Source organism: Epinephelus lanceolatus, chromosome 17, assembly GCF_041903045.1.
Source record: "Epinephelus lanceolatus isolate andai-2023 chromosome 17, ASM4190304v1, whole genome shotgun sequence".
NCBI classification, from domain to species: Eukaryota; Metazoa; Chordata; class Actinopteri; order Perciformes; family Serranidae; genus Epinephelus; species Epinephelus lanceolatus.
This window is the reverse complement of record NC_135750.1, coordinates 8,737,860-8,852,677: the sequence shown is the minus strand read 5'-3', so window position 1 is coordinate 8,852,677 and position 114,818 is coordinate 8,737,860. Positions and strand designations below refer to the sequence as shown.

General features: G+C 41.7%; 1 protein-coding gene across 14 annotated transcripts; it reads right to left on the bottom strand.

The window, feature by feature from the left end:
- Positions 1 to 5,991: 5,991 nt before the first annotated feature.
- On the bottom strand, positions 5,992 to 103,106 carry ccdc88ab (coiled-coil and HOOK domain protein 88ab). Of its 14 annotated transcripts, XR_013487941.1 has the most exons (39): positions 102,464 to 103,106; positions 102,230 to 102,330; positions 87,650 to 87,758; positions 66,118 to 66,187; positions 53,115 to 53,173; positions 51,577 to 51,660; positions 51,259 to 51,399; positions 49,467 to 49,639; positions 41,077 to 41,158; positions 40,373 to 40,531; positions 39,927 to 40,073; positions 39,656 to 39,800; positions 38,888 to 39,066; positions 36,681 to 36,818; positions 35,436 to 35,619; positions 35,188 to 35,318; positions 33,782 to 34,075; positions 33,257 to 33,439; positions 32,444 to 32,722; positions 31,392 to 31,516; positions 30,870 to 31,008; positions 30,077 to 30,253; positions 29,567 to 29,728; positions 26,876 to 27,153; positions 25,584 to 25,727; positions 25,233 to 25,419; positions 24,854 to 24,999; positions 23,899 to 23,991; positions 23,255 to 23,457; positions 22,854 to 22,901; positions 18,449 to 18,526; positions 16,672 to 16,902; positions 16,429 to 16,482; positions 14,645 to 14,725; positions 13,894 to 13,983; positions 11,088 to 11,353; positions 10,344 to 10,797; positions 7,803 to 7,908; positions 5,992 to 7,085 (listed from the first exon to the last, which is right to left on the bottom strand). XR_013487941.1 is itself a non-coding variant. In XM_078160991.1 (37 exons), exons 1-37 carry the CDS (start codon positions 102,524 to 102,526, stop codon positions 9,910 to 9,912), a joined length of 6,111 nt encoding a protein of 2,036 aa, XP_078017117.1. In that variant the 5' UTR covers positions 102,527 to 103,106; the 3' UTR covers positions 9,766 to 9,909. The 14 variants fall into 14 exon arrangements, 9 of the variants coding, with proteins under 9 accessions (XP_078017117.1, XP_033468441.2, XP_078017118.1 ...); XR_004500862.2 differs by lacking the exon at positions 14,645 to 14,725; XR_013487943.1 differs by lacking the exons at positions 13,894 to 13,983; positions 14,645 to 14,725.
- Between the last annotated feature and the right edge of the window lie 11,712 nt (positions 103,107 to 114,818).

The window sequence follows — 114,818 nt, the reverse complement described above, 5'->3', positions numbered from 1 at the left end:
ATGTTAAAAATGACTGCAAGTAAACTGAAATCCATAACAACTATTTTAAGGTTTTGTTTTAAACGTTTTAAGACAACACTGGAAAACTGTTTTTGATGATTTTGCATACACTTGTTTTATGTGATATTTTAACAGTATTTTAAGAATATACTTACTGATATGATTTAATTTTAGCTAGGGTTCCCACACATTTTTTTGGAAAATTTTTAAAAACTTTTCCATGACTTGTCAAAGACCTATAATATAATTTCCATGATCATTAACCTATATGTACACGAACAGAACTGTATAGTGTACTTTCCTCCTAAAGATAATTACTGTATGAAAATTAAATTACCTTTTTTAATCTGAAATAGTTGGTTATGTTCATTTCAAAGTACTTAAATTACAGGCACAGTCAATACATTGTCATTTATTTAAAATAAATATCTTCACAAGCACTTCTGTAGTCTGGCACTGGCACTCAAGCATGAGGGGAAACAGGACTGATCGTACTACCAGTGTTGTCTTAATGCATTCGATTATACATTTATTTCTGGATGCAAGTCGGTCAAATAATGCTGCATTGTATGTAGACAGGGTTTGAATACCACCATGGCTTTCAGTGGAGCTCTATTTTTCAGGGATGGGAGGGTACTTTACACATGCACACTCATACATTTGAGAAACAATTAAAATGCTAATGCACTGTGGACAGGCAGTGGTTTCATTAGAGATAAACCACAGGGAGAAAATGAAGCAATATTTGTGATATTAAAACGTTACTTGTTAACACATATTACAGCTACTTTACACCAACAGCTACAGAAATAAATCTGCTGTTATGTTACATTACGTTATCCATGGAAGATCACTGCTACAATTCATTCCTTTAAATACACACTAAAAATACATGATTTTTCTAAAAACTTAAGGATTTTACTAATAACCTGACTTACATGAAATTTAGAATGAAACTTGATGTTTTCCCATGACTGTGGGAACACTGTTCATCCCTTTGGCCCAGCTCTACTGAGAAAAACCATTCCTAATGTGAGAGGAAAAAATTATACCCATTTTGAAATGTTAGTTTAACCCCCTTTTTTTTCAAAAACATGGGAAAAATGGTAATAAGCAACTTGGAAAGGCATGTCCTGCAAATTGCAAGAAAACAAAAGATTCAGAAAATTAGAGTTATATAAATGATAAATAAATAAATAAGATAAAGGAAAACATGTCCAGAAAACTTATTTTCCGGGTAATTTTCTTGTACTTTTTTTAAAAAAACTTTTTATGCTACTTTTTAATTTAATTTTTTTTATTATTATTTTTTCTTCCCAATTTCAGGTATTTTACTTGTAGCTTGTTTTTGCTTATTTTGAGATATTTTTCTTGTGCCTTTTTTTCCTACTTTTTTTGCTACCTTTTACATTTTGTTTGCAAATTTAGGGGTATTTTTCTTGTACTTTTTATTTGTTAACTTTCACATATTTTTCTAGTACTTGTTTTTACCGATCTTTAGATATTTTCCCTGTATTTTTTTTTTTTTTTTTACTTTTTTTGTTTTGACAATTTTCAGATATTTTTCTTGTACTTTCTTTTTTTTTTGCTAGTTTTCAGGTATATTTTTTGTACTTTTTACTTTTTTTGCTAAATGGTATTTTTCTTGTTCCTTTGTACTTTTGCTACTTTTCAGGTATTTTTCTTGTACTTTTTTCTAATTTCTTTTCGAGTTGCTCAGCGACTTCTTCCCATGTTTTTCACCGAATTCAAGACAATTTTCTGAGGATTCAAAGGGTTAAAGGGAAGGTTGTCCGTCTTACAGTAATTCACACAGCCTAATATCTGCTGTTGTATTTTTATATTAATCATATACTGTATAAAAATGAGATTAATCTGTTCTAACTGCAGTACTGACAGTCACCTGTAGGTGGCGCCAAAGACCAGACAAAGCCACCAATATGCTGCACAGACGTCACAAGACAAGCGGCAATTTTTCTGGCATAAAACCAACAAGTGCTCATGTGTGCAGTCAAACAGTTTTGCATACTGTAAACATGTCTCCTGCTCACACTGGCAATTAAAAGATCATTTTCTAAAGCAATTCCAAAGTGATGAAGGCAAAATACACACTGTTTATTCCATCTTGTGGATGGCTCACTGCATGAGTGAAGTATACTCTCCATCAAAACATAAAATGACAGATTATATTCCCTTCCATCTCTCTTCCCCTCCTTTCTATTGGTGTTTCACTTCCTTGTTTTTTGACCAATGGGCTTGCACATTGGAGCAGTCGCCCCCTCACTCAGCTCATTACTGTAACATAACTCAGGTGTGTAAGACAGAGCAAACAGTGACTGATGAAGACCTGAGTCACAACATGTTGATCTTTTAATCTATACTGTCATGTAAAATAAAGTCATTTTAATTTTTGCACAAACTCTACAGTGTGATTGAGAGTATACTTCACTCATGCAGTGAGCCTGTCACAAGATGGAATAAACACAGTGCACCTCAAGTATCCAAAGAGTGTATGTGACTTTTACTAAGACAGAGCAGTGCTTCTACTCCTTTGTCTCCACAGTCCCTGTGTTTTGCAAAAAATAAAATAAAATATAAAGTTTACCTGGTTGTCCTCTAAAAGTAGCACAGAATACTTTGTTCTGAAAAGGTCTTTGTCTTTGGGAAGGACGAGGACTGTGGATTGTGTCTCGTGTTGGGAAGAGATATTTTAACAACCAGTGTGAAGAGGAGTGACAACAGCAAGTGAAACTGTTAGTGTCTAGGGTTATGAACACGAGTATTTTAAGACAAACCTGGAAAGACTGTGTTTCTTCAGCTTTAGCTTCTGGGGTGAGGGTGTGAAGATGTGTTTCCATACCTCTGATTCATGGTGCTATCTTTCCTCAGTCACTCAGGCAGGGCAGGGTATGTTCCCCTGTGTTGGCTCACAGCAGGCAGCCATGTTGGACATGATGTATAGAGATGAAATATTCCTTGTCAAATATAGTATGAGGGGAAAAAAGACCTCTGCAGCACAGGCCAAAGGGGGGAACAGCAACAAGAAAAATTTGGAAGCTCCTCGCAGATCCTGTTCATGTCCCCATCTGCACGTTTGTCTGTCTGAGGCCCTGCAGAGCCTCACAGGTGTTCTCACTCACTGATTAGAGCGCTGCTCAGCAACACTGGGACTCCATCAGTGTCTCAGAATGCTTGTACTTAGAATGGAAAAGATTGAAGCTGTCCAGGCAGACAGGTGTAACAAAACTGACAACATAAAAAGGGAAAATGTGAATCATGCACTTTCTGAGCTGAGAATCAGCTACAAGAAGTGAAAACACCTGTGAGGGGAGTTTGCAGGTGTGCAGGAAAGATTTAATCAATACTTCACTCCTTTCAGGCAAGGAGCTTCTCTTTGATGTGAATGAGCTCTGCAGAAATGGTCAGCTCTTCTTACAAAAAAAAAATTACAGTTGAAAAATACCTGATATTAGACCTGAAAGTAGCCAATTTTATTACACTTTTAAAGGGAAACTTCACCAATCTGACACGTCAAAGTCAGTTTACAGACCACAAGGATCTTACCAGATCTCTGCTTGAGGCTTAAGGCTACATTAGCCACTACTAGCATTACACACCCAAATCTCCTACCTGATGTTGACGGTCACATTGCATTGTGGGTAATGTAGGCAGCAGGTTTCGACAAGAAGTAATCTCGGGGTAGGCAACCTGCAGCTCTGGAGCCACATGCAGCTCTTTAGCCCCACTTCAGTGGCTCTGTGTGGCTTTGACAAAATTATATGGATATTAATTTTTCACTGCTGTCGGCCTAAAGTGATTCTCACATATTCCAGTTGTAAAAATGTGTAACCTATACACTCCCTTAAATGTTGCTGAACCTAAACAGCGGTGGCTAGTTAGTGGTGGAGTCTCTCTTGCAAGGTTAGCTATTGGTTCCAAATCCAAAAAGAAAAAGCCTCAGAGGGAAACAGAGAACTTAACAGTGAGTGGACAGATGTCTTTGCTTTCACCACCAACACTGCACTGTTCAAGTACAAACTAGTCATAAAGACTCCACTGCAGAGTAGCCACCTTGTGTTGAAACATATTAATGAAAGCTCATTAAGAGCCATTAGTAATATTGATTGGCTTATTTAGACCTAATAGGCTGTGTTACAAATATGTACTGCAGCTCTGGACAAAGTAAGAATAAAATTGATGCCAAAAATGGTTCTTTTGATAGCCCAGGTTTCTGAACCCTGCTGTAAACATTAACGTATGTATATGTATGCAGAATCTGTGAGCAGAGGGACAAGATTTTAGTATCAGAAGTGTTCTGGTTCCCATTTGTAGCCCAAGTAGTATTGGCCAGTCATGGTTGGCCAATACTGGAAAAGCACAATCTTGAAACCTATCAGCTTTCTTCTGAGGACAAGTTAGCTTTATAATCTTACTATATAATGATGACAACTTGGTCAATCCATGTGAAATTTGGCACAGTGGTAGAGGGTCATGGGAGGATGCGAATGAAGCAATATTACATCAATTGGCCAAAGGGGGGCGCTATAGCAACCGATCGAAATGTCAAACTTTGAATGGGCATATCTCATGCCCTGTATGTCGTAGAGACATGAAACTTTGCACAGAGATGCCTCTCCTCATGAGGAACAAATTTGCCTCAAGAACCCATAACTTCCGGTTATATAGATTTTCCGCCATTTTGAATTTTTTGAAAAACACTTCAAATGGATCTCTTCCTAGGAAGTTTGAGCGATCTGCATGAAACTGGGTGAACATAATCTAGGGACCAATATCTAAAGTTCCCTCTTGGCAAAAGTTGGAAAACTTACTAAAACTGAGCTTCTATAAGGCAATGAATATTGCGGAGGGCGTGGCTCATCACATAAAGGTGTATAACATCTCAAGGGTTTCACCCATCACCACGCAACTTTGTAGGCATATGACCACACATAATCTGAGGGGACCCCTCCATTATTGACCCCATCAAACAAAATGGGGGCGCTAGAGAGCTCATTTCTTATCTAGGCCTAACCGCCATATGGATTTTTACTAAACTTGGTAGATATGTAGAACAGGACGCCTCAAGGTGACTGGAGAAATTTAACTCTAATTGGCAACTGGGTGGCGCTACAACAACAGAAAAATGCTTAAAAATGGCTAAAATGCGATTGATCGCTGTGGCTCCCCCTGTGGACCAATGTTGTGGGGGTTTTTTTTCTAATTTTTGGTATGACTAAGTCATGGTATGGTATGCTGTACATAATCACGGAAACTGTCAGTGTGTCATTCTGTCAGTCAGTCATTCTGTCTGTCCCACGTTTTTCTACTCACTGATGTGGTCAATCTATGTGAAATTGCACATAGGCATTGAGGATTGGCATAGGTAGAAGGTGACAGAGCTACCAATGGGTATGGACTGGTTATTATTATTTTAAATTTATCTGCACAAGTCGAGACAATAGGGCACAGAGGAGGAGGTCTTGGCCCAGATATGCACTGGCTCATCATGAGACTACTGCTGATGTGTTCAGAGATTGTAAATACGTTTACAAAAAAGAAGTAAAAGAAAAATGCATGGAATAAATAAGACGGCACATCTGGTTCTGCTGAACTTATTCTGATCGCAATGCTAAACTGATGAAGTACTTTGAGCATTCACATTAACCGAGCTGCCTCGTTTTCATACATGAGGAAACCATAATATTAGAAACACCTCTTAATATAGTTCAACACCATGTTTGCATCCAGTTTAGCCCCTGAGCTGAAATGGATCAGACTTAAAAGAAACACTTTAATTCTTTACTTCTCCAAGGCGAACATCAAAGCAAACGAATGACATTTTAAGAGTGTGCAGGTTCCTCCCCCAAAACCCTAAGTTAACATGAACTTCTACCCCTGCTCCTGAACACAAGAAGAACAAATATATGGGTCTGTAGATTCTTTAACGGCTCAGCACATTAAAAAAAATACAAACAAAAAGAGCGCACAATAGTCTTGATGAATTTTAATTACATCAAATGAATTTATGTAAAAAGTGGAAAAGGAGGAAAACACTGGGTCTCATTATCACCATCATGTTCAACACAGCAACGATACTCTGCACGTACTGGGTAGGTCACAGGTCACCTATACTGAGGGCCTCGTCAGGAAGCAGTTTACAGGTGTTTTGTTTTCAGAGCAGGATGGGGAGCAGTACGAGATGATTTACTGTGATATGATATATGGTTTAAGCTACGATGAACAGTGTGTACGGTTTGTGTCAGTGTGTGTGTGTGTGTGTGGTGGCATGATCCATGGATACCAACAGTTACATAGGTGACCTGAAACACTCCCATGATTAGTTTCTCTCTCTCTCAGATCACACAACCTTCACTCGTGATTGGCAGGCAATAGACGCCGATCACGCAGCTGTCATGGCTTCCTGTCCAAGTCCATTTGGCATCCCCACTGAACGCTGTACTCCTCTTTGATCGGACAAAGGAAGTGGGGTGATTGGCTGATTGATTGCTCCATGCAGATTGTGATTCTTCCGTCTGAAAGCAGGTTGAGTCAGAAAGGTTTGGTGATGTCATGCTTTTAAGATGTTCTGTACGAGTCTGTCTTTGCTTGTGCATGCTGCCCGTTTAGAAAACACTTTTTCAAGATGATGGCATTGGGCAGAAGAAGGTCCAGCTGACTGAAGTTGCACAGGAGATCCAAAATGGAGTCTGCTTTAAAATGGCCCTTTTGGCTGTTGTGTGAACATTGGCACTTAATCTTAGTCCGCAGAGACTAGTGCACATCTAGCAGTCCGTCACACTAAAGGACACATGGCAGTGCGATCGGCCACATCTTTAGTCTTTATAGAAAAGAAAAAACACAGCAACATTTTCTAGAATTTTTCTGTTTCCTTGATTCAAGGAAGAAAAACAAAACAGAGAAGGAAGCCACTTTTCTCTACCTAAGTGTCCTGGGTTTAGAAAACAAAACAACGAGGGGGAACAAAAACAGGAAACCGGGATATACAATCTTTTCTCACTGTAGACGGTCTCAGCAGATTAACTCTGCTAGGCTTCAGACACACAGCTCCAAGGCCACCTTTCTCTCTGAGTCCCAGGCAAGCACAGAGGAGTGGAAAGAGTCAGAGAAAGAAAGGAGGCAGATTTAGAGAGAAGGAGAGACAAGGGTGACAAAGTAAAAAAGAGAGAAAAAAGAAGATTAAAGGCCAGAAACAGTATCAGTAGACAGTGATATACAAGAGGAGACAGGAGGAAGCAGCCAGCCTGGATCTACGTGCATTGTGGAGGGAACAAGAGCGGGGAAGGATTTCAGCGCTACACTGAAGCCATGCAGCAGCAACAAACAGCCTGACAACAGCAAAGGGCCTATTTTCTGTCACCAGCAGGAAACACTCAGCAGTCACCTTCACCAACAACACAAGAAGCATCATGGAGGAGGGATACGGCGAGGTGCTGGGGTCGTAGCACTCCTCTTGTTGAGGGGATTTGGGGACACAAACAGGCAAAGTGTTCATCCACTCAGAGCGACATGGTTAAACGGCCCATATGCCATGCAGACCAGGGTCCCGTCAGGTTCTGTGAACAGGCGTTTGGCACCACAGGGACGGTGGGGCGACGGACAGGACAGTGGGGAGGGGAGGGGGGGCAGGTTTGGGCTTAGAGAAGCAGGGGAAGCAAGTGCACGGCAGGATGGACGACATCTGTTACACCATGTTTTAGGTTCCCATGGAGACAAGACCGACCCCCCCTCCCTCCCCCTCCACCCCAATCCCTATTCCTCCCGCTGGAGCAGCACTCACTCACCACGCGCTCACAGCATGGTAGCAGACAGACGAGGGTGGTGGGGGCGGGGTTTAGCAGCTTTGCTGCGGCTCCCCGCTCCTGCTTTTAGACTTTCTGCCCTCCACATCTGTAGGACAAAGGCAATGTTTATGTTACATCTGTAGACAGCGACAGCAAAGTGTTCATTTACTTTATACCTGCATATACTGTGGATTAAATACATTAAAGCAACTTCAAAAGAGCAAGTACTGAGTACAAGAGCAGAAATAAATAAGGATCTAGAGGCAGACAGTACGACTAGTATTGGCACATAAAGCAGTGCTCGTCTTTGATTATAACTTAATGATCACAACAATCTGTACAAGATCTTGTCAGTCTGAAATACATCATCAATTATCCATTCTCAAGGTGTGGTGCATCGGGATGAGTAAATAAAAGTTTCCAGATACCAAAAGAAATGATGTTCGCTTCATTCACAGAACAATCTGACCACTGACACCTGTTCTCAACTTTCTATGTTAACTTCCTGTATCAATTAAAATATACGTAACAGTCACCTTAGTCATCCTCTACTACCTTCACCGTCAACTTTCACTTCACCAACTATACTTTCCCTCAGATTCAGGGGTGGGCAATTAATCAAACTTTATTTTTAAAAATGATTTTGGCTTTCAGCAATTATTAAAACAAGTTAACAGAGGTAAAATTATTATTGTGCTGCATTTTGTTTTGCAATGATGCCCTTGTTTTGTCTTGTTTTGTGGTTCCCAACTGTTGGGTCACGGATCAAAGGTGGGTCATGGGTCCATTCTGAAAGGACCACAAGTGACTCGTGAGCGTGTCAAGTTTGTAAAAAGAACACACTTTATTTATAAATACGGTGAATTTCTGGCACTTAGCTTTTATTTTGAAGTGCCATTTCCTGCTGTAGACTGAGTGACCGATGGACAGCGACTTAAAAGAGACAGCAGACTAGCTCTGCAACATGGCAAAACACAAGTATGACGCAGACTGTATTAAACTGTGTGGACCTTGAACTGATGACTAAGGAGGAATCTGGACCCTGTGGCTGCACCAGTTCGGAACCACTGTTCTAAATCCAGCGCACACCTTTCTTTTACAGCAGTGTGCTTTCGCCCCTGTTTAAAAACCCGAACTCACCGTCAGCCAGGCTGCAGCATATTTAGTTTCTCTTGAGCCAAGATGACAAACAAACAGCCTTCAATCAATTAATTGTGATTTCAATATTATATTTTGCCGTAATCGATTAGCCCTCCTCAGATCATTTTGCGAATGAAGCGTCATCATTTTGTCACCAGCCCCAAGAGGTCAGTTAAGACCCACTAGATCAAACCCCACAGAGCGAATGCCCCGGTTAATATCACAGAAAAGAAAATACAGAAAAGGGTGTCAAACTGTACAAAAACAAACACCATTGATACAAACAATAAGAGGATACACACGATGAGCATTTTGATCACAGTAATCAAAATGAGCGTTTCAGGTCGGACAGAACGAAGCCGTGCATTTTAGTGGATGATGCAACCGAGTTAAAAGAGCAGTGAAAAAGACGCTCAGTCACCCAAACTTCATCAGAGACATCGTCATAAACAGAAAGTGGACAGTGAATCTATTATCTGACACAGTGAAAAATCTTAATTTGGATTTGTAGTGATGAAACTGCAGCTACGAGATCTGTCCCGTAATACAGAGGTTTTGTTTTTTATGGATCATGGTGACAAATTATTTCTCATCAGTGCTCATTAAAGATTAAAGCTCTAAACAAAAATGCAAAACTAACTGCAGATAATAGTGTAGTGTTAGCCAGGGAAACAGGTTCAATGCAGAAACAATAATATGGCTGTTGGATGAAAGAACATTCATCAAAGTCCCACCTCGGAGAAAAGCACAAGGCAGAAAACAAAAAAAAAGAAAAAAAAACAAACAAACAGCGATTTCACCGATCAGCACCATGGCAAACAGAAAAGAACGAAACAAAAACACCACACAGAGATAGTGCTCCAATAAATACATGCAGAGGAGGATTTGTCGTTTAATCATTCGTTCATTTTCCCCTCTTTATATCAAGTCTGATTAAAAGATCAGCGAACCAGAACCTCCCTGTCGTTCACACACACCCGTACTCGTACCACAGAGACTGGTTGTCCTCTGGGCTCAGCGACTGGTCCGAATTATTCACACGATTAGGATCAATGCCCTCGTGATACTCTTTTTGGCCATTTGATTGGCTGTGAGCGGCCTGGTTTTGGGTGGAGATATGGTTGGGGATAGAAGGAGGGTGTGTTTTATTTGTAACAGGAGGCCCGCTGATGTTGCTGACTAGGGTGGGGTTGAGAGACAGGAAGGGGAGGTTTTTGCCCGCCGTCTCACTAAAGATGGAGTCCATGAACACCGACTCTACAGTGAAGGAAGGGCCGAGGAAAGACTCGAGGGTGGAGAGGTCGGGATCCTCCAAGCTATGGCAAGGTAAGCTGAGTGACTTGGGTAGAGGGGTGGTGGTAAGGGGTCCCTTTAGGTTGGTGCTGTTGGGGTGGTACTCACTGGGTGTAGGCTGGGAGCGTACGCCAGCCTTGGTGGGGGCAGCGGGAGGAGAGGCGTCGACGGACACGGGCTGCCGGTTGTCCTTTGAGAGCAGGTCGTGGATGCTGGTGCGCCGCGTGGTGCCCTCAGCAGTGGAGATGACGCTGCTGGCCCGGGGCAGCGTGGAGGAGGCCGTGTCCAGGCGTTCGGAGACGGATGTGGCTTTGCCCTGCGTGGACAAGCTGGAGCGGACCGGGACAGAGCCTTTCACACGGGTGCTCTCCGCCTTACGCAGAGTGGGGCGACCCGGTTGTCCAGCGGATCTTGGTGGGCGATCAGAGCTGACCGGTGCTGCTTTCCCACTAGATGAGCGCAGTATGCCCCGGCCCTTTGTGGAAGTGCGTTCTTTCTGCACATGCTCAGAGGAAGTGGAGAGGCGAGGAGAGTCTACGGTGAGGTTCTCCTGACTGCCAGACTGCAGAAGACAGAGCAAACAAACGGTGTCAGATACGGCGCCATCACGAAGTCTTTTCATATCATTTTTATCCTTGGCTGAAATTCTCCTGAAAATTCTTGAAAAATGAATCAGCCTATCATTCTAAAATAAATAAACTGTTCCACTAAGTTTTTAGAGAAACTCGCCAAACACTGTCTGGTCCTCCATATTGAGGATGAGTTTTGGACTATTGTTTCAACACAGCAAGCTATTCAACGTCTCAGAACAAAACCATAACCCCTCAGACATAAGCGACTTCGAGGCCTCACCTCTGCAGGATCAATACCCTCATCCAGGAACTGCTGCAGGGAGAGCACCTCGCTGGACCTGACCTGGGTCTGACCAGGGCTGCTTGCGGCAGCAGACGGGTCAAGCGACCTGCGCAGCTGCAGGGGGCTCTGGTGGGAGGAGCGTGAGGAGGTGGGCTGCTGGACGGGGCTGCTGCCGCTGCTGGACCACACCTCCTGGTCCAAACTGAGGCTGAACTCTCCGCTGCTCTCGCTGTGAGGCCTGCTGAGGCTGCCGTTCAAAGTGCCTGTTGGAGGAGGGAGGCTATGATTAGAACATGGGGAAAGTAATCTATGATCTTTACTGACCTTGACAGTATAATTCAACACTTGGAACAGCATTAGTATCACTCTCCTCTTACACTGCCTACATTTATAGTAATAACAGTAGTCATTTAAAAGCGAGGCATAAAGTAAGTCATACTGTAACATTCTGCTTTGTTATTTGCTTTTACTGTGTGAGATCTCTTATCAAGTCTTTGTGACTGAAATGTGATGATTAAAAAATGAAAGACGAGCACGTTTTAAAGGAGTGTAATAAAATTTCAATAAGCTGTCTGTTGTAAGAACATTAAAACCTACTCTGAATATTAAACATATTCATGATACACCTGTCACCCATTTGGATTTACTAAATTAATCCCCAATGTCAGTAAATTATAAGAGACTCAATGTCGCTAGCAGCCAGACCCTCTTAAAGGAACACTTTGCCCCCACAGTGAAAGAAGAATCCAAAAGCTGAGGAAATTCTTGATCAAAGGGGTTTTGCGTTAAAACCAGCAAAACTATGTCAAAACATACGTTTAAAAACTCTCACAGAACTCATGTAGTATAATCCAAGACTCATTTATCAAGCTGTATGTTCAGTTCTTCTTGAACACACACATTTTCCCCCAAATCTTACTATTTAAAAACACTTGCACATACGAGTAGCATGCCTGGGCGAGCACAAGTGTTTGAACTCTGCTTGTGTCTTCCATTGAGTTGTCCAGGTGTGCTACTCCTTAAACCAGGGCCGGCAACCATAGAACATATTTGAGCCTCATAATGACAAAAATCAAAATGACATCAAATCCTGGATGGACACAACTTCCTGAAACTAAACAGCAATAAAACCGAACTCATCATTACTGGACCCAAAGCTCTCCTACCCTCTCCTCAGGACTTCTCCTTCCACATCGATGGTCACAGTGTCACTTCCTCCCCCTCAGTACGAAACCTCGGAATCATAATTGACCCCACTCTCTCCTTCAAACCCCACATCAGCAACATCACCAGGACATCATTCTTCCATCACCGCAACATTACCTGTCTCCGCACCTCCCTCTTCCACTCCACTGCAGAAATACTCATCCACACCTTTATAACCTCCAGACTCGTCTGCTGTAATAGCATTCTCTATGGTCTTCCTTCTACCAGCCTTCAAAAACTGCAACACATACAGAACTCTGCTGCCCGGTTACTCAACCACAACCCCTCCAGGAACCACATCACCCCTGTCCTCAAACAGCTTCACTGGCTCCCTGTCCAATACCGCATCCAGTACAAATTCTTCCTCATCACCTACAAAGCCCTCAATAACCTTGCCCCCTCTTACCTCACTGACCTCCTCCAACGCCATTCCCCCACCCGCCGACTTCGCTCTACTGACTCCAACCTCCTGACCCCCATCACTAGAACCAAGCACCGAACCTTGGGGGACCAAGCCTTCGCCGCCTCTGTCCCAACTCTCTGGAACTCCCTCCCACTCAACACCAGAAATGCAGACTCCCTACAGACTTCCAGTCGCTGTTAAAAACCCATCTGTTCAAACTGGCATTTCCCTACTTTCCACCAGTCATTTTTCATTTTTATTTTATCATCGTTATTTTTTTCAGCACTGTAAAGCGTCTTCAAGTGACCTGAAAAGTGCTATATAAATCTGATGCATTATTATTATTATTATTACAATGGTAATACAAAGGTAATAGTTAGACATAATCTAGCCATAAAATCCTTTTTTCAGATCCTAAACAACAACTCTGATCCTACACTTACTGCTCAACACAAGACAGCAACACATCACCGGATCAATTTCACATGCACTTATTCCTGTACCACTTTACTGTGGCCATTGCTAGTGATGATTTTAGAAGAAAAGGCGCCAGGCCACAGACGTAAGATGCATGTTTTAGTTGACGAAATGTTAAAACATTTTTTTAATCAGTGTAGAGGCTACACATTTTTACAGTTGAAGAATGTAAAAATCACTTTAGGCCTACAACAATAAATGAAAATTAAAAATTTTAAAGTACTGAGCACATGACTGGATAAATAAGACTTAGATTAAACTGCATGTTCTGTGAGAGTTTGTAAAGAGACGTGTTTAAATGTGGCCCCCCTTTACTTTTATTATTACTTTTACTTATACTATTATTTATTATAAATTTTTTGGATTCTCCGTTCACCATGAAGGCATGCGAGTAAACAAAGTTTTTTTTTCTGCACATTCACTGCAACACGGGGTGAGTAACTGATATACAAATGACCCTTTCATGGGTTAAGTATTCATTTAAATGCCCCTGTATCATCTTGAAATATTGATTTTGAACAAGAAACAAAAAGGAGAGGGAATAAGTAACCTTTAACTTTTAAAATCATGACAAACTGACTTGATCCAGTTTTCACAGGTGGACACATTTAAGTAAAAACATGAAATAAAAAGATAAAGGGAGCAAAGGAGGAAGACGAGAGTTGTTAGTTGAGAGGAGGAGGAGAAACGAGGGAGTTAAGGGAAGGAGGAGCATACCTTTGCCCTCCAGAGGAGAAGTGAGGTGGGAGTTATTGTTACTATTACTACTGGTGGTCCTGTTGCTATGGAGACTGGTGGGTCTGGAGGCTGGGTAAGGGACAAGAGGGAAGACAGACAGACACACACACACACACACACACACAAACACACACAGTTAGGATTCCTTACACTTACATGTGCCCACACAAGCATGCACTAACACAAAGAGTGACACGTAGGTGTTCGCTAACAGTTTGACGGAGCATCTCCTGCTGGGGCAGCAGATGGCACATGCCAGGCAGAGGGACAGGAAGGGTGGCTCAGTGCCAGGCTGCAGCGCCAATATGTCCAGTCAGTAAACAAAGGAACCACTGACGGAGAGGACAGGGACGCCTAAACCCAACGACCAACCCAACTTAGAGAGAAAGGGGAGCTGATATAGACAATCCCGAATAACAGAAGACAATAGAGTAAGATTAGTAATAAAAAAAACGAAAAGAAGAAATGGGTGTTGTGTGCGACAGAAGAGGAGGAAGTGAGAAGGATGAAAGGAAAGGAAAGAAGTGACCTTGCTCTGCAGTGTTTACAGGGAGAGTTTCAGCTGGAAACCAGGGACCGTGAAATCATTTCAAACTGGTTTTCAGGACAAGTGACACCAGATTAGAATTTTAAATTACATCGCTGATTAGCATCAAAGCTTTTATTAGGTCTCGAAAACCAGCCCCCTGTGGCCCAGTGCTGCATTCAGTGCCGAGTAGTGGTCACTTACTACAGATGCTACAGGGCACTCTGCACATAACGCTCAGCTCAACAGGAGAAGGAGCCAGAGCACTGCTGTACACCTGCAGGCCTGATGAAACACACACACACATATCTTGACACATGACATGTACTACTCATTAACGCTGCCCACAGGGCGAAGAAAGAGCAGAGTTTAATGTCTCTTAATGGTTTAAAACACAGAAACAAAACTAAGGAAGCTGTAAAAGTTTGTTGAAAAATCAATAAGTGTCTGAAACTGCCATTAATGATTTAATAACATCTCTAGAGGACTTATGGCTGATACATTATGAGCACTGTCCGGTGTGTACATGAGAGTTTCCTCCAGCCGTTACAGAGACGTACTGGGAAATGGGTGTCACTCATGTATTGGATTTTCATGCATTCTGGGAACTCATCAGCTAAGTAGGATCCAGATTGGGCAGTAATGTCCTGGGGAACCAGCTGAATGACCACTTAGGATTATAGGTTACAGTATTTCGATGCAAAGTAGAAGTAAGTCTGATATATTACAAAGTCTAAAGCCCTTTTCGTACCAGACTAGAACTACCTGGGAAACTCTAGTGATTTGTAATAATTATGGAAGTCGTCTGTAATCTTAATCCCTTGCAAATCTGCCGTGTCCATAACTTGTCAAGTAGGGCTGGGCGATATGGACAAAAAATCATATCTCCTATAAAAGTATTTAGTAGGTCTAAATCCATTGTAGTTTGAACAATCTGTTGTCCTTTCAAATGAATCTAGTGCTGGAAAATGATTTAAATATTTTAATCTCATTTATGCACAGAGCATCAACAGAGACGCCAAGGGAGGGAAGGAGCGAGAGACACTTTGTCCGTGTTACATTCGTCTTGTTAATGAAACGTCTGTTTTGTTGCTGCATTCTGTCGCCTGCATAATCATATAATAGACTACAACTACCAACAGGAACGGCAACGCGCTGTGACCCACCTCACTAGAAGCGCAGCACTGTATTGCACGTGTGCTACTGCAGTAGTTTCATTCCTCTCACAGACTTTAGCGTAGCACGTGCAACATACAGACCGATGTCGCACTGTAGACTAGTTAACAGACAGATTAAACAGTGGAGCAGCTCTGTGTGTTGCTGGAGAACTTGCGTGGAGAACGGGTGGAGCAGAGTTGTGCAGAGAGTAACGCAACTTGACCCTATAGTCAGTAAAATTGAGCAAAATGCAAACTTCATGCATCCCATGTGAATGCACCGCATCACACACGGATGTTGGGGGCTCATTTCTAAATCACATGAGGTTTCCAGGTAACACTCGTCCTGTGTGATTAAGAGTAACTGCTTGCACAGAAAGGTATAAAATACATTTAAGAGGGATAAAGACAGAGTGTACTGTACGTGCTAGGAATGTGTGTCAGTAGTTTGGTGGCTGTTTAACAACTGGGTCATCTTCATTAGAGCAGCACAGAACTGATGAATAGTTGCTTGGCCGCAGATTAACTGCCCTGGATAACGTCCTAAAGCCTGAATTAGAGTCAATTCTACTTTCAATGGAAGCTGATCACTCTCTCTTTTTTGCTCTCCACTAAAATTGCTTTTCCAGCTGTAGATCAAGCTTAATCGAAGAGCAGGAAGGCAGCCCAAAGATTAGCAGTGGGACTGCTGAGGACATGACCTCCTTTTTTGGGGCTATTCAGTCTTTTCTCATTCCTCACTTGTAAGACCAGCTGCTGCTGAGAAGCTGCTGCCATTACCCATCTTTATTCTCTTCGTTTGACACAGGTAATACTGATGTTGAGTCTTACCTTGAGTCTTAGGGTCATCTACGGAGCCGGCCACATCTTCACAGGAGGCATTTTCTGTTGAAACACACAAGAGAGTGAAGCTACAGCTGCTTTTTGCACCACACAAATGAGTCCAGTTGACTAAATATGGAAATAAAGACATATCAAACATAGAGCAGATTCATTCTTATACCCGAAAGTTGGTCAGTAAAAAAACATGTCCGTCTCTCTCTACCCTCAGACAAATACAACCAGCATTCTGACCTTTGACCTTAAGCCTCTGCTTGGCCCTGCTATGCCCCGCAGTGGGCAGGGTGAGGGCGGCACAGTCGATGGCGTTGGTGGACAAGGCGAGCTCCTTCATGCGCTGCCCGCTGCGCTTGCTGCTACCTGTCATGCCGACATCTCCGGCCTCAGCGCCGTCTAGGTTCTCGATGCTACACGTCCACTGAGCTCCGCCCGCCACCGCCATGGTCTGCAGCAGGTCATTCATGGCTGAATGGACGAACGGAGGGATGGAAATTAGGGCAGGAACATACGCTGTCCACCTCAAGTCATGCTTGTTCAGCTTTCTGTACGCAAAAAACTGTTAGCTTAATAGCAGAGGCATTTTGTATCCCGTTAAAAGATGGGCTAGGGATTCAAAATGCCTCAAATTTTGAAAAGAATATCTCACGAGAAGTTACTAGTCGCCTCATACAGGCGGTTACAGTGAGTAACTTCAACTCCAAAAGTAAATTGGGAAAAAAAAAAAATCAGGATTATTAGAAGGTATATACTCTAAAGTCAAGCATGTGCATACCAAAAGCATACCCAAAGTGCATAAAGATGGCAGCTGCATGGTTTTGCATCCTTCACATATAGGTGATACATCACCTTAAGAGGCCACTGTCTTTATGCACTTTTTTTTACTAAGCCGTATGCAACGGTAGAGAAGCATGAAGGCATGCAGAGCTGCTCTGAGCAGCCACAGCTGTACACAAAAGATCGGAGCCGGAGTCAGAACGAGGCAAGTCCATGTCAGCAGAATAAGATCTGAAATGCAGCACACTGACAGAGGAAGTGAGAGATACAGAGAGATACAGAGAGAGACAGAGAGAGACAGAGAGAGACAGAGACAGAGAGAGTAAAGGCTCCATTTCAAGTCCTCCATGGTGAATGCGAGCGGAGACGATCAGGCGGTTGGTGATTTTTTTAAAGTCATGCTGTAATCAAAGATGGAGGCAAACACACCACAGGCGCATGAAAGGCAAACCCGCAGTCTCTCCCACTCCCTCACCCTCACACACACACAACACACACACACATACAGAGCCTTTCATTCAGTATACACAAACAAAATTAAACCACAGAGCACATGACAAAGCTGCCCAATAAGTTGCCTGTTGCACAGTGATTCCCACAGTGACCCAACTGACAGATATGGCTTTGGTACTGCACCACACAAAGAGGAAATTCTTACTGACACATCAGTTTTTGCACAATTGCTTTTTTGAGGTTAATCCTGAATTCATTTTGCACCTTAACTTTAAGACAAGTTTGTGTTATGCATTCATGTGCTAGTAGTGAGAGTAATAGTGAGAGCTACAGTGACACTACACTGGTGAAAGCTGATAAAAGCTCAGAGCAGATACTCTACAGGAGGGAGTGGAGGCGGCAGACGCAGGGCGGAGGAGGTGATGGAGGGGTGGGGGGGTTACTAGGGGAAAATTATAAAGGACAAGTCACTGATGTCACCAGACGCAGCAGCATGGGGGAACAAATTTTTGGTAAATCTTGTGTAGACGTCTCTAAAATATCACCACTGTGAAAAACGTAAACTCTTAAATGCTACATGAAATGGGAATTTGACCAGCTGCAGGCCTGAGTAGGTTTAAGAGCTGCGACTAAAACATGAAACTGCCATACTGTCACTGTCACGCCCCCACGCTGCAGCCACCATGAAATCAGTGACTGTTCCTTCTTTGTTTCTCCTAGTGTGGCGATGGGGAGGGAGGGGAGGCGGAGGGAGGGCTAGCGTGGCGGCTAACGGAGGTCTTACACATGGAGCGCCGGTAGATGGCCTTGGCCTTGTCTTTGTCCTTGGATCTGTTCCTCATGAAAGGCAACCTTTTTATAGCTGTCAAGAGCGCAGCCAGAGACAGACAGACAGACAGACAGACAGACAGACAGGGGAGAGAGAGCGACAGAACAAGCCCAAGGGAGGTGGAGGGAAGAAAACAAAAGAAAAAAGGAGGGCAGAACAGAGGGATGTGGTTAACGTTTTCACAAAGAGAGCCAGGGGAGTGATGCAGAGAGAGAGCTGAGCCCCTGGACACTCAACTGGACAACAGACACACAATGTCATAGACACAACCACTACAGTATATGACTGAGAATGGCTGGTTAATATCATTACAGATTGATTTTGATTCATCATAAAGTGTAAGGTATTTCAATCTATTGCTTTAAAGAAATATATAAGTATATCCATATTAAGTTAATGAAGATGAAAACAATATCTTTACAGACGAGACATTTTGGTTGTGAAGCTTGTGTTAGGAGGGTTATATACAGTTTATTTCTTTCATTTCCTCCACAGACACATAATGTTCAGCCCCACTGATTTTTTACTAGCATTATTAAAGGAACAGTGTGTAAGATTTAAAGGGATTTAGAGGCATCTAGTGGTGAAGACTGCAGACTACAACTGTCTGAAACCTCTCCTGGTTACAATTCCTCCAGTGTTCATGGTTCTGGAGGTTTTAACGGGGAGCCGAATTATCCGCAGAGGTTTCTTCCTCTCCAACACAAGCGGACCAGGGGTCTCATTCATAAAACAATGCATAGGATCCACACTAGAAACGTATGTACGAAGAAAAACCAAAAACGGTGTGCGCCACAAAATATTCGACAATTTCTACAATCAGGCTTACACCTCTCAAAATGTTTGTAAGCATGGGTCAGAGTTTCCCCCATCAAGTCTGTTTCTACACATCACAAATTCTGCGTGGGAAGTGGCGTACACCTCTTTCAGGACTTGTTTTCTGCTTACACAATGTTTATAAATGCGACATCTGGTGATTAAAACTGATTAAAACACTGAGTACAGCAGTTTCACATAACAAATCACTGTTTCTGTGACGCTTTGTGGCATCAGGGTGTCTACAGGTATCAGACAGTTACATTTAATGCTTTTAAAGACCCGCTGAAGACACATTTTAACCAAATTTAGGACAGATTTTCGGACAAATCATGTTCTACTTATTTTGGCATTGCAGGTAAGCATTGCAGGTAAGTAGTATATATGTGATCTTGTGCTGAGATAGGTGTTATGTAGGAATATAGTTATCAGAGTGAGTTAAGTCAATCTACATTTTGCCAACAGGTAAGTGCAAGTAAAATGTATGTAAAATGTAAAATGGCAGTATTATAATTGTTTAATGATTTCTAATATTAGAAATGTGGACTTTTACATGGAAAGGCTTCACTTGTTATCACAGAAATGGATAAATGAAATTAGATAAAACATTTGTCGTAGTAAAGACCTTACAAATTCAAATTTAAGACTATTTAATGACTTTTAAGGCCTTATTGTTGTAACGGTGGATTTAAGACATTTTAAGAGTTTTTAGGGACCTATAGACACCAAGACAGGCTCCTAACCAAGCACCTGCTGAAGTGTGCTCACCTTTCTTGTCTGATAACTTAAGATATAGATGTTCAGCTCATTTTTACCAGGAGCCGAATTATCCAGAGGTCTCCTCCTCTCCCAAAATAAACTGACTCTGAGATTTAACTCAGTAAAAACACAGAATAAAGCAGTTTCACGTCAAAAAAATCTGTGTTTTCAGACACTCTTGGCTTAGAAGGGCCTCTAACAAGGGTGACTTACGCAAAAACGTGAAAACATGAATGGCCTTAGCTAGAGCCAGTGTTTGGTTTCTCCGTCCTGGGCTACTGTAGAAACATGGCGGTACAACATGACAAACTCTGTAGGCGAGGACCTGCACAGCTCAATCTAAGCTAACAAAAACACAACATCATATTTTAAGATGATCATACAATTAAGAAAATATACTTTTCATATTATATTCCATTTCTGCTAATATATCCCCCTAAATCCGACACACTGAACTTTAAATAAACAATCATTTATTTCCACATTTCCTATTTTAAACATTTGTTCAAGAGCTGTTTAGGTGGACTGAAATGCCTCCCACAGACTTCTTTAAAACCTGCATAATACTTTTAAGGGCAGACTTCTGTACGAAGACACATTATGCAAACAAACACAAAAATGTAAACACATTACACACACATATACACACACACACACATACTCATTTTATCTGCACACAACACGAGCACTCTCTCATGTTAATGGTCATGAGTGTATTCTGCATAACATACTGCACAAAACAACACAACTGTCGACACATTACCAGCTACATGAAACACAGAGGATGAAGAATATTAAAGGGTGCAATCAGGAGGGTGAAAAGGTTAAAGGGCAGCTTTACAGCATCAGGGAGGACTGTAGTGTGACCAACGTTAATACTGTACATGTGACTGTGTCTTTGGTGCATGTCCTAATGTGTTATAACTACAGTGTACTCATATTATCGGCTATAGTTTACGTCTCACTACAGGGTTGCTAAAAGCCTCTCTTTATTTCTCTGATAGAGTTTACTGCTTACCTTGAATGTAAATTTAAAAAATATACATTATGTACTTTAATGTGTGTGTTAACGGAACATTCCTGTGGTCCTTCGTGTACAAAAAATACTGACTCACTTATTATACTAGCTTATTTATGCTGCTTATAGCATCCTCATTTTACACGCATTTAATCTTGAAGCAAACACACCTGTTGATTTCAATGCAGATATAACCTATGAGTCCATTCACAACCTGTATTCTTTATTTCATATCTCCTTCTGAATCCAAACAACCAGGACTCTGACACATCTTGCATTGACTGGAAGCCAGCCACAATGCATTGCACCTTTTAATAGCTTGGATGCTACATTAGGGGGCGTTTCTTTGTTGTTTACAGGTGAACTGCACAGATCAGCGGGTTGACACGACTGTAACTGAGAGCTAATGAGCCTTGTTGACCTGTAAGGGGAGAAGTTAAGAGTGAAGTGGACCTGGGACAAATATAGCTCAAGTGTTTTCCAATATTTGAACCACATGAGGGGCGCTTGATTCAGCTCGACGAGAGTACTCCACCAATTTAAATGTGCACTCCTGTAACACTGTCAGACTCATAATGGACAGTTTTTAAACACTGCCTCTAATGAAAATCAATTCACCTTGGAACTGCAGTGTACCAATGACAGTCTCAAGAACGTAGATTCAGACTCCCAGGGTTTGTTCCGTCACAAGCATAAGGAACCAATCCTGTCAACTTGCAGGGTGGAATGTTCCATAATGTTGGTGAAATGAGGGGTATCAGAGGAAAAGTCAGGTGTAGCTATGTTCCAGTATTAGTCATTTTCACTTCAACTTGTCAGAACCAAAGTCGAAGGTGAGCAGGTACACTCGAGATAAAGGCAAGTGGCTGAGGGGCTGGACTAATCTGCATTTTCATAGATCTATGCTAAATAAGGCAAAGGTGTAGAGCCACATCTAAGCCACTTTGATGCATAAAGGGATGTTTTTCACTTAAAAAAAATCTAAATATGTAACTTTGATGAAAAGAGACGAGTTTTTAGGGGTTTAATCACCAGAAGAGGAACTTTAAGAAAAAGTCAACATCAATGCAGCAGAATGAGAGATATTGTCTTTTTCATTCCACACATTCTTCTTCCTTATCAAAACCTGGTGCCTACATTACCCACGATGCAAACTGACCACCAACAATTCGATCAGAGATTTGATCGTGCATGTTAGTAGCAGCTAATGTTGCTTCAAGACGTTAAGCCAAAAGAAAGATGAGAACCGGGCAACATGTCTGATAAGCTTAATTTTGTCACTCAACACTCCAATTTTTATTTTATTTTATTTTTTAAACTTGTAGTCCTCAGCCCCAACCAAAATCACTTGTGAAATCACTTGTGCACTTTGTGCAGCTCCCACTGGAGCCACAAATGGCTTTATTCCCATAAACGGTATTACTTTCCCAAGACCTGACAACAGACTTTTATTTAATGAATCAGTCACGCTCCCCTTTCAAATTGAGTGTCACTTAATACACAAAAAGATATTGTTCTTTTAACTCTGGTAGCCAAGGATACAAGGTTACAGAAATCAAGCGCTCCCTCTGTTGTGTCAAACACAGGAAACACATCTGACTGTGAGAACCAGGTCCAACATTGAGAGTCAACCTCATGGTGCTGCGCAGCTCAACCGTAACCTCTTGGACAGCTGAGTGACACAGACAATGGACTCACGAAAACATGCCCTGAGAGACGTGACAGTCGGGTCACAAGCCCCGCCCACCCTCCCCATCCGCAGCATACCATTGGTGGAACCCTGCCCTTGGGCATGGGTCTGCTGCCCTCTCCTCCCTTCGCAGAGAGAGAGAGATAAAGAAGCAGAGGAGCAGTTAGGGGAGGAAAGACCCATTCAACCACTCAACCAGTACGCAATCATACAAACCAACACACACACATCAAAAAACACTGTGTGCTGTGACTTTGTGGGTATGTGAGTGTGTGATTATGTGTCTTGCATATACATGTGTGTATGAAATACTGTGAGTATTGTATCAGAGGCACTTTCACTGTACATTGTTTGTAGGGTAAATATATATTTATATAATCTGCATGCCTTCCTTCAGTTGTGGTTGAAACTGTGACTATGCTGATTTTATTTCTTGCGTCTCCATCTGTGTGTGTAAACGTGCTTCCTTTGTACTCACTGCTGCTCCTCTTCTGTGTCAGCGTGTCGTCCAGCGAGTTGGAGCCGGAGCCGATGGACGAGCTGTCCTGGCTGTCCTGTGGGAACGTCAGGAAACCATCACCATACTCTGAGCGCGAGGGAGTCAGTGTGAGAGAGCGCATCCTCTCACGGGTCTTCGGCTTGATCAACTTCTTCATCTTCAAAGTGATCCAGTTGCCACGCCTACAGCAGGAGAGACGAGGCACAGAGACCATTGAAAACACGAAGATGAAAAATAAGGGCATATAAAGTCAATATATACTGTCATAAAGAGTCTGATTTATTCCTTGTGTGTACACAGCCTCTAAATGTTCCCACAGATGATAAAAAACAGTTGCAGTATACAGCTGTTTAAAAGCTCTGCAGACCATAAATATTTGATGCATCACTTCCTGAGGCTGAAGTATAAGTGTTTTCTGCCATTCCCCCGCCTCCAGATAAGAGTCAACAAGCAAACAGAATTTTGAACATGAGAGTCAGCTATGATACACCGACTTGTTGCAGTCACTCTGATTTTTTACATTAAAATGTTACACCAGTCATTGATTCAAAATAACTTTTTGGCATTTGCCAGTTCTTTAAAAAAAAAAAAAAAAAATCTATATTTATGAATCTGCTTTTTACCTGCGTGGAGGCGAGGGGTCGTAGAACTTGTACTGGTCCATGATCTTCTCCTCCAGCTTCTCTTTCTGTCTCCTCAGCTCATTCAGCTTGTCTCTGATGGGTGAAGAAATAAGAGATGATCCAGTGAGAAAGACACAAGTTAAAGTGCATACAATCTAAATACAAATGCATGTCCTACAGCATGACTTCAGACACTTAAATCTAATGTTTTTTTAAGAGCTTTTCAGAATCATTTTTAACCAAATTAAAGACTTTTTTAACAAAACATTGTTTTTTCATTGCAGGTGAGTATATAAATAGTATATATAGCCCCATTTCCACCAAACACTTTCAGTACAGTACCTTTGGAACAACAGTAACCCTTCAGACATGGTACCTAGACCCTAGCGTTTCCACTGCAAACAGTACTCTTAAATGTGGGCGGGGTTGTTGTCACTCACTGCCACAACTCAGCCCTGAGCAGAGTGACCGTCCACTATCAACCAATCAACAGACTGCAGTGTTCACAGCTCCACCTTTTAGTACCAGATATGTGTGCTAGGTACCCCAACAGAGGGGGGACAGTACAGAATGGTTCCATAGGTGCACAACTTTTCACAGTGGAAATGGTAAAAAAGCGTACCGAACTGAACTGTTTCGTACTGTACTAGTCGGTGGAAACGGGACAAATGTAGTCCCATGCAGAGGTAGGTTTTGTGTAGGAGTATGGTTATTAGCTTAACCAATTTTGACAAAAAGAAAAGATGGATAAATGAAATTAGTTAAAATGTTTGCGGCACTTAAGACCTCACAAACTGTAGTGACTTTTATGAAATTTGATCAAAGACATTTTAAGACTTTTTTAAGGACCTGCAGACACGCTGGTGCCATTATCACACATATCAGTGGAATATGAAAATCACTGCAGACAGGGACGTGTTTGCTGTTCAAAGAAAGCATATCATCAGGGGTTTACATGTATTGTCTTTGCTCCACGTGGAACAGGTCCTTGCTCTCCATGGTCTGCTCCAGCAGTGTGCGATTCTGTAGCATCAAAGTCTGGATCTGGTCCAACAGGTGGCGGTTCTCCTCCTCCAGATTTCCTTTCAGCTGGCTCAACAACTAACACACACACAGATACATTAAAGTGATACAAAGACTCCAGGCTCAACAACAACTTCAATACATTAAAAGGTTTAAACCATCCACAACACAGCTGGCTTAAGAAGTCATCTCTACAATAACGATACGTTAAAAGAAAAGGCAAACCAGCCAAAAGACAGCTGGCTTTAAAAGTGGCACACAGACACATGATGGGAAACTCCCAAACACAGAGAAGAGAAATGTCTCCTCACCTCACACTGGTTGGTGAGCTTGGTGGAGGTGATGTCCAGCTGCTGGTACTGCTCCTTCAGTTTAGAGAACTCGGCCTCCAGCTTGGTTTGTTCCAGCTTGGCGCTGTTCAGCTGGCTCTTTGTGTTCTTATGGTCCAACTGGAGATTCTCGTTGTCCTTCACCAGCTGACGATAGGTGTTATTCAGCCTGAGGAGAGAGCAGAGGGGCTCCTCAATATATAGATGCATGTGCATGTCAAAGTGTCTCTTCTAAATTCATAGAAACACAAGGTGTAATTTGAGAAAAATATCAAGAATTTAAAAGGTTGAGCATTTTGTTGAGTCAGTAATATTGATACAGGTTGATCTGACCTGTCATTTTCCTCTTTGAGCAGTTTGTACTGGTCAGCTGTGGCTTGGTGCGTTTGGTTTTCTTGCGCCATTTTTTCCTGCTGCTCCTTCAGATTCTTCTCCAGATCCTCCAGCTCACCCTTCCTCTGCAGGAGCTGCTTGTACCTGCACACATAACAACACACATGCATTACTAACTGTCCAATGAGTCACATACAGATAGATTTAGCGGGTAGCTTCGGCATTTGTCAGCATGGACCGTATTTTCCCATGTTTTTGCATCTAAGTGATTATTTGGATCAACAATATTTGAAATTTTTTCAGTACTGAGCAAGAGCGCTGCAGCCGACAACGGAGAAACAGGTTGCATCGTAACAAACGGGGCATTTGTGCACAGTTCATATCTGCTAAAAGTGCTTGTTTTTTGGCCACTGACATGTTTAAATTATCATTCCAACATTATGGAAAGGATCTTATCAGAGATAGGCAATTTTTTTTAAGAGTAAGATCCTTTTGTGTACCCAGAAACAGCCTCGATATCACCATTGCCAAACCCACCAGACTCCATTTAAATAAACGGTAATTTAAGGGTGTATAGAGCCGGCATACTTTTGTATCTAACTGGTTAAATTAAGGGTTAATTTCAACTAAACCAGAGTTAAGGATTATTAAAACAGAGGAACAATGAACCAAGATGGCTTTTGTGGGTTTCATTTTCTTTCTGTCGACTTTGAATGAAGTGTTTTTAGGAAAATAAAATTACTGTTTATTTGAATGGAGTCTGGTGAGTTTAGCAATGGCCACTTTGGGGCTGTTTCTGGTTACACAAAAAGGATCTTGCTCTTTAACATAAAGATTTTTCTCTGTAGGGTCATTTCCATCATGCTGTCAGACACTTTTAATAATACTCTGAGCCTGTTGATGGCAAAAACTTTTTTTACATTTATTAAATGTAAATTGAGAATGTGCAATTGCCCATGAACATTACATTGCAGCCTGTTTTGCTGCTGCAATACTCTCGCTCAATACTGGGCCAATTTCAAAATCTGTTGTTCTGATTAGTTACTGAGACAAAAATGTGGGAAAATAGAGTCAAGAGTGAAAAATACTTAAGTTACCCTTTAAATAAGACAGGAAAGACGGCATAGCACCCAAACGGGCCTACAGTTCCCTCTAGTTACTCAACATGGTCACTTTTATGAGTTTAACACTGCCCTCACAAGACAACGTACAAAAGCAGGTCAAAATAATGTATAAAGTGATGAGTAAGACTTGAGCAAGTGCCCACTCCATGCTCGTAAACCCGTTCTCACTTGTCCTCCAGGTCCCTGTGCTGCTGCTCCAGGCTCTTGCGGGAGCTCTTCAGGCTGCCGTGCTTTCCGATCAGTGCTTCATACTCGGCCGCCTGCCTCTCGTGGAGCGCCGCCAGCTTCTCGTGATCGCGCAGGAGCAGCTCGTAGGTGGACCTCAGCTCCTCTTTCTCCTTCAGGGCTCCCTCGCGCTCACCCTCCACGCTGCTCTGCTGGCTCTGCAGTTGAGCGTTCTGGGCCATGAGGGCCGCACTCTTCGAGCTCAGGGTGGAGTTCTCCACCTAAAGGAGAGGACGAAGATGGAGATATATCAAGTAAGGAGATGCAGAGAGGGGGCGTGGAAGGAGAGGAGAAGATTGCAGAGAAAATAAGAAAAGTCATTCTGTCTGCAGTTATTAAAAGATCATATTTCCTGAGAGAAGTACTGAGCTCCTCAAATCAGACTTTAAAGGACACAAAGGTAAAGTAAGCAGAGGTTGTTGCTGTGTTGTTCTACAGGGGGCGCTGTGTCTCTGTTTGGTTTGTTCTCCCCCTCTGCTGTGAGCTCCATCTACAGAACACCAGCAGGAAAACTGTTTCTTTTTTGTTTCCTTTGTGGCCACAGCGGTTTCCTCGTCTCAAATCCCTCTGCAATCATGACTAGCGTGTGTGTATTCATCCTCTGACACATACACACACACACACACACACACGCACACACTTTGTCCAGGTGCTGACACACTTTCAGTCCCGTTAAACAGCTTTTCACCTCCAGCACAAACACACCTGCTCTCACATACAACCCACACCCACCAAGAGACGTACGCAAACACCCACAGAAACAGCTCGTAGCTACTGTACGGTCAGTGTAAATCCTGTCGCCTGTAAGCAGGGTTTGAATTGCTGCCAAACAGGGAGTATGAGTCTAAATCCATAGCAAGGAGCTCAGCAGCCTGGCAACACAACTGTACAAACAGGGCAATGTTGAAAAACGGCTGGATGGTTTTAGATTGTGTGTGTTTAAAATGAGGAATAATTAATGTTGTTTTGCATTAAATATGGCGTAATAGAATATTTCAGTAAGTATTTCATACTTTTATACTATACCATATTCACCACAATAAGTCTATAGTGCATGCATCTTGGAAAAATATCTGGATAAATCTTTGGGAAGTTTTTCCTCATCAGAATCAAGTGTTGTATCTATTGTTAAGCCATTTGACGCAACACACTGATTTGTTATTTAGGGCTGTATAAATAAAATTGGCAAAACTGACAATGGTATCAGCTTCATTCTTTAATTCTTAAAGGTGTGTAGGATTTAGGGGTATATATTAGCAGAAATAGAATATAATACAATAAGTATGTTCTTTAGTGTATAATTACCTGAAAATAATAATCACTGAGTTGTCGTTGCCTTAGAATGAGCCATTTATATCTACATAGGGAGCAGGTCCTTGCCAATGTAGACTGCCATGTTGCACCACCATGTTTCTACGGTAGCCCAGAACAGACAAACCAAACACTGGCTTTCGATAGGGCTATTTGTGTTTTCCTGTCCGCCACTGTTGTTAGCAGCCCCTCCACAATAAGCTAAACCGTAAAACTGCCCTTTTCCGTGTTTTTAGCAGTTTAAATCACAGGGTCCGTTTGTCTTGGAGAGGACGAGACCTCTGTGAATATTCCGGCTCCCGGTAAAAAACCTCCAACCACCAACTGAATCCTAAGCACAGCTCATTTAAATTGAATTAAAACACACAATAATATCTTATTCAGAAATGACACAATGACAATGACAATGACATTAAAATTACATTTCTGGGGCGCCCACTAGGTCACCTGGTGGAGCAGCAGCGGCGAGTTAGATTCTAGCCCACCTTCCTTTGCTGTCATCCCCCCTTTCTCTGCCCCTTTCACGCTACATCTGTCCTATCAAATAAAGGCAAAAATATCTTAAAAAAAAGAAAAATGACATTTCCATCTGCTGATGAAGATCATGTGGTACGACTGAAAGCTCCAGAACAGTTACTAAATGGACCTTGAGGTGAGACTTTCCAAGTTCAAGAATCAACGCTGATCCTTTTACGGACTTATCATCTTCATCGGCCTTCAGAGATAACTGAAGTTTGAACATCTACAACTGCATGACAACTAATGAACTCCTTTATCCTTTGTCGCTCTATCAACTGAGTGTTTCTACCACAGATTGTAGCAGTGGTGGACCATCAAGGCCTGCTAGCCTTTTATGAGGGCCTGACAATTTTCTAAATGAGGAAGTCATAAATCAGACAGACAGTAGCAGACAGTAAGCAGAGAGAAACAACCTTGCTGGCAACTGAAATGTTTCATGAACCATGCCTCAGTCACGTCTGTCTCCAAATGCTGGAAAAGTAGGCGTTTAAACACTTTAACATTAACTGTTTTTTACTCACACAAAACATAAATCATCATTTAAGGCCTGACCACAAAACCCACAGTCAACCGCTGAATTGTAGTCTGCAGTGTCTCGTGAGGCTGAGGCAGATTATTATGACAATAATACAAACTTGCTGCAGTCTGCTCACGTTCATGTCTTTCACTGAGTTACAGAGCTGCACTGATTATATTGACTGTGTTGTATTTCAGTTGTAAACGACTGCACTGGTGGCTTTGTTGTCTGTACGTGTAATGTATTCCTGCTGGACACTGTATTGTGTGGGATGTGTCGGGGATTACCTGCAGCTTGGCGTTCTGCGTCTGTAGTGTGGTATTGTTCTCCTGTAAAGAAGCCGTCTGCCTCTGCACGGCCACTATCTGAGCCTGCAGGTTGGAGCTTTGAGTTTCCAGCTGTTTGAGCTGGCTCCTCAGGGCCGCCTTCTCAGCCTGCAGCGTAGCATTCTGGGAAAAACACACACAGAATATAAGATACTGGATGCAGAACTCAGTGTGTGTTCACCAAGTCAAAACAGCCATTTTGATACTTTGCGCTCCACTGTCTCGCAGGTTCCCTCCAATTGTGGCTACGCCTGGATCGTGTGTCGTGTTTGTGCTGCTGCTGTGGTCCTGCCTGATGTCCACTACTACTGCTGTTATCATTAGTCATACTTCTAATGTTATTATACACATATGATTATATTGTCCTTATCTGCTATGAGGATCCAAGGACAGAGGGATGTCGTATGCTGTAAAGCCCTCTGAGGTGATCTGTGATATTGGGCTTTGTAAATAAAACTGAACTGAACTTACATTCCTCTCCACCTCAATGAGTCTGTCTTTGACTTTCAGCAGCTCTCTGGTGGCTTCATGACTCTCTTTCTCCCATTTACTGACAGCCTGAGGGTCCTCCCCTCCTCTAGGGGGCGAGCTCTGCACCATCCTCTCCTCCTCCTCCCTTTGACGCAGCGCCTCGTAGTTTTTCTTTACCTGCAGAGAGACACACGAGTAAACACAACAAAATGAATTCCTCCAGCATAAATATTATGTAAATCCAAGCCAGCTGAAGATGAAACACTGCTGCAGGCTTGACTGTAAATATCACTGAATGAAAAAGCACACAACATGAGCAAAACATGACATGAGTGATGGTGAAGAATAGTTTCACAGCTGAGTTCATCTACAGAAGCCTCAACTTTCCCACTCAATGTTTTAGTGTTGGATCCGATTTGTGTCAACAAGTTCAAAACACAACCTCCTCCCTAAAGGAAAGCAGACATCCTCCACTCCACTCCACCTCTTCCACAGCCTCCTGCCGCCTCATGAATTGATAAACTGGTGATAGAAGTAGGAGAGTGGATGTATAAATAATGTATTGGCCTTGAGAAGCCCTCAGTGTTTTCAGTGTTTCTAGTGTTTTAGACTTGAGGGAAAGATTTTAGGACACTCTGCACTCAAGTGGACAGGCAGGAGATTGGTTTGGACTGATGGCTGGGAGGAAAATGTTTTTAAAGTCTGGTCGAGCAAAGCATCTGCATGGGACACACCAAAATAAAGTATGTTTCTGCAGGTATTTCTAGTAAGATTATGGATTTGTGTCACTGACCGTCTTGAGCTCCTGGCGCAGCTGCTGATTGAGGTTGGAGGACTCCTGCAGTCTGGCCTCCAGGGCGGCGATCTTTTCCTCTTTAATCTCCAAAGATGATTTCAGAGTCGACTCCAGTTTGGTTTCCAGGAGTTTAAACCTGAAAACAAACACTCAAGTCAGCTCAGTGTGTGTGTGTGTATTTATGTTTCCAGTCTAGAGCATGATCACACATTTGTAGTCCCAAACACAGATAATGTATTATTGTTATTGCTGCAGTGTAGCAGGGCCAACTGACTTCTTGGCAAGAGCGTAGCAAGTGGGGAGATATTGGCTCAAAAAACTCCCTCAGGAGGATTCTGCAATAGACTTAGATTAATTAAAACTTCAACACTTGATCTAAAATGAGCCACAGGGCTGATTGACTCGGACTGTATCGATCACCTTTAATGATCCATTGAGTTCTTATTTTAGTTTTCTGTTTTAAGAGCCATCACAAAGCGGTGAACGTTGTGGCTTGTGTGTGCAACAGTGAGATGATACCTGTCGTCAGAGCTCTCGTCGTGTAGCAGCCTTTCCTTGTTCAGTCCAATCTTCTCCAACTCATGGGTCAGTTTCTCCAGATCATTATTCATCTGCTGAGTGCGCAGCTTCTCACTCACAAGCTCCTAAACACACACACACACACATACACACACAAGCACAGCCAAACTTTAAGTAACTCTGAGCTCAACTGCCCAAAATTTAAGCCGAAATTGGCAGTGACCATGTTTCGGACTCCACAAAACTGAGCAAAGCAACTTCAGCTCGTTTAATTCTGTCTAAAGAAGAGGCGAGACAATCACACACTAGTCCCACCGCTACAATGAATGTAGCATTGGGGCTGCCCCGTAATAGTTGACCAAACGTTAGTCGACCAGAAAACGTGAAGAGAATGTGAAACTCTATTAGGAGCTGTGCCTTGTCAAAATAAATCAAAACCTACATGACTGGACCATGTGTGACTTTAATTTGAAAGGACAGACACAGGAAGTGTCTACGCTCAGCAGTCAGACAGGAGTCAGGTTAATTTCCAGGGCTGGTACCTGCGGTTATTCCAGAGGCTAGTTAATAACATGTCGGGCAGGAAATCCAAAGTGTGGGATCATTTTGAGAAGGTGAAGGACGAACCCAAGGTGATATGTAAACTCATCTTCATTGGTCGACTACAAACATGACGTATCATCTGAAACATGGAAGTAGCTACATGCCCATTAGCCCACAGCGTCATTAACAGGCGGCTCGCTCAGTGTGTGACGTGCACTTGTAGATAAAATATAGGCCTATATTAATGAAGGTTCATTAGTACGGTTTTGTATGTTCCGATATTGGTATTGGATGAGTCCTATGAGTTTAATCAGGATTGCTCAAAGAAAATGTGAGTCATGGCCTATTTCCTTCTAAGCCCCGCTCTTTACGAAGACCGTTTGATAGATGGTAGCCATGATTTTTGACTGATCTTGTTCATTTATCGTAGGATTGTGCATCTCAGTCCCACAAGGTGGTAAATCAATTTTCAGCCACCATCAGGCCGATTGGGATCAAACTACTCTTACCTCTCTGAGTGCGATGAGTGTCTTCTTATCGATGCTGCTCAGTTTGACCAGCTCCTTGTTCTCCCTCTCCAGGTCTTTGACTCTCGTGCAGGAGTCCCTGAAGAAGATCATCTCCTTGCCCATGGTCCGATTCTCCTTCTCCAAGGAGGTGATTCGCTGGTTGTTGTCATCCAGCTTGGAGTCTCGGATCTCAGCCTGCTGCCTCAGCCGCTTGTTCTCCTTCTCCAGAAGCTTCTTGTCTTTCTCTAGCTGGGAGCTTTCCTGCTCCAGAGTCTTGTTCTGGAGGATGATGCAGAGCAGATGGATGAAACATTATTTGATGTGATTTACTTTTCCTCTAAACGCCTTGTAAATACACATTAGGCTACAAGTGGACACAGATTAATTTCAAGGGCCAGAAATCAATTTTGACAAATAATCTGGGATGATCCAACTCTGCTGGGAAACTGCTGTCATTTTATCAGAATGAACTAAAAGAGCTGCAGCCAAGTAACACATTTTAACATCTTTAATTTTACATACACGATTCTTTAGACTGCTGTGTCATAAACACTACTTTCAGTCTGCCTCAACTGCAATTTTGGGCCAATCTGATTGACCTCATTCTGCCACGCAGAATCAGTCCATCCCAAAAAAAATCACCGAAGCTGTGTCAGTAAAACACCTACAGCTATGCCACTTGACACAGTACCTGTTGTGCTCCAGAGAAGAGTGCAGTTCGAAATGTCTCTATCTGTTTGTATTTTCACAGGCTGCCATTTCACAAATTTCAGCACGTGATTACTGCTGCTGAATGAATGCACTTTTGCCTACCTCCTGCTCCAGCTGCTCCAGGCGTTTACTGGAGATCTTCAGCTCCTCCAGGTTACGTTGGAGGGTTTGATTCTCGGTCTCCACCTCTTGCAGCTCTGCCTCCAACTGCTGGATCTTCTTGATGCTGTTCTCTAAGGCCTTCTGCAGACGCTGGTTCTCTGTATCTAGGCCCTGGTAGCTCACCTGGGAGAGCAAAAGCCAGATTAGGATATTAAAAGCATCCATGAACTAGTTGCACTGCTCCCTGATGCCACTATATGCCAGATCCCCTGTAACTTACCTGTGAAAATATGAATCGGTGACAATAAATCACAAAAATGTGTCATGTGTCAGGTGATTTTAACTCTACAGCTGTTGTACACCATCTCTGTTAACGACCAGGTAACTCAAACATATAAGATTAAACACTATAACTAGCAGTAATCTATTTTTTATTTCTCAGAGGAAAGCTTCCTGCCACACATGTCTCATTGCTCTCCAGTCGAAGAAGTATCCATCATACGACTGGCAGTATTGAAGTCTCACCTCTAATCTCTCCGTCTTCTTGGACGAGGCTTTGAGCAGCTCTAGGCTGCGCTTCATCTGGCTCCTCTCGCTCTCCAGCTCCCTGTTCTCGGCTTCTAGCTGAGCAGCCTTAGCCCCCGCTGACCGGAGACTCTCCGCCGAGCGCCGCAGCTCCAGGTTCTCCTGCTCCAGCTGGGAGTTCTCCTTTTCCAGAGCCTCCAGCTGGAAGGCCATGTTCTTCAGCGTGTCCAGCTTTTTCTTCAGACGACGGCCCTCGGCCTCCAGCTCAGTGTTCTCCTTCTCCAAAGACGACACCTACACACACGTAAATGATGAGGAATAAAGTGTTTCTGTCTGATAACACCAAGCTTGTCCTGAAGCTAAAAACACTCTATTTAATTCTATGCTCTTGGCACAGGTTTAATTTATTATAAGGAAATACTTTAATGATTCACTTTGCATATCCAATTCCAAATTTTATCAATGCAGTACAAGAGTAACACAAATAGTGAATGAGACAGAGACAAAAGACCACATGCCAAAAACAGAAACCCAACTTGTAAAGATTTCATTGATCTTGGGGAGATGATAGCCTATCATGAATTATAAACACAAATGCGTAAGGTCTTACAGATAGATAAGATCTTTCCCCCTGAGGCTGACAGGGATATTAACATACTTAAAAAAGTGAAAATCTTCGCTACAGAGGCCGGTTATTCCTGCCAATTCTCAGGGAAGCTGTCCAACTTCAAGTTAACTGTTAACAGAGGTTAACGAAGATGCACAAAAGCCAAATACAAACATACATTTCTCATGTTACTGTTTATTTTCCATGTTACTGCTCCATTTATTTACATGATTTGGAGATGACTAACTCTCCACATCTGATCTGCTAACATGGAACAGACGGTAGTGAAGTTGAACCATGTTACAAACACTGACTGACTAATGGAGCGTATGGACACAGTGGGTCAGCACCATTACCACCCCAGCGTACGCCTCTTGACACCATTTCACAGTTATCGTAGTGGACAGATACGCCAAATCAACCTCCAAATTTTAGCAATAAGAGCGGTGTTCATGTCACCACAACCATTCAGCCCATACAAACACAAACAAGTCAGGGCAGATTAATAAAGCTGAGAACTGATGGATGTAATTTAGGTTACGTAAAATCATACTGTGATCATTACTGTACATGCAGGCAATTAATCGTCAACTAGGAATGCTATCACGGCTTTTGCCCAGTAGGCTGAGAATGTTATTTGCTATGGCAGATGGGTTAAGGTGGTTGCGGCCGCTGGCTGACAGATTACACTCCCTTTAACCAGCTTTCCCGGCACTCGTTGTTGAAGGTTAAGCTGGAATAGAGCATACCCACTGACATCTTAAAGAACAAACCAGGCAGGAAACAAAATGAACCACACCTTTTCACAGGTGATTCCAAGACTGGCAACTTTCTTCTGCAGGCTCTCATTGTCCCTCTCCAGCTTCTGTATCTGAATCTCCAGATCTTCTGCTCTCTCGCCTTTTTCCTTCAGCACTTCAAGCTCCTTACCTGCATAAAAAAGAACAGAGTGTTGATGCTGTGAATTCAAAATGCCAAAACAGGGAACTTGATGTATAAAAAAGGAAGCTGTCACTATACTGATTCCAAAGAAACAAAAAAACTCACGTAGCTGTTTCCTTTCAAACTCCATCTTGTTGAGTTTGCCCGTTGTCTCGCAGATGGACTCGTGGAGGACACGATTCTCTTTCTCCACGTCCTTGACCCGGGCCTCAGCACCAACCTGGCAGCGCTGACGCAGAGACGACACCGTCTGGCTCAGGTGCTTGTTCTCCTGCTCCAGACCCTTCAGCTGGACAACAGACATCAGCGTGTTGTTAATAACCTCCAAGGGTCATGTTGAACATAACTGATTTACTCATTAGTTTCATTAGATTTGTGGATCATTGGTGGTGATGAAAGACGTTTGTTCGTTTCATAAGGTGTTTTGTGATTATGTTTTGAAAGGTTTTCTGTAATGAGACTGGTTATATGAGCTGATGCTTGGAGAAAAAAATAAAATTTGGAGAGGGAGCCCCAAGGTTCTGCTGCAAATTATAATTTAGTTTAAATTAGATGGAAAAACTAAACACACACAACTCAAGGAGCAGAATTAAAATGTAGAAACAGCTTATGAGGATTAAACAAAACTACAGTTCATTTGAATATCTTGTGTTTTTAAGCAGCTGCATTAGTTACATCTCATTATGTTTACAACCAACTGGATAAAATTGCCCACATTAATCTGTCAGTGCAGCATGTTGTGTTTTCTCTGCCTCATCAAAGCCAGATTTTACAAATCAGATGGTTAAACTAATCAAAGGTGTCAGATTTGGGTCTAGCAGCTATAAAGTCGCTGCGAACACACAGCCAGCGACTGCAACTGGGCCACAGTGTGCCAGGAATCTGTGCAGTCAATAAAACAGAGTGGTAGTTCCACTTAATAGTTTTTTGAGCCAAATGCAAATCAATTGCACAAAGATTGCTCTCAAGAAAACTCTGTATAGACCTGAGTTAATTACACAGTTAAGTCATTTTCTTGGAGCTTCCTGGAACGAGAATCAATGACAGTTTTGTGGAGAGAGCAGCGTGTATGACGCACAGTCTCAGAGCCGTGTTTGTCTGAATGTGTTTGTGTTTCCGACCATATGCTGTGTACAGGCTGCAACGTAACTATATTTCAAAGCACATGAATGCTTGATGTGATTAAAGTCATTCACAGAAAAGTCAGTATCTTAAACAGATTAATGGCGCTCGAAATTTCTACAATTTCTACATCAAAAGAGGTGAAGGTTCTTCAAAATGATGACCATCTGGTTTTGTAATAAACTTCCCAAATCAGATCACTGTGCTTGCATGTGTGTTTGTTTGTACCTGTCTCTCGGAGTTTTCTCTGAGTGTTTCCAGAGTCTTCTCCAGCAAAGCCTTCTCCTTCATCAGGTCAGTACTGAGTGATTCAGCGCTGCGGAGAGACTCTCTGTCTGCCGTCAGCTCACTCCCCAGATGCTCCAACTGTAAACAACAATTTCAGTAACATTTTAACAAGATGCACTGTCTTGATTGGACTTTAATGCCCTGGTGCAAGAATCCAAGATACAAGCACAGAATACATCACCTCATTCTGTCAAAACTCTGCAGACAAACACAAGTTACCATCAGATGCACATTAAATGAGACAGTTTCTGTTGTTCAGGTCTACCAGGAGTTGCATTTTCATTTTAATGTGTTTTGGCTCCAGTCACTCAGACATAAATTTCTCACTCTGGGTTTTCCCTTTGTGAGAGAAAAACACAATTTCATGCTTTTTTATTCAGAAGGCACAGAGAGAGGCTTATGTTTCTGAAAATAGCTGAGAGACTTCTCTTAGTGAGGGGCGCTCGGGTGTCAAAGACTGGGAAAGAAAAGGCAATGCAGGGCTGCCTGGATTTACAGCTTTGCTTTCATGCTCCTATCCACCCCCCTCTATACTCTCTCCTTCTTCCCCTTTTTTATTTCTCACTGTCTCTGTGTGAAAAGGTCTAAAGCCAAGTGCTGGGGTGATATATTAAGGAGGAGTGCTGGTCCAATATGCTAATCCTGGTGGTGAGGCTGATGAGGGGCAGAAAATTAAAGTGCAACCGAGGGACATTAAAAAATATATCAAAAGAAACTATAAAACTAAGAGGGTTAACCCTCTTAGTTTTACACCACACCAGGTCTGAAATTTTTGCATGTTTAAAAATTGTGTTAATTACACACAACTCCAGAAATGTTGTCCCTCACCCAAGTTTTTGAAATAGGTTTGATTTTCTGCATTTTATGCATCCGTCAAAAGCCTTGAGTTATTTGACCAAGAAAAAATGTGGCATAACGTGCCGGACACACATCCACAACAAGAGAGAGGAACACAGTATCATTTCAACTCAGATAGCCTATTTTCAGCAGGTCAGACAGCAATATTCAGGTGGATGATAATGACGAGGAGAAGGATGTAATAGAGGACGAGGACCACACACAAACAGAGACAGAGCGGGGGACAGAGAGGGAGAACAGCTCAGCCCCTTTAGGCAGCTGCGGTGCCAAATGCAAGACACTGGGAGAGGGTGGCGGCAGCCTGTGTAGGTAACTCTAGTAGAGAGAAGCAAGGGAGCAAATGTGTCTTTACATTTTGGCTTATATTGTGAATTTTTGCAATTAATAATAGATAGATGGGAAAGTTAAATGAAGCCAAGGGGTGGTGAGAAAAGATATGTGGCCTCACTTAAAACACTGACTGGTCTCTATTCTTATCTCTTCAAGAATGCCTTTTTGTCAACTTATTGTGGTTGGGCTAGTTTGTAATATGAAATTTCTATTGTATGACTATTTGTCCCTGTGTTCTGTGAGGTATATTGTTAAGTTTTTGTCTGCTGTTTTTATTTGTTTGTTTGTGTCTGTTTTTTTGTGATGGGGTGATGCTGTCTAAATGCAAAAAAGTGAAAAAAAAAACAAAAAAACAAAAAAGAAAATGATGAATAATTACTGTTAATAATAAGAAAGAAAGGTCAATAATAAAGAAAAGAAAGGAGAAAAATGTCCCCATTAAGAAGGGGTGGTGATTGGGTTAATAAAAAAAAACAAAAAACATCAGACTCAGTGTGCAATGTTTCTTTGCGTAACTTGGTACATGGTGTGCAAAGGCCTTACCAATTAAATTTTATTTTTGATTATTATATGGAAATTGTTAACATGAGCATTAAATGTGACATTTGTATCATCTGCAATTAGTATGGGCAGAATGTTCTAAAAAAGCACATGGGAAATCATTGATGGAAACTTGAGCACTGGACCAAGAACAGAGCCCTGGGGTACCCCTCGAAGGATAGGATCAGAAATAATCTTTTCCACTTTGAAGTACTGACATCTATGATGTAAAAAAATAAACCATTCAAATATTTAATGGCTTAAAAGCATTTAAGACATGTTACAGAGGAAATGTTAGAGGCGTGTTTCTGTGTAATTTTGCCACTGAGTCACCAAAAATACATCATATGTTTCTCTAGAACAAAAAAAAAAAAATAGAAAATTACTTGCAACTGTCAAAAACCAAGTTCATTGCTTACCTTCTCTTTCAGTTTCTGGTTCTCCTGGTTGACTTTGGACAGTTTTGTCACTGCGTCCGGACCGCCTGCTCCTCTGAGCTCCTCCACAGTCTTCAGCAGGGTCTGGTTGTCTTTCTCCAGCTTCAACAGGCGGCTCGAGGTCAGCTCATTCACCTCCTCGCCCAGAGACTTCTGAGGGGCTGAGGCAATGACAGCAAGAAAATGTGGATTATTTATACATCACTGATTTAACAAATACCAACAAATAAATCAAAGTCCTGCTCAGATTTTTTTTGTGTTTGACGTAAAAAAACACAGAGAAATAAGTCCACTGAAAAATAAATAAACACGAGGCCCGAGGGTCTCACTAACAAAGGTCTTTAAAGTGCCTTTTTAACAAACACACAACACAAAGTCTTTATCCAGATCCCTGGCTAGTTAAACCTCTTAACAGCTTTTATAATCCAAACGCACAGATTATCCTCCAAGAGCCACTGAATATTAATTACAGGTCTTAACCAAGTGGAAAGAAAACCCAGTGGAGGCTGGCAAATGCAGAAGGACTGTGGGGGATGATGCCAGGGCCTAAAGCCAATAAGCAAAGCCTGATCTGTTGGCTGTCTGAAGCCTTCAACCTGGTCAACTCAGGTGACTGTCAACTGCATGATATCACAGCCCAGCTCTTTGTTTTCCTTAAAACTCCTTTGTTCTGTTTTTTTAATTTTCAGTAAACATAGAAATTCATGTGCTCAGGTTTTAAAAAGATCCTTGGCTCCATCTTCTTCTTACCTTCAGTCAGTTCTGGTGTCTTGGATAGTTGCTCCAGCTCCCAGCCCAGGTGAAGAGACTCGTCCATGCTTTGTTTCTGGGCCATCTCAAGCACAAGGTTCTCCTCCAACAGCTCCTCCATACGTTTACGGTCCATGTCCCGCTCCTGGAGAGATAAAACATTGTGTTGAGATGAACAACTACCCCTGTGCCTTTTACTCTGCCTACTACTGACCCTAATAGTTCTCTGGCACAAACACTCATCACACTGATCTTTAACCAATTGTCTTACCATCTCCAGGTCATGGATCTTGGATTTGAGCTGCAGACTCTCTTTCTCCAGGAGGTGCAGTTTGTCAGAGCGTGTCCGGCTAGCATCCAGCTGCTCCTCCAACATGCTCTTAGTCTCCAACAGGACCTGGTTGTCCTCCTTCAGCTCCTACAGAAACAGTCACATGGGCAGAGAATACAAGTTAAACAATAAAGCATTGAGTGCAGCTAGTAAAAAATGTTTTGGAGATGTCCTTTCTAGAAAACTGGTATGATTGATTTCAATATCAGTATCATTACTAATAGCAGTATGATAAGTGTTGGAAATAAGTTTTACTTTTGTGGAAAGACTTTGTGAAAAGAATTCCGTTAATGGGAACTATATGATGCTTAAGTATTCTAGGTGTGTCCTTAAACAAAAACTGTCTTCATGGTTTGAAGTAAGGCTCTGTATTTGCAGCTGTGTACCTCAACTCTGGCCTTGTAAAACTCAATGTCGTGAAGTCTCTCCTTGTATCGGCACAGCTCGCTCTCCAGTTTGTCGACCCGGATTGCTTTCTCTCTGAGCGCGTCCAGCTCGTCCCGATAGGCCCGAGCTGACCGTGCGTCCGACAGCAACTGGAAGCTCTGCAGGGGTAAGCAGCCAAATACAAAGCATGAGTATGTTGACATGCATATCTGTTTATGAGGAGTAACATGAACAAAGGTCACAAATTAAAAGCTACAGATGTTGTTGCATGTCAGTGCACTGTAATCTTGTTTGACTGGTAGATTATCTATAAACAACTAACAGTCGTGCCTGTTACATAAACAGATAAAGAACAGAACTCTCCAAACTGTCAATTATCACAAGCACGCATCTGCACACACACAAACACACACACACGCACCCTCGCTCCATGCCCTGAACTCATCCACCTTGTTTACAGCATCCAGTTTGTTAGCTAGGCAGTCAGCTGCCGCCCACTCCAAATCACATGCCATGTGAGGCTGCTGCTCGACCAAAGATAGCTCTAATAGCCCCTAATGAGCTAAGTCACTAGCTAGCTGATTAAAGCCTGGCAGCTCTGCAGACACAAAGTACTTAGAGAGATGAGAGAGCAGCAGGTGAAGGCGGGATGAAGTCATATGTTGTGTCACATATGTGTTGTGTAGGTGTGCGAGGATGGCACCTCCTGCTGCAGCTTCTTGAGCTCCACTTCCATGTTCTCAAGCTCCTGCCTGGTGTCCAAAAGCTGCTCACTCTTCTCCTCCCTGAAATACAGAGAGAACTGATTTTAAAATAGAAAAAGGTCAGAGGATGTAACCTTGAGAGAGAAAGAACAGAAAGACTGACACAAGGTACAGAAACAGATTTTTCTGTATCAAACAAAGCAAGAAAAATGTGTTTTGTTTTTCTGCTCTGTGACTAAAATTAAGCTGTACATTGAAAATCATGTGCCAGTTTTTTTTAAGCGTGCATGCATGTGTGTGTACCAATTCAGAGTTTTAACAAGGACATTCCTTGAGGGCTGTTTCCGTTTCAAAGCTTGCAGCTAAATCATTTAATGGCAGCGACCTATTGACATAGTTGCACAGAACAGTCACATTTTACATAATCTGCCAGAATAGCTTCATCATCTCAACTTTAAGTATTTTAGTTTCAGTGGGTTGGCATTTGATAATATTTTGTAATATCTTGCATAATAATCATTGCAATAAATCATGCAAGAGTTTACAGGTGCAGTGTGTAAGATTTAGAGGGATTTAGGGGGAATTAGTGGCTGCTAACCAAAGTGGCTGACGCAAAAACCTGAAAAAACTAACCACCTTTTCTACAGCCAGTGTTTGGTTTGTCCATTCTGGGCTGCTGTAGAAACATGGTGGTACAACATGGCATACTCCAAGGACCTGCTCTCTATGTAGATATAAACAGCTCATTCTAAGTGTGCTTTCAGACCTAGAGTTGTCTTGCTTTGGTCTGAATCAGGGACTAATTTTGTTGCAAAGTTGCATAATTGCCTAGAGTTGGTTCGTGTTCTCACGGCAGCATTTACAAGCGGACCAGATCAAACGCCTTATGTGAGAAAGCTGCTCTTGATTGGTCAGAATTTCCATGTGGGAAAAATCCAGGAAGTAAAGCAAACGTTGAAGAAGAGTACACTTGCAAGATAAATGTGACACTTTCTAATGTCACAACGGAGGGACAACTACGCAGGTTGATTTTAGCGCTGCTCATCGTGGACTATATTGCTGTCATTGTTCATTTTAGTCAAACCATACAGTTTGAAAACGAGGCGCAGCTCCAACTAGAAAACAATGTTTTGATGCATTGAATGTGTTGAATGTGCATATTAAGGCAGTACAGGAGGAGGTGCACATTAATAATCCTCCAGGACTGTAACATGCTCATGTTTAACCCAAACAATGTGTCATGTGACTGCAGTTGGTTCAGATCCAGGTCAGAACACGTTCTCACCACAAACGAACCGCACCAGAGTTCATTTGTAACCAGACTGAGACCACCTCTTTAAGAAGGTCTCAGTCCGGTTGTTTTGGTGCACACCTGAGTGTGATTGCTGTGTTCACACCTGCCCGAACGAACCGCACTTAGGGGGCAAACGAACTTGAGTTCAATTGAACCGAACCAAACAGGGCAGGTGTGAAAGCACCCTAAGGTAACAAAAAATAAACAATTCTTATTTTTAGGGGATTGTACACTAAAGAAAACCTAATTATTATAATTCAATTTCTGCCAATATGTCCTCCTAAATCCTACACACTGGACCTTTAAAGCTGTAGCATCATAATTAACTGACTTACATAGTCAGACTTGAGGTGAACTGAAGGGTTAAGTAAAAATATTAAAAGAAATCCTATGTTACTATTTGGAGGTCTGTATTTTCCAAGATATGAGAGATCACTTTCAGGCACTACTTTCATTTTAATTTTGATAAGATTTAGTGTATAGCCTTCTCAATTCAGAAACTACTGTTAGCATTAAGCATAAATGGTCTTTGTTGGCAAGTTAGAAGAATAAGCAATTCACATGTTCATTTGAAGATATCACTAAACCCACTAACCCAGTTTACTTAAGTAAAAATAGTCAATTGTGTCTGGTATGTTTGAGTTTCTACGGTCAGGACACAATGTCTTTCCTGTGTCCTGCCTTGAATTCTGCTACTAATAAACAGCCTATTTCTTCTGGACATCTCACTCAACACAACACACAATGACAAACAGAGAGGGGAAAGACAGTGGTTAAAAACAACTGAAGAAAACATAGTACCCTGTGACCACTTCAGGGGTAAACATATGCAAATCTGTCCCTGAGGCTCAAACCCCTCATCCCCCTATATTCTAGAGAAACTTCCACCACAGATAAGATTGGAAAAGGAGAGAAGAAAGTTTTAGATCTGAGTGTGCAAGTGGCGCAAAACACAGAATTAAATATGTCATCCTTTCAGCCTTAATAGTAGGGTCTGGCTATCTGCTATCTAACACTCTGCTGTATCTGTTTGTTTAAGTGACGGCGAAATAAGGCAGCCTGACATTTGCTGTCTGTGTGAGTTTGTGTGTGTGTGTGCAAATTCTCCAGGCTCCTGCCAGAGACGGAGAATGTGTCACACCGCTTTGAAGGAAACCACCGCATTCCTGAGATGCTGCTCTGTGTGTGTGTGCACGCATGACACCGCTCCACTGAACATCTGATGGCCTATTTGATTACAGCTCTCTGGAGACTCGCGGTGCATCTCAATAAGGGAAAAGGCATCCTTCTTTTCTTGTTCTTCTCTTTCATTTATCCCCTCCTTCCACCCACAGCTGACAGTATTTGGGAAGTTGGAGTGGATACGCAGGCAGGATGTTCCTTCACCCGTCTCTGTTTTGGTTTTATCAGTTCACCCCCCTCCACCTCCTGCGGCCCCTCCCCTTCCACTCCAACAACAACCCCCCCCCTTCCCCAAATCACAAACACCTGTCAACTCTAGCATGTCAGATTAGCTTTGGGCTCATATTATGGATGCAGCTGGCTCTGCTGCTTATGTTAATGGTTTCACACGCGCTGCATCTGCGCAGGCACAGACACAAACACTTGTATGCACGGTTTGAAAAGCAAAGAGACAAAGGCAACCTTTATTCCAGTCTACATGTCTCACTGGTTATTCCTCATCCTAATCTAAATATTTCTGTAACCCTACATCTTGGCCCTATCTGAAAAACAGACAACAAGAAGCATTTTTAACACAATAAATTCCGTTACATATATATACACTATCACATGGAAATGGCTAACTTTTGTCTCCACATTTCATCTGTGAGATTTTGAACTGTTTCTTGACTATAACAGCATAACAAGTAACAAAGAAAGGGAAGCTGTAAGAGTTGTAAGAACCACGTAGTCTTCCTGCCTTGTAATTTGTGGCCGGAAATGTAAGAGCCACTTAAGCACACATATATATCTATATTTATATTTGGTAAAAACATCTGTGTTGGTATGACATACCATATAGGTTCTGATATTATTTTAGTTTACTCAACAGACTTTACATTTTGAATAGTGTACAGGAGTGGACTATGAAAAGGTCATGTTTATATTTGCTGTTATTTCTGTGTTAGAATAAAGGTATAAATAATATGCAACAGGTATCGTGCCATAAGGCTGTTTAGTGAACATGGCAAAAAAGAGACGAGTACAACGTTGTGCTTGGAAGATGATGTGAAGTCTATGTAGGTGTGGTAGGTTCGCAATAAGTTTTTGACTGTGTTAACCAGTGTTATAGTGTGTAATAACATGTAATATGTGGGAGTATACACGAATAGGACATAAAATTGGAAGTGGACTGGGAGAGATGTAAGTTAGAGGTACTTCACCTGACACTTCTGTGATCTAAAATAAATCTTGTACAAGTTTTCTCTGCCCCATGAGTGCCTCAGGTCTATACAGAAAGGAACTCGAGCACGAGTCAAAATGGGGATACCTTACAGACTTAAGGCGAAAACACAGCTGCACTGAATACTGCGCATCAAAAAATACGCCCCTATTATTTTCTACGCACAACCCCATATTGGTGGCGGCTAGACTCACATTAGCTTTCCTGGACACACTGAGAAAATATCAGGAGTTAAACGACCCACAATCCCATCATTATAAAGTCAAAGGCCTAAAACATATTGCCTTGCTAGTCACAGGTCTGGAGATCAGCTCTTAAGGTGAGAAATCAAGTTTAATTACGGGCTGTCCACACATGATTTTTAGCTAATGCATAGGCAGAAGGGGTACAGATCTTTCAGTAAAAGTAGTAATAACTTTGTGTGGTTGGCTGTTGACGAGCTGCAGTGCAATGAATTCTGTGCGTGCTAGGGGCTGTGCCAACAGTGTGTTTTTAGCTTTGGTGACTAGGAACTTGGGCATGTTAAACAGCTACTATACATGTTATTAAATATTAAATAAAGAAATTATACACACAACCAAAAAATAATAATAATAACAATCAAACAGAATGAATAATAAAAAAAAATCAACTTCATTAACATTCTGATCTTCAACATTAAATTTTACAATAAACAAAAAATGTATTCAACAACATGTGCTGACTTAATGAGGATAAAAAACAGCAGGCTGGTTTAATATTCTTTCCATCAGTCTGGAACATAATGTGCACATTAAGTTTGGTCTGTAACCAATTCCAGCGTGACAGAACATTCCTGCCTTTCAGCTCACTGAGTTAGTCAGGATTTGTAGCAGTTATTGATCTACTGGCATTCAGGCTGTGTTGGCTGGTTAAAGACAAACTCAGAAATGGGTGATGATTTGCCGTTGCTACAATTCTGTTTCTCAGTTCAGTTTGTTTCTTATCAACTTACAGTTCACTCGTCCAAAAGAAAACAATGCTTGACAATACTGTCATATTTCAGATCCAAACATCTCAAATAAATAATGCATCTTCCATCTGAAACTGCAGCCTAAATTGTACATTTCCACTCTGTTACCAGTTTATTAGGTACATCTAGCAACACTACTGCAGTCTGACACAATAATCCTGCAATAAATTTGACCTTCTTGAAGGTTATAATGTAACTGGTGTTGCAAAATACATAGGTGTTTCTGTTATTTAGCCTCATCAATATAAATGGGGTGGACAAAATAATAGAAACACCTATGATCATCCATCCATCCATCCATTTTCATCCGTTTATTCAGGGCTGGCTCGAAGGGGCAGCAGGCCAAGCAAAGCACCCCAGACGTCCCTCTCCCCAGCAACACTTTCCAGCTCCTCCTGGAGGACCCCAAGGTGTTCCCAGGATAAAAGAGATATGTAATCCCTCCAGCATGTTCTGGGTCTGCCCCAGGGCCTCCTACCAGTGAGACCTGCCCGAAACACCTCTAACAGGAGGTGCCTGGGAGGCATCCTGATCAGATGCCCGAACCACCTCAACTGACCCCTTTCGACGTGAAGGAGCAGCGGCTCTACTCCGAGCTCCTCACCCTATCTCTAGGGCTGAACCCAGACACCCCACAGAGAAAACTCATTTCGTCCGCTTGTATCCACGAGCTCATTCTTTCGGTCACTACCCAGAGCTCATGACCATAGGTGAGGGTTGGGAAGTCGATGGACCAGTAAATCGAAAGCTTTGCGTTCTGGCTCAGCTCCCTCTTACTGCGACAGACCTAAAATGACCATTATGACCTCTCTAAAATAGTTTCAACAAAACTGAGCATGACAAACTTCATGATGGTTGCATTTATTGCAGGAATGCTGTTGTTCTAGACCGCATTAGTTTAGCTAGGTATACCTATTGAACCATCAACTGAGTATATATAATATTTTGAAATAAGCCTGACTGTGCTGAAAAGGAAGAACAAGTATAATGCATCTATATTTAAAGCTAAATGACTATTAGAGGCAGATGAATGGAAGCAGTACAAAAGACTCATTGAAAAAAGCAGCTCTAGATACGACTCTAAATGTGTGTCATAAACTCAGTGTGTGTCTGAGCTTGAACTGCAGGAGCAAGAGCAGCCAAGATGCAACAGAAACATTAACAAACAGACCACTATGGGAACCATAAACCCCCCGGCTCTGACCTGATCTCCTTCAGACACACACACAAACACACACAGTAAACACACACATTTGTATGCAGAAACAATATCTGTGCATGTGCATGCACCCAGACACAACAAACACACTCCTCTTCTGCCTCAGAGAAAATAACTGCGATCATGTGACCACGCCACATCAGCGCAGACTGACTTGAAGCCCTTTTTGTCCCTCCTCTGTCCTTTCACAGCAACAAGCAAACAATACCATGGAAACCAACAAACAAAATATCTCATTGGCTTGTCAGGTGATGTTTTGTGGCCCTATTTAGGTCTCCTGAAGAAATCGCCATAATGTAGGTCAAGATGTAAAAGGGACATGTCTGCAGTGATGAATGTCGACCCGTTTCAGCACGAGAACCACAACGAATGAGTTTAGGCTCAAGGAGAAATGCTTTTTACTCTTTTCATGTGACCCAGCAGAGGGTGACCTGTACTTCTTTCTGAGCTACAACCAGCTGTTAAAGAACTATAATTCTTGGTTGCATTTTGCCCTCACACACGGCCCTGTCTGTGGGATAAAACAGGCAGAATGATATAGCATCTCTAGGAGCTATAATCAGTGTAGGGATGACTCCCTAAGGTGATGCATGCTCCTCTAGTGTGGAAATCAGATCCACTCAAGTGCACAAATGATCACCTTGAAGGAGGAACTACACATTATCAGACCATCATTGAAATCTAATCCAGGATTAGCTTCAGTGGGGACTTAATCGTGAATACACTGCATCAAAGAAGGATAGACTGTGAAGTATACAACACCTCTTAACCTTCTACCAACAAAAACATTTTTGTCAAAGCATTCAGTATCAACATCAACCTCATGACGCCAGCCAGTCTGATAGATCAGATGTTTGTGCAACATTCTGAATGCTTCCCCTTGTCGGGACGTGCTCCCTTTCTTGTAACTGGTCTGTGTTGACCATTAAGCCTTTGTCTGGCCAGGGATTATAGCACTTTAAAGGAAGCTCTATTATTCATAGGCAGAATTTAAAAGGCCTCACCAAGGTTTGTGAGACAGGGTTTACTTGTGTGTGTGGTGCAGTATGACATCACAACAGCCTCATCCTAAGTGAGTAATAGAGATGTAATAAGGAAATGGTCTCCATGACTCTTCCTCTCTGCATTGTCATTGTTGTTCTTTATCAGGTTTGAGGCCTGAATGCATTCATTAAACTACAAATAACAACTACAGTGAGAGCATAAACCCACAGACCCCAGTTTAAAATGTGTAAACCATCAAGACAAATTCTGATCCGATCAATCAAAACACTTGCAGAGGTGGTCTGGGATGGATATGACCCCATATCTTTTGTAGTGTAAATGCTAATGTGTCCTGATATGTCCCTGACAGGAAAATTCGTCATCAATGTGCGTAGTGGTTGTTTTTGTGACAGCGTGCTAGTGCTCTACAACTGCACATTTTAGGACAAAGGGTTGCATAGCCGTCTATCATTGTGCCCCATGGAAGGAGACGTGTTGGATTCTGCTGACACCCTACCTCCAGCTGCTCTGACACAACCGCTAACATGTCAGGCAAGAGTGTGGACCTTTGACCTTCTATTGTAAGTGATGTAGGCAGCAACAAAGTCTGAACACAAGTGATCAGCTGGAAACCTTGGAGGCGCATGATAGAGACAGGTGTGAACGGCGGTGTGTCTCAGCTGTCCACTTGTGTTTGGATCAGCAAAACGCATTTTAAAACCAAGCATAAACAGGGTCATAGTGATTACCCATCAGGAAGAAGCCTTTCCATAACCTAAAACTTCAATACCTTGTCATTATTTTTTGTTCAAAGGATGTAACTAGTCAGGTCTCCAAACAGTCAAAGCCACCATCCAGTGCAACAGGTCCAACTATGCCAAAAACAGGGCGCCCCATTGTTTGAAGGTTAAGACTGCAACCATGAACATCCCCTGGTTCAGTCCGGGCCAGGGACGTTTGTTGTACCTCTCTCGCTCCATCGTTTCCAGTCACCTTTCCACTATCGCTACCTATTTAAAGGCATAAAATAATAAATAACTATGCCAAAAGAAGGACAATGATACAGCCATTGACAGATCATGAAACACATCTCTTCAAATTCATGCTGAGGAAGTTCCATAACCATTGAGTATAGACACAGTGAACTGTGTATTCAAACACTCATGACGAATGCCTCGATTCCTTTTGACATCAAAAGGAGTATAAGCCCAAACCAAGAGGACCTGACATCATCATCATGACTTGGCCAATTACGATATGGGACTCTGAGTTCCCAGTTCAACACATGACAGTAAAAGAAGTAAAAATGGGAACTACAGTAGCAAAAAAATTAGGGTGAATTGTTACCGTCCAATTCCAGCAAATGACCTTGTTGTATGTGGTTCTTGAGCTCGTCTGTGACTAACTACGGACGTATAGTTCCTGTTTTTCTGCATTCTGTCCCCTTTGCCCAAGTTCAGTATGTTTTTATCGGGCTGATAAACCTTTTGCACTTACAGTTCCTGTCGAAGCCGTCTGATCTTGGCCTTGGCGTCGGCCAGCTCCACAGAGAGGTGCTGTCGGCTTTCGGTCCTCCTCATACTGGGGGAGTCACCGGGAGACTGGGTGGGACAGGGAGCCAGTGGGGACAGCTGCACACAGTCTCTCTCCTGGGTTAACTCCACTATAGTCTGCATGGAAACAGGGGAAGAGAGGGCAGGAAGTGAGACTTCACAGGGTGTCTACAGGTATGAACAAGTTAAATGTAAGACTTTTAAAGACCTTTTAAATTCCACCTTAAATGAAATTTAAGACCTAACTTGCGATGGAAACACACACCAAAAGCGAAAATATACTCTAAGTAAACACATTGATGTCAGTTCAAAGTGAACAGTAAAAATGCGCTTACGGCTCTGCATGTGCGATTCCACCGCCCTGATCCCCATTTTACCACATTTGAAATGACATAGAGCGCAGTTTGCCTCATAAACACTTCCAGACTCTGGCTTTAAACACCACAAGTAATTGTTTTTAATCTTTTAAGCTATTTGTCCTTAAACTTGCATTTTTCAATTTTTCGACACCTTGCAAGGTCCTAGTTTAACGATGCAGACTCACTGTGTGATCTAATGTGTGTGAGGGGGCAAAAATAGGGGTATTGCGCACATACAAGTGCTGTGTTGAAGTACGTGACCACGTCCAATATTGTTTCCCTCCTGTTAGAATTATGTTTCTTATAGCACCAACACCACACATTACAAGGTGACGTGACTAAAAAACATTTAAGACCCATCTGAATTTAACACAATTTAATACTTTAAGGCCTTTTATTAGCAAATGTGCATTTAAGACATTTTAAGACTTTTTAAGGACCCCCAGCCACCCTGCTTCTAGCTATGTGTGAGTGGCCAATAATAGAAGTCAGGCTGTGGGAGTTCACACTCCTTAAAGTGTGGTCTTCAGAAGAAAGGACACTACAAAAAATATTTATAATTTTGAATCTGTATTCAGGAGAATTTGTGCTATTCTTCCAGTGTTGTTATTTTCTGCAACAGCGTGAGTACGAAGAAGGATTCAACGACTCAACTGTCATAGACTAGAAACAAAGAGGAGAGTGGATCCATGGATCCCCCTGAAGCATCCCCACCACCCGAAACTAGACACTAGGCATTAGGGCAAAAAGCACATCCACAGTCCCACACACAGCCGATTTTGATCAAGTGCCCGTGACAGGAAATGGGATTTTAATTGAGAGCGGCTGGACTACACAGTGATAATCTGGAGGCTATTAGAACCTCTGACACACACACACACACACACATACACACACACACACACACACACAAAGATCGGCCTTATCAGTCGTGGGCATCTGCACCCTATGGGTTGGAAACTCATTTAATGACGCATATACTCTAAGTGAAACACACACACACACACACACACACACACACACACACACACACCCTCTGTCCATGAGACAGTTAACAGTTTCAACCCTTCCTTCCTGAGGCTGCTCTTTTGTGGTAACGACAAAAAAGGGAAAAGTTTCCACATAACCCTGACTAGCAGTAGTTCTGTTCGCAGAACTGTAATAGACATCCACAAACACCAATCTGCTCACGACAACCTCCCCTTCCCCCCACACCCATAGAAAGAGAAAAGAAAAACACACAAGATGTACCATACTTTCCTAGTTGTACCTTGCTCTGCCCTGTTAATTGTACTTGTTTATCGGCTATTGTTGCTTCAGGGATTTTCCAACACGGCTCAATACATCCACACACACAAAAAGTGTGTATGTCATTACCTCCAGCTGTGTGTCCCTCTCATCCACCAGGCGTTTGAGGTGGAAAGCCAGGTTTCTGGAGAGGCTGTCCAGGTCCTCAGGAGGCATCTCCCCACTTTCCAACCACTGCAGGTCCACCACGTTCTCTTGATTATGAGTCACCTAAAATCACAAACATTATATCATCACTAACCATCACTGCCTTCAAATTTTGCATTATTTACATGCTACTAGTACATTTTTTTTCCCAAAAGTTTAAACTACTCGCCACCCAAAAGAGGTCTAAGAGCTGATATATCTCAGTTCTCTCCAGTTTTGTTTACTATAGAAGGGAAATACCTCTTGGATGTGGGATGCGATGGCAGCTTTGGTGTCAAAGTCCAGAGTCTGGATACGCTCAATGTACTCTTCCTTCTTCTCGCACTATAAACAGAAGTGGAAGGGAAAAGAGATGGAGAATGAGAAAGACATGTTAAAGAGTTTTGCTTGGTTTACACCTGCTGTAGTGTCCCCAGCACGAGTTTTGCATGGCAGAAGTTTTTGTAACTGGGCGCTCACTGTGGTTTTCAGCTCTACAGGAACACCTTTGGGGGAAGACTGGCCATGCAGGTTCACCTGTGCAGACATTTCTAATGATTTTCAATACTGACTCCTCATCAAGAGACCACGGAAACAGTCAAATGGTCTTCAATTATTGGAAAAAAATGGCCACTGAAGTGGGAAGAGGCTTTTTGCTGCAGTGTGAAAGAACATGAGAGATTGCAGAACTAAAAAACGGCCTCACAGAAAAGAGTTGCAACTCGGGGGAAACAAAGCAGTATAAAATAATTTCAACTTGAGGTAAGACAGATTTGTAATTACAGTAAACAAATGTAATGTTCAGCGGTACGTCGGTGTTCGCTACAGTTGCCAAACAGCCTATATTTCCAGTAACGTTCTTCTGATAACAACTGTTGACTTCTTGTTTATCCACAGAATATTTTGTTTGTTTGCTGCCTAGCGTTTTGGAGCATATTGCAACAAACAACGCGTTCAAAAATGCTTCTGTGCATGCTCATAGCTCGCACAGCATCTACGGAGGCCCACACCACAGTGTCTCACACTAGTATAAACTAAGCTTTCAGTGGGTTGGGGGTCAACTGAAGGTTAGTAGACCAACACTGCACACCCAAGGCAGGAGCTGCTCTGATGCATGCCAAGAAGGAGTAGTTGTGTAGTCTCCAAATGCAAGTTTATCTTCTGGATCAGACAAAGATCATTTTCCTGTCTTGCTGGCAGAAGATCAGATAAGAACAAGACACTGAAAAAGAACTTACATCGGTAGTGTACAGTGTGCCAGTTCTTACTCAGCACCAAGTCCTGCTGTGCTGAATGCCAGCTTCAAGTCGACACAATATGAAGTCAGAGTTACTCGCATGAATGAATGAACTATGGCATCCTTTTGCTAAAACAATTGAGCTGGTGAAAGGTCAATGGCCTTGTCTGAAATGCAGTGAGTAAGAGCTGAATGGGGCTTTGTCACAAGACAGGAAAGGTCTGCCACGCCATTTATTACAAAGCATTAGCTGTTCAAAAGAGTTGAATTCGTTTTATCAAAGGGAGCAAATAGCTGTAATCAGGGGAGGCTGAAGTAAAGGCAGACTTTTTCCAAAATTAGTCAGGCTTTGGAATTAAATTGCTACAAGACGAGCAATAAAAGTAATGAACATTTCTGCAAGTAGCTCAGTTGAAGACCTGAAGATCACAGGGTTGGATCATTTATAGCACCTATATATTGATTTCCACCTGTTATGAACTTGCTTGGTTTCTGCTCCTCAAAACCTGAATTACACATGTGAAGTGTGTAAGTGTTTCAGTGGACTAAAATGTGCTCTTACTTGGACAGCGCAGCCGAGTAGCAGCAGCAAAAGTTTCTTCATCTCCTCCAGACCTTGCTCTAAAGAAAAAAAAAGATACAGAGTATTGTGACAACAGCAAAACCACTTAAAGTATGTCTGCATGAGACGCCCAACAAAATGACACTCAAAACCAAACAACAAACAATTTACAACTATTAAACTTGGTCTAGTTTCTGCTTTGTCTCGCCTGACATTCTGTTCAATCAGCCTTTATGGTTTAAGGAGCAAAAACACACAGAGGTTAATCTATTGATAAGTTGTTTCACTGACAGCTGTAGACACCAATGCCTCGAGCACTTCCCCACAAAATGAGAGATCAGGTGACTGATGCAGAGTGATGACTATCATGATTATACGTGTGAAGCCTTTCTTTATAACAAAGTCTTATTAAGTGTTTTATTAGAAAACATTTTTTTCAATTTGAGCTATAAAATAGTTACGGCAGCTGTTTCCGAGGCAGATGGGGTCTTACTCATCTGCCTGCCCTGGCACATGTTCAAATTTATTTTCCTTTAATAAACAAATCAAGAGTTAGTCAGTCACAGCTGAGGTGCCACTTTGGAAAAATCCTCCATCTAGCCCGCATTAATTTGGGCGTACCAATTAACTAAATCCTCAGGTTGTTACAGTTTCCCACTAATAAACCCCCTCCTCTAGCTGCCACAATGTTTTCCACAGTGCAGAGAGCTGGCAGGATGAACTTCCACATGTCAGGACATATTGACAGAAACTGCTGAAACCCACAAACAGCTGTTAGCGTGCTCAACAGGCCTGAGCTCAAGTGGTATGGTATATGCAAGTTGTGTATCTGTGTCTATGTACTTTCCCTGTTTGGTGCAGTGTGTGTGTGATAAGCCAGCCCATTATGTGGCCCAGGGGGTAGCGAGTGCTAACACTGTCCGGCTCTCACAATAATAAATCCAGATTAGTGGCAGCATGTTTTCGGTGTCGGGTGGTCTCAGTTTAATGAGCCAATCATCACAGCAGGAACAGCTAAATGGCAGCCGTATAGGAAGACAACTCTGATCTACGACTTTACACTTTGTTGGACTTCCCACGTTATTTTAAATGCAAATCAAATAAGTAGATAATAAAGCTGCATCTCAGTATCATCGCAATTATAGATGAATCTTCTAAGAAACAAAATAACTGGAGAAAGGAGTCTGTCTGTGAGCTGCAAACAGACGACCAAGCTGTTCCTTTGGGAGAGCTCAGTGCGCCAATAACAGAGGATCTGTCCATCAATTTCTCAGAATCCTCCTGACCAACAAATCAATCTCCTTCCTCTCATTTCTCTTGGCTCAACAGAGACACACAAGTCAATGTGTTAGTGAGGAATCAAGACCTCAATGTGGCAGGTTAAATCTTCATCTTTTAAAATGTAAGTTCCGCATTTTTCAATATGGACCCAATTTTACCATGCTCTTGTGTCTGAGTGACTAATGGGAAATACAATTTTTGAAACTGGCTGATCCAGGCTGCAGTGTAACCATTCTGGGCATGCTCACTGCTCAATATCAATTTACGTCCACTAAAAGTGCTTGTTTTTGCTACTGACATGTTCAGATTATTGTTTCAAGTGTCTGACAATTTACATGAAGGATCCCTTCAGTCATAGACCTTTATTTACAGAGTAAGATCATTTTTGTTTGACCAGAAACAGCCCTAAAATCACCAATGCCAAACCCACCAGACTCCACTAGAATAAGCAGTAATTTTAGTGTGCATGGAGCCAGCATATTTTCACATCTAATTGGGTGAGTTTATTTCAACCAAACCAAAGTCGTAATTCTTGGAACAGTGGAAAGATGAATAAAGATATTCTGTCTGAGTTTTGTTTCTGTTGACATTAAATGAAGTGTGTTTCCCAGTGATAAAATTACACTTGATTTAAATGGAGTGTGGTGGGTTTGGCGATAGCGATTTTGGGGCTGCTTCTGGTTAAACAAAAAGGATTTTACTCTTAAACAAAAAGGTCTGTCTCTGTAGACCAATATTATCAACCAATATACTTATGGCAATTAATATTTGATCTTAGGCCCAAGCCAGGAGTTTAAAGGACAAACCAACACTGATAAGGGAAGGAAACCTGCTGCTGTTGCTCTCTGGACTGAACTTTCATGCTGTATTTTGGCCACGGTTCAACCAGTGATGTCATAGCAGGTTGCTTTTCCTTCCATCTGGTGGAAACTAAAGCTCTGCAGCAGCCTTTTTCCTCTGTATGTGAGTTCACTGTTGATTTACCCATTAAGACTGGCTGTCGGGATGTTTCTGTCATGATACAGAAATTCAGCCGTAATCTCATTTGTTCTGCAGTGCAGCCAAGGAGAGACGGTGAATTCTGTTATTCTAGGTCTCAGGGAAAGTTTCCAGCTACAGCTAAATTAATGTAAAGAAAACATTTACTTTTTGCTCACAGGGTCTTGCACTGCACTGTAGTGTGTATTGGTAATCAGTACCCTCTAACAGAAGTGCTTTATGGAAGGTGAAAGGGCATCTAACAATTTCCACCCACACTATTCTGACATTGGAGCTATGTCCTACAACTTCTTTGATTTTCCCAAGATGACAATAAATCACTTTAGTTATTCTTTGCCAAACTACCTGTCAATTTTTGTGTGTTCAACCACGTGTAACACGATGAATGGCTGAATTTAAAAGTGTGCATCATGATCCCAACATTTCAAAGATTATCACATCACTCCTCTCTATGACAGCAGACATGCAGACACCCCACCATTAGCCCTGTTTCCACCAAACACTTTCAGTATGGTACCTTTGGAACCAACAGTAACCCTTCAGACATGGTACCTAGACCCTAGCATTTCTACTGCAAACAGTCCTCTTTCATGTGGGCGGGGTTGTTGTCACTCACTGCTCCATCCAGCACTCACTGTATTTCCTCCTTTATCAGTCTGCACCTCATTTATTGTCCACAGAACGAGGCTGCACACCAACATTTTCAGAACAAAATAGAACAGGCTGCAGTGAGAGTCTCTCTCCATGGGGTATTTAAAAATAGCAGGTTTGTGCATTTAGTCCTTCTCAGGCAAGCTCAGGGGTTTAGTGTTGCTGGAGCCCACAGGAACGATGCTTTTTTTTTCTTCAAGGGAGGATTGAGATATATGCAGTTCACATAATCTGGTCGAAATCAATAAATATTTTTAAACACTTGAAGATCCATCCATTACTAAAAGTATATGTCATTCAAGAAAGACAATAAATAGGTAAGTGATGGTCAAAGTTGTCACACTGAAATTTATGGTGTGCTGATTGATTTACGCCATCAACTCATACATAGAGTAAGCTTCAAAACCAGCCCCAACTCAACTCATTGACCATCCGCTACTGACCAGTCCACAGACTGCAGTGTTCACAGCTCCACCTTTTAGTACCAGATCAGGTACCCCAACAGAGGGGGGACCAAAAATGGGGATGGTAAGGAATGTTTCCATTTGTACCATCCACAACTTTTCACAGTGGAAAATTGTACCGAACTGAACTTTACCTAATTGTACTGCATGGTGAAAACAGGGCTTTTGAATGTATAGTCACACTTTTGCCTCCCACCATTGTCAGACATCAAACTAGCATACCCATGCCTTCATGATGTCCTCCCCTGCAACAGCTGTAACTAAACTGATTAAGTAACTGCACCTGCAGAGGACTGACTGTACCAAGAAGGATGACGGCCGATAAAACTTAATTCTTACAGCTGCAGAGCTTAATGGTACACTATTAAAGCCATAAGAATAAGAACCTATTCTAGTCAGGGAAGGGATTTAGCTCAGCAAATCTACTGAAGCAACGTAGGAAAGATAAGGACCCTCACAGGATAAATAATTTATACAGCTAGAGAGGGGCGAGCATGAGGGAGAAATGGTAAGAGGCAGAGATGAAGGGGAGAGAGACAAAAGAGGGAAAGCACCACAGAGCACAGGCAACACAAACACAGGGGAGGGATATAGAAATAGAGAAACCAAGGGAGAGAAAGAGAGCAAAAGGAAGGCAAAGAGGCAGGGTTGAAAATAGAAAAGAGAAATCTCCCTCCAGCAGCAGCAGCAAGAGGGCTTCAAGGAGGCGTAACTGTCTCTCTGCTCGCCGCATCATCTCTCCCTCCCTCCCTTCTCACACATGCTCACTTCATCCATCCATCCATCCATTTATTCTCTGCAACATGCATCCACCCTTCCTTCCTTCGTTCCTTCAACATTGTTACAAATCATCCGCACCTCATGAGTGTTTGCATTTACTCATCTCGCCTTCCTTTTTCACCTCCTGTCCCCCCCCCCCCCGCTTTATCCTCCTAGCAGGAAACAAGAGGTCTGACGGCCAGTGACTAACCCTTCTTCCTGCGATGCCATTGTTAATCTGTGTGCGAGGATGTGAGTGAATAATAAGAAAAATAAATATATGTAGCTCTGTGTGTGTGCAGTCAGTTACTACAACCCGATCTTCTGCCACGATGAATAGATTCATTCAGGACCCGATGACTTGCATGTCAGGGTTGAAACTGGTACAAGCAATCTGATATTGCTTTGACGGCATGCCAGAGTTTATTCAGCCCATCTTACTGGAGCAGAGGACAGAGTTGGCTGAACCTTATTCCGAGATTATTTCAGAGCATTTGTGCTTTATAGGACGAGATAGTGTCAGAGACAGACAGCATGGAGCTGAGGTCAGTGTCATGACCAACAGTGCACGCTACACAGTCTGACTCAGGGCTGAGTGATATGGCCTGTAAATAAAATTGCAATTTTTTTAGGCTATATCACAATACACAAAATATACTTCAATATTCTGAAAGATCCTCTAAATTACTGTAGACGACTAAAAAAGTAAGTAAACTACTGTTATAACAAAGTTAAATAAAGTAAGGTCACAATAAAGTTTAAGTATTGTTAGAATAAAGTTAAATAAAATACTGATATAACAAAGTTAAATGCAGTGCTGTTACAGTAAAGTTAAATAAAAGTACTGTTATAATTAAAAACATCAAAGCGGAACCACTGGTGCTTTTGTTCTGAAACACCCACTCATCTTGAGCAGGAAGTGTTGATGTTTTTGCTATGAACTTGAAGCTTCCCCTCAAAAGTTAGACGTTAGCAGTAGGTGCAAAGTTAAGCTGTGACAGCAATGCCGTTAAACATGAGGATTTATTTATTGTGAGTGGAAAACAAACTACCAGCTCTCCAATTCATATGTTTAGGATATTTGCAAGTTGCAGCGGTGCTCCATGGTCACAAAATGCCACTAGACAGTCATGGCCTGGAGTCCTGCAGATACAAAGGCACATGACTCGCCTGCTCACACAGTGTCTTTTTTTTTTTTTTTAATTTTGTGTCTGTGAGAGAGAGAGCCATAGGAGAGAGCCGGGAAACTGAAGCGCCAAAGCCAGTCTCATTCCAACGGCTTAAAAAAAATGACGTGAGAATTTATACTTGATTATTCATTTCACATGGAACAAGCCACGTACTGTAATTTATAGGGATGCACCGAATATTCGGTAACCGAATATATTTGGGTGAATATTGAAAAAAAAACACACATTCGGTATTTGGTGGAATAAGTTAAAAGCAAGGCTGAATAATAGCAGCGTGTTTTGATAACGCAATCAAACAGCGTGCCGTGACGCGCGGAGTAAAATGTCGGCAGTGTGGTGATCCGTCCATCACTGCACTCGCATTTGCGACTAAAAATAGTTTTGAGCGAGCAAAATAGGCAAACTCCGTCTTCTGTTATTGTTTTGGTTTGAGACCCCTAGCAGCAGAAAATTACATATTGCACGTTTAAATCATTCAGCACGCTGTGCGAGCAGCCTACAGATTTCAACCAGCAGCAGAAATGAAAGGCGAATCCCACCGATTGTGGATTGAACGGGGGTCACAGACACAGACAGTAATGTATTCCTGTCAAATACGGCGGCCATCGGCTTACCGGCGACGGATAAGTCGGCTCCAATAATATCCTCCTCTTGGTGTGTGGACTGCCCAGAAGTAGCTACCTGAACAGCCGAGCCAGCCGAACACAGGTATGTGACGTGTCAGAGGAGATACAAGCTGTTCACGGCCCACAAACCTCACCGCACTTTAGGGACTGTTCGTTACTTATGAAGGGGCTTGTCAGGGGAGGAGGGTGGCTGGTTGATTCTTATTTTATTTATTTATTTTATTTTGATCCCCCCTATGTTCATCACTCATCGATGCTGTTTTTGAAGTATGAATAAGTCAATAATTAATTTATTCCATCGAAATATCATTGATGTATTATAGAAAAGTGATTTATCTTTGCATAAATGACAAAAGGCACATCTGCCTCATTTTTGCTGTGGTATCGTGATACTACTCAGAACCATGATATTTTCATTGGTATTGCACAGTGGGTCCCAATATTGGTACCGTGACAACACTAATCTGGAGGGGGTTCATCTGCAAAAACTAATGAAAAACTAAACAACGATATTCGGTATTCGGCCAAGCGTTTAATATTATTCGGCTTTGGCCACAAATTTTCATTTCGGTGCATCCCTAGTAATTTATATGATGATCTTAAAAAGAAAAACGATAAAATACAAAAAAGTAGAATCACTGCCTTGTAGCTGTACGCCTCCGCGCAGTAGTCCAGTTGCACTTATACTTTACATCCACATCTGCGAAAACATGGATGCTTCACACACATCTTCAACCCGGCAGCACAGAAGATCTATACGACTAGCACAGTTTCAAGGTGAGCATCCAAGATTAGTCACCAATTCAGTATCTGACCAAATGTCTCCCCTTCTGTTCCTGAGATTTGATTAACAGCCAAAAAAGTGTTTTTTCTCTCCAGAATATGACGTCACAGTGAAGTTGACCTTTGACCTTTCTGATATACAGTACAGGCCAAATGTTTGGACACACCTTCTCATTCAATGCGTTTTCTTTATTTTCATGACTATTTACATTGTAGATTCTCACTGAAGGCATCAAAACTATGAATGAACACATGTGGAGTTATGTACTTAACAAAAAAAGGTGAAATAACTGAAAACATGTTTTATATTCTAGTTTCTTCAAAATAGCCACCCTTTGCTCTGATTACTGCTTTGCACACTCTTGGCATTCTCTCCATGAGCTTCAAGAGGTAGTCACCTGAAATGGTTTTCCAACAGTCTTGAAGGAGTTCCCAGAGGTGTTTAGCACTTGTTGGCCCCTTTGCCTTCACTCTGCGGTCCAGCTCACCCCAAACCATCTCGATTGGGTTCAGGTCCAGTGACTGTGGAGGCCAGGTCATCTGCCGCAGCACTCCATCACTCTCCTTCTTGGTCAAATAGCCCTTACACAGCCTGGAGGTGTGTTTGGGGTCATTGTCCTGTTGAAAAATAAATGATCGTCCAACTAAACGCAAACCGGATGGGATGGCATGTCGCTGCAGGATGCTGTGGTAGCCATGCTGGTTCAGTGTGCCTTCAATTTTGAATAAATCCCCAACAGTGTCACCAGCAAAACACCCCCACACCATCACACCTCCTCCTCCATGCTTCACAGTGGGAACCAGGCATGTGGAATCCATCCGTTCACCTTTTCTGCGTCTCACAAAGACACGGCGGTTGGAACCAAAGATCTCAAATTTGGACTCATCAGACCAAAGCACAGATTTCCACTGGTCTAATGTCCATTCCTTGTGTTTCTTGGCCCAAACAAATCTCTTCTGCTTGTTGCCTCTCCTTAGCAGTGGTTTCCTAGCAGCTATTTGACCATGAAGGCCTGATTCGCGCAGTCTCCTCTTAACAGTTGTTCTAGAGATGGGTCTGCTGCTAGAACTCTGTGTGGCATTCATCTGGTCTCTGATCTGAGCTGCTGTTAACTTGCGATTTCTGAGGCTGGTGACTCGGATGAACTTATCCTCAGAAGCAGAGGTGACTCTTGGTCTTCCTTTCCTGGGTCGGTCCTCATGTGTGCCAGTTTCGTTGTAGCGCTTGATGGTTTTTGCGACTCCACTTGGGGACACATTTAAAGTTTTTGCAATTTTCCGGACTGACTGACCTTCATTTCTTAAAGTAATGATGGCCACTCGTTTTTCTTTAGTTAGCTGATTGGTTCTTGCCATAATATGAATTTTAACAGTTGTCCAATAGGGCTGTCGGCTGTGTATTAACCTGACTTCTGCACAACACAACTGATGGTCCCAACCCCATTGATAAAGCAAGAAATTCCACTAATTAACCCTGATAAGGCACACCTGTGAAGTGGAAACCATTTCAGGTGACTACCTCTTGAAGCTCATGGAGAGAATGCCAAGAGTGTGCAAAGCAGTAATCAGAGCAAAGGGTGGCTATTTTGAAGAAACTAGAATATAAAACATGTTTTCAGTTATTTCACCTTTTTTTGTTAAGTACATAACTCCACATGTGTTCATTCATAGTTTTGATGCCTTCAGTGAGAATCTACAATGTAAATAGTCATGAAAATAAAGAAAACGCATTGAATGAGAAGGTGTGTCCAAACTTTTGGCCTGTACTGTATAATGTCACCACATAATTTTATTACATTAGACATTTCTGTGAAATTTTGTTATAATTAGTGTATGAATTATTGAGTTTTGGCCAAAAACATGTTTGCGAGGTGACCTTTGACCACCAAATTGACACCAAATACAGCATTCATGTGAATAAGACAGACAAGGTCACAGTGACCTTGACCTTTGACCTTCAACCATCAAATTCTTATCAGTTCATTGTTGAGTCCAAGTGGACGTTTGTGCCAAATACCTCAAGAGGTTCTTAAAATACCGCATTCATGTGAATAAGAGACGAGGTCACAGTGACCTTGACCTTTGACCATCGACCACCAAATTTTTATCAGTTCATCGTTGAGTCCAAGTGGACATTTGTACCAAATTTAAGTAAATTCCCTAGAGGTTTTCTTGAAATATCCTGTTCACGAGATTGCAAAGGATGCAAGGTCACAGAGGCCTTGATCTTTGACCACCAAATTCTTCAGTTCATTGTTGAGTCCAAGTGGTAAGTTGTGCCATAGTTGAGTTCTTGACATATCGCATTCACAAGAATGAGACTGACAGACAACCTGAAAACTTAATGCCTCCAGCCATGGCTATCGTCGGCATGGAGGCACAATTATAGGCATATTGGCATTTTCTCTTGTTTATCTTCATTGTTTTCTCCTCATATTTCTTTGAGCCAACCCACCACTTAACACACAAACAACTATGTCTACTCTTTTCTTTCTTATGGAGACAGTAGACACCACAACACTATGTCAACAGACACACCAAACATTCGCCTACACACATGGAACACTGTTTAACTTTCCAAGCAAAAATAGCAGGCCTGACTTTTTTCATGAACTACTCCCCCACACACACACACACTCACACACACATATTACTGTCAAGCCCCTCTCTGTCAGCTGTCAACAGTTGTCTTTCCTGTCGTTTATATTGTTGAAATGGTTTCTGCTATTCGGGAAGTGATTCAAGTAAAACCATGTTTTAAAATATGTCATCCATATGTTTGGCCATATTTATTCCTTAAATGCATTTATAGCCTGATAAGTCTCCTTCATAGAGAGACAGAATATTTTTTGTGCTTAAATCACTGTTGCAGACTGACATTATTTATACGATGATGGTAATAAATGCAGGAGACTAACACTGATAGTCACAGACAAATTTTGAAGGGGAAGACTTAAGTTTTCAGAAGATGAGAACAGATCACTGCTGAGAATGCACAGTCTGTAAGACAGACTAAACAAAGGAGGTCCTGTGTGTGTGTGTGTGTGTGTGTGTGTGTGTGTGCATAAAAGCATACTCATTAAACAAGACTTGCATGCACAAGGGAGTGTGTGTCTGTGCATATCACTTTGTGTGTATATGTGAGGCAGACTAAGGTAAATCAGAGCCTGGGGGTCTACTACAGTGCATTCCCTCTGTTCACTGTTTTGAAGACACCCCTCCCCCATCTACCAACTAATCACACACACACACACACACACACACACACACACACACACACACAGACTTGTCCCCTGCCCCCTAATGAGAGCATAATAAAAGCCACATGGCCAATGACTTTCAGCTGGCAGCCACTGAGCCAGAGAGCCAGACTCCACAGCCACCGCTGGTCCGACCGACTGAATGATTATCTGACAAGCTAGAGGGTAAAGGGCAGAAGAGACCCTGAGGAATGCAGTCTAATGCTTTCTGCCTGCTCTGGTCCACTTGCTCCGAGCTGCCCACCACTCTCGTCTGCCCTGGGTCGACTTTAGAATTGATTTATATTCACTTCAGACGTGTATGGCTGTAGATCTGGAGGATGTTCAAGGCGCTGTACATGCAGTCGGTTTGCAGAAATGTACTGCTGGGAGATTCAAACAGTTAGACATTATTTCGGGAGTTGTGTTCATGAAAGAATCCCTCTAGGCTTCAGAGTGACTAATTATGGGAAGCAGATGGTCGTTAGTAGTAGAAAAAATACTTAAAATAACCCATTAAAAATACTAAAAAAAACTTGTTTTTGCTGTGTCTGCTGCAGAACAGTGGTAGATTTTTTACTTGCAAGGTAAATCAACAACCAAGTTATCCACCCATGAAACAGAAATGCAGTCAGATGTGTGTGTGTACTTGCTGCAGCCTGCTATTGTGCATTTGTTTACCCTTCATGCCTGTGGGGGCGTATGAAAATTCAGGAGGTAACTGTGACCATTGGAAAGCGATGAAAACCCAAAAATAGCTGCAATGGCTGTGGTGAAAGTGTAACAAAGACAGCTGAGAGAGGACGGGGATTTAGAAGCCATTTCATCCGCTCAGAAAGGTACAGATATCCCTCAACGCGATCTGCCAGCTGAGCCTGGAAACAATTCACTTTGAAGAGCTGATGATTACATTTGAAGAGGTGTACACGAAGGCTATGAATCTTTGTGTGGGCAATTTCTTTTTTTCCAAAAGTAAAACCACAAATCCAATGACCTTGTAGTGGATTTAGCAAAAGTTTGGCAGCAGGGGCTAATGTGCCAATAATTAACCTTAAAATTCAGTATTCCTTTTATCCATACAATCCTTTTATTTCCTCTGCGAGCACAGCATGACCTTAAACGCTGGCCTGCTACTAGTTATCATATCTCCACAGTGGCTTCATCAAGGTCACACAGGAATATCAAGTAGCAGTCAGGGTGCAGAGGTCAAGCTGCTCAAAAACGTTGTCATGAAATGCAAACACTTCACACTGCACTACTGGGTCAAAGCTTTGCTACAAAATGGTTAAATGAATTTAACGCTTCTTTCTTTTATGTGTCTTCTTAGATACTCATTAAGCCGCAGGAGCCAAGATGCAAATCACTGACATATATTTTGGGAGTGCCCTGTAATAAGACAGTTTTGGTCTGAGATGCACAAAATACTGAAGGGCATTTTTGACATAAGAATACCTTTCCTATTTAATACTTTTATTTTAGGGAAAGCTGACTTTCAACCTGGATACTTTAAGCAGTACTTATTCAGGGTTTTGATATCCACTGGTAAGAAAACCATCCCAAGACATTGGCTGCTTTCTAAAAAAACATATTCATTAAGCCATGGCAAAGACGTTTCACAATTTTGTTTACTCTTATAAAGACCACAGTAACGCTGTTAAGCACTGTCAACAGTATTTTATAGCCAGACTATATATCGTCACTGAACAGCAAATTGGACCAATCAATTCAGCCAATGGCAGAAGTAAAATTATGCTGCTCACTCTCGGGAATTACTTTGCAGTGCTGTCCAGTTGAAATATGATCACTGAATCTTTTTCTCTTTAAGCTTTTTCCTGCATGTTTTGTTCCCCTAACTTATGTTCAAGTCACCCATGAGTATTATCTCCTTCTCATAATCACATTCTTTGAGAATGTTGTGCAAATAATTCATAAAACATGTCAGATGATGGTGGTCTTTGTAAGGGTACTATGATAAAAGGACAAATTTGGGGAAATGGCAATAGTCAACCTTACACACTCTAAGTCATAGGCTGTTTCCATCTCTAATTCTGCCATCTTCTGTCCCTTGTGAACAGAGTGTAGCCAGGGATGTTAGACCAACACAGAGGTCCTACAGTGATCAATCAAGGCCCTTCAATACTATGAGTTAGCTGCTAACTGCTTCTAGCTGATACTTAAATCTCCATGCGGTGGGTCGTACACATAACACGCTGTCAAAATGTCCCATCCGTCCCATCCATGGTCCCATCCGGCAAGCTGACCCTTCGGCACAGATGTCGATTCAGTTCTATTTCCACCTCCACTGCTGGCTTAAAGGCACAACAACTCTATCCCCCCCGTTCCAAGATTGTACCTTTTATGCAGAGTGCCGAAAAAACAATTCAACATTCCCGCCTTGAACAGTCCATGTAAAAGGGGCTTCTGTTACTGTTCTGGTTTCACAGCATTCTAGCATCATTAACAGCTTGAATTTTTTTGTCTGCCTTGATTTATGTGACTAAAATTTTTTGTTTTGACCTTGAAACGAACCCATTAATCTGTCAGTTTCCCACCACCTTAACAATAAAATCAGGCTTTTTCACTTTCCTCACTTAAGTCCTTTTTAATTCTGCCATCAAGTCCACTTTTCAAAGGCGTGGGTTATGAATGACGGTCAAATAGGCAGCTCATTATTAAGCACATGGAGAAACAAAGAAAAGAAGTGGCTGGAAAATGAGATCTACAGCCAGAGAGGAAGTCACTTGGCACATCAAAGCATTGTATAATTAAAATATGTCTGTTATTGCAATCCTAATTAACGGACAGGACAAAAGCAGTGCAAAATTGCATGCGTCCTCCGTGTGAACTGTATGAACTCCTTCTGCTCATGTGATTCAACTAGAGGAATGTATGGAGCAGATATGGATCATATTTAGTTTTGCTTGTGTGCCAATATCACTCAAGTTGAAACCTGCACAGTAATGGTCAAAGTATTCTAGTATTCTGTATAATGTTGGTACATTGACACTTACCAGTCAGAGGGTTACGGCCCAGCACCAGCACGTTTGGTAAAGGCATCATCACCAGCTGCTGGAGAGTCTCCTGTTACACAAAGAAATAAAAAAGAGAGATTGCTGTTTAGCATTTGAGAAGAATTTCACATATGGAAATGGAGAAATACAATTTACACAACACTAACTGAGCCCAAATGACTTGATCTAATTATTCAAAGGAGGTTTCTGAGTGTTGGATTTTGTTAGTCCAAACAGGAGCTCACTATGAAAAACATTTCAGCCTTCCACATGTGTACTTATGCAAAGAGATCAGAGGTTTCCAGTGCACATCATCATTTAAGACAGGTTTCGGAACTACAGTAAGATTATAAACACTATAAAGACAATCCTCAGGGCCTTGACAGTGTGAAAGGCTGCCGGTATTTGACTGTAATATTATCTCCAATAAAAGACACTAACAGTGAGTTGCAAGCCGGAGGTATAAGTTTTAATGGTGTTACAGTGTGGGCGAGGTGTCGACTTAAAAAGATTATCTAGATAGCCAAGGGGACAGCAAAACAGTATCAATCTCCTATAGTGGACAAGAGTGATGGCCTCGTGTGCACTGGTGGTGTTATACAATGTGTATATGTGTGTGTGTGTGTGTGTGTGTGAGATGATGCAAGTGACAGTGGTATTTATGTGGGTTAAATTGCTGGTGTGGGTTTTGCTGCAGGGCCCCCTCCATTCACATGTCAATCATGAAAACCAAAATGAAACCATGAGCTGCAGTTTACACACTCAGGCAGACACATGCTGTACATGTACACACACATGTACAGACACACAGTGGGTAAGGGTGGGCATAACTTAATTAGTGTTGATGTTTTGGTTCTGGGCACTGAAAATAGTTCACAAACAAGCGACCAGCAACAACAAATTACTTAAATTCATGTCTTTACATATTTATATTGCCTAATCTTTGCCCAAGCTGATAGATGCAAAGTAAAAACAAACATTTGGCATGGTGGTGCATTATAAATGGAGGATGTGACTCATCAACAGCCTGCCAAAATATTTTTGCAGTCCTAACCTTTAGAGCAGTCCAAACTACAGTTGCGTTGAAAAGGAAGGCTGGTTTCTTCGAGCAGAAAGGACATGAAGGTCACCTGACTTGAATATTTCATGTCTACCTGATGGCAGAGAGCAGATTGAACTCATCGCACCCGATAGTTTGACTACTCTATGCAGGTTACTGCTGATGTCATGACAAAGAGGCTTATATAAGTAACGGGTTTTGGTGAGGCCCCCTGCCTCCCACCATAACCATCTGCCCTATACATATTGCATTACCTCATCATGGAGGTAAAGGGGGGCAGGAAATCTGACATCATTTGGTGGTTTTGATTGGTTAAAAATAGAGCCACATCTGTGCCACTTTCAAGCATTCTCGAAACAATAAACCCACTAAGTTGACTAGGCGCTGCATTAAAACTGCAAATGAATTCAAAATTTTATGTCATAGACGTTTCTACAAGCAACACATCATCTTTCTCACTAATCTGTGGAAAGACGCAGAGCTGTCTTTGTCTGAAATTAAGCACCTCAATGAGCCTTGTCTCTGAAAGTAGGGTGACAAGCACCCAACATGACAACTACAGCCTTATGGTCAATAATACCATATCCATGTATATACATCAATGCAATGTTTGGATGTTTTCGAACAACTCTTCCTAACTGGATAAAATATGAACAAGCGAGCAGCATCAGATTGTTTAAGTGTTTCCAAATCTTTGCACACCTGCAGCGTATTTTCAGAGCAACACCGAGCCATTCCTCACGGCTTGATAGAATATTGTTGTCACTCATAGTACATCTCAACACTTTTTGGCCCTCCATCCTCCACAGTTCGGTCACTTGCTGTATGTTAGGACGAGTTGTAACTCCTCTTCCAAGGTTTTCTTCTGCACCATGATTCAGTTCCTCTTTCCTGCCACATGCTTATGTTTGTACATGATGTGTCATGTGTTGTTTAACGAATCTACATGTCTCATTGTTTCTCCATGTCAGGGGAAATTTATTCAGTACAGTTGCAAACACAACTTCAGATATATCCTCCTTATCAGGGCTTGCAGCAGAGGCGACTGGAACCTGTGGTCGTCTCTGCCTTTGTTGGCTGTTTGATTTGATGCAGAGGTGGAAAACCACTGGTTTACAGAGGAAGATGTGGAGAATGGGGTGGTAAATTTCCAGTGCTTCACTCACATCTGGTTACAAGGAGATAGTAGCCCCTGACAGAGAGGCAAACAGGAGCTGCGACAAGATGTTGTGCATCATACTGTACTGTAAAGTGTTTTCATTATTTCACCCACCCCCTGTGTTAATGATGGTGAGTCAGATTTTGCAATTAAGTCATCAAAGTACATGTGCGTCATACACTACCAGGTTTTTATTTGGGCTAACAATTGACACTGTCTGGTACAACACTCACTGTGAGACCAACCTGAATAAATGAATGTATATTCGCACTGTGCGTTGTCCCATGGATTTCAATGCACTCTATTTCCTTGTACCGTTTCAGTCTGTTTTTTTATATGTCTCTTTGTAATATTTTAATTTTATTTCTTCTTTTGCCTGCCTCAGGGACTGCAGATGGAAACTAGCTAAAAAGCTATAATCTGGTGCAGTGCATCTTTACTCTGTTGAGTCCAATGTTCTCTGTACATGGTCCCTGATAAAAAAAAAAAAAAAAAGAATAAAAAAAAAAAAAGAGTTTTTTGGTGTGAATATGCATTCATTTATTCAAGGAAAAACTCCCTACCTTTGCATTTTATTTTGATCACAGTCTGTTTTTATAAAAGTGCTTGTGACATCTCAAATGTGGCTTTGACTTGCAACTGAACATGGAGCCCATTTTGTAGAAAATACCAAAATATATATTGTATATCACTATTCAGCCTGAAAATACCAAGATATGAATTTTAGTTCATAGCACCCAACCCTAGGTCACACTGATGGTCAGTCACAGTTATTAAATGAGGAGCGTGTCTGCCCTGGTTTTCCTGTCATGGTGATGGAGAACACTGACCCCATTTGCCCCGTCTGTCTCTCTCTGTTGACACTGGTGTGTGGGGCATGCAGGGAGAGAGGTTACGCTGTGTTATAATGGTGTGCCATTTCCAAACCTCTCAACAGAACATGAATCAGACGAATACCTTTTCAGATATGCAATTAAGATCTTGTGTTCATGGTGGATTAAACTGCTCTTACAAATAGGAATACTGACCAAATGTTTTATAAATGTATAGAAATCAATCAAGGATAAAACATTTTTTTTCTTTTAGAAATGGGCCTGTTACTGGCAAAAAGAGTTATTGCTCTTTCATGGAACAATATCAGTAGGCTGAGTATGGGTAAATGGATTTTTGAACTATCAACAACTCCGCCCTTGGAAAAAAATTACACACGCTATCAGGGGTAATCAATCACTCTGTCACAACATTTGTGTTAACCCACATGTTGGAAGTACCAGGGATATGCTATAAGTGACCCTCTACAATGTCCAAATCTGTTTTTTTCTCGTTAATTGTTGTCAAAATTGGTACATTAATACAATGTCTACTTAAACTGAAGTGTATTGTACTGCACTAATACGATCCTCAACCAGTAATCTATGATTTTGTTTTTATTTATTTTATTTCATTTTATCGATTTATTTATCTTTAAATTCATAATCTTGGGGTGGGGGTGGATTACATGCATGTTAAATATTGGGCGGCTGTACCGAGATTTTGTTGTAGTGTCCTTTTCATTTGCGTGTTTGAGGATGTATATGTACACATACTGGATGTGCGTGTACATGTAGGTCTCTGTTTATTGTTCTTAAAATTGCTAAAGATACTGCTGGAAAAAAATGTACAGAAATCAGCAATTACTAGGGATGCACGATACTAAATTTTTTCCAAAATCTGATGTACCCATATTTTCCAACCCTTTTTTGGATGACTGCTGATGCTGATATATGCACATATTTTTCCCACCTAACTGTATCAAGTCTCTCCTGTTGTGGAATTCACATATTATTAAGCTTTCTCTTTTCGTGATGGCTCACAGGCAGACACAGACATAAAATACATTTTTCAAAATGTACACATTCATGAGGCAAAATAAAAAAACTATGTAGTAAAATGTAAAACATGCCGTATTTATTAACAAAACTGTTAAATCCAATCTACTTTACCAGGCTTGGATGATGCTCTCTAAATGAGACAGTTCTGACAGTAACCAAAATTAGTGCAAATCTGACCAAATTTAACTAATTAAAGTCGCATAATTAAACGTCCTCTTATCAGCCTGTCATTTTGGCAGAAATGTTCATTTTAGGCTGCTGCAGATGTTTCATTTTGAAGCCTTTCTCTGCCGATACCAATGACAGTAGCAATGTTGTGCATTGTGCATGTGCATCCCTAACAAATATGGTATAATAATATATCAAACATAATGAGATCACGGGCTGACCCTGATACTAACGATGACTAATACTGCATCAGGCAGTTCCAGTCAGAAATGACCAAACAGCCATAATGTCTGACGACTGAGACAGATTGACTCAACAAGCGTCAGACAGAATAATCAGTGTGGCTCAGTCAGCCACAGTTGGTGTCTCACAAAGAAGCATTTGGTGTGTCTGAAAGCCAATCCACCATGCAGAACTCATGACAGGCGCTTTGGGCAAAATCAGCCAAGACATCAAAAGAAAAACTATTTACACCCTAATATCTGAAGTTTAACGACATCTCCCGAGTTGTGTCTTTAATCATCTTCGAAGACAAACAGATTTGACGATGACACGGGCAGAGAAACATTGTTTGTACATCTCTCTCAGGCTTGTGCAAACTGCTAATCGTACTTTTAGCTTTGTAGAAAGCGACGAGCCACTACAGAGAAGAGAACTTCCACTAGGTCTTCAGTTTGGCAGCAACACAAAATCAAACACTCTCTCCACAACCACCTGTCCCACTTCTGACCACTGCTTCACATTAACATATGCTCACACCTGTCTCCTTCAAATGGCAGCATGTGTTTGCTGTGTAAGCACAGTATTCAGGCCGTACGTCTTTTCTGTCTCAATGTGTCACTACAGATTCACACTACAAAGAATTCAAGTATTTATCTTTCACTGAACTGAACTGAAGTGCAGAGCAAAATTACAGAGCTTAGCTTCAGTGCAGGTATCAGTTAAAGAGTTTGCAATGCAATGCTCTGTACTGTGCAGAGTCATGAGCTTAGTGCAACACTATGCCTATTCAGCACCATGTTTCCGTCCTTTCCTTCCCTTCTCAAAGATCCATTGAACTGCTCTTGTTAGTCTTTGTTCCTCTGCTCTGCCCTAGCTTGGAGCTTTCTTTTCTCATTTTGAATCTATATTCTGTATCTGATTCTCTCACAGTTAAAAGACAGATTGTAGCACTGCAGGACTAATGCAGACTGGATACTTGATAGATGTTCAGAGTGCTAACACCACTGTGTCTTTCCTGCGGTGCTGTCTTTCATTGCTTTATCTCTCCTGATGTGCACAGAGTGGTGTGCAGACCAGTGTCTGTATTTTGTGCCATATGGAGAGGGAAATTCAATCACCAGCTACAAACTATAACGCTCGGACTGCTTTAGGAGCTGGAAACAAAAGGAGTACCCAAAACAGAAAGGTTACTAGTGTTGTTAAAAATTGCGATATATCAATACCCATGGATTCTGAATATTTTAAAGAGTTTCAATATTTATCTGCCGCCATAATACACTGGTACCAACTGTGCTTTCTCACTCTCTCCTGTTGTTAATGTTTACAACAGTCATTCTGCTGCTCTCTGCTACTAACCAAGAAAAGAAAAGCCATCATTGTCCTGATATAGCTTTGTTATATGTGGCTCCTATATCAACTTCCCTCGTGGTATCGAAAATGATATTGAATATTGGTAGTTTCCAAGGTATTGTATCAAAGTTAATAATTCCAGTATCATGAGGACACTTGTGGTTACCTATGAAAACAATCCAAAGCAACAGCTAACAAAAGACATGCATGTCAAGCCAACTTTATTTATCTTATTCTTGCTCAAAGTGTGGCCCGTGGGCCAATGGCAGCTTTCAAAACATGTTGTGTGGCCCCTGAACACGACATGAAATACATGCATTATAAGGCCGCATCCTGTAAGTCATAGATTCTAATAATGTCAGGTTTCGGTCCCCAGATTTTGCTGCAAAGTGAGCGTTCCTCACTTTCATGCTGTTTTTCGGTTCAGGCAGCTGCAGACCCAGACCTAGCGTGAGTCTGAGTGAGAAGCAGCTGCCTTTGCCCAGTCAGGCTCTGAGATTATGTTATCTTCTGACTTCTGCTTAGAAAAGGTGAATTTACAGTTCACAGCAACTTAATACGATACAATCTCTGGCCTGTCAGGAGAAAGTGTTGTTGCACATGTCTAATCCGTCGTTAGGGTAGTTGGCAAGCATTAGCTTGCAGGGCTAACTTGGATTGTTCACTGTATTCCGTGATTGTCGCTGGTACCCTTAACATCCCACCAAACACCATTCAAATTCTCAAACTCTATATGGGAAAAAAATGAAACGAATACTTAAATATTCCCATTGAAAAGCCAAATCTGATTCAACTGACATAAGTCTGAGTCAGGTACAGCGCTAATGCATTATTATGGTATATCTTAATAGCTTACATTACTAGGAAACTCCATCAAACCGTGCCTCCCTAACAAGCGTCTGTCAGGTTAGGGATGACAACTTGAAGAAAGATAGAAAGCTACTGGCTGCATGGCAACTAGTGGCACCTTACAAGTGTTGCAGGAATTGCGTTCAGTCAACAGACAACAGGCAACTACACTTTTCCTGTGTAGCCCTTAATCAATACTGCCTCTCCAAATTGGCACTCAGTCGTCAAAACTTTGAGCATCCTTGTTTATATCATACTGAAGAAATGGATGGATGGATGCACTAATGTACGCACAGCACCTTAAGTATGCTGCCAGTCAAATAGTGCATGTACATTGGGGCGTCGGTGACTTAGTGGGTAAAGCAGGCGCCCCATGTACAACAAGGCTGTTGCCGCAGCGGCACGGGTTCGAATCCAGCCTGTGGCCCTTTGCTGCATGTCATCCCCCCTCTCTCTCCCCCCTTCACACTTACCTGTCTTGTCCATTAAAGGCAAAAATGACCAAAAAATATCTTTGAAAAAAAAATAAAATAGTGCATGTACATAAAGGACTGTATTTTGAAAAATGTGGGTAATAACATACTTTGAGGATTAGCTACAGGCTAATAAAGCTAAACTACAGTAGACTAATATGCCTCTTGGATTAGCTGGTGAAGGCTTAGCGCTCATACATAAAAACATGATGGACACTGCAGGAGGGGGACCAGCCACCACACTGATCATGTCATGGCGGTGCGCTACAAACACTGACAGAGATGCACATGCACACACGCAGCTTTCAAATGGAAAGCCTCGCTGTAGCTGTGACAGCACAAACGTCCTTGGCTCAGTTACTGTGTCACTCTCCGATATTCACTATCTAATCATATCCAATTCACACACGGGGGATAGGAAAGAGTCGGCCATTTAAATGTTCAAAAAAAAAAAAAAAAAAAAGACAATATTCACGCAGAGAGGGAGTGATGGAGAAAAAAATGACAGATAAAGGGGGAAAGGGAAGTCTGAGATGCAGCTTTGATTCCAACACTTCTCACTCCAGGCACGCAGGGCTGAGCTGCCTCCTCTTCTCCTCCTCCTCCTCCTCTCACCATCCTCACCCCCCCATCCTCCTATCCTGACTCTATATTGCTGTATTATTGATTCCAGCAGGATTCACAGCTCCTCAACACTGGCTCCTCTTCCGTCCCAGAGAGACATTTAGACAGACTGATAGAATGAGGTGTTGGTTAAAGGAGAGCTTGTCAAACACAATGGGATTTACTCATTCAATATATTTTGTGCAAAGAGATGCAGTGCTGGGCATGAGCCTGTATGTGTGCGTGAGCTGAGTAATCAAGTCTTCAGATGAGCGCTGCAGGTCTGTTAAGAACTGATAGGCTTTCATAAACATATTGATCTGCTTTATCCTCACTGGATGATGTAGACATTTTTTCTGGAAGGACAATCGGACAGCCTCAATTTCAAATCTAAGCAAAATGTATATTTTTAGAGAAAATAATGAGGCATTCATATAAAACCTAAAGGATTCTGATGTCTGCATCCTGCTCTATTGTCTTAAGCAGACAGAACGGACGTCTGCTGACAACAGAGATAATATTCTGCTGATCTATCAGACTGGTAGATGCCGCTTACTCACTCTCTCTCTCACACACACACACACACACACAGCTGCAAATACAATGCATGACAAGGGCCACACTCTGATAAATAGTGCATGTGCGTTTACAGTAGGTGTGTACGCTTGTGTTAAAGTGGTGTCAGTGGAAAGGTTATAAGGCTGCTGTGTTTCTGTCTCACAGGAGCTCTGTCTGTTAAACTAGCCCTCCCCAACACACACACACCTCGCTACTACTCCTTCCCATCTATCCACGCAAGCACAAGTTCCGCTGCCGGCACAGCTTTAACAGGGGACTAATTGTGCAGCCACTGCGTGTGTGGGAGTGTGTGTTAGAGAGAGTGTGTGTGTCTGTGCGTTCAAATGCTGCCTGAACCCTGAAAGCCTGAATCACACCCATTCTGCAGACATGGAGCGTTACCATAGAAACGAGGAGATGGGTTTATTCTCCCCACGCTAGTGAGTCTGACACACATAGTACAGTATATGTACATGCACACACACACACACACACACACACACGTAACACACATAAGCCCTCTCCTGGGTACGGCACTGCGGACTTCTCTCCTGCTGAAAAACTGCAGAGATTATGAACCTGAAAAGGTTATTACCACCAACAATGGGAAGGAGCACGCTTCCCCTTTCTCTCGCATCGAACACAAACACACACAGAAAGCACTTAACACCCGATCTCACTACATCCCCATGAACTGAATCAATGCAAAGAAAGCTTTCATGCTGCTCGGCGCTGTAATAGACCCCCATGAACACAAAAGGGGTTTGCGCACTGCAGTTCAACATCCCTCTGTAGCTCACTGGACGGACGACTAAAGGCTTTCTTTTGACACCCCCCCCCCCCCCCCCCTCCTTATTCAAACTCAAAAGAACAATGATCTTAAGACTGATGCTGCCAACCACAGGCAGCCAAATTAGGGTTTAATCAACAAGGGTAAGTCAAAATGTTCACAAAGCTCCACCACTTTGGATTTCTTTAAATTTAGAGTCTCTAATCATTTGTGCAAAAGAAAATAACAAAGAATAATGGCAATGTTAAATCTACTGAACTGAGAAAGTCATCATTGTGTAATTACCAAGTGGAATACTAGAATAAGAAGAAATAATTTGTCTATGAAGCCTGCAGGATGACAAAAGAGCTTTTAACTTGAAAGTGAATGAATTACAGAGAACTGAGAATGACCCTGTGCAAGCTGTTCTTTTAATCATCACATAATTCCTGGTTAAGTGCGAATGTAATAAATGAAGGAGCAAACAAGTCAACTTGCTTGCTGAACTACTAATTAATTAGATTGACCGCGCAAATAAATTCAACAGTTGTTCTTGGCTGAGCTGTAAACTCAGCTGAAAAGAACAGCAGTCAGGGTCTCCTGTCGACCAGATGGACAGATCATCTCTTACATGAGGAGGAGGCGGAGAGAACGAGCCATTAGTAGCCTGTTTCCTTTGTTCTCTGCTGTTATCTATTGGCTAGAGTGCTTTTTACAACAGACCCCTGAGGCTGAACGAGTGGACGGGTTGATCCTGCTGCTCGTCTCAAAGATGGAGGCAGGTGGGCCGGGGATGTCCAACCCCTCCGCCCCATCACCATCACCCCAGGGCTCTGTTTCACACTGGCTGGAGAAGTTCACACAATCACACACATGTCGTTCTATGCAATCTGAGTTAATGCAATTACAGCTCTCTTTAAGGCTTCATTCAAATGAAGTTTGATGGTTTCTGCTAACCGTTCTTTCAGCTCCACTGTTTTCAATTTAGTTTAATTTGCTTAATGGCCTTGCAGCACTAAACTTGCAGAGCAGTGATAATTGTTTTTAGCAATGACAATTTAGAGTAATGGTTTACTTGCTACAACCTGGATGTTACAAAAAAAAAAAAGGTAGATTTAAAACGAGCTTCCTTTTATCTGCGTTTTGCATTATAAAGGTGCAACTGCTGAAATAATCCACCTTGAATTTTATTTCATTGTTGCACCACAGAGCAGTGATTTCTAGAGACACAACCCACATGCTCTAGTTCAGTGATGGAAAAGAAGAAGCCAGCTTCCAGCTTCCCCTTAATACAGCAACTGTGCTAACACCTAAAAATAGCTCTGTGCATATGGGAACCTACTCTACATCATGACTGCCGCAAATTCCCCTTCACATGTACTCTGTCTCGTTAGGCACACGGACAAACACACAAAGTGAAAGGCTGCAGAAATGTATGCATACACTGTGTTATTTTGGTGAGCCAATGTTCAGTTCCCACTCCGGGCTGTGATTATATGATGTGACTGGTGAGTGGTACTGGGTGTAAACGGGGACTCCACTCAACATGAAGGCCTGGAAAACTCAAAAACTGTGGGGATGTCTGTGTACAAATATTTCTAAGAATAAGTAAGTGTTTGTTTACAGTAAGCAGAGCACTAGAAAGGCAGCGGGAATACGGCCTTGATCAGACTGCCAGCACAAATTCGTTTTTCTGGCATATCCACAGTGATCCTAGGAAGTCTGGACAGCAAGAAACCACATGAAATGCAGTTTATGCAAATCGGATCCAAACTACATTTGGAGAAGGTTTGAAATGCGACTCCAATCGGATTTCTGCAAATGAATCTGTCTGTCTGGAAAATTTGGACGCTCAAATTAGATTTCAAATCGTCTTTTGTATCACTTTTAATGCAACACAACAACAGTGTCAACTGTTGATTGAAAGCTGTGCCGAGCAGAATCCATGCTGCTTAGAGCTCCGATCTGGCCCTAAAAATCAGGCCTGACCCTACGTTAACCTGCACAGTTTCTGTCTAAGCCCGACCCGAGCCCCAATGCAGCAGTTTTGGGCCCGAGCGCAATTAAAAACCTGAATTTTGGTTGTAAAAAAATATATTGTATTTTATATATATTTTGAATATAAAACATTTATTACAAGCTAAGGGTTGATGGGTTTCCTTGCACCACTTCGTCTCTTCCATTATCTCAATAGTCTGTCTCATGCATGACAAGTTCGGCAGAGCTGCCTGGCCCCTCGATGTGTCGTGCGCACAGTAGTCCATGGCAATGAGTCGCACAGATGATGAACACCACTCTTTATTGCATGTTATGCACATCTCTCCCATTACTGGGGAGGCAGAGGCAAACCCCTCCGACCAATTTGCCTTGCAGTTCCTCTCTCTCGCAGTCCCCTCTCTTTAAATTGGCAAGAACCTGACCCAATACTGGCCCATGTGCATAATGAGAAATTAAAGCCAGGCCAGGCCCAAACCCAGTGGGTCGGGTCAGGCCCTATCAGGCTCGGGCAGCTAATCAGAGCTCTAATGCTGCTACCAACAGTGCGCTTTGGAGTACAACATGGAGAACTACAGTCAGTGAACAGGTGCTGAAATAAAGTGTCTGCTGGCACTTTGCAGGCACCTCCAAACAATTGCACTTCACAGCATGATTGTTTGGAGGGTGAAATGATGGACCTCCTCTGCGTCACCAGCATAGCTACGTAGTTAATGGCCCCTATGTTGTTACCCCAGTAACCCACGCAGATAGTTTGAAAGATCGTCCAATGCAAATATCAGTAAATACAGTCTGTCTTAAAAAACGTATTGGAGAAACAAATCAGATTTTCCTGCAGTCTGAACGTAGCCAATCTGACACTTGAATAACATTTACTAGAAAACTTCCGTTGCAGTTTAAAAATCAGAAAAAGTAGAACGTATGACTGTTCAGAAGGAATCATGTTGCACAAATAAGCATACAGCTAAACAATAGTCCTTATTAACATGGTCAAGTATTTGATTAGGGACATTACTCATGATGTCTGGTAGTAGTCATTTTCTAAAGTGATTCTGCAACTTTTCTCATTTTGCTGCCAAACATAGTATTTACAACAACTCAAAACCAAGCACAGGTACATGTTGCTAGGAACAGAACAAAAATAAATAGGGATTAAAAGCATTTATTTTATAGCCTGAGCCATCTAATTCACATCTGCACATTATTATGTTCCCTTACTCAACTCCATTAAGAGATGTTTGATGGCCTGCAGCCTGTGTGATTGTTTAAAAATCTAGCTAGTTATCGAGCAGCTACGGCATCATCAACAGGATATTCAGACTAGCTAGCATGTGAGTCTGCATGACATCACACATTGAGCCTGCAGCTACAAGCACATGCCCTAATAAACTGATTTGCGCATGACGGATGCTGACAGGAGGAGCAAGACAAGGAGTCAATTGGGAAATCCAGACTTATAAAACAAACATAATATACAACTAAATAAATAGTTTTTGAATGAGTTCTAATAAAAATAACTGCTGGCTTCAGGCAAAAGCTGTAAAAACAAGGATGGAAAATTCTTTTCTCCATTTTTGATGAAGTCGACACCAAACATCCACGGCTACAGTACGCTGCAGCAGACTGTGTGCACTCTGTGTGTGTGTGTTTCACCTTCACTCTGGCCCAGTAACAGAGCATCTTTGTGAAGCTTTAGGTCAACACGGAAAAAGGCCAGCCACGTACATCTCAAACCAGGCAACAGTTGTGCAAGCTGAATTCCTGAATTCTTAAAGAAAATGAGTATAACACATGGAAATTTGTTTTAGATGGCAGGAACAAAAAGCTGCGTCCTCTCAGCCTAGTGGCATCAAAATCAACATGTTCTCAGGCTTTTCTCAATGTAGTCTACAGAATATAACAAATAAAACACCTAAAGAAGGCCTGATAACCAAACCTACATTACTTATCCTCAGAACTTTGCCAAAGGCCCTTGCACAGCTTTGGGGTCGGTCCCGCTCAGCATGAATGGTGGCCTCTGTCACCCTTTAAACAGTCAAAACAGAGCTAGCCTTACGCCACACCCCAAACCAAAGCAGAGGCAAACAGAGGACAGAACCGCTCTTATTTCCAAAAGTAACGTCTGGGGTTTTTTTTAAGGACAGGAGCAGACAAAAATGTTACATTGGTCTGCACAGCGGTGAACATCAGCCTGCAATAAAACATTCAGTAACATCTACATGAGCTTGAAGATCTAACCGTTGAAAACTTAAGTACCCATATTTTTTGTCCCTGGAAAAAAAGGTATAACCATCCCATCCATCTGAAGGAGCAGTTCTGACATTGCATGGCACCAGATGTTTTCTGAGCCTTACTTTCATAAACCAAGATAAAGGGATTCACTTAGCAAGCTTTGAGAAAAGCCACTAAAAGCACAAAGAATTTAGTTCAGCTGGCTGAGGCTCCATAATACACCCCACTTAAGAATACCAAACCAAGGCCACTAAATTAAAAAGGAGGCCCAGTATATATTTGGACTGACCACCAGAGAAAAGAAACATTCAGTGGACTCTGCTGCACAGGAATGACCAAGCATCCAGAAAAGTTAATAACCCACTCAGGAAACAGAAATGCGATAATTGCTAGCATGAACGTTTATCCTCACTAACAGTTAGGAAATATGTTGCTACGATCAACATGTCTGCTTCTATGGGACATTAAAAATGCACAGTACATTTATCTGGACAAGCACACACATGCTTACAGCTGTTCAGCCTTGATCTGTTCACCAGATTCGGAAATCACAATCTGAAGCCTGTCTAGACATTGACCTCCTCCTACACAATCTACTGTACCAGAACAGTAACAGAAGCTCCTTTTATACAGCCTGTTCAAGGCAGGAATGCTGTGTCGTCATTCCACCTCGTCGTTCTTTATAAACGGTACAATCACAGAACGGGGGGACAGAGTTGTATTGCCTTTAAGTCCGTAGGGGAGGCAGTAACAGTGCAGAATCGAAGCCAGCAGGAAACGACTATGGACGAGACAGATGTGACGTTTTGACAATATATTATGCGTGCGATCCACTGTCGGGAGATTTAAAAAGCAGCTAGCAACAGTTAATTCAAAGAGGAAAAACAGTAACGTAACGGCCCTATCGCGGGATCTCTGTGTACAAGCGGCGATTAAACATACACAGTACATTCATATAGACAGGCACACACATGCTTACAGCTGTTTAGCCTTGATCTGTTCACCAGATTCTGAAATCAAAGTCTGAAGCCTGTCTAGACATTGACCTCCTCCTACACAATCTACTGTATCAGAACAGTAACAGAGACTTTGATCGCACACACACACACTAACATGTACGCTGACGCACACTCAAGCCCAAGAGAGATCAGGCTATGAAATAGAAACCATTATTATTGAAATTCTTGTCTTGCCTCAATTCACATTTCACAACTTCTGCACAAAGTCAATCTCTATGGGTTTTCCCATGTGGAAAATGACACATGCAGGCAGCTAGGATTACATCTCGTACAGAAGTGAAGGGGAGAGAGTGGAAAAGGAGTGAAGGTAAGGGATGGGGGAGGAAACTCAACTGTCTGCCTCTGACGGTTCGAGGAGGTAAATGAATTAGTCATCTCTTGACACCAGCAGCGCCTTTGGGAGGAAGAAGGAGGTCAAGACTTTATTGAATTGGAGCCCTTGCTGACTCGCCAGACACTCTAAATGAAATATAGAGCTTTTATAGAAGAGACAACATACCCACAGACACCAGTTCACAGCAGCCTTCAGTTACACATTGACTTTATGTGAGAGAATTCAGCTCGTGTTGATGCATTACTTTTACGTTTGTCCTTTTATCTCCTAATGAAGAAAACATACCAACCATTTGCTCTGTTGCGATGCACTAATGTCCTTAACCTGTAGAGTGGTTTGTAACCGATTCTGGGGAAATTTAATTAAAAAGAGTCTGGAGTGAGATCAATTTATTGAATCACAGGAAGCAACCAACCGTACAAGGCTTCCACCCACTCCAGGTCCTCTTTCAAAGTGCTGAGTTGTACAGTGAATTGAAAACCTGCTAAGTCTATTAGACTAAGACCTGAATGGTTCCGACTTCATCCGTATGGCTCTGGAAATCTGAAACCGCTGAGTGACAAAACAACCACAGGAAAAGGAGACCGCCACAAAACCATATATCAAAGCCAATTTTCCTCCTCGTTACCTCAATAAGAACGGTCTCTTTTTGACTTTAGAGCATAATCTGGACACATTTTAGACACGTTTCCTGCTGCTATGACTCTGTGCTCCATTATACTGAGACAATGACAGAGGTGAAGAGCTCACTTGCAGCTTTAAGGGTGTTTAAGATGTCCATTTTGGGTGAACAATGCAGGATATGTGGCGCTTTTCATATAGTTTTCACAGCTGACAGTCACGACTTTAATGTCAAGGTCATTGTTTCATTTCAAATCTAATTAGCTGCAGTACAGAGACAAAACAACAGATGTGTCACTGTCCAAAAAATTACAACAGATCAAGACCAAACAGATGAATACAGACCTGTTACATACCCTTCATCTTTTTGTCTCTAGTCTTTGGGGTTTAAATCTCTAGGCACCTCACATTTCAACTCTGATTTAGAGGGCTACGATGCGATTATGAAACGACTACTGATGCAACTTGATGCATCAAAATTTTAGATTTTCTGTAAATAATTTATTTTTTCTCACTGTGTGACTACTTGCTACACAATGCACGTTTACATCTATTAAGTTTCATCATCCAGTTGGTTCAGCGGTAAAGAATGTGCAGCCTGGTCTAACAAAATTGTTGCAGGCGATCATAATGTCAAGAAATGGGTTGTAAATTTCCAATTATTTAAAAGACAATCTTTAAAAGAGGGAATCACTGTGCATCATTTAAGAACCAATTTTTTTGCCCCGCTCCTTCTCATCTCCTACACTTCCTCTATACTTCAATGGTCTTGCATTTTGAAGCCTACTTCTGACCATCACTAATCTAATTCAGTGTCTTTACTCTGATTAAACACACATTATCCAGCCCTCTGGACGCTTTCAGTTGATTAGCCGCTGCAATGATTGCAGCAGTTAAATAAGAGCAACTTCAAGTCTCATCACTGATAGTCTACTACTTAGTAAATCAAAGAGCACTGGAGATTAAAGGCAGATGCATGAAAGAACTGAGATAATTCAAAGAGCAAACAATCAAGAGGGTTTCATGGCTTTTTATGTCATGAAACCTCAAAGTCTTCCGCATGAAGCGCTGTTAGCCCCGTGTAAACAAGGCAACACATTATAGAAGCACATCAGCCCCTTTTACACTGCCTGTTCGAGGCAGGAAGGTCGCACCAATACTCCGCCCCACCGTTCTTTTTAAAGGTACAATCATGGAATGGAGGGACAGAGCCATTTAACTGGACTACTGTCCTCGCCCCAGAATACAAGCACAGGAGGGGAATCGATTTATTGACTGAAGTATGTCTGACTCTGCTACTACAGGTGGTGATAAGTCCCCTTCCAGCCTGTTAGTATTGGAACTTTTTCCGGTTAACCTATTACGTCACAGACCAAACAAGTTAGCTACAGTTAGCTAACGGCAAACTGGCACCACGGTGGACAACGTTACAGCTCTGTGTGAGAAGACACAGCAAGCACCAAAAATGCACGGCTCTGGATGTAGATTTCGCCACAATGTTACCAGTTTCTTTTTCTGTTACATATTTAATATATTTAATATTTAATATTTGACTTCTAGGTCAAAGCCCAGGGCGGAAACTGTGGAGTATGCACAGTGTGGGTCCATGCAGGAGTTATTCAACTCCCAATCGCATTATCTGGGTGTGTTAGTCCGACATTGAGAAATTCGATTTAGTACAATTTCAGTCGGACTAACATGTTTACAAGTAATTTAAAAGTCCGGTTTTAGTCGGACTAATACCATAAGTCAATTTTCTCTCTTTCTTAAAAGCAGCTAAAAGCATTTTGCAGCTAACTCAACCAAGAAGAAGAGCAATCAAAATGTCCGCAAATTGTTGAGACAATGAGGCCCGGGAGCTCCTTACCCTCTGAGCAGAGGACAAGATCAGCCACCATAGAACGGTGAAGGTAATGACTGTTATTGCCATGTTATGCCATTGCTTTATTTAAAAAAGCACTGCCCAACATGTATGTTACGTGTCACACTAGAGGCCAACGCTGCTGTGTTACATCATGCCTGTCATGCCCCTTTTGTTTATGGAACTTTGGCATGTGATCTAAAATCACAAACTGGGATGGAATTATGCCTGCATTGTTAGGTTCTGCATTACATAAGCGAAGCTGGCGTGCCCTATCGCAGGATCTCTGTATTAAAAGGGCTAATGCTACAGTCTGGTTTTTGTCTACACTACGCACTAATGCACGTGTCAATTTCAGTAGTGGCTCAGTCCCATAAAGCCATGAGGGGGGCAGACAGACACAAAGCAAGGACTGCAGGGCACCATGGGGGATTTTAACCTGTAGGTGGTCTCGTTCAGGCAGAGCCTGCAGACACAAGTGGTTGAACAATAGTGTGAACAAGAGGTCAACAGAGCAAAGCAAGGACGAACAGAGAGGATTAACAAAACACTGTAGCTTAACAAGAGTTTCATTGTTGGCTTGTTGTTCTCCTACAGCTAAAACAACTCAGATTACTCAATAGTACGGTTGAAGCAGCCCACAAAACAAATAAATACAATTCTTGCCTCACATTTAGATCCCCAGAAACAGCTCCTGCTAATTCACATTGTGTTTGCCAATATCATTTAACCATCCTCCTTAAATAACTACACAAACCTCAGTCATGGTTTCTTTCATCAAAAACACTGGGCATTATTGCATAAACTTGCTGGATCCAGGATGTTAAAGATGCAGGGTATATCCTGTAACTGAGTCACCAAGACGCCCCCAGTCAATGTCCTTAACGCTTCCTGTCATCTCATCATCCACCGACTCTGCTAGTCACTACTTAACCCGAGCAGCCACTGACCCAAACACCGACCGTGAGACTGATAATTCTGCTTGCCATTTGAGGCGGCCTAGTGGAGCTTTTGTAGGCTTATAACGTCAAAGTCTACACAATAGGCTGACTGTTTAAATAAGATGATGAGTGATTAACAGGATGTTTAGGACCAAGACGGAAACAAGCAATTAACCAGCCTTCATAGCTGTTTAGTCTTAATATAGTACTATCAAGTTACAAAAATGTAATTACATCCTTAAAATAGTTGCTTCTTCACTTCATACTGAATGATACTAAACTACATGATAAGTACGTGCCTTTACGCAGCCTCTGCACAACCACAGCCCCTGAGGATATGGGTCACAGTCCTAGTCTGAAGTGTGGGAAATCTGTGTGCGACTGCTTGGCCATGATAACATTCCTCAACTCACTGCACTGTCGTAACAGCATGCTGGGTCACGCTCGATTCCTGGTTATCATAAACACAGTTGAGACGCTGTTGCAGCAATGTAATGAATCATATTCTCTCTGGGTTGTTTCAATTTGCTAAACTCACCAGTTTCACAATTGGATTAAAAGTAACACACAGTTAAGGACTGACACTGCACATTTAGGCAATACTGTAAGACAGTCCACTGGGGAAAGTAAACAGCCAAAGAAATGCATAGCTGCAACACAATCTTGATTTTGAATGTGTGTGCACCATGTTTGTTCTGCTTATATGTTGAAATCACGTTGTTTGACAGAATACCAGCAGAAACCAACACATACTGTTTAATTTGACACCTGACATTTCAAAATGATCAGACAAATGATGATATGATAATGCCACACAGTCTAAAACCCCTTTTCCACTGGACAAGAAACCCACTAACATCCATTAACATCTGACTTCTGTCTTTAGTGGGAAAGGTTACAATCGGCATTCACTCCCAGGACAAATGACTCTGCAGTAGACTCAGCTTAAGCTCTGATCTGCATCGACTGGCAGTAATACAACACCCAGGTGACATGCTAGTTTCAGCCCCTTTGCCCGTGTAACGCAGTGACGAGCCGCCACAAAATACTGTCCATCTATACAAGCAGCGCTCGAACGTCGTTCCACATTTTTCAGCCCCATGTTTGAGAGAGAGATGGAACAAGTAGCAGATAAAAAAAAAGAAGTAACCACTGACATTTTCACTGGCCTCTATGCTGCTTTTTACTGTTCACTAACCCTGTTTTCCAGCTGAGTAGTGGCACTGAACACTACACAAGAAAAAAAAAAAAAAACAGAAAGACATACTCATCTACTGGCAATGGAAAAGGAGGCTATCATCTATTTTCTAGTGGGTTTTCCCATCAATAAAAAATTGTATACGCAGGTTTATCAAATGCTGGAAAACTTGCTAAAACATAGGCAAGAGACACAGTTCCATTTGCCTGTAGACAAGTATAACTTTCTGTTTGTTTATTTTTTCTGGTGAGTCACATTACACGTCTAAAAACAGACATGAAAAATGGGTTGGTAATGGTAATGATTAGAGAGCAGCATGGAGGCCAGTGAAAATGTTGGCTTTTTCTTTCTTGTATCGGTTACTTATTCTGCGTCTCTTTCAAACTCTTTCAAACTCTTTCAAACTGTGCCAACTAATTTGGAACAATGTTCAAGCCCCACTTCAAGAGATGGATGGAATTTGTGGTTGAGGTCAGGGCTGCACAAATAATCAAAATATTATCAAAAACCGAATATGGCCAGGTACAATATACAAATCACAGGAGCTGAAATTAAGATAAAATGTGTCTCAACATACCATTATAAAGTATGCTCCAGATGTAAAGGAACATGCAAAAACTACCATTCCCAGTAAAATCACAATTCATGGTGCAAACGTAATATCCGTCCAAAAAAATCGCAATGTTTTTGTTTTTTTGCATATCGTGCAGCCCAAGCTAAGATAACTTAGAGTCACAGAAGGCGTCTGGAAAGTGGCGATCCAGGCATCATTTTTCTATCACTGTCTATCAGAGCTAGAGCCGGTGAATATCCGAGACTGCTGCAGAGTCATTTGTGCCAGGAATTAATGCCGATTGTAACCTTTCCCACTAAGGACAAAAGCCAGATGTCAGTGAGGTTTTTTGACTGGTAGGAAAAAGGCTATAGAGAGTTCAGGATCTCAGGTCATGCTCAGCAGTAGCATACTGTATCTAAATTTATTCAGATTTATTCATAACCTCAGCCATACCGATTGAGATGGATTATAGATGAGGATTACATTGAATATTTGGCATCTAGGCTCAAATATGAGCTGTAAACTCTAGTCCAAGTTGTTTGACACATGCAAATCAACCAGTAGCATGCTGCAACATGTGCATACTGCAAAGCTGACTACGTAGTCACGAGATGTTCCAGGGTGCATGTGCACAAGATTTTACTAAATAAGTGTGAATCAATGCATCACTCCTACCTGCATTTAAAGCTTTCCACATATCAGATCATCAAAAGTGCTGTGTGTGAGAAGTGAGGGCCTCAATTTCTGATATCATCTTTCATCTTTCTTCCATTTTTTAAAACCCCCACACTTCCTCCACCATATTCAATCATTTCCTTTTGGTCAAAGCAAAGATTAACCGTGGTGAGAGTTCACCGACATGTTTCACAACACAGGCTGAACATGAGATAAAACTTGTCTACATGTGACTTGGTGTGTTCTATCACCTTCACATCTCTCTGACTAAAGCTTCTATGTCTGTGTTGTAGGCATTACGGTAGCGCTGTGAGCTGCTTTTTGTAGTTTGATCTCTTTCTGGAAAACCCGAGAGGCTGATAAATCAGGATCATCATCCAAGAGGGAATATGCCACATGAGATCATTTTGAGATAAAAAGAGAAAAGTAAATGAATTGACTGATTTATCAGAGTAAGCGGGAGAGGCAGATCAGTGGCTTCATGTGTTTCACATTCCTGATGTCTCTGTATATTTATTGGGCTGTCTCTGGCATCTGGGTGGATGGAGGTTATGATACCACATCACACACATAGTCACACACATCTGCAAATATATCTCTGTTTGTTTACACTGCCAAGTCTTTATGTGGCATGTGCTCGTGTGGAAACTTTCAATTCTGTGTGTGTGTGTGTGTGTGTGTGTGTGTGTGTGTGAGTGAAAGCTGTGTCTGATTGTATTTTTTCACTGTAATTTAGGGGGTAAAAACCCACCGTATGAACACAGACCACCCCAGCTCAGGCATGAGGGCACACTGGAACACAGTGTACAGCTTTACTTGGAGGTTAACTCCAGCCTAAGCCACACATGAAAGTGTTGCAAGTGATTCATTATAATTTTGACCAACAGATTCTGCAAAAAGCAGCTCTCAACCTTCACCTCAACATGCCCACCGTGGAACAGCCTTCACTATTGATCCAGCAAAAACAGGATCGAGTGATTCATAACTTTGTAGCTTGCTCAGCAGAATGAAATCTTACCTGATAGTAGGCTTTAATCTGCCTGATGAGAATAGAAAGGTTCTGGATGCGCAGTGTGGGGTCATTGTTCACCTTCTTGTTGGTCCTCTGCACCGTGGCCTTAGGATTTCTATGGAGAAAAAATGGCAACATCATCATAAATATCATCATCACAATGTCAACTTAAGCATATCGCAAATGACTGCAATATTGCACTATAGTATAGTAACAACATATTATCTTGTGCTCTGTCTGTGTGGGCTCTTTTGTCTGATATGCACCATGCTGTTAAGTCTCAGGCCAATCAGACAAAGCCCTTGCCTTTAGGCATCGTCTGAGTGTTCAGAAAATGTTTATTTAAGTAATGGTGTCGTACTGCTCTGCTTGGTTGGAGGAAAGTATGACAAGATAAAGAGAGTGCAAATGTCAGAAAGAAACTAGTGCCTGAAAAAATAGCACATCAGGCGTCTGGCTGTATTTTAGATATAGGAGAGACGACGTTACAGAAACGCAGGTACCGTGAAAGTCTGAGTCAAGAGCTGAGAACACTTAAACATCTATTTATTTATCGCAAGTAATATCGTTGTGATATTTAACAACATTATCGCATATATACTCCTCTTATCGTGCAGACTGTAGTAAAGATAAATGTCAGCTGGAGATGTAGCCAGACATTTTAAAATTAATGCTTCTAAGCGTGTCACTGGGCTGTGTGAAACATCCATGGCACAGTTTGACACTCTGTTGCTCTATGTGATGCAACGAGTGTGTGTTTGGCTAAAATCATTAGCAGCACCGTGACAATGGACCCTTGTCCAAGTAGCGTCAGTGCCGCAACCATGTTAGAGAAAGAGCAGACACATTCAATGACCGAGCCAAATGGAAACGCCGACCCTTAAATCTGGAGGCAGCAATGTTTCAGAGTTGTCTCCAGGCTTTAAATTAAATTCTTCAGTGAGTTAAATCCAATTCAGCATTTAAATTTTCAGGCTAAACGGTCATAGACATGAAATTCTACACAAAACCCTCTGTAGACTGCTTCAAAACACTAAGAAGAATTTCATTAGCATGATAAAGGGAGCATGTATTTTAGTAATTCTCTGACCTCTAACAAAGACCTCCATGCATCTCATCTGTCTGAATCAAAGAGGAGAAGTTCCTCCTCAGTACTTGTGTAATACAGAGCTGTTGTGTTTATCTGTGTTGCCCAAGGGACATTAAAAGGAGCATGCATGACGACTGATGTTATCACGGGTGTCAACATGTTTTAGTGAGCCTCGTCGACATTCCACAAACTCACACAGTACCACCTCCCCAGCTGCTGTTATCTCACTACAATCCAGACTACCATTTGCATATCTATGGAGATTACCTTTAAAATAGCAAACCGCATTTCATCTCAAAACTCTTTTAAAACCACAGGTACTGCCAAAATGATTAGTGTAACTACCTGATTCAAGAAGATGAGTTTCCTGACAATTTGTCTCTGTCTTTCAGTCTCTTTGAATGCTTGGTGCACGGCCAGTGCAAATCAGCAATCCATGCATACATCAGCAAACTACTTCGCCATGTTTAAACTGTAAAGTTAACATGTCAGGGCTCCTTTTGTTTAATATTTAATTATAGATTTTCAGATTTTTAGACAAACAACACAAATACAAGTCACCCACACCCGACCCTCGGCAAGCAACATCTTCAGCCAGCTACAGAATGAGTGTCTGCAAAATGAGATATATATATACATATACATATAGAACAAGCGCACACATGTTGTTTGTACAAACCACATGCCAGGGCTTCTTAACCGCTACCTTTGACAGCATGAGTAGTGGCAGCAGCAGCAGGAATTTTTGTACGAGTTAAAAGTTAAACAGACAAATGCTAAGCAAGACCTGTGGCCTTAATATATCTACTGATCCCCCCGAGGGACATTCCTATTTCCTGGACTTCCCACTTCACAGAACAGAGGAGGCGACAAAGCAGTAACCCTAGACCTGACATGGTTTCACCAAGTAACAGAGGGACACTTGTGTATAATGTTCTCATTGCTTTCATCGTGTAATGAATATCATTCGACAATTCCACCGCCTGTTCTCTGAGTCTGACAGAAACCCAGCTGCCACCTCTGAGAAATATTACATATCAGAATCAGAAATACATTATTGATCGCCAGGGAGAAACGGGGTCACATTAAAGTTCCTCTAATATATAAGCATAAATAAGAAAATGGGAAAAATAAGATGTAAAAATATGTGCATTATACTACAATATATAACCCAATACATAGACAATAGGGCTGGGTTTAAAAATGATGAGACCAGTACCAATACTAGTACCCTCACGGTGACTCTGATACCTACACAGTACTTCATTTGACCACTTTTATTTCGACTTCATTCCATACTCATCATGTGAAATAGACGTATTCAACTGTGCAAAATGCCAACAGTCACCACAGGCTTGTAGTATAGCCATACTTTCTAAAGTTTGGGTGGCATCTCAGCACATTGAACTGCCAACTCCATCAAATACACCCGTTCAACTTCACTACACCGACTGTATGACCTGTAGCTGCTGCAGTAGTGGGCCAATCATACATAGCATTAAATCAAAGAACGCTTGCAGTGATTGGCTGTGAGCAAAACCACAGAAATAGTCTTTTTTTTTTACTAGACCTGGGCACAAAATGGATCGAATGCAGGCATAGTTCGACTGGAGAAGTTTCAACACTGCTTGGTGCAGTTGATACATTAAAGCAGTGGTTCCCAACTTGCTCCCAAAAGTGGGTCACAGGTCCATTCTGAATGGGCCGCAAGTGACTTGCAAATGTGTCAAATTTGTGAAAAACACACGTTATTTTGAAGTACAGTGAATTTCTGGCACAAGCTTTTATTATGAGGTGCCATTTCCTGTTGTAGAGTGAGTGAATAACAGACAGCTACTTCTCAGAGACAGCAAACTAGCTTGACGACATGACCGAACACAAGTGTGATGCTGAATATATATATAAAACCTTGTGGACCTTGAAACGATGACTAAGAAGAGACTGGACCAGTTGGGAACCACTGCATTAAAAGTATCGTGTGTCGATTTCCAACCCTAATGGAGAGAAAATGGCAAGATAACAAATATGAGAAATATGGATAAATATGTGGATCATTTGACAACATAAAACTGCAGTTTGAATGAAAATAAAAAATGCTGAGAAATAGGATCTATAAATCTTTTTCAGTTAATGAAATAAATAAAAATAACTATTTATAAATTTACAATATTCAAGCTAAGCAACCATTGCATCCTGAAACACAATATCAAATCCGTAGCCACATTAAATGCAGCACAATTAATAACTGAGAGATTAAACAATTAAATATGAAGATAAACATCACTTGTATCTGTTTAAACTAATATCATTTATTTGTAAAGAGTAATTAGAAATACAATTTGTTCTGGAGCACGTTTTGACAAGCAGTGTCATCCTCCGTCTACCATGCATCCAGCCCAAGAGGGAAAAGTAGTAAAATCTCACCCAGCCTCCATAAAAAAAAAAATAAATTAAAAAAAACTGCCCGGTAATTAATTTATGATCCACTTGCCTTGGGATTGTCTGAGTAAACAACACTACTCATGTACTTGAGATTTGTAGAGATTTGTAGAGCCTTACACCAACACTGTGAAAGAGCAGCTCTCCTTTTTCATGTTCTGCACTTCAGACTTCAAAGCATTAACATCCCATGACCTATATACGAGGGTCAACATGCTCCAAGTAGGGGGGAGGAGAGTCCTGGCTGCTTGTGAATGTATGCATGCATGCATGCATGTAGTGTGCAGCGCATGTGAAGTCATGCATGTGTGTGTCCATGTCTGCATCTGTGCTCTTGCACTGCAGAATAGCGTGTCGATATGAGCCGGCAGCTCGATGAGGCTTAATCCTGAAATACATCAGGGACGGGATATAAATCAGAAATTTGTTTTATTATCTGTCTTGGGTCTGTCAAAGAGAGGAGGTCAAAGGTGAAGGATTCTTCCTCAAGGACACTCAGCTTGGTGGATGCTCACAATCACAGGGGACTTGTGTTTGAATGGCTCTTTCTGATCACTTCACTATTCACCGTGCATCTACTGCATATACAACCAAACCATGGCAACCTGTTTTACACCCAGAAATATAAATATCTGAAGTTCCCAGCTTTCAGTTCACTCAAATTTACATGTTGGTGCCAAAAGCAGGGTTGCAAAGCATCTGCTGGATCTATCCTCATTGCCATATGTATTTAATGCTTTAGTGGCGTCATTCTTTATTCTAATATAATATAATAATAACCTTATTATGTTACACCAAGAAAAGGGCAGAATGCCTGTCTGTTAAATCAACCGGCTGCAGTGCGGATGTGTTAATTAGTCTTTTGATCAGCCTCCGCCCTGATACACCCACACACACAATCATGCTAATCACAAGGACACAGGGTTCTTTTTAATACTGGTCTAAATGAACAGTCATGTGACCTCCCCATCTCCCCCCGCAACACACACTCAGCCCCTTTCGAGGTCCATAGTAGGGGGTCTATTTAACCCGTTAATTAAAAAGCACAGAGGAGGCTGTAATCCTGTCAGGGCGAGGAGGGCGATGCAGTGAATGAGGTGTATGTGTGTGTGTGACACTGAAAGAGAGAAACGCAGCAAGGAAGGGGTCTCCCATTCACACATTCCTTCACCATCAGCCAAGAACATGGCGGCCACAACAACACGACCGTGACGCCTCGGCACAATCCAGCCTGCGTTTCTTTGGCTCTGACGCCACACATCGAGCACGCGACAGGCCGACCCCCCCCGTGGATCAGCAGGCGAATAAATACAGGGACTTATTGTGGTAACGGGGGTCAAAACAACCTAAGACTTTAAATAGACACATAGATTAGGCATAGACAAGCAGGGAGCCAGCTGAACGGCCAGCAAGGCAGACGACTAGTGAGCAAGGCAGCCAGACGGCCAGTCAATAAGCCGGTCCGTCGGTGCTGTCGATACACACTGCAGCCTCATGTAGAGCCTAGGGCCACTGGGCTTTCTCCTCTCATCTCCTGGCTTTGATTGGCTGGCTAGGTTAGGGAGTAGTATTAACCTATATATGACAGGCTACATTACAGTCAGCATGGGCAGCCAGGCACACACACACACACACACACACACACACACACAAAGTGGGCTGCATGCACACCCACAAAGAAAGAAAATGCAGGCTACATTTGGCCACGTGTTGGGGATAGAGCTTATGAGCTGCACTGTCCAAACACAGTGGGGGAGTGTGTGTGTTTGCCTCTCTGTGTGTGAGAGAGACACACACACACAGGAAGCCAAACAGCGACAGTTAAGAGGAATCTGGGGGGTGAGCACTTATTAGCAGCCATGCTCAGGTTAGCAGTTCAGTTCAGGGTAATTCAACATAACATCCTCATCGTTAATTAAAACATCTAGGACCAACATGAGAAGTCATACCACGACAAACGCAAACATGGGGGTGGCTGATATGGCCAAAATCGTCCATCGCAGGATATGCAATTTTCATATGACGTGTATATCAACAGTATATCTCACGATCAGTGTTGTCATGATGATGGAAATTCTAACTGATACATAACCTTGAGAAATATTAATATTCAATACCATTTTTTGATACCACGAGGAAAAACTGCCACTGAGAGCATGAAACTTTCATTAAAAGATAAATATAGCAAGGCTATGACATCACAAAGCACAGCTTGTAGCTTTGTATCGATGCTGCGGAAAATGAGTAATAAAAAATAACCATAACATACCTACATTTGATTTTATTCTTTCATTTGTAACCTCTATACAAACAAAAAACAACTGCCTCACATGAAACAACACCTGAGTTTTAAAGCATCGACATACCTGCAATGCTAACAAGTTATGTTTAGTAAACTGATAAGTCGATGCTGTGTACCCAGAGTATGACAGACATATTTCTTTTTATGTAGTATGCTAATATAATATGCATTTACTGCCCTGATGTAGAAGGATGATGTCATCGTAGCATGATGTTTTAATGTCATTGCTTCATTCTTTACTAGTTTGAGATAAATTCCAGCTGTAGCAGGAGCTAATTTGGAAGAGCAGTCTGTGTGCTTACGTGCACTCCTGTGTAACAAGATTTGATAATAACAAGATTAAGGCTGTAAACATTTAAACAACGTTATCTTGCTTACCTTAAAGTTACTTGAAGTACTTAAAATTTGATTTACAGAGCTGTAATACTCATTACTCTCTTAAAATACTCCTGCCATGTTGATGCTGTGCATGTGCCATGAAGGCTGCAGAGTGATGTGTGTGAGGAGTGGTAGCATTTGTTAGGTTTTCTGTCAAATTCAACACAGAATCCTGACAATTTGTTCCAAATTTTTAATTCCTATTGGCCTGTCAGCTCCTAGGAAACTTCACAAACAAACAAAAACCAATAAAAATGTCAACAGTTTCATTAACATATGGCTTTAATCTAGGTAACCGTGTGAGGTGCATGTATTGAGGAGTATTAGGACACACTGGTTAAAATGTTGTGTTCTTGACTATTTTAATTGCATGTTGCAGTAGGGTTGGTCGATATGATGTTATATCTGGGTGTCTACAGGTATCAGACAGTTAAATTTAATGCTTTCTAAGACCCTTTCAAGACACCTTTTAACCAAATTTAGGACAGAATTTTGGACAAATCAGGTTTTACTTATTTAGGCATCGCAGGTAAGCATTACATTAAGTAGTATATATGTGGTCTTGTGCAGAGGTAAGTGTTATGTAGGAATATGGTTATTAGAGTGAGTTAAGTCAATCTATATTTTGCCAACAGGTAAGTGCAAGTATAACATATATTAAAGATTCATAACATTAGAAATGTGGACTTTGACATAGAAAGGCTTTACTCATTTTCACAAAAACAAATTAAAAGATGTATAAATGAAATTAGATAAAATGTCTGTAGTAGTTAAGACCTGCTATTTAATCATTTTTAAGGCCTTATTGTTTTAAGATTGAATTTAAGACATTAAAACTTTTAAAGGACCTGCAGCGAACCTGTATATACCATGCAAGGGTAGAAATGTCCCCACCAGTAGAGATTTGGCAACAGCTTTACCGTGGGAGCAAATCAGGGCTGGATTCTCGCATGATTGTGTGATCTCGTGATGTTGCAAATCTAGCTGCATGGCAAGGTAATGTGCTTTGGACAGATATGGATGAGAATAGTAAAGGTGTAACTACAGAAACCTGTAAAAAATTATTGTTCCCAGCAACCTTAAAGCTTCCATTTTGAAAGAATTTTACAGTTTGAGTTGTTTGTTTTTCACAATCATGCAGACCTCATGCTCAAGATGGCTGCATCTTATTTTCTCATCTCCTTCCCATGAGAACTGTGTTATACAAACAGCCCAGTGAGGATCTGACCACTGGTATGTGGTCCTCATCACCCTATTTCCTCGTCTTGGCTTTTCATGGACTCGTTTCTCTCCTGTCTTTGTCTTTCTGTTTCCACAGGGCCTCTTCCCATTCCTCTCCTCTGGTACTGTATCCATAGGGACTGCAGCTAAGATCATTCCTGCCAAACTGGATGTGATCTGATGCGTTACTTTGTACTGGACTACAAGCACTTAGACCATAAAACGCTGCAAGGCAATTCAGTGGCTCCAAAAAAAGGCAGCACAGATAATCTCACAAAGTAAAATTACTTGTAGAGTTCCTTTAATGTGACAACACAGTCATGCTAGACTCACAACTCTGAGTTCCTCTTTTTAACTGAACTGTTGTTCTTGGTCACTGATTAATCTACTGTGCTGTTGATTCTCAACATAAAGCTGGTGTTAATGAAACACTTCCAGCAAATGACACACAGCAGACGTCTACCAGGGAACAGAAGCGATGACATCACTTTAAACGGCTTTTCAAATGACAACGATCTCTGTACACAAAAGTGTTTTAGCACCATTTCAGAAATAATCTCCATCCATACCAAGTACAACACACCTGAAATGTCATAACACAGGACCATTCACGTACACTGGGTATGCGCATGCTGATGTAAAGAAGATGCAGACTGTCTCTTCTGCAGTTGGTTGCTTCATTATGTAAAATGCTACAAAGGAAGAACAGCAATGGCGAAAAGTACAAGCAGAGATTTCTTTACTGGGATCGACAACAAGGTCACACAGGAGTAAAATGTGGTCAAGGCCGCAGAAAACATGGACTGGGAGTTGTTACATCCACTGATAGAGCCCCATCAGGAAGCGAACGTGGATGTCTGTTTTTTTGTTTTCAAAAGTCTGTTTCCACATGTCCAAAATGTAATCCTGGAGTTTTCAAACTAAAACAGGCTCAGCAGCATTTCCAAAAGTCTCCAAAAGGTCCAAAAGGTTTAGAGAGCGAATATGCTGGAGTAGGGAAGATTCTAACTGTAAACATGGCGATGGCTATGTGTTTAAACAAGTCCCCAAAAACAGCACCTAGTTTTAAAGTCAGTGTTAAAGTGGCCAAACTTGGAATTACAAAATCTGGATCCATCACGTGAGGTGATGTGGCACAAATGAAAGAGCTGTCTGTAAATCAGTGGATACATTTTTTTGTGCCTCACAACCCCTTAGAAATGAGTCGTTTTGCTATCAGGATTTGATTTCCAATTGGTCCAATTAGATTTCATAAGTCTCTAAGACCAGCACAATTAAATAATATTAATCCCAATGTAAGTTAGTGGAGGGCTAAATCTCAAATTAGCTACTCCGCCAGTGCAGTCTCTAGTGTGCTTGCTCTATGGGCCCAACAATGCAAAAGATCTGGGTAATTTTATACCCTGAGGTTGAACTTTTTTGGCTTCATGCGCCACTGAGCAGCTTTCATAGAAATGAAAGGGGCTCGACCTCTGACGCTGCATCCAGTTCTCTGGTTTAAAACAAAAACGTATTAGTGGGGATGCAGCCCATCTCCCCTGAGCTACAGAACGACCTGTAACATGAAACAGATGGAGGAAGTGTTGAGTCTGCATGAACAGCAGCAGCAAAATTAACAGAAAATTGGAGGTCGATCAGGCAAATCTGATTAAGTATAATCAAATATAAAACCAGGGGAAATTCAAATAAACATTTCCCTAACTTGCTTTAAATGTCACTGTAAATCAGATCATTTTGAAATGCTATGTAGAGCTGAGAAACTAAGAGCAAACCTCTGTCTAAAAGCCTAAACTGGTCCCTGTGAGGTTTAACATGTCCTTGGTTGTGGGATTTTGAGTGCCTCACATTAACCCAGCCTTGTTAAAGTTTTGTCCTCTCAAGGTCACAGCTGCTGTTTCCTGTCTGACTCGATACACATCCTCCTGCTAGACAGACACAGCAAGCGTGGCATGGCACAAGGATGATTATGAGAGACGTCAGATTAATGTCCGATTCCACACTTTGATGAGGGAGGCCGCGGACGGCACCATCCAGGCGGCAGCAGTGGGTGAACCGAACAGACTGACGCCCCAGCAGCAGCTCTGCCTGCCTCTTTTCTCTAGTCCAGCTGGAATCCCAAATATGTCTGCTGTAACTAGCGCTAGAGAAAGCAACAAAGGCTTCAACATGCTGCTCAAAGAAAACAGAGGAGGGAGAGCGGGAGAGGTGAGGCATGGACAGAAAAGGAGACACAGAGATGAGGAAGAAAACGACTCCAGCGGGGGGAGGGATGGGAGACAGAGCAAGAAGTACATTAGCAGAAGGAGTTCAGACATGATGGGAAAAGAGGAATAACAGAGAGACAGAGAGGAATGAGTTGATGGAGATGGAAGAGAGATAAACAAGATGAGGGGTAGGACATCGAGTGCAGTCCAATCTGTGCCTGCATGTACAGTTATTTTCATTATCACTGAATCTGCATATTATTTTCTAGATTAACTGCTTAATTGTTTTGTCTGTGACATGTCTTGGTAGTAAAAAACGCCAAAGCCCAGAATCCAAGGGACTGCCTTCAAATACGTTGTACCTACGTTGTAGGTCAAAACCTACATATTTAATTTACTTGATAAAGAAATGGTGCAAATCTTTACATTTGAGAGGGTGGAACGGGCAAATTTCTGGTGTTTTTGCTTGAAAAAGGACTGTGGCATTTACAAAAAAAAGAGGCAGACTAATTTTCTTTTGATTAATTGTTGCAAGGAAGGAAGGAGACCAGCAAAGGAAGCACGGGAAACTGTTTTGTTCTGTCTATTTCATTAAAAATGGCATATTAAAGATTTTTCATAAATGTCTCTCATCAAGATAAATCATGTCTTGTGCTTGACTGGGATTAAAAGGTCAACATAAACAGAATTTTTGCTCTAGGATACTGCATGCATTAAGGTAGTTTTCCCCGTCTTCTGATAGAGAAAAACATGAATGTACGAGATTTAAAAATATGAAGAAGAGCTGATTCACACGTAACTTTGTATGTGGCATTTTCTAGATTCTGCCGGTAATAATAAAACATTGCCAGATGGCTGTCCAACCTCAGAATGTCCTACCGGAGCAACAAAGCCATAAAAAGCAGAGCATGTAACCCCCATATGTTAGTATAACAATTACCAAAGAATCGAATGATGTATTTGATGGTCCACAACAAAGGACCGACTGGGTCCAGGGCTTAAGCCAACACAAGTCACTCAGTGCTGTCCCTCCAAACCAAAACTCTTCTACAAAGCTCACTGGAGGAGTTCTGCGTTTGTGTATGCCTGATCTGTTGAAAAGCCAATTCTATCATGAAAGGAAGTGATGACAGCCGCAGTGAGGGCTACATCCTGTGCATGTGAGCCTTGGGAACAAAAAAATAGGCCTTCAACTCTGCTTCCAGTATTAGTACATCCATAATCACCGACTCATGGTTTACTTCTCCCACTGGCAAGCAACCTCTCATCTGCATGTCATAAGCAGAAAAATATGCAGATGAAATTGCTGGAAGGCGATAGTTCCCTTCACCTTATTTTATGCTGTCACCCCCATGTGCAGCCACTCTGACAGATTTACAGACATGCACGGATCTGTCTGAACACTCAAGCCAACAGACACATTGACCTGTAAAACATGCATAGCAGCATTCCTCTCATCATTCATGTTTTACCTCACTATACTTGCACTTTTTTTACTCAAACAAGCAAATAATCAGTTTCCCCAACTAATTTTTAGCGTCATTTTACAGTGCGCACAATTGTTGTGCCAGTCAACATGACAAATGTTGTGTAAAAATCAAGCAGAACACATAAAATCTCCTTTTCTATACCTATGAGGGTTTGTCTCACTCTCCTAACTCCATCCCAGCAGAGCGTAGAGGACAGACTGACTGGTTCACCGAACAGGCCAATGAGCCAGCACGGTGCTACAGGATTGGCATGAAATCAGAGAATTCGACTGGACAGTTGTCACTCTGACAAAACTTTAATTGGCTCCCTCTTGCTGAGCGGGAAAACTAATTGGTTTGACAGCACTGAGGAGGCAATCTAATTGGCTAGGTAATGTCAGTCACAAGAGGGTGGGGGTGGGGGGTGGGGTGCCATCTGGGTGTCAGCAAACCGTTAAATAAACCTGGGGTGTCTCTTCTTCTGCTCTCCCATGCTGTCCCAGTGACAACTGCTGCCAGCCTGTCTGTACTGAGCCACACAGAGACATTCACACAGCAACACTACAGCTTACGCTACAATAGCTGACTTCACCAGTAAAAACGCTAAAAGCTCAAGTTTCCTCAGCCAGAGTACTCGAAGTGTGAGTTTATGAGAAAGAGAGAGAGAAGAAAAAACATGTTTAGCAATGTTATGTGCACACATTACTGACTTTCATCTACTAATGTGCGTTTATCTTTGTAGCATGAGTGTGTTTCTTGGCTGCAGAAAGCTTTTTCTTCAATGGCAGTGTTATTAGGGCTGAACCCTTGTGTTTTTTTACTGTCAATGGCAGCTACTAACTGGAGGCTAACACCGGCGGAGCCTTTTTAGCACGAATGCATCAATCGCAAGCGGCACAATGCCAACCAACACTCACTACACAATATTTCAAGCTGTCAGAACAGAGGGGGTGAGGAAAAAACAAAATGACTAAGCGAGAGGCAGAGTGTGTTTGTGGGAACCCGAGATTTTAAATGAATGCGACTCCTGTTAATTATCGGTTGCTCAGTTGCTCAAAGAAGTTGGAAAACACACCCGAGGTTTCTGAGCGACTTTTAATGAGTGTAACAGTTGGATCATGTGCCCTGTTTCAACTACATCTCGGTCTTTTAATACTGAATTAATTCAATTCTATAAACAAACACGGCAAGGAAAATAAGATGTTTTTGACGGCTGCCATCATCCAAAAAAACCCTGCAGCGGCTGTTAAGATGCATGAGCTGTAACATACATTCTAGTTGATGATACAGTCTATTTTAGTTAGCTGTGCCCACTGGAGGTGACCACGTGGGGCTGGTACAGTGGGAGAGGCAGACAAAAAGCAGTCTCACCAACATAACATCTGACCAAGACTGTAGGCCTTTTGTGTGGGAGGGCGGCTGGGCAAGACGACTACCAACAGCTGCCTCAGTCCAAAAGAAAATGCACAGAAGAAAAAACACACACTCCCACGCAGACACAGAAGCCCTACAGAACTGCTATCACAAATATAAACACACACAGTTGGCTGTGTGACTGGCAATCCCCAACATCCTGTCAGGCGATCACTAAGCCAGTCACAGTTCATTTGAGCCCAACGCTGGCTGTTCTGCAAGAGCAATCAACACACCACAGATAAGTCCCATCCAGCTCATGCCATTTATTTGCAGACAGAAATCCTACCAAGTGGTCAAACATCTCACTCTTAGCATGTAGATCTGAGGAGCTGCCATGTGGCTCTGCAAACAGGGGCTTGAATCTGGCTTTTGCATGTCGCCCTCTTGCTCTTTGTTTGCACATCTACCCTGTCATGTTTAAGGTTTTTAACCGTTTTAGCAATTTCCTGCCTCATTCACCCTTCCCCCTCATATCCGTCTGGTTGCTTTCCATTTTACAATATCCCATTGGGGAAAATGCTCTAAAAATACTGCCGACGTGTTCATCGTTTGGCTTTGTGTGGAAGAGGAAACATTCCCTTGTCCAACTGAACCTGCAATGGCCTCCTTTAACATCTTTCTGTTTTGAACGATTTCTCTGAGAGTGGAGACACAGCCTGGAGGTAAAACAAGCATGGCAAAGAGAGGTGGAAGAGGTAGCTGAAACATGAAGGTAGGAGGCTTAGTGGTGTGATGCAGCCGAGCAGCGGGAGGTCGAGGACAGTGGAAGAGGGCAGAGCTAGCAGGAGGAAGAGGACACCAAGCGGAGACAGGAAACAGCCCGTCTGGATTAATCAGCTCCTCATGCAACACAGCTACAGCTTAACCCTTCTAAAAACAATTCATGCTGAGGTATACTGTGAACATATACAAAAACAAAGACACTTGTGCAGAGCTTCCCCTCACTGAGACATTTCTGCCAATCTAACCTTGGAATACAGAGGAGGTGACACTAGAAGTTGCCCTATGAAGCTGTAACACATTATAATCTCCTCTGAGGTGAAAATCAATTCCGCCGGGAGCAGGCTTGGTTGAACGCTCCTTTGACAGGCAAACAGGAGGAGTAACTGCTGACAGTGTAGAGTGTGGCATTAGCGGAAAATATGAAAAATTGCCATGCAAGCGGGAAGTAGCTTCCCCGAGCCAGACAAAGGAATGGAAAGCTGTCTCCTGTCATGCTATATGTTCAGAGGCGACTGGAAAGAGATGGATTCAGACAGACATTCAATGCCTCATCTTCCCCAGCATCTATCAAGAGATCTGCAAATGCATCCACTTCACTTTTGATTCAACAAAAACAAAATGTGTGTCTGTGCTGCCGGGCCTGCTACATTAATGAAGGATCTGCATTGCCGTGTAATCTGCATCCAGATTCCGCGCTGCAACCAGTGTTTGCCTGCTTAAGGCTACTATTTTGAGTTTAATCTGCAGCACAGCAGGAAACGTGAGCTCTGTAGCTTCCAGGGGCGGGGTGTCTTCCAGGCGGCTGCAGATGACAGTCTAGGGTGACTGAATAAACAGGGCTACTGGAAGCTGGGGAGCTGCTTGCTGCCTCCCTGCACTATGGATGCTTGTGAGTAAACCCACACAGCTCCAAGAGATCCGGACAATAACTGTCTGCGGAGATGTCTGACAGTATGACCCATGATTGCCCTCAATACAGGGTCCCTTTGTGCGTAGCCTACATTCAGTTCAGCAGACAATTTCAAGTGCTGGACAGGGGATGGAGTTCTTGAAGAAATCCTTAATTTGGTCATGTGGGTTGACCCCACTTAAAGCCCCAGGGTGTCATTATAGTTGCCTCTGATCCACACCCACAGACCCCGTCACTGAGCAAATAAACTGCACATATATCTCCTTATTTAAGTGTTTAAATTGGCAGCTATTTCATGGAAGTTTCAGAGGCATGCATCAATTAAAATGGTGCGTTTGAGGTCCCCAAGCAAAGGTCTGCATGCTCTTATTTGGGTGGTGATGCAGGGGGCAGACATGTTGGTACCATTTCTGAATCTGTGTCAAATTACTCACATCTCCAGCATGATCTCGTTCAGGTAAATCCCATCCACTAATTCAATATATTCCGATAACTGGGTGCCATCAGTCAGTGTCGCCTGTCCGACTGTCTTCACCTGAGAATAAATGGCACAATGCAAATAAGGTGTTAAGATAATCAATACACACTTCAAAGAGATGCTTTCACAGGGCAGGGCAGTTTAATTAGTGAGCTTAATACACGTTTGAATAGTTAATGAGGGAGCTTACCCAGCACACCAGAGGCGTGAGCATGAACTGCTCTAGCAAAGGGGAAAAAACCTCGCTTTCCATATTTTCCAGGGCGGCTGGCGCTATTTAGAGAATGTGCGCACCTCGGGACAAATATGCGTCTGTTGTGGCTCCACTCATGTAGTTGATTCAATTAAACGGACGCTCATTTTGGCCGCTGTAAAAACCGGGTCCGGGGTTTCTTGGGGATATGCAGGAAGGAGGAGGAGGAGGAGGAGGGAGAAAACGTTAATCCACAATCTTCTCGACGCGACCCAGCTGTTTCAGATGCCAACGACTGGGCTTGGCGACCTCATGGGCAGGAAATTAATCACATTTTTTTTAAAACACAAAGAAATTACAGACTACATGAGACCTGGGCCAGGTATGGGTTTAAACCTTCTCTGAAAAAAGGTCTATAAATGGCAAAAAGATCTCACAGAGGGGAGTCTAACGTTAATGGGAAATATTCCTCCGACACGACCCAAAATATCCAGAGCGGAAAAAATCCAGAGGTTTAAGGTCCTGGTTTAGTCCTCATATGAATAGTGAAGTCATTTCTGAGCGGTTATTGGTCTGTCCTCCTGTCTGCCTCTGTTCAAATGCAGCATACGAGTGAACAGAGGGAGCTGAGAGGATGACTGGAGGACAGTTAGGACCGCCTCCCTCTCCTCTGCATCTCCCTCCGCCTCTTTGGCTCTGACAGAAAAAAATAGGGCATTGATCACAGCATCTCTGTCTATATTTCAGTGTGTTCTTAGAAAATATTTGGTCTTTTTTATTATAATTACACTATTTCCTGGAGAAAAGTAGTGTTTTTTAATGATAAAAAGGAAACTGGAATAAGTTTGGTTGCAGCTCAAGTAGGCTATTTAAATTATAAGCAATTTATAGATATGCCCAAAAAAATTCTGCTTATTTTATTCCTTGGTAAGAAGAAATATTTGGGGTCAATGCATACCTTTTGTCTGCATTTGCAGCATACAGCCTACATTCAAGCAGCAAGACAAGTAAGCTACTGACACCTGGTGGGTAATGTACGAAGAGACTGCAGTACTGTACTGTAACTGTACAGGAAATACTTAGTCTGTGATAATGCGGCAGCAACTCATTGATTAATCGTTTAATCAATCAACAAAAATATTAATAGGCATTCTGGTAAAGAAATAATTGTTTTATGTAATTTTTTAAGCCAAAAAAGTCAGTTTCATGCCTATTAAATGTGATAATCCTGTGTCTTTTTGTCACACATGGTAATAAACTGAACAACTTTGGATTTTTGAACTGTTGGTTCTATAAGACAAAACGTTTGGAGGCGTCAGCTTGGGCTCTGGAAAACTATACAGTACATGTTTCACTGTTTTCTGACATTTCATCAACAAAATGATTAATCGATTCATTTTCTGTAACTGCTTATCCCGTTTGGGGTCACAGGAGGGCTGGGTGAGAGGCAGGGTTCACCCTGGACAGGTCACCAAACTATCACAGGGCTGACACATAGAGACAGACAACCATTCACACTCACATTCACATGTACGTGCAATTTAGAGTCACCAATTAACCTGCATGTCTTTGGACTGTGGGAGGAAGCTGGAGCACCTGGAGGAAACCCACACTGACACGGGGAGAACATGCAGGCTCAGCCTGGCACTCCCCCACCCTGGGGTTTGAGCCTGATTATTCGATTAATTGAGAAAATAATGGACAGATTAATTGATAATGAAAATCCAGATAATATGATCATTTTGTAACTATTTTAATAATCGATTTTTAGTCATTTTGCACACAAAAATGCCAAACATGACCTTTTTCAAGCTTTTCTTGTGTGAAGACTTGCTGCTTTCCTCTGTTTTATATCATTGTAACCTGAATTTCGTCTCGGTTTTGAGTGTACAGTGGACAAAACAAGACATTACCTTGGGCTTTAAGAGATTGTCTTTGTTGCCTTTCGCTATATTCAGACATTTTATGGTCCAAACAATTATTCACTTGAAAATAATCTGCTGTAGGCCTAGGGTCACCCAAACAAGAGTGACTGGATGTCTATTCCAAGATGGGACGACAGAGGAGATACCACACCAATGTCACTGGGCTAGCAAGCCATAAAAAGATCCACAGGAGGAGATAAATGCAAAAAAAAGTCTATTTATTTAAGACATCTGTGCACAAAAAAGTGTACAACATGCAATAAATAAATAAATAAATCAAAATGAATGGTGAGTAAAATCAACAGCAAACATTTCAGTCCTTGACTTTCATCAGTGTTACTGACATGAGTGCTTCACAGAACAGATATAAACCCAGACAGATTCCTACCAGTTGTAAGAAATCAATCAGCTGGTGCCAAAAATTAGATGAGATCAGCTCTGAGGAGCAGACACATGAAAATTGAATCACAATGACCTTTCATACAAGTACTACACTATTCACAACATCCTCAAATGTCAATATGTGATTTTTTTGTTGCCTCAAGTAGGCACAGTTATAAAGATACCATAGATATCATGAAATGCCAAGTAAGGAAATTTTCAAGATATAAAACAACTGACTGACATATATATATAAACATAACATAAAATGAACATATATTTATAAGCTTTTGCTGAGTGAAGTTCTCTAATGGGGACATACATTAATCTTATGCAGCTATTCACACATTTGAAAGTAGAACTGCATTAACATCAGTTTAGCAGCATCCAGTTATTCTAAACACACACTATTTATTTTAGCTGCATCAGCAGCAGGGTAATGACTGAATGATAAGCCCAAACCCACAGTCATTCACAATGTAGGTGGAAGACACCTAATCAACAACTGATGAATGGCTCTGCCGGTGTGAAGGCCGTGGGGCCAAATAGCCAATTAAAACACAATCACTGGTGTGGGAGCTGGGGACCTGGGTCACCTCTCAGGAACAAGCACATTATTGTATGTTCCTCCTAAAACTTTTAATAAGCAGATTTCAGCAGCAGCAGGTCTGTTGGATAAGCAGAGCTTCTCATTTGCATGTAGAATAACGGTCGCTGTGGTTGGCGCTTCAGCTTGAGGCTATGAGATCCCAACCTGTTGTGTCTTGTTTTCAGAGAAACAGGTTTGACTGGAGGGTTGGAAACACATCAGGAGGGTACGGCGGGAAGTGCAGCTTCCCCAGAATCCATTGTTTGCCAAAACAGCCAATGAAAAAGGGATTTTACTTTCTCTTTTTGGCTGTCACTGTCACAGCAAAATTTACACCTTCATCTAGGGATAACAGACAGCAAAGATCTAGATTAAGATCTAGCATCATGGTGAAGCTTGAAATATCATGTCTGACTGTATCTTTGGCCACCTTTCTCTACAGGTAGTAGACTGGTTTGGGCAAAGATCTGACTCTGCAAAACCGTTGTTTGGAGTCTTTCTTCAAAGCCAAATGTTTGATGAGTCTACTGAGACACATTTTTTGTGGAAATGCCACAATATCACATATCTATCTAGCTTTACCTGTTTTGTATTTTGATTTAGTTACTTTAAAGGTCCAGTCAGTAGGATTTAGAGACATCTAGTGGTGAGGTTGCAGATTGCAGCCAACTGAAACATCTGCCGTGTCCCAAGCGTGTAGGAGAGCCACATTGGCCAACACAAAAATGTGTATGGCCATATCTATCTATCAACCCGGTCCCACTCCAAAGTCGTCAAAATCTGGCACTTGGGCAGTGACTTGCGGTATCAGATGCTGACAAAAAAAGCTGTCCTTTAATGTCGTCATGATACGCAGCTGGTTGCTGTTATAGTTTAACAGCGCTCAGGGGCATCAAGGTGAAACACAGTGGGAGAAGAACGAAAGTTAAGGTGGCGAAAGTCCAAGTAGGATGGGTAGGTAGGGTGGTGGATGGGTCCAGCAAATACCAACTTTCACCCGGGAGAGAGGTGTTTGTGTCCCGTAAGATTCTAAAGCCAAACCCTGTTTTTTTTTTCCTAAACCTAACCACGAACCTGCCTGAACCCAATCATGTGTGTTAGTTGTTGGAGGAAAAAAAAAACATCAATTCACATTGTTGTACTGCTGACATAGTATTTTATTTTGAAAGAGACTGAATGTAAATGTTAAATTTCCTGTGAAAACAGAAGTGTACTTTGAAAGAAGACAAAACATGTAACAGGCAGAACTTGACACGGTGCCCCAGACTGCAACAACCAATGCACCCAGGGTACCTTGGACGTCGTATGTGGACATGGAAGGTCCGTGACCAAACGCCGATGTGTGATGAGGTCGGAGTGAGAATGTGTTGGTTTGTTCATGCTGGGCTACCGTAGAAACAACATGGCGGACTCTGTGTTAGAGGGCCTGCTTTGTATGAACAGTTTCTTCTAGTGTAACACAAACACAAGGAGTCTTATTTTCAAGTAATATAAATTATAAACTTATGAATATTATATTCCATTTCTGTCAGTAGATGCCTCTAAACCCTACACATTGGACCTTTAAAGCCTCTGAAAATGTAGTTTCAAATCTGAGCTTATGTAACTTTTGCTGAACAGTGGCCACTATGTCCAGAAAAACTGACAATTACAGGAGAATGTTGTCCAAACATAACACAATTAAAGCAGAGTCATTAAGTCAGCAAAGTGACTCAGTAATATGATTAACTGGTAGGAGGCCCCAGGGCAGACCCAGAACATGCTGGAGGGATTACATATCTCATCTGGCCTGGGGACGCCTCGGGGTCTCCCAGGAGGAGCTAGCAGGGATTGCTAGAGGGACGTGTGGAATACTTTGTTCAGCCTGCTGCCCCCGCAACCCAACTTTGGGTAAGTGATTGAAAATGAATGGATGGATGGCTATTATTAGCATTAGCTTACATTAGCTACCATACTCTCCTGGTCACACCAGACCTAGTGAGGCTGCAGCAGCAAACCCACTCCTGACTGTACTGAACTTAACAAGAGTGTGTTTTGCTGCTCGTGAATTCAACTTTCCATTTGTAGGAAGACAAATGTGTTGCTTCTACTTTCAGGTTATTCACACTTAAAGTATTTCTCTATAACATTAAATATTAACCTCTAAATGTACATAAGTCATAGTAAAAGTCAGGAAAAAATATCCTCGCTTATTTTTATTATGAGTTTAACATTCAAAAACTCAGCTAACCTGCTTCTTTAGGACTGTTTGGGTGTGGTTTTGTCACAGTTGGTGGACAGTGGTGTGGCAACATAAGCAAACAACCCCCATCTGTTGGTAGGGATGCATAAAATCTGACATCAGTTTAATGCGTTACCCACTTTAAACCAGTCAGAAGTGCACTGATAAAACAAACACATTGACGAAATGCAGAATATCTGTCATGAATAACCATAACTAACCAAATTTGGCAGGAAATGTTGAATGCTGATTGAGCAAGTCAGGGCTATTATACTTTTTTCTCCAATTATACTATCACCCATTTCTCCCTCAATGATTCAATTTTCTTCTTAGAATTCAATAATCTTAATGATGTAAAAATAAAAGGGGCAATTTGCTTCAGAATCTACTCAAATCAAATCTTTTCAAATCAAATATATTTCTGTGGCAACCCGCACACATCTCCACTAACCCTCTCACCACAGCATACAATTCAACACTGACGCAGATAATGAAAACCTTTCATGGCTCGTGTACAGTGCCTGCTTACCCACCCTGCAGCCTGAACTCAATTATGCAATGTTCAATTACTGTGGAGGATTAGGTGGATGTTTTGTGTAGCTCAGTGTGTTTGTGATCGTGCATGTGTGTTAGCATTTGCTTGTGCTGCTGCAGGATTCATTAACCTCAGATTGAACAGGGTGCTCCTGCCTGTTCAATCACAATCTGTTATTCATTATGCTTTTAGGAAGTATTGTCACAAAGCGGCATCCACCTCCACCTAATGACTCAGTGATACAGCAGCATTCCTCACACACACACACTCAGCGACAAAGCAGGAGAAATTTACCCAGAGGAAACCCACCAACCGCCTCCTCTGACTCAAACTCTGCAGAACCAGCACACATGGAAACACATGGAAATGTTTCCTCTAGTTGGTGTTGACCCAGCCCAGGGATGTGAAATACACAACCACAAAGCAGCACATATCTCTCTCTCTCTCTTGGAGCAACTGAATGACCTCGTTGCTCCTCGCTCAGATAAATTCTCTGTCTTTTTTATAAGACTGCAGCTTCCTGTTAGTTATTTCAGTGGAATTTACAAGTGACCACAAATATTTTGACTGTGGAGCTGTGTTGATCTCATGTGGCCTTGAACGCACGGTGGGCTCACTAATGCTGGACTGAATTGTTTAAATTATTAGCATTTCCTCTTTCTTCAAGTACCATACAACCTGACTTCCTCCAACAAGGTAATGGGACTAACATAGCATAGAGTTTTTGTTGAGTTCAGACCCCTCATGCTCTTCTGTAATAAATCATCATACAGCAGGCCACATGAATGAGTCAAAACCCAAGCAGCATATTCTGATGTTTACACGACTTATACGAGAAATGATGGTGAAGAGGGTGAGAGAGGGAGAGGGGTATGACGTGCAAAAAAGGTCTCAAGGCTGTGGCGAACACGAGCAATAAAGTTATGTGGCATGTGATTTAACCACTCAGCCACCATATAACTCCATATAACTAGCTGAATGAAATTCTGTTGACCATAGTTATTTATTTAACCTTAATTTGATCAGGAAGTCCCATAAGGTTCAAATCTCTTTATCCAGGTAGACCAGGCCAACAGAGCACGCTGTTACAAAGTTACAAAAATTATAAAATACAGCATGTCAAAAAAGACGAGGTAAAATGAAAACAAGGCACGTTAAAAACATAACATAATTTGAATTACAAAGACAGTAATATATTACAAATACTGGGATTCATCCTGTGGACTCAGTGAATATTTATACCAATTTGCATGGCTGTCTGGCCTGAGTTTACTGAGTTTTATTGTCATGCTGACCCAATGATTGAGCTTGGACAAAATGTCCAGAGTTGACCAAAATTATTAGGGATCATACTGTAGGTATTATTATTTTTTTCATGATATATGTACAAATATCTTGCTTTGGACCAAAGTGTTGGATAGACTGTCTGACATTACAGTTTGACTGATTTGATTTTGCTTTATGGTCAGAAAAAAAGTCTGAAATTCTGTCTTGCTTCCTAGGATGTCAACTGTTTATCAAAAATACAAAAGTACAAAACAACATTTAACCGAAACAAAACCATACTACAAATGTTTTATGGAAAGTGGATGCAGTGCAACATATTACTCATTCCCTTAGTGTTCGACCCATATACACTGATGCAACTTAGAAGCCATACTCTAATTTAATAGGTTGAGACTGAGAAACGAATGAGTTCCTCAACCTGTGCAATCAAGCATGTGAGACTCTCAATCTTCTGTGTGATGGCAAAAGCTGATATTCTTCAAATAATGTGTGAGAGAGGTTAAACGTTTACTGACAACACATGCAAGTTGTAAATTTAATAAATACTTACACCGATAGAAAAGTACGGAAGCGTATTGCATTCACTTGACAAATAAAAAAAGCCCTGTTTTTCTGAGTCATTTTTTCTGTTTTTCAGAGTAATTTATTTATTTTTCTGTTTTTTGTGGTAATTTTTTCTTTTTTTTGTGGTAATTTTTTTTCTGTTTTTCGTGGTAATTTTTTCTGTTTTTTTGGGGTATTTTTTTCTGTTTTTTTCTTTTTTGTGGTAATTTTTTTTCTGTTTTTCGTGGTAATTTTTTTCCTGAACGAGGAGACGAGATACTTCAAAATCTCGTGAGAAGCTCCCACCTGGCACCTGCAAGTGACCCCTGCATCCATGGTGAATCCTGCTCATGGATGTATTTTGCATCCGTGCTCCTGCTCCTAGACAGTTTCAACTACGGGATCAATAAGGGTAAGGCACGTAACTGCTGATAAAAATACAGCATACAGCTGATAAAAATGCATCATGACAACTTGATAACAACAACATATCTTCATGGAAGCAATAGCACAAAAAATTCCACACCTTTTGCATAGGTCATCAAATATTACTCCTGCCTTCGACTAAATGATTTAAAGGTCTGACCTCTTTCAGCAGCAGAGGTCACGCTGACCATCCTCTCCGTCTCTCTTTGTCTCCATCCTGCAGTGCTGCTATGGGAAATCAATGCCTGACAGTCAAATCTTCAGTTCAAATGATTAAGACCCCCTGTGCCAGAGTCAAACCCTAATTGCATGACATTACAGGGCATTAAAGAAGTGTGTGTGTGTATGTGTATGTGTGTGTGTGTGTGTGTGTGTGTGTGTGTGTCCCAATCCTTTGCATCCTACTGTATAAATTCTGATGCACCCTTTAACTCAGAGAGATTACAAATAAGTGATTTCTTTCATTGAGACAAAGAGATATATACTGCTACATTACTGTTCTCAAACACCAAGCTGTGCTTTATTAAACTGTTTAACCCATTATAAGTCCCAGTCTGAGGTTCTCCAGATGAGCATTAATGATCGATCTGGATCAGGGCTTGAGACCAAAAAGTAATCAGTTCTTTGCAGTCGAGGCCTCGAGGCTTTAAATGTCTCTATCTGCACTCTGTCTGAGAGGCTTTTTAGGTCAACAACACTGCAGGGAGGCAACATTTAGGAATGCAGGGTCAGAGTTGTAATGAAACAAATTGCAGTTACTCGCTATGAGCATTTTCACTGTGAGACAGAAATCAAACAAACACAGATTTTGTTTGAGGCACGGGTTGTTTCATTGATGCCGTGAGAACTAATATCTCTGCCGAAATCTTTTTTCCCCATGTTTTAAACATGTGAGTTGTACACTGATAGGCCCTGAAACTACTTAAAACCAATGAATCTGGTTTGATCATAACTGTTGTGCTTATTGTAAGCCATCAAACATGGTATTATAAAGATGCTCACTAAACAAAGAAAGTGCCCTCTCTGAGTCTGTATGTCATCATTGAATCTGCTTGCTACTTACTATGCATGTATCTTACAGGCTCAGGCACGTATCCACTCATCTATGAATCCTCATTCATATCCAGACAGTCCACACACAAACACACACACACACACACACACACACACACACACACACACACACACACGATGTGGGTTTTCTAATGTGTATGCAATCATTGTACTGATTTAATGAGGTTAATTTATTATGGGAGCTTCATATTGACAAAGCTAACCTGCCTTTGAACTGTTTGTGTATGGAGAGATGATTTTCTTTAGCTATAGATGTATAGATGTACCATAAAAGACATGTGAAGGCCACTGGATACACACTTTTAGTTTATGAGCTTGTGTGTGGCACTGGCCGAGCAGAAAGCTACAGTTCTGCTCTACTTTGTTCTGAGACAATAGAACTGTACTACATGGAACCTTGCCATGCGCCATAATGTAATTACCACGCTTGTGACAAAGGAAATCTTGCGTTGCCAATTCAAGTCCCTATGAGCTGTCTGAACGGTGGTTCCCTCAAGCTTATGCATGTCCATATCAGTGGATCCAATAACTGGCTTTTCAGTGACACAGAGGAGAAATAGGAATATGTCTTTCCACCACAAAAAAAGGATGAATGCCGACAAATATCAGAATCACTGTTGATGGAAATTTGCAAGAAATGTACAACAAAAAGTTGTAAAACTACTTGTATGTGTCACATGTTTCCACAAAAGTGGAAGTGTTTAGGTTGATAGATAATCTGCCTTTAAAAACGCAGTCACGCTCTGGTGCCAGCAGAAAAATCTCACCCCTGCTGTAAATCCTGTGATTTCTGCATGTTTGTGTTCATGTATGTGTAACAGAGATCAGCGCAGAGCTCACGCAGGCTGTGCTGTTGTCACCTCCTGAAACAAGGCAGCGTGAAAATTAGAAAAGCAAACATCTTGAGTGCCGCTGCAACCAAAGTATCACACAATGGGCGAAGAAAATGACAACAAGGAACAAAAGTCAGTGTTTTTCAGATTGTTCTAATCTGTATTTTTCATTTCTTACATGGTTCATCACTTTTTAAGACCAGTTGCTTTGCAAATGCTGTCCAAAATGTCATCACTGATACATTCTCAAACAAGGAAGTGTATCATTTTGTGATCTTTAACTTGTCTTGGTTATTGAAATTGTCCTTTTAATATCACTTCTCATTCAACAACATCCACTGATGAATCATTTCTTCACACAGCTTAGTCCAAATCATGTCAAAGGTCACAGAGGTCTCTGTAAGGTGACAAGATGACAATTTAAATAATGGATTAACATAGGTTATAGATTGACAGACAGCTGACTGATAACCAATTGATTTCGACTGACATTTGCACAAGAAGATTCTCTGAGAAGTCTCTTTAACACAAAGCATCCTCCACTGAGCTGCTCATGATCCTTGTCGTCTACCACAAAACACTGACTGGTCCATTACGCACTAATAGCCCATGGCTCTGCTCGGTAATAACGAGATCTCAATGTGTCCCGGAGCCATGGAAACAAGATAATACTAGTAGTAGAAACCTTGGTAATAATGGGAATGTGTGCTTGTGTTTTTCAGTGGGTGTGAGCTTGTGTGAAATCCTGCAATTAACCAGAGTGCGTGCATGCGTCTGTGCGTGTGCGAAAGTAATCCAGAGGGTGTCTGAGATGGTGTTAACACTCATCTGTTGCCATAACAACTGCAGCAGCCCCACTGTTAGTGTGTCGGCTCACTGACTGACTGACTGCAGGGCTGCCTGGCTGGTAGGCTAACTTCCTGGACTCGCTGTCTGATCAGCAGGCAAGGTCACTGATGTACTGACAGTCAAACAAACTGGCTGTATGAGGCACATTTTTCAGACACATTTCGCAGCTAACAGGTTTACGGATCAGCTGGCACGAGGAGAAGAGCCTTCTGACAACACACAGACACACTTAACATTTTCTTGTTTAACTTGCTGTAGACTACAATTAAAGGCCATTTATAATGTTCCATTGTGTATGAAAAGTGGATGGTGGTTGATCACATTAATGAACGTAATGGTGTAAAATTATAAATATTGTTTGTTTTTTCTTAATTTCTAAATCATATACAGCACACAGTGATGTATGTATTAGGTAATGCATGTGGTTTATTCATTTATTTAAGCTGTAAATGTTCTTACAGGCTGAAAGATGATCTTTATGGTGCAATGCTGACACCTAGTGGTAGCATCTTAAATTACAAATTGGTTTCTGAGCTGCTGCTGCTGCTCTCATGTGCCAGTCTACTTCCAGTCATATACACTGAACAAACATTTAAATGCAACACTTTTGTTTTTGATCCCATTTTCACAGGTTAAAGATCTAAGACTTTTTTATGCACTCAGAAAATATATTTCTCTCAAATTCTGATCACAAATTTGTTAAAACAGATGACAGAAGATTTAGGGGGGCTTCTCATTGGCATGTTGATTGCAGAAATGTCCACCAGAGCTGTTGCCTGTGAAATTGATGTACCTTTACTTGAGTAACATTTTCAATTAATGAGTTTTACTTGTATTGGATTGACAGATTATGGCATTTCTGTGACATGTTATTATCACAACTAGCGTTCACAACTGTGTACAAATTCATCTGCAGAAATAAAAACAGATACATAGAAACAAAAACTAAAAACAAACAAACAAACAAACAAAACATTTACATTTTATCTGGCAGAGTTTTTGTTATATGCATCATATTATAATTATTTCATAACTTAAAGGTCTTCATAGCTTTTTTGTTCCGAACATTAGATAACATGCCATTATATTGTTTAAATAAATAAAGTAGTGCAGTAAAGACAGTTTGCTTTCTGACCATTTTTTCTTATAAATTGATTCTCAAAAAAAAATAAAATAAAGAGTTGTATGATATACACCATGTTATTTCCAGTCTTATCTTACACATCCAACATTTGCATGTATCTATAGCCTACATACAAATGTCTTTTATTTTTTCCATGCATACATTGAAAACCTTATGCATCTAACACATTGCATTGCATCATCTGTTTTTCAATGAAGCAGATCTTTACAGGAAAGGGCCTAAAGACAAAAGGAAGAAATGTGATGACATGGATATTATTTCACGGGAATTATACTTCTGTTTTCATGAATTTGAATTCCCCTTAATGCCCTCAGGCTGGCATTATAAAGTGCCCCTCAGAGAAACAAGTAGCTTTATTCCTTCTGCTATCAGGCTGCTGTCTTTTCAAATGAATGCCTTACCTTGTCTCCACATAGTTGGTTCACTCTGTGTCTGTTTTTCTTCACATCCCGGAAAGCCCATACATCCAACCTATGTTAGATAATGTGCACTGCACTAGAATGTTTATTTATATTTAGTAATTTACTCATTAGTATGTAGATTAT

What these genes read in the sequence shown, in the direction of transcription:
- ccdc88ab (XM_078160991.1), bottom strand. Translation starts at nt 102,526, where the DNA reads ATGGAAAGCGAGGTTTTTTCCCCTTTGCTAGAGCAGTTCATGCTCACG. An exon ending in AGATCCATGACCTGGAGATG is followed by an intron (nt 39,801 to 39,926) that starts GTAAGACAATTG and finishes TTATCTCTCCAG; the next exon opens with GAGCGGGACATGGACCGTAA. An exon ending in GCAGAGGCTTAAGGTCAAAG is followed by an intron (nt 16,483 to 16,671) that starts GTCAGAATGCTG and finishes GTGTTTCAACAG; the next exon opens with AAAATGCCTCCTGTGAAGAT.